The sequence below is a fragment of the Triticum urartu genome, chromosome 3, assembly GCF_003073215.2.
Source record: "Triticum urartu cultivar G1812 chromosome 3, Tu2.1, whole genome shotgun sequence".
Lineage (NCBI taxonomy): Eukaryota > Viridiplantae > Streptophyta > Magnoliopsida > Poales > Poaceae > Triticum > Triticum urartu.
The window spans coordinates 561,789,746-561,933,924 of NC_053024.1; positions in this window are offsets into that span (position 1 = coordinate 561,789,746).

Here is a 144,179-nt window from a genome sequence, read left to right on the forward strand (position 1 = left end):
AGTCACTAGGGTTTTCAGATCATCAGCAAGGCAAGTTACACTTTGATCATACCCCTTTATTACCCAGTTCTTATGCATTAGTTTCAAACCCTCAAACATTGCATGAGTAGGATCTGTTTAACATGTGGGTTTGGTGAATTAGTTGTTGAGGTAGTACTTATTGTCCTTTTTATTCAAACCCTGGGAGTTACTTCTACGTTATGCTCATACTGCTATGCTATGCTCGTAGACGTGGTTTGGTTTGAGTGATTCATGATAGTTGTGAGCATTATTATGAACTAAGGGTTTATTTAAGGTGGCTATTTTAACACACATCTGGGTGGATTGTTTGTGGGCACCTGGGGTAATCCAATGTTGTCCAAGGAGATCCTGGGGAATCCATGTGATCATCCTATGGTCCGCCACCCAGGCTCAAAGGGATCATAAAATTTTTCATGCTAGAAACTTCCATGTGCATCCACAAGCCATTATGGGCTCTGGCATAGTTGAGTATGTTGCATGACCTCTTTTAGTTTTTAACTAGCAGATGTAGGGGATTGTAGGTGGTACGGTTTACCCGTCGAAAGGGCTAATGCTTCTGAAAGACTGTGTCTCGGTCATCCGTTTCTCAAACATCATGCAGTGCGAGAAACCAAACAGAGGAGATTGAGTGTTGTGGGGAAAAGTGCGCAAACCTCTGCAGAGTGTACAAACTAATTATGGTTAGTCGTGTCCCTGATTATGGACATCTTGAGTATTTGGTGCTTGAATTATTATGTTGATCTCATCACTTTACTTAATTAATTTGTTGGGTTAATGATTATTAATTTGGGTATTGATATGGGGTTACCATTCTCAATGTTTTCAACAAACTTGTAGCTAAATAAAATATATTCGTTTGTTGTAGGGAAAAACTAGCTTTCTGCAAAAATAACCATAGAGCCTCCACCAGTCAAATATGCATATAGTTATAGCTATTACTTGTTCATTTCTCTATAGTGTTATTTTGCTAGCATATTCCATGTCCTGACCCATTTTGGGCTGCAACGTATTATGTTGCAGACTTTTCAGACGAAGAGTAAGGTGCGCTAGGTCGTTGTCTTGCACTCAGCTATGTCGTTGGAGTTGATGGACTCATTTTACCTTCGGAGCCTTCCGCTGTTATCTTCATTAGATGGCCTTCAGCCATATTATTGTAATAAGTACTCTCTTTCAAGATATTCGATGTAATAAGTGTGCGATTGAACTCTGTTATAAATCCTTCAAGTACTGTGTGTGTCAGCATTACCGATACAGGGATGACACTTATGCACAGAGATTTGACCGTTTGAGGTCTAACCGCTACAAGATGGTATCGGAGCACACGCTGACCGTAGGACGCGACCACTAAGATAAGCCTTAGGTCACTGAGGGAGTCCTGGATTAGGGGGTCTCCGGACAGCCGGACTATATCCTTTGGCCGGACTGTTAGACTATGAAGATACAAGATTGAAGACTTCGTCTCGTGTCCGGATGTGACTCTACTTGGTGTGGAAGGCAAGCTAGGCAATATGGATATGTATATCTCCTCCTTTCTAACCGACCTTGTGTAACCCTAACCTCTCCGGTGTCTATATAAACCGGAGGGTTTTAGTCCGTAGGACGACAGACAATCATACCATAGGCTAGCTTCTAGGGTTTAGCCTCTCTGATCTCGTGGTAGATCTACTCTTGTACTACCCATATCATCAATATTAATCAAGCAGGACGTAGGGTTTTACCTCCATCAAGAGGGCCCGAACCTGGGTAAAACATTGTGTCCCCTGCCTCCTGTTACCATCCGGCCTAGACGCACAGTTCGGGACCCCCTATCCGAGATCCGCCGGTTTTGACACCGACAGTCACTCTTCTCTACTCATTTTTGACTCTTCTCCACTTTACACTCTATAGATGGAGGATTCAAGGAACAAGTTTGCTCAACCGGATGAAGACCCTTTTGGACGACACTTGAAGGAGGCCACTAGATACCTGAACATCGGAATACCAAGCTTCACCGGAACCTACACCGCCACTCTACCGGAAGAAGAGCGCTGGAACATTCTAGTACATGTCCCAGAAAGGTCATTCATACCAGTTACTGAGCCCATAGAGTTTTCCTTTGATGCACCAACCTGGAGTCTAGGAAAGAGCATGGTAGCGCACATCGCCATGGGACGCATCGACGAAGTTTACCGCAGGGATCTTAAGGACACCATCTACCAGATATGTGGATGCCGAGATGAGCAATGGGAGATGATCAGCACCAGGAGGGACAAGTCCATTGCAGCCTACATCCAGGAGTTAAACCAACACATTCGTCGTTAGGAGAACCAGATGTGCGCCAGCATGGTAGACCTGAAGAAGGTGATGACCAGGAACATGGAGCTAGAAGAGGAACTCAAGTATACACGCGATGGATACGAAGAGGAAATTACAGTTCTATCGGAGAAGAATGAAGATCTAAAGAAGAAGCTAGGAGTATTCATGGGAGACCCTGCGCCAGGTGGTGACGACCATCCCGAAGACTACATCATCATCGATGACACTAACTCCAACCCTAACAGTGATGATGCCCATGAAGACGAAGCTGGAGCAGATATCATGGAATCTTCTTCCGATCAAAATTTCTAGTTGACCACCATATTATCAGTAGTATTCCCCCATGTATATAGAATAGTCCGAGTATTTTTGTAACGGTAGTCAGATCGATTGTATGCTCTTGTGTAAATTGAGTGGTATGATATGATTGTGTTTGTCACATGTGCATATGGGTAGTGATTTTCTCCTTAGACCTCACTCTATTCTAATCTCTCCCCTCTAAAACCTATCATATGCCTCCGAGACGTGACCCTGGATTTGTCTTTGTCGGTGTTCTGGGAACGGGGGTCCCCAGACTTTCCTGCCTGTGGCCCACGGCGTGGCTTTGCTAGCAGGCCTGTATGGCTCATCTTCACCAGCAAGCACCCAAGACCCTCGCGAGGGGCCAAGCCTCGTGAGGCGGACGACACAAGACCTCCTCAGGAGCGGCCTCGCCAGGAAGGCTCACGAGGGGCGGAGAGTTCAAGGCAAGGCAAATCTCGCAAGGTTCTCTGTAACACACACGATGCGGCTATATCTCCCATGTGTCGGAGCACGACTTAGATGCATAACCGCATTGTAGGCATGTCGCAAGAGGGGTAATCTTTACACATCCCATGTACTGAATAAGAAAGGGATAAAGAGTTGGCTTACAATCGCCACTTCACACAATACATAAATATAGCATTACATCATCCAGAATACAATCAAGGTCCAACTACGGAACCAAATAAAGAAAGACAACCCCTAATGCAAAAGATCCCCGATCGCCCCGACTGGGCTCCACTACTGATCAAATGGAAAACGAACCAACACAACTAACACAATCTTCATCGAGCTCCCACTTGAGCTGGGTTGCTTCACCTGCACTGGTCTCATCGGCAGCTGCAACTGGTTTTGGAAGTAATCCGTGAGTCACGGGGACACAGCAATCTCACACCCTCGCGATCAATACTATTTAAGCTTATGGGTAGGAAAAAAAGGTAGTGAGGTGGAGCTGCAGTAAGCACTAGCATATATGGTGGCTAACTTACGCAAATGACAGCGAGAAGAGAAGCAAAGCATGGTCGTGAACTAGAAGTGATCAAGAAGTGATCCTGAAACTACTTACGTTCAAGCATAACACAAGAACCGTGTTCACTTCCCGGACTCCGCCGGAAAGAGACCATCACGGCTACACATGCGGTTGATGCATTTTAATTAAGCTAAGTGTCAGGTTTTCTACAACCGGATATTAACAAATTTCCATCTGCCCATAATCACGGGCACGACTTTTGAAAGTTCAAAACCTTGTAGGGGTGTCCAAACTTAGCCCATCACTAGCTCTCACAGTCAATGAATGATATTCCTCCTCCCAGGACGACCCGATCAGACTCGGAATCCCGGTTACAAGACATTTCGACAATGGTAAAACAAGACCAGCAAGACCACCCTCTATGCCGACAAATCCCGATAGGAGCTGCACATATCTCGTTCTCAGAGCACACTGGATAAGCTAAGCGTACAGGAGCCGACGTAACCCAAGTTGCCAAAGGGTGGCCCTGCTCGGTGCTCTAGTTTGGCCCAACACTCAAAGGAGCACTGGCCCGGGGGTTTAAAATAAAGATGACCGTTGAGTCTGCAGAACCCAAGGGAAAAAGGCTTATGTGGCAAATGGTAAAACCAAGGTTGGGCCTTGCTGGAGGAGTTTTATTCAAGGCGAACTGTCAAGGGGTTCCCATTATAACCCAACCGCGTAAGGAACGCAAAATCAAGGAACATAACACCGGTATGACGGAAACTAGGGCGGCAAGAGTGGAACAAAACACCAGGCATAAGGCCGAGCCTTCCACCCTTTACCAAGTATATAGATGCATTAATTAAAATAAGAGATATTGTGATATCCCAACAAATATCCATGTTCCAACATGGAACAAATTTCATCTTCACCTGCAACTAGCAACGCTATAAGAGGGGCTGAGCAAAGCGGTAACATAGCCAAACAACAGTTTGCTAGGAAAGGTGGGTTATAGGCTTGACATGTCAATATGGGAGGCATGATATAGCAAGTGGTAGGTATCGCGACATAGCAAAAGAGCGAGCAACTAGCAAGCAAAAATAGAAGTGATTTCAAGGGTATGGTCATCTTGCCTCCAAAGTTCTCCGAGAAGACGAAAGCTTGATCCTCGTAAGCGTACTCAATGGGTTCCTCAATCACATACTTGTCTCCCGGCTCTACCCAAGGCAAGAACACAAGCAAATGGAACCACAATCAACCACGGTGCAATGCGCAAGCAACATGATGCAAAACATGGCATGATATGCGGGATGTGATATGCAATGCATATGCATGCTCCGGAAGGAAAATATTGAAGCAGGCCCCAACTTGGAAAACCAAGTGTGCCGCTGGAAAGATGAGTTGATTTCGGTCGAAATCGATATAAAGATCACCGGAAATGGATGCACGGTTTGCAAATGGCAAGCAAAACAATAATGGCACAATTCTGCGATTAACAGCATGATGCCATCTAGAATGCAACAAGAAGCTAAGCTACTGCACTCGAACATAGCAACAAAGCACATGGCAGTTATCTACTCAAGATGCTTGACAAAAGATGAACACTGGGCTACGGCTAAATCACACAAGAACAGGTTCAAAGAAGCATGGCAAAAGTGCAAAAGATAACAGCATCACAGACTTGGTGAAAATACTAACATGTCAGGAATTAACATCAGGAAGCAATGTTTAGAGCAAGATAACAACATGCTACAGGAAAAGAAAATAGCAATACAAGGCATGGCATGAATCTACTCAAAGCATATAACAAAAGTCCTTTACTGACCATAAGCCAAAAAGGATCAGAAGATATGATGGCACCCATGTAAACATATCAAGTTTCGTTAACAGATTCAGACTTACCAGAAAACTGGACATGGCAAAAACAGAGTTACGAAGGCATGTTTCCGAGCTCGATGCACTCACCACAAGGCATTGCATGAAAAACTAAGCATACTACTAGCCAGAAGACATGATCAAGAAGCTAACCATGGCAAGAACAAACTTATAGCATGCATGGATCAACTACAACAACGTTGGCAAAATTGATTAACACGTAAACAATCTGCCAGGAACATTTTATAGCAAAAGTAGAGCAAGATTGAGTCATGCTAGGTTACTCCATAAATGCAACCAAGGACATGGACAGATAGAGCATACCAATATCTCAAAATCATCCTTACTGAACATACTCAAAAGAAGCATGGATCACTCTATATCAACATGAACACATGGCATTAAAATAACAGCAGGGAAATGACTTAGTGAAATTCTAAGTCTCTAAAATCAGCAATATCACGAGAGCTACTTTGCATGCTTGTGCTACTCACCACATTTATCACAAAAATACATGGCATACACCCCTGTAAAGATGGCATGGCATAGCCCAAAACACATGTAGAGCTCAAGTCCATATGCAGCACACAATAATCATGGCAAAAATGACAAATGCTCATAAACTGCTAAGAAACAGGAACTAACATTCTATAGCACTCTTGCAACAACAATTAGGGCATCAAGATGAACTCAAACAAGCATGGAACAATGGAACAAAATGAAGAGCACATCACGATGAACATTTCGATATATTATATGCATGAAACAGAGCAGCACACATGGAGTTATGGCACGACGAACATAGCATCAGAAGATAGGAAATCAGGGACTTAGTGGAAAAATCACCTCCCAGATCTGGATCTAGGGTTCGCACGTGGACTGAGGCGGTGCCGGAGTTGCTCACCGGAGACGAGGAAGATGCTGGCCGGAGGGTCGGGGAGGCTCGCCGGAGTCGCGGGGTCGGGCGGATCCGGCCTGTGCCGGTCACTGGAGCAGAGGTGGCGATGCGCCAGCGCAAGGCGGCGGAGCTAGGGCAGCGGCGTCACAGGAGGTCCGGCGGTGGCGTGCTGGCGTCAGGCGGTAGTCGGCACGCGGCGGCGAGGCGCAGGCTCCTTCTGGCCTAGCGCGGCCCGGGGCGGGCCCGATCTGGGCCTCATGGGCCCTAGCAGCGGGGAGGAGAGAGAGGGCGACGTGGCGGCGCGGGAGAGGCCGGACGGTGGCGGCGGAGATGTCCGTCGGTGGTGGGGAAGTGTCCGGCGGCGCGAGGGGAAGAAGACTAGGTTTCCTCCGCAATTTTTTGGGGGAGGTGCAAATATATAGGTAGATGGAGCTAGGAGAGTCCAAATGGGGTGCGGTTTTCGACCACGCGATCGTGATCGAACGGCCGAGAGGATGGAGGGGGTTTGGATGGGTTATTGGGCCACTTTGGAGGGCTGTTGGGCTGCAACACACACGAGGCCTTTAGGGTTCCCCGGTTAACCGTTGGAGTATCAAACGAAGTCCAAATGGCACGAAATTTGACAGGCGGTCTACCAAGGTCGCTTCGCAAATCTCGGTCCAATCCGAGAACGTTTAATACCCGCACACGAAAAGAGACAAAAGGGAGCGCCAGAGGACATAGGAGCGCCGGATTGCAAAACGAACAACGGGGAAAATGCTCGGATGCATGAGACAAGCACGTATGCGAATGCGATGCACATGATGACATGATATGAAATGCATGACACGCAAACAAAAGACAAGGCAACAACATCGAATAACTAGAAGACACCTGGCGCAACGGTCTCGGGGCATTACATTCTCGTGACATGAGCAGTGACGATCGAGACTAGGCGGGCGCCAGCTCGCGCAGCGTCCTTGTTTCCTCTTTGGTGCTAAGGGGGCAAGCGCAGGCGCGGAGTACCGAGGCTTCAAGCAAAGGTTTCCATATTGGTGCAACAAGACCAAGACCAGAAGGACGGCAAGACGGAGGTCACCGCGGGGCCCAAGGCGGCGTCATCACCAGAGCCTTTTGCAGGCGAAGACCACTTTTGTCAGGATAAGCTGTACTAGTTGTCCCCTTTCAAATTGGCCGTTGTTGGCTCCCTTCTCTCTCAATATTTGGGGAGAGGACTAGGGTCTCTATAAATAGGACTAGCCATCACCGTAGCTAGGGGGACCTGATCGGAGAAGGAGAAGCCTAAGTTGTTGAAATCCACATAGACACAAGTTCGCCAAGCATAAGAATACCTCTCCTCAGGATGCTGTTCTTCCCCTTGTATTGTTCATCCTCAGCCCAACAGGCAATCCACCACCACAACACTGGAGTAGGGTATTACACCACAACAGTGGCTTGAACCAGTATAAATCTTGTGTCCCTTGTGTTGTGAGTTCGTCGAGTTAGTTCGTAAGATCTTAGCCGAGTTCGGACGTGGATCAGTAGGGGGGCGATCTTTGCACGCACCCCAGTGTTTGAACCTTAAGAGTTTTGCCGGAACCCATGATCCGACATTTGGCGCGCAAGGTAGGGGTGCGCCGAAGCTTCCCTTCCGTCATTCCACGTCACATTGCTTGATCGTCTCCATGGCGGACGCACGCCGTGCCCGCGCCGAGCACCGGGCTGCCCTCGCCACCCGCGTTGCTCAGACGACCCCTGTCGGCGGGCCACCCCGTCGCTCTCCATTGCCTGCCACCAACGCCGCCACCAGCTCGGCGGGGAATGAGCAGCAAGAATCCTCGCTGCACCCCTCGGTGCGACAGGACGGCCGCACCGCCACTCCATCACCGACTCCCGCTGGTTTGTTGTCTCACGCTCGTCGTGTTCCCACGGACGCACGGGACGCGCTCCTCATGGCACATGAGCTCCTACGCTACCGCCCAGTCGACGACCTCTACGAGGACTGACTTGACCGCATCGCCGAGCTTGTCCGTGCCGCAGGAGGCTCCCCTGCGCCATCCCACTCTCTGCCTCGCCCCCCCGCCAGCCACGGGCGACGTAGCTCACGAAGCACCTCCACCACCTCTGCACCAAGACGGTGCCCTAGCGCCAAGGCACGTGGCTCCATGGCGTGACCCACTGCGTCCGGCGCCTGTGCATGAAGAAAGAAGCATTCAAGAAGTCCCTCGACCATAAGAGAACGCTCCGCCACTCCTTGCACCGCCACGCCAGGATCGTTTGCTGCGGCAAGGCTCCGCGCCGCTTGCCATAGCGGCGTGCGGGCGCCAAGTCCAAGTTCCACCTCCAAGGCGGGCCCCGGTGACCACGGCCGGCTGCCGCGCCTTCACCCCCAAGCTGTGTTGCGTTGCGTGGCCGGGCAAATTCAAGCCAGATCTGCCTCCTTGCTACGACGGCACCCCTGACCCCACGGAGTTCCTGCAGCTCTATGAGCTGAGCATCGAGGTGGCCAACGGCGATGAGAAAGTCATGGCGAACTAGTTTCCCATGGCCCTCAAGGATGGCACCCGCTCCTGGCTCCTGAGCCCGCCTCCAGGCTCGATTTCCTCCTGAGACGAGATGCGCAACCACTTCATCTCCAAATTCCAGGGCACTCGCGACTGCCCCCGGTCGCGGGTGATCTGCGCTGCATCAAGCAACAACCAGGAGAGACCTTGCAGAAGTACATCTAGCGCTTCAACAGCGCGTAAGTCAAGATCCCCAAGGTGACCGATGAGGCCATCATCTCAGCGTTCTCCGACGGCATCCGCGACGTCAAGATGAAGGAGGAGCTCGCCATCCATGAGGAGCTGTGCACGACCTTGGAGTCGTTCAACATCGCGACCAAGTGTGCAAGAGCTGAGGAGGGGCGCCTCTCCCTCCTCGAGCTCCCTGTCGCAGACCCAAAGGAGAAGAAGACCAAGGCCAAGGACATGAAGCGCAAGGGAGCAGCCGTGCTCGCGGTGGAACCAGACACCAAGCATGGCTGAGATCTTCCTGAGTCATCCAAGAGCAGCCGACCATTCTGCGCCTTCCATAACCTGCATACCCACAACACCAGCGACTGTCAAGAGCTCAGAGCCATTCGAGAAGGACGCTTCGGTCAACGCCCCGAGCGCAGCGACTGGGGCTACGACCGAGGAGGAGGATGTGGTGGAGGACACTGGGACGACTGTTGCCCGCGCCAGGAGTGGCGCGACCGGCCTCGTGAGGACCGCTGGCAAGATCAGCCTCGTGAGGGCGCCTGGAGGGACCAGCCTTGTGAGGATCATCCTCAAGGCAACGCTGGCATTCCTCCACTACCGCCACCACCCAGAAGGAATGACGACCACCATCAAGACGAGGGGGCTGGGGGCTTCCAGGAGCCGTGCGCTATCGCCTGCATCTTGGGCGGAGCTCAAGCCCCAGCCTCGCAGCGTATCTTCAAACAGTTTGCTCGCGAAGTGAATGCAGTTCTCCCCAAGCTCGAGGCCACGCGCCCGCTCAGATGGTCCAAGTGCCCCATCACGTTCAGTTCGGCAGATCAGCTCAAGTGCGCAGCTGCTGCAGGCGTCCTCCCAATGCTTTGTTCACCAGTCATCAACAACGTGCAAGTTACCAAGACCCGCATCGACGGCGGCGCAGGGCTCAATGTCCTGTCCATCGACACGTTCGACAGCCTCCAAGTGCCATATGACTAGCTTCAACCTACCAAGCCTTTCTCAGGAGTGACCGATGGCTCTACTACCCCGATCGGGCAGGTCCGCCTCCCCGTTACCTTCGGAGAACGCAACAACTACCGCACCGAACTCATCAACTTCAACGTCGCCTACATCCGCCTGCCATACAATGCCATCCTCGGGTATCCAGCCGTGACCAAGTTCATGGTGGTGACCCATCACGGCTACAATGTCCTCAAGATGCCAGGAAGCGGCAGAATCATCATAGTCCCGTGCGAGGAAAGAGACGCGATGTGCTCCCTCAAGCGTGCCTTCCAAGCTGCAGCCATCGATGACCCTGACAGCTAGGGTGAGTGCCTTACTGAGGCCACCCCCAAGAAGAAGAAGTAGTTGCGCCACGCAGGGCCTCAGGCAAGCGGCACCTCGTCAGGATCGGCGCCCGTGCCTGGGGCACCTCCCTCCATCGCATAGGAAAGCGCGCCCATCACCCCTCTCGGACAGGGCTCGGGGGTTCTCTTCTGGAGGGCCTTAGACATCGACAACATCACGAGGGAGGCGCTTGGGCACCACTTGGAGGCATGCTTCGCAACACGTTTCCCTTAGGAGAACACAGGGCAAGGAGTGCCCTCCGTTAAGGAGTTCATCACCAAGACCACTCAGGAACTGCAAGACGCAAGGGCCATGCGTGGCGGCCGCCGTTCACCAGGCACAGCTCCCCATCCAGGCGAGGATGCCGGGCTGCGCGTCTGCATCGACGTCCCAGGGCTCAACCGGGCCGCCTCTCAGGAGCTTTTCTAGCCTTCGCGTGTGGGATGCTGCGAGGTCCCACCTCACAGCTACGTTCGCATGACTTTTGGCCTACCGAGCGTGGCAACCGCCTATCAACGCAACCTGCAGAGCATCCTGGCGGCTCAGGAGGACAGGCACCACGTTGTGCTGACGGAGATGAAGACGGTCCTCAGGGAACCCCCTGGACCCCTAGAGCCACCTGAGGCTCAGGGTCCCAGTGGCTCATGAGGAGTAGCCCCTTCGCCGCATACCTTCAGCTGCCCCAACTCTCCGTCATCAACAGAACCAGGTGACATTTTCCAAGTTCATTCAACTGGGAGCGCCCCCAGGGCTGCATCATTCCCAGGCCGCGTGGGTCCGTCCCCGCGGCATGTATCTTTCCTTGTTTATGTCTTTAGCTTACCTTACTGGGGGCGCCCCTCGGGGTGCATCATCCTCAAGACGCTCGGGACGGACCCAGTGGCGCGTATCGTTATGCATTTACCTGAGCTACGTCGCCTTTCATGCTTAATCTATCTATGACTATCACCTGCTCGATCGCCACCCACCATTGGAGCCGCACGCCGGCCGTCTTTCTTCAGGACCCTTTGCGTGAGTAAGTTAAGCACGGCGTTTGTGCTCGGGCCCGTCCCTGCAGCGTTGATAAATCCAACGGCTGAGCTCTGTCTGGCGGGCCGGCCCCATTCACGTCACCTCCTGGGGCCGTTGGTGCTTGGCTTTCTCACGCGATGACCTCAGGAGATTCGTTCGGCGCAGGTTGTCTAACCATCTCGCAGGACCAAGATAGCGAACAAGAACCAAGACCAGGCGCAACCCGCCTTGAGGTAGGGCCTCGTGAGTCCCGCGCTGGCTCACGAGTGCCCAGACACACCTCGTCTAGCCCTGCCGTGCAAGGCACGTGTCAGGGCGGGGATGTACACACCCCGGGGGCTCTCCGCAGTAGGGAGTACCCTCTCACGCACCAGAAGCAAATCAGCAATCACTACGGCGGCCGGTGCCCTTCCTCGCGCTAACTTGCAGGAACCTCCTGAGGGCAATAGCAGGTGGTACCGCAGACTCTCCCTCTTCTCTCATGCGATTTGATTGCACATTAAAAGGGGGGGCCCTGAGCATCGTGCCTCAGGAGCTCTTACTGGCTCTCCAGCCCTCACCCCCTGGCCTTGACCACGGCACGTGACCTGGCATACTAGCGGCGGCTGAGCTCACTCGAGGGCTAGGACCTGAGGACGCAGAGCACCAAGAAGAACATGGAGGGGAGGGGGAGGCCCGCACGAGCCTGACCTAGCTACACTACGGTGGCCGATGTACGAGTTCGGCACGACTTGAGGAGCCGACCCCGTACAACCAAGATAAGTTCTTGCTCTATATCCACCAGTCGCTACGACACGAGACCCTCGCTCACTCCCTTCGCTGCCCTGCTGCGGCAATGTTTTCTTCCTTTCCCATCCTAAGACAGCTGCTTGCGCGCTAAAGGGGACCTCTTGAGCGTCGCGCCTTAGGAGCTCTTACTGGACCTCGGGCCGCTCACCTCCTGGCCTTGACCACGGCACGCGACTAATACATCTCCAACGTATCTATAATTTTTGATTGCTTCATGCTATATTATCTACTGTTTTGTACATTGTTGGGCTTTATTATTCACTTTTATATTATTTTTGGGACTGACCTATTAACCGGAGGCCCAGCCCAGAATTGCTGTTTTTTGCCTATTTTAGGGTTTCGAATAAAAGGAATATCAAACGGAGTCCAAACAGAATGAAACCTTTGGGAACGTGATTTTCTCACCAAACATGATCCGGGGGACTTGGACCCTACGTCAAGAAACAAAGGAGGAGGCCACGAGGTAGGGGGCGCGCCTACCCCCTCCCAGGCGCGCCCTCCACCCTCATGGGCCCCCTGTTGCTCCACCGATGTACTCCTTCCTCCTATATATACCTACGTACCCCCAAACGATCAGATACAAAGCCAAAACCATAATTCCACCGCCGCAACTTTCTGTATCCACGAGATCCCATCTTGGGGCCTGTTCCGGAGCTCCGCCGGAGGTGGCATCCATGACGGAGGGCTTCTACATCAAGACCATAGCCTCTCCGATGAAGTGTGAGTAGTTTACCTCAGACCTTCTGGTCCATAGTTATTAGCTAGATGGCTTCTTCTCTCTTTTTGGATCTCAATACAATGTTCTCCCCCTCTCTTGTGGAGATCTATTCGATGTAATCTTCTTTTTACGGTGTGTTTGTTGAGACCGATGAATTGTGGGTTTATGATCAAGATTATCTATGAAGAATATTTGAATCTCCTCTGAATTCTTTTATGTATGATTGGTTATCTTTGCAAGTCTCTTTGAATCAGTTTGGTTTGGCCTACTAGATTGATCTTTCTTGCAATGGGAGAAGTGCTTAGCTTTGAGTTTAATCTTGCGGTGTCCTTTCCTAGTGACAGTAGGGGCAGAAAGGCACGTATTGTATTGTTGCCATCGAGGATAACAAGATGGGGTTTTTTTTATCATATTGCATGAATCTATCCCTCTACATCATGCCATCTTGCTTAAGGCGTTACTCTGTTTTATGAGCTTAATACTCTAGATGCATGCTGGATAACGGTCGATGAGTGGAGTAATAGTAGTAGATGCAGGCAGGAGTCGGTTTACTTGTCTCAGACGTGATGCCTATATATATGATCATACCTAGATATTCTCATAACTATGCTCAATTCTGTCAATTGCTCAACAGTAATTCGTTCACCCACCGTAAAAATACTTATGCTCTTGAGAGAAGCCACTAGTGAAACCTATGGCCCCTGGGTCTATCTCCATCATATTAATCTTCCAATACTTAGTTATTTCCTTTGCTTTTTTACTTTGCTTTTATTTTACTTTGCATATCTATCATAAAAATACCAAAAATATTATCTTATCATATCTATCAGATCTGACTCTCGTAAGTGACCGTGAAGGGATTGATAACCCCTTATCGCGTTGGTTGCGAGGAGTTATTTGTTTTGTGCAGGTACGAGGGACTCGCGCATAGCCTCCTACTGGATTGATACGTTGGTTCTCAAAAACTGAGGGAAATACTTGCGCTACTTTGCTGCATCACCCTTTCCTCTTCAAGGAAATCCAACGCAGTGCTCAAGAGGTAGCAGAGAAGATTTCTGGCGCCGTTGCTGGGGAGTCTACGCAAAAGTCAACATACCAAGTACCCATCACATACCCTTATCTCCCGCATTACATTATTTTCCATTTGCCTCTTGTTTTCCTCTCCCCCACTTCACCCTTGCCGTTTTATTCGCCCTCTCTCTCTGTCTATCCTCCCTCTCTTCCTCTATTTGCCTCTTTTTGCCCGCTTGCTTTTTGTTTGCTTATGTGTTAGTTTACTTGCTTGTCAACATGGCTCAGGATAACACTAAATTGTGTGACTTTACCAATACCAACAACAATGATTTTATTAGCACTCCGATTTCTCCTCTTACCGATGCTGAATCTTGTGAAATTAATGCTGCCTTGCTGAATCTTGTTATGAAAGATCCGTTTTCCGGCCTTCCTAGTGAAGATGCCGCTACCCATCTAAATAGCTTTGTTGATCTATGTGATATGCAAAATAAGAAAGATGTGGATAATGATATTGTTAAATTGAAGCTATTTCCTTTTTCACTTAGAGATCGTGCTAAAGCTTGGTTTTCGTCTTTGCCTAAAAATAGTACTGATTCTTGGAACAAGTGCAAAGATGCTTTTATCTCTAAGTATTTTCCTCCCGCTAAGATCATCTCCCTTAGAAACGATATTATGAATTTTAAGCAACTTGATCATGAACATGTTGCACAAGCTTGGGAGGGGATGAAATTAATGATACGTAATTGCCCTACTCATGGTTTGAATTTGTGGATGATTATACAAAATTTTTATGCCGGATTAAATTTTTCTTCTATAAATCTTTTAGATTCGGCTGCGGGAGGCACTTTTATGGAAATGACTTTAGGAGAAGCTACTAAACTCCTAGATAATATTATGGTTAATTATTCTCAATGGCATACTGAAAGATCTACTAATAAAAAGGTGCATGCGATAGAAGAAATTAATGTTTTGAGTGGAAACATGGATGAGCTCATGAAATTATTTGCTAGTAAGAGTGTTTCTTCTGATCCTAATGATATGCCCTTGTCTACTTTGATTTAGAATAATAATGAATCTATGGATGTGAATTTTGTTGGTAGGAACAATTTTGGTAACAACGCGTATAGAGGAAATTTTAATCCTAGGCCTTATCCTAGTAATCCCTCTAATAGTTATGGTAATTCCTACAACAATTCTTATGGAAATTATAATAAGATGCCCTCTGATTTTGAATCTAATATTAAAGAATTTATTACTTCGCAAAAGAATTTCAATGCTTTGATTGAAGAAAAATTGCTTGAGATTGATGAGTTCGCTAGGAACGTTGATAGAATTTCTCTTGATGTTGATTCTTTGAAACTTAGATCTATTCCTCCTAAGCATGATATCAATGAGTCTCTCAAAGCCATGAGAATTTCCATTGATGAGTGCAAAGAAAGAACCGCTAGGATGCGTGCTAAGAAAGATGCCTTTATAAGAGCGTGTTCTTCTAGTTCCTATGAAAGTAAAGATGAAGATCTAAAAGTTATTGATGTATCCCCTATTAAATATTTGTTTTGGAATATGAATCATGATAACTATGGGACTGAATATGATCCACCTTTACCTAGAAGGCGTTCTAAAAATTCGGAGTTCTTAGATCTTGATGCTAAAATTGATAAAAGTGGGATTGAAGAAATTAAAACCCTAGATCTTGCTAAACCCACTATCTTGGATTTCAAGGAATTTAATTATGAAAATTTCCCTTTGATTGATTGTATTTCCTTGTTGCAATCCGTGCTAAATTCTCCTCATGCTTATAGTCAAAATAAAGCGTTTACTAAACATATCGTTGATGCCTTAATGCAATCTTAAGAAGAAAAACTTCAATTGGAAGTTTATATCCCTAGAAAACTTTATGATGAGTGGGAACCAACTATTAAAATTAAAATTCAAGATCATGAATGATATGCTTTGTGTGATTTGGGTGCTAGTGTTTCCACGATTCCAAAGACTTTGTGTGATTTGTTAGGTTTCCGTGATTTTGATGATTGCTCTCTAACCTTGCACCTTGCGGATTCCACTATTAAGAGACCTATGGGAAGAATTAATGATGTTCTTATTGTTGCAAATAGGAATTATGTGCCCATATATTTTATTGTTCTTGACATAGATTGCAATCCTTCATGTCCTATTATTCTTGGTAGACCTTTCCTTAGAACGATTGGTGCAATTATTGATATAAAGGAAGGAAATATTAGATTCCAATTTCCGTTAAGGAAAGGCATGGAACACTTTCCTAGAAAGAAAATTAAATTACCTTATGAATCTATTATGAGAGCCACCTATGGATTGCCTACCAAAGATGGCAATACCTAGATCTATCCTTATTATGCCTAGCTAGGGGCGTTAAACGATAGCGCTTGTTGGGAGGCAACCCAATTTTCTTTATTACTTGCTTTTTGCTCCTGTTTAGTAATAAATAATTTGTCTAGACTCTGTTTTGGTTGTTTTTTTGTGTTTAATTAGTGTTTGTGCCAAGTAGAATCGTTGGGAAGACTTGGGGAAAGTCTTGATATCTTGCTGTAAAAAACAGAAACTTTAGCGCTCACGAGAAATGCTGCCATTTTTATTTGGAAAGTGATATTTAGTTAATTATTTTTGAAGATGATTAATAGGTAAATTACTCACGTCCAGAAATTTATTTTAGAATTTTTGGGGTTCCAGATCTTGCGCTAGCTACAGATTACTACAGACTGTTCTGTTTTTGACAGATTCTGTTTTTCCTGTGTTGTTTGCTTATTTTGATGAATCTATGGCTAGTGAAATAGTTTATAAACCATAGAGAAGTTAGAATACAGTAGGTTTAACACCAATATAAATAAGGAATGCGTTCATTACAGTACCTTGAAGTGGTCTTTTGTTTTCTTTCGCTAACGGAGCTCACGAGATTTTCTACTTTGAGTTTTGTGTTATGAAGTTTTCAAGTTTTGGGTAAAGATTTGATGGATTATGGAACAAGGAGTGGCAAGAGCTTAAGCTTGGGGATGCCCATGGCACCCCCAAGATAATCTAAGGACACCGAAAAGCCAAATCTTGGGGATGCCCTGGAAGGCATCCCCTCTTTCGTCTACTTCTATCGGTAACTTTACTTGGAGCTATATTTTTATTCACCACATGATATGTGTTTTGCTTGGAGCGTCTTGTATGATTTGAGTGTTTGATTTTTAGTTTACCACAATCATCCTTGCTGTACACACCTTTTGAGAGAGCCATACATGATTTGGAATTTGTTATAATACTCTATGTGCTTCGCTTATATCATTTGAGTTATATAGTTTTGCTCTAGTACTTCACTTATATTTTTTAGAGCACGGTGGTGGATTTGTTTTATAGAAACTATTTATCTCTCATTCTTCACTTAGATTATTTTGAGAGTCTTAAATAGCATGTTAATTTGCTTAAATAATCCTAATACGCTTGGTAATCAAAGAATAAAAACTTTCTTATGAGTGTGTTGAATACTATGAGAAGTTTGATACTTGATAATTGTTTTGAGATATCACTACAAAAAAAATACACTTCCGTGATGATACGTGTTTGTCACAGTAGGTCGCATTTTCTGTCATGCATGTACATCCATGACGATTTTATGACAGAATCAAGATAGTCATACCTGTGCTGTCGTAGAAGTGTTCCATGACATTACCAAATTATTATTACGGAAGTGTCCACTTCCATGACGATAAATCCCGCATCACAGAAGTGCTTTCGTCAAGGTTGACCGACACATGGCATCCACCGTAATGGAACGCCGTTAAGCTATCGGGTCGGGTTTTGGATCCGATAACCCGTTAACAGCCCCGACCAATGGGGATTTTCCATGTGTAAAATCATCATTGGCTGGAGGAAACACGTGTCGGCTCATCGTTGGACAGATGTCATCCACTCATTGGACAGAAGGCGCCTATGATACGTCGACACATGGCACGACCCAACAAAGGCCGATTCCTGTGAAAAGGCCGGCCCGTTTGACTTGGTCAAAAGGTGGCGGGCCGGCCCATGTAAAGCCTGTTAACGACCTATTCGCATATAGCCCATTTACAGCCTGCTAACCCAAGGCCCGTTACGCCCTATCCGAATTAGGCCCAGTAGCATAATCTGGACCACGCAATATGATTCCAGCCCGTTTTCACTTCTGGCCCATGTATGGCCCATGATGTCTTTCGGCCCATATGAGGCCCTATGTAACTCTTGGCCTATTAATGGCCCGTGGTGAAACTGGCCTGTAATGAACAGTGTATCACTTTACACCCATTAACGGCCCGTGGTGAAACTGGCCCGTAATGAACAGTGTATCACTTTATACCCATTAATGGCCCATTATTCCATTGGGCCATTTCCAACCCATGTTATCTTTCGACCTTCTCAAAGCCCATTTATTCTTGGGCTCATTTCCAGCATTCGTTTACTTACAGCCCGTTACTGTCATTTTCTGCTTGTGGGCCAAATTCAGCCCGTGGTTACAGTAGGCCCGTCTGTGGTCCGTTAATACGTTGGGCCATTTTCATAGCGTCATCAAATACGGCATATTAATGATGGCCCGTTATGGTCAGCCCATGAACGGACAATTCCAACTCTAGCCCGTTTACGGCCATAATGCAATCTGTTTGGCCCATGTTTGGCCAATCGATCATACGGCCCGTATAAGGCCCATTGATGATATGGCCCGCAGAAGGCCCATTGTTTCTACGGCCCGTAGAAGGCCCACTGTTTCTACGGCCAGTAGGAGGCCCAGTGTCACTACAGTAAATATTAGCCCGTGGTTATTGTGGCCTAGTTTTAAATAATAGGTTATTGCAGCCACTAGCTAACCGTGGAAAAAGAACTACAATGACTACAAGCAAACAAATAAACAAGACAACAAGGAAATAAATAAGCAAGCAACTAACGCTAGGCTATCACATCTATTACACATATTACATCCACTGGGCATCAAAGTTCGCCACCAGTGCAAATATAGGGAACAAAGCAGCATATCATATACACTGGTTGTCAAAGTTGGCGACCAGCACAAATAAACGCCACAGCAAAAAAAATCCAGAACTGAAACCACTTCAGAAGATCTCAAGAAACAATATCCTGGGTACCCATAATGCTGGCAAGATGCTTAGCAAGCTTATTAACTTTCTCTTGTTTGGTGCTTAAATCCTCGAGCGCTTGCTGTTGCACCAGAAAATATGCATTTGAATTCTGCAGGGACTTCCTCAGTCCTTCAGCTTCCTGTCGCAGCACATCTGGTCGATGTCTTTCAACTTGAAGTTGAGACTCAAGAAGACGAACTGATTCAGGCAGCGAGTTCGAAGAGCTTGTGCCAGCAGTAGTGGCCAGTAACTCGAACAGTACATCAAGACAGGACTTTTGGGTTCCCTCACTGTCGTCAAGATAGTTTTTATCAGCTTTCTTGGAGACCAACAGGGATGTCTCACTATCTTGAACCTTATCTGCATTACTTCCTTTACCATTGGATAACGCGGTACTGTTCTCCAATATTTTGTCTGCATTCTAAAAGAGAAACAAGCAGACACATCACATGTTTACCATGTCGTATATGCAACTCATTTTGGTAAATGAGTTCAGTAGTAAAGTGGACATGATAACAGCATGAAACAAACATATATCTATGTACCATGGTTACTTTATGGTCTATATCATTCTAGTTTTTTTTGCCAAATCAAGATAGATACACAGTTCAAATAATATTTGTTCAAGACAAAGCAGAATAGACAGAATATAAGTGTGGGTAACTATAGAGCAATAACAACACTTGTAATGTGCATGACATGAGAACATAACTGTTTATTCAATTGAAATTGAAATCAACATAGAGAAAGTTTCAATAGCAAACCAGTTAAAGAAACAGGTTTAAAACATACCTGTTGCGCCATTGGAGTTTCAATTCCATCCTTCAAATTTGAAAATAGTCGGTATGAGTAAATACAGTAATGCAAGAGCAAAGGAGTATGAACCATAGCTACAGAACCTGACCTGAGAACAAATCTTCTTCTCCTTTAAGCGTTGAGTTGGGATTCAGAGTGGTGGTCCTCATGCTTTGGGCACTACAGTTCCCTTACTAACTGCTCGTGTTTGGGTGCTCTATGGTGGAGACGGTGCTGTGTCAACTGGAACTGGGTTACTATCTGCCGGGGTTGGGGTTAGAAGGGGTGTAGCTGGTTCTCTGTCCAACTGGGAGGGGTACAATCTGCGAGAGTGTGGGTTATGTGTGGTGGATCTGGTCCTTGGGAAAGTACAACCGTGGTTCTATCTGCATCAACTGGTAGCACTATCTTTTCTGAAGACCGTGTTGTTACTCCCTTAGATACTGCCATCACGCTCTCCAATTCAAATGACTGATAAACAAGAAAAGTAATTGAAAGTATAGACATTGTATGATAGACAGGTGTAATGGATAGTGGGGAATAAAAGAGGGCATGAAATAATTCATATTTATGTTGTCTAACCAAACATGATAGCATGACACAATTTCACATATATAATGGCTAACTAAACAGGATAGCATGACACAATTTCACATTATGATGGCTAACTAAAAAAGATGGAAAGACATAGTTCAAAATATGAGACTATGTAAACAGGATGACATGACATAACTATATAATGTGTTTATTAAATAGGTTGGCATGCCATAATTCACATACATTCACGGATAGAATGCCATAATTCAAAATATGATGACTATAAACACTAAACTGGAGGAGATGATATAACTATATGATGTCTTTATTAAATGGGTTGCCATGCCATAATTCAGATAGATGATGTGTATGTACTATGTAAACATGATGGCATGATATAATTCAAATATATGATTTATATAGTAAGCAAGTAAGCAGATGGAAATCCATATATGATGTAAAAACTAAGCAATGCAAGACAACATGCATGACATGGGTAATATAGCCCAGCCAAGTTTGAGCATAGACCTCAGGGGGGAAATAGGACTGGTCATCAGTCTCTAAATCCTCCTCTGAGGAGCTCTTTGTAACCAGCAAGATGTCTGCTTCAGCAGGTAGCATTTTCTGCTCTGAATACCTTGTTTTCAATCCAGATACTTCCATCACCGCTTCAAATGGATGATGCATAGGAAGAGTAGTTTAATATACAAACGTTGTCGACAAATGGAACACGTAATACAAAAAAAATGATAGCATGATATAATTCACATACATGATGATTGGCTAAATAGCATGTCATTGCATAATTCACATATATAATGACTTTGCAACAAGATAGCATTGTATAATTCACATATATAATGTCTTGCAACAAGATGGCAATGCATAATTCACATATATGGTAATTAGACACTGAACAGGTGGCATTCACACAAAGCATGTCTAAACTAATCAAGACATAGCAATGCGAGACACCATACGCACGATATGAGCAACATAACCCTAACAAGTTAGAGAATACACCTCGAGGGGGATAGGACTGGTCATCTGTCTCTGAATCCTCCTCTGAGGAGCTATCCGTAACCAGCGAGATATGCGCTTCATCAGGTAGCATAGTCTGCTCTGAAGACCTTGTTTTCACTCCAGAATTTTCTATCACCGTGTCAAATGGCTGATGCACACGAAGAGCAGTTGAATGTACTAACATTGTTGACAAATGTAATATGTAACAAAAAAAGTATGGCCTAATATAATTACATATAAGATGACTGACTAAGCAGGATGGCATTGCAAAATTCACATATATGATGCCTAGCTAAACAAGATGGCGTTGCATAATTCACATAAACGATGAATAAACTAAACAGATGGCATTCGCACAAAGGATGTCTAAACTAAGTAGATGACATATTTGATGTATAAAGTAAGCAATGCAAGACACCATATGCATGATATAACCAACATCAGCATGCCAAGTTAGAGCGAAGACCTCAGGGGGTAAATAGGAGTTGTCTTCTCCTTTTGAATCCCCCTCAGAACAGATATCTTCCTCTCGATTACAGTCCGAAATGCATGGAGGGGGGGCTGCCTTTGCGCCTACCATGGAGCGACGTCTGCATGAAATTTTATTGCCACGCAAGGCTCGTCTCTTTTGCTCTACATGTTCGGTTCCATTGTTTACAATAACTGTCATGCATAGGAATAAAACATAGTGAGATTATGTAAGGAGTGCATGAAGAAATCCAGAGTGATGGTAGCAACCTGTGGATAGACCCAAAACCAATAATAGCAGGCAGATAATGGCTTCAGTTAAAAAATACAGATAATGGCTTCTTTACTGTTTGTTTCCCACCCAACATGAAACTCATAGTAGACACCGGAGATTAACCAGATAGTAGATAGATACTATTGATAGTGGCCCTAATATGTACCCCACAACCATTTAAAAACTCAAGTTTGACCATTAGTTTGGACCTGACTCAGAGTCTAATCGGTGAACAGGACGATAAAGTAGCATGTAATATTAAGCGATGCATAACGTAAGCAGACACGAAAGAGTGCGACCTCTCTTGCGGACCCGTGTAGTCCTCGAGGTCATCTGCTCGGTTGATGATGGTAATGCAGTTTTCATGGCTGCCAGCGGCGGGGAAGAAGATCTGAGGCGGCGAAAGACAGTCTGGAGGCCGGATCCCTGCTGCGCTGGACCCTTCTGTCGTTGGAGCAGCTGAGCTGGGCTGGACGACGGCGCAGCAGGAGCGGGATAAACCACGCAAGGTTTTCTTTGACAACTATCTATAAGAGAAGTAATTCTGTAACGGCTCGTTTGAATTGGAGGATTCCAACAATGCAAGGATAGGGAATAGACAGGAATAGGATAGGAATGCACATACAAAACAGAGAATTTAAAAACACATGATTTCTACCAATCTGGGTGTTTGATTCACAACAATTGGAAGATCACAGGATGCAAAGAAGCATGGTGAGATTAAGTCAAACCACAAGAAAATGTACGGTTATAATGCTATTATGCTACTATCTCTTAGTCTTGTGCTTCATGAATACGAATTGGAAAAGGAGGACAAGTGAAAATTAAAATTTCTACGTTTTTTCTTTCAAGGAGACACTAAAGGAACATATCCGTGTGCTCAGTGGACAATATATATAACATGTAGAGTAAAAAAGAGATGCAGCAAGTGTACAACCTCTTTGGCGAAGCCATGTCGATCTCAGCGTGATTCGGTTGGCCGGTGAGGATGCTCCGGCTGACTTTGCTATCGGAGGAGGGGAAGAAGATCTTAGATGTTTGGAGAGGGAGCCCGAGGTACTGCTCCGCTGTGATGGAGGGTTTCGTCGTTGGAGCAGCTCAGGTGAGTTGTACGACGCCGAGGCTGAAGCAGGACAAGAGAGACAACAAACAACGTTAACCTGAGTGGAATTCTAATAGCATCTCCAATACATGACGTAAAATACATAACCACAAAGTGCTAGATGTAAAATACATCAGCCGCTCATCTCTGAACTTAACTGTCGAAACTGAACTTAACTGTCAAAACTGAACTTAACTGTCGAAACTGAATTTTGCTGTCGAAACTGAATGCACTAGCAAGGTGAGGCTACACGTCGGTCGACTGACTTTTTCATCTCTGGTCAGTCGATTTTCCAGCCGTTGGATACGAAATCAAGGGCCTGCAGTTCATCTTCAACCTCCACCCCCTGAGCCGCTACCCACCACCGGCCAAACAGCAGCCCCCCGCCGCCCGCGGCCGGTGATGCGCCGCCTCGCCCGCCCCGAAAACACTCCCCACCGCCGCCCCGGCCATCCCTCTAGGCCCCCCGTGCCGAGCTTTTTCTCCGGCGATGCCCACGCCACTGCCCCGCCAACTCCCCACCACCGCCGGCGACCACCGCCCCCATCCTGAACCCTAAGATAGATAGTGGGGTACCTCTCCGGTGAGCCCCCCACCCCGCTGCGGCTGGTTCTTCCTTCACCCCGGCGAGCCCCCCCACCCCCTGAAAATTGACTGACCCAAAAGTCGATTCAGTCGACTGAAGTGTAGCTAAATCGGAGCAGCATCGCAAGCAAGAGCAAGAGCGAGAGCAGCAGCGCGAGCAACAGCAAGAGCAAGAGCAGACCAGGCAGGGGACCGAGAGCAAGAGCAGAGCAGCAACACGAGTGAGAGCTAAAGCAGCAGCAGCTCCTACTGATGTGGACGTCACCGCCGAGGGAGCGACGCTGTGGAGGAAGTGTCCGTCGACGCCGCCGTGGATGGAGCCGCGCTGTGTCGGCCCGGGACCGAGCGCCAGCAGCACCATGAGATCGTATCAAGAAGAAAATGCGGCGATTAGTGTACAACCTCTTTGGTGGTGCCGATTAGGCCGCAGGTTCATCCGAGGAAACGGTGATGATGATGCTCTTCTAGTGGTGCAGGTGAAGACGGCGGTGTGGGAATGGAGGTGGCGCAAAAGATGAGGGGCAGCTCCTTGGAGGTGGAGGATGGGCTGGCTGAACCAGCGGTACAATGAGATCGATGACGGATCCTCATCCGGTATGGTGGATGAGGGACGTCGAGGTGTTGCTGTGGACGACGTCGTCGGGGAAGTGGCTCCGGCTGGGTGGCGGACGGAGTAGGGTGTGGGGTTTCGTCACGGGTTTTCGCGGCCTTGGTGTATGAATGGGTGGGCGGATGGGATGGCAGTGGGGAACCATGGCTTAGAGACGCGCTTGTCCGAAATGTGGGGTAAGTTACGAAAGTACCCCCACCGATTTGAGGCGGTTCTTTCGGTTCAGGTTTACCACGGGCATTTCGCGTGTCGGGATTTCACAGGAGGTGGGAGTTTTCGCGCGCATTGTAATTTCGAAATAGCAAGGTGTGGGTTGAGATGGAGGGAGTTGTCAGAGCACAACGAGACAAAGATATATCTTAAATATTTCGGGCTAACAAGGCGCCGGTTGAAATTTCCGGCCAAGCCTAATGTGTACTGTACCAAATCAATGCGCACTACAAATGTCATTCAAAAATTTGAATTCATGTTATGTTCAATTAAAATATTTCGCTACGTGTATAATGCATGCAACCTACTACTCAAATGAACGTTTTAGTGTATTGCAAACGTATATACTACCGCTTCAATACGAACTAAATTTGAATTCGTTTCCCTATTTGAATAAGATCTACAGTAATGATTGTTGTGAAGTCAAAGCATTTGAATTTGTTTCTCTGTTTTAATAAGATCTACAATCATCATTATTGTCAAGTTAAACCATCATTTGTGTATTATCTTCACAGCACACCACATGATTAGTCTCTATTTGAATAAGATCTACAGTAATGATTGTTGTGAAGTCAAAGCATTTGAATTCGTTTCTCTGTTTTAATAAGATCTACAATCATCATTATTGTCAAGTTAAACCATCGTTTGTGTATTATCTTCACAGCACACCACATGATTAGTCTCGAGTTACATATGAACTAAGTGTACTGTATGAACTCGAACTAGATTTTTTGAGTCTACTTTATTTTGATTTCAAATCACATTACATTTCTAGCTCTAGCTAGATCTTCATAATCAAAACCATGTCTCACATGTATAATGTGTTTATCACATTATGTATGGTGTCCCGCCCCCTACGCCTACAAGTATTTAGATGTGAGTTGCAAACACCACACATCACCACAAATTCAAATAAAATATGAGAATGTTCGATATATAGTATTGTTTAGATTGTTCGATATTTAGTTGTAAGCTGCAAACGCCATACATTATCACAAATTCGAATAAAATGTGAGATTGTTTGATGTATAGTATGGTTTAGATTGTTCGGTATTTAGCTGTGAGTTGCAAACTCCATGCATTATCACATTATGGTATAACATGTGCACATCACGTGTATCACCGCTATATTCATGCATGCAATGTTTAAAACACTATGATATCCTATTCAAATATATGAATCCGCTTTCATATCAAATTATGATCTTTGTTAGTCTCTTACACCCACACAATCCTCTAAACTTTGTAGCTACCACTAACTTTCTCTCGTGCATGCACACTCCTTCCTCGCCCTCCCCCTCCCTCGGCATTCTATACACCGGGCACATTCATTTTTTTCTTTAGGTCGTTCTCCCAGAGTCTCCACAACTCCTTTCCGACACACACCGATCGATAAACCTCTCCAGCGATGCCTGCCTACAACATACACACACACCTTCAATCTCCTCCTTTATGTGTCCTTGCCTCGTGTCTCTCATACGGTCAGACACACGTGTAAACTCTCGCCCCTCTTTTCATCGATCTCACAACCGCACACTCCCCCCTATCTAGCTAGTAGTTGGGCCTCTCGCACCGCCTTATTTGCCTCTAACAAATGGACGTACACCGACCGATCTCTCGCTATGCATATAGCTAGCTAGGTCCTTATAACTCGTTTTTACCCACACGTCAATCGATCTACCTCATTAGTTATGTCTCTCCCTTCCTCCGACAAACAACAATTGATCTACCGATCTAGTTAGGTTTGATTACCAAACACATGGTTCCCCTTCATCATCCATGGATGCGTCCCGACAGATTTATCACGCACAGGCACACACAGAAACACATCCCCACTCTTATTGATAACATTGCAGTTCCACCCTCAGTTTGTCTAGTAGGCCACTCCCACTATCTTCGAGAAGCAACTCCATCACCCATCCAGCACTCTACCCCTCTCCCTCCCTCCCTCTCTCCTCGCTCTCTCTGTCCCATCATATTTCCCGTCCTTCAGTTATGTATGGATGTCGACCGATCTCCCTCAAGACATAGCTGGGTCTCTCCTTCTCAACACATATACGAGTCGTTCTACCTCTATAGTTAGGCATCTGCCTACCCCTCCCCCCACCCTCCCACACACACCGATACATCGAGTGCTCTAGTCATGTCTCCCTGCCACACACAAACTTGACATGTGCCCTCTAACGTTTCGGTAGGACAGTCGCCCTATATCTTTGACTTGCACACACACACAATTTCGATGGCTCTCTTCATCGATCTCGCACCCACCCATTTGATCCTCTCTTTGACTCTATCGATAGCTATGACCCCTCCCTCTCTTCTCGTGGATTTCCCGACCCTCTATGTATGATAAGGATAGGCCTCCATTTCACACACATTGCATGTAAAATTTTGTTTGAGATGTCATGGACACATATTCCCACAAATAATTCACGAAATCAACCCCCACCCCCCCCCCCCCCCCAAAAAAAAAAAACCCATGAAAGCGGTTTGTATCTCTCACACACACCCACGTAGGTGGGGACGTGCACGAAGAGAAGATGTGCATGCACGGCGCACGTACTCCCGTCTCTTTCCCAACCACACCCGCGTGGGTACACGGTGGAGCTCATTTCTATACGAAAAAGGCAGCCCACGTGGTAATTTGGCACGTGTACTGGTTGTCCACTTGGTGGAGGGAGGATCGTCTACCATGGGTGAACAAACAAATTGCGACTTGACGTGTTATGTTAAAAAAAGAGGCAAACCATGTGGGGCCTACCTTCGAGGCAAGGCTCTATACATTGGAGTACTTTTGATGTGTCCCGTCAACTCGCAGAACGAGGAGAAGCTTGCTTAGTACGCTGTCTCCCCCGTTCCTAAATATAAGTCTTTGTAGAGATTTCACCATGAACCACATGCGGATGTATATAGATGCATTTTAAGTGTAGATTCATTCATTTTGTTTCGTATGTAGTGGAATCTCTACAAAGACTTATCTACTAGTAATAGCTAGCCCCCACCACTAGGAATTCTCTATCCTCTCCTTAAGCCACATCATCAAAATTGATGTAGCCGTTAGATGAAGTAAATCAGTCCATAATAGCCATCTGATCTAGACGTTGAGAGGCTCCGCACTAAGCCACATGCAAGCATGCAGAAATACCGTGGCACGTGCATGTGAGTGGGTTTTAAATCACATCAACATGTCTGCATGGAAGCATGCACCGGTAGCATGCATGTAAGTGAGCTTTTAAGTCCCATTAACATGTCAAAAAGAAAAATATAATCCCATTATGCAGTAGGAGTTGGCTAATCTTTTTTCCTTACATGGGATGATCTAAATGATGATGGGACTTTATTTAGTTTGGCTACCACATTTGTCATGCAGTTAGGTGTCGCACAGTGATAGGGTGAGGTGGGCCATGTAATCACTGAGCCTGCGTTTTTTCACTGCTCTTGCATGCCTCCATTGTAAGAATGGAGAAAATTGTAATCTAGTAGTAGTACCTCCTTTCGCCGAAAGTGTGGGATATCTAGCAGTCCTACCACCTTAGTAATAAAGACCAATGAGCCGTCAAATCACATAGACCCAACAGTAAGTTGGACGGACGAAGCAACCATCACTCTTGTGCCAGTGAGAGGTCACGTCCGCTCTGCCCGGGCATGAATGCGGCACCGATTCTTTGGAGCAGTGCTGACCGTTTTGGGTGGGAAGCGCGCGCGGGCGATTGAGGGGCTTTGGGTGACCAGGCTGGTCAGGAGCGGGCATGGCAGCTGTTCACATGTCCCTACCAGACACGCCCGGAAACGAGAGGATGCACTGACTCTTGCGGCTAAAATCATACACTACACAACATCTCTCTGTAGGAGTAGGTCGATCTGTCGCTCTCTCTAACACACACATGCTGTTAAACACACACACACGCACACGCACCTTGGTCCCGTTGCACCTTCTAACATGACTTATTACACCTAGACGGAGGGAGTAGTAAGTATACGAGATACGGTGGCACACTGACTTAAGTCGAATACAAGTGCCCAAAATTTGTGTGCATGTTATAATAAGGATTCACTTAAAATAGTACATGAGCGAATAGAGGGATCAATTGGACAGTGTTCCCGAGTAGTAGCGAGATGTGTGAGGTAAGAAACACCGCTGTCGCTTTTAATTTTTCTTATTAATTTGTTTGTTTCACCCTCTGACTGGTGGGACCCAACGTACTACGTGGAGAGAGGTAAGGTGACTAAGGCTGCATTAATTCTGCACCACTGTGGATAGTCTTACCACCAAAGCCACATGACACGATTATGATTGAAATCCCAATGACTCCCACACACACAAAAAAAGATGGCATGCTTGTCACACGAATGCAGGAATGTATAAAAGGTTATTTCCCTCTCGTTGAACATAACGGGAGGGTTGTGTAGCTGGTTAGCCTGTTCGCTCATCAAACTTGAGGTCTCGGGTTCGATAACTACACTTGAGCATAATTTGTGCCAGGAGGATTCTTTGACTGGTCAAAATGTTTTCTAGGGTTTGCACGCTTCACACTCTCTCTCCAGTATATATATACACGTTGGAGCCTCAGCGCTTGTAGTTGCTCTCTTCACACTACCTCGCCCTCTCCCGCTGGAGCCTCAGCGCTTGTAGTTGCTCTCTTCACACTCTCTCGCCCTCTCCAGATCTAAACAAGACTTCGTTGGCCTCTCTCTCCCCTCACTGCTGCTCAAAGAGCCGGCATGATCCGTCCGCCGGGAAGGGAAGGAGGCTTAACGCCGTCGCCGTCAGTGAGGGACTATCGGCGCAGCTGTTCACTTTCCACCCAGCGGCGGCGTGGGAGGGCCTCCGACCCCTTCTTCACCGCCGTCCCGTCGCCCACCGAACCACGCCCAAAGAACCTTTAGGTATAATTTACTTACTCCACATGCATTGCTCTAGCTACATCTATACCATGAATCTAGAACGTGGTTCAAAGAGGAAAGGAGTGGGGGAAGTAGTGGGAAAAGTTGTATATAGCATGAATCTAGGACGTGGTACAAAGAGGAAATGAAGGGGGAAAGTTGTATAGCATGAATCTAGGACGTGGTTCAAAGAGGAAAGGAATGGGGGAAAGTAGTGGGGAAAGTTGTATCGCATAAATCTAGGACGTGGTTCAAAGAGGAAAGGACGGGGTGAAAGTACAAGTTCAAAAAGGAAAGGAAGGGACAAGGCAGTAGAGTTTGAGCAGGACTAGATTTGCTGCGCTCACATAGGGAAAGGTGTCTAAAGATAACAAAACTAGGACCAACACAAATATGCTCTTTGGTTGTTTGTTCTTTGTTGCAACAGACTGTGCATGATCACAGTACATTAGTAGATGCACATGGTGCTGGTGCATCCGCTGTCCCGTGCAACTCATTAGCTATTGTTAATCTAAGGCCCTGTTTGGTTAAAAACTCCCTAGTCCCTACCTGCTTGGTTCCAGGGACAAAACATGGACTAGAGATTATTAAATGACATGCTAAAAGACCATGTTACCTCTAGTAATGAACTAATAGAGACAAGGTGCGACACGTGGCAGGGGCAACTATTGGAAAAAGTCCCAAAAAGACTCCCTCGCGGTCTTCTTTCTTTAGTCCCAAATGCCCACTTTTAGTCCCTAAAAGTCCCTTCTGTTTGGTTTAGATGGGACTGACATGGAGTTTCTTTAGTCCCTACACCAAAATGTCCCTGTAAACAAACACCCTCTAATAATGTCGCTGGAAAATTAATGCAATGCCACAGTTAAAAGTAAATTACATGTTTAACGAATTTTATTTTTAATATAATCTCTATGTTAATATTAATCAATGCCACCGTTTGAGAAATGCTACTGTCTTGCTTTCTTTCCCATTTAGATAAGGTAGATGCTTCTTTTGTTGGCTTCTGTGTCATCCACCGTTATTGACCACTAATTGTTTCCTTTGCACCTCTATGTAAACAGGGTTATCGACTTCACCTCATTGCCATTGTGACCTTTTGTTGCACTGCACAAAACACTTTTGTTTTAAGAGTGTTTTGTGCAGTTCAACCAAAATGTCACACCGACAACGTTGCTTGATTGCTTGATCTTAGTGGAACTGCACAAGAGGAGATCTTACTTCCTATCTGTTAAGGTGAATTTGGTTCAGATCTTCTTCTTGTGAGTTGTTTGAATTCGGTATCATGAGAGGTCAGTACTAGCCTTCTTTCACATGATTCTGCAATGTGCTTTCATATGTTGTGCTACTTGTCTGATAATGTTGCTTGATTTTAGTCAACTGCACAAATGGAGACAAGACTTCCAATCTGTATGTGCACCGTAATATCCCATTGAGGTAAGATAATGATATTTCAGAACCGCTGGCCTGTATTTTGCCACTTTCATCAGAAAATTAAGTTTAGTACTATACTTGTGCTCCCTAATTGACATGCCAAATCTTACATTGAAGGCGAAGCTTGTCTGTTATTGAACCAAGTGATGAAGGGGAAGAACAAGCGGAAGAAAAACAAAAATCAACTCCCGGTGCTGTAATGAAGCACTGGAACTATGATGACACAAGTAATGATATAGTTTTGCATCTTAATTTATTGCTATGGCTGGAACGAGCAATTGTTTTTCCACCGATTTGATGCCACTCTTAATGTAATATGTAATTATCTCTACTTGTGCAAGCATGGATCTTCTTTGAAGATACCATATATTTTAGTGGAACTGCACAAGAAGATGTTGGAAACATTAAACTAATCGAGGAGTATATAGTAAGCATGGCCACCACCGTAGATAGCAACAGATGGTTCCGGAGAAGTGCTTCATCTGTATGCTCTACACAATAAGCCTCCTGACAAAGGTTGGTACTCGCCCACTGATTTCATCCATATGATTGAGCTTTGTCATCTCTATTGGTGTTGTGCTACTGTTTAGATATTGTCATGTGTAAGTGCATCTAGTGCCACCCCTAGTTGGTTTTGGAGTATTGACGACAAACCTAGTTGAGGGACTAACGTGTTTGTGAGAATTGCAGGAAAACACAGGTAGAAGTCCCTCATTGATTCGGTTTTATTACCAGAGATGACCCCTAAAAATGTACGAAGACATTGAAGACAATGGTGGTTTATGAAGATATTCATATTGAAGACAATGACATGAGAAGACTCCCTATGAAGCTTATGGAACTCGAAGACTTAGAAACCTTCGTAGTTTTATTTCATTTATGTTGTGTCATAGGAATCACCGTACTGTTAAGTGGGGTCCAAGAGAACCAGTCAGAATGACTGAAGTGATGCCTAATTCAAATCCTATGTCTTCAAGCGAAGACTTTGAGATAAAATCTTGTCCAGAGTCAGACAAGTCAGCTTTACTTGTAGCCCAAGTAAAGTTGCCGTGTGAGTTCAAAATTCGACCGTTGGTACACGTGTCAGTTCCTTAGTGACCCAGGGTCATTTCGGACAGATCAGGTCGGGTTGCCAAGTGGCTATAAATAGTCCACCCCCCACAACCATAAACGGTTGGCTGCTCAGATTTCAGTGCACGGCTTTTGTCGTTTGAGAGCAACCCACCTCGAAGCCTTTGAGAGAAAAATTCCTAGTGAGGAGAAAAGCCCTAACCACCCAGAGCCAGAGTAAATTGGGCATCACTTAAGTCTTCGTGTCTGTGTGATTTGAAGACTTATTACACTTGAGGACTGTGCATCCTCCAGACGGTTAGGCGTCGCGTTCTGAGCATCCAAGAGAAATTGTGGATTGCCAGTGAACGAAGTCTGTGAAGGTTTGGGAGTCTACCTTGAAGACTTACCTGAGTGATTGCGCGAGGTCTGTGTGACCTTAGCTCAAGGAGAAAACGGTGAGGACTGGGTATCTTGGACTAAGTGTCCTTGACTGGGTGTCCGGGACTGTGTGTCCTTTGGTTTAAATACCTAGCCGCTCCAACCAGACATACAGTTGTCGCAGCAACTGGAACTGGTCCAACAAATCATTGTCTTCAACGTGTCACTGGTTTCATCTTCACTTCCTTTTTACTTACAGTTATTCATTGTGAAGCCATTGCATGCTTGCTTTATCTTTTGTCTTCACAACATGAATGTATGATCTGTTTGGCTTCATAACTTCTTCCTACCTGATCCTTATTACACTGAAGCTGTTTGTCATTGCGCTTTCACTCTATTGAATACATGACCACGGCTGGCCTAGTGTAATCTAACTTCCGCTGCATAGTAATAGGCATAATCTTCACTGTTTGTCTTCATAACTCTCACGTTTTGAAGACTTTCATAAAAATCGCCTATTCACCCCCCCTCTAGTCGATATAACGCACTTTCAATTGGTATCAGAGCAGGGTGCTCCCTTGTTCTGTGTGATTCGGTTTAACCACCTGGAGTTTTAGCTATGTCGACTGCAGGGATAATCAAAGTCTCCGCTGCTTGCCCCGTCTTCGATGGAACTGAATATCCCTACTGGAAGAATAAGATGCACATGCATCTTGAAGCCATTGACGTCGACCTATGGTATGTCGTTGAAAACGGCGTTCCCAAGGCTGGAGAAGGTGTCACTGCTGCTGATGTCAAGAAGTTCGTTCAACTGGACTCTACTGCCAAGAATATCATCTGTGGTCATCTGACCAAAGGACAGTATGGCCGTGTGAGTGCCTTAAAGACATCCAAACTGGTCTAGGACTGGCTCTCCAAAGTTAATGAAGGCATATCAACCCAGAGAGATCAAAGAATCAGTGTCCTTCGCAATCTCTTCAACCGCTTCAAGCGAAATGACAATGAGAATGTCCAGCACACCTTTGATCGGCTCACTGACATCACAAATGAGCTTCAAGCCCTCGGCGCTACTGAGATCACCAAACATGAAATCGTCAAGACGCTGCTGAGATCACTTGATAGTTCGTTTGACATTCTGGCCCTGATGATTCAAGAACGTCCTGATTTCAAGACACTCGATCCGTCTGACATACTTGAGAGGCTCAACACACATGAGTTTCAGCTTTCTGAGAAAAGAGATATCTACGGTCCAAACTATGGGCGAACTCGTGCTTTGAAGGCAAAAGCTGTCTCCTCATCTGAAGAAGAATCTGACTGCAGTTCTGATGATCCTGAAGACATTGGAAGAGAACTTGCAATGCTAGTGAAGAAGTTCCAAAAATTCACCAAGAAGAAAGGCTTCAGAAAATCTTCACGATCAAGCTCAAGGAGTGATGAAGTTTCTGCTCATGACTACAAGAAGAAAACATGTCACAAGTGCAAGAAAACTGGACACTTCATTTCTGAGTGTCCACAGTGGGACAATGAGAACAGAAGGAAGAAGAAGAGCAAAGAATATGATTCTGACGACAAGAAAAAGAAGAAATACTCAAAGTCTTCTTCCAAGTCTTCATCAAAGTCTTCATCACACAAGAAGAGCTCATCTGGCAAGGCACGTGCGTTTGCTGGCAAGGAGATGGATTCAGAGGAGGAGTCCGCATCTGAGGAGGCAGAGGTGGAATCTGAGGAGGAGTCTGATTCTGGCATTGCGAGTCTGGCTACAGCATACGTCGCCAAGTCCATCTTCAACACTGAAGACAATAACTGCATCACCGACACCGACACAAATGACCAGAACGACTCCACTCCTACCTACTGCTTCATGGCACGCGGTGCCAAGGTAAACACATGCACCACTCGCTATGAAACATCCAGTGATGATGACTCTGAATGTGATTCAAAACCTAGCTACAAAACACTTGCTAAAATTGCAACTGAACAACAGAAAGCTATGGAACATATTCAAAAACTGTTAGACAGAAGCGATGATCTGTTGGGTGCTGAAATGACTCGATCTGAATCCTTAATTGAAGACATAAAAAACCTTCACGTTAAGTATCAGGAACTTGAAGATCGTCATGATACTCTCTCAACAACTCATGAAAAGCTTTCCTATGACTATCTTCAAAGGAAGCAAGAACTTGAGAAATTGAGGGCGGCTCATGAAGATCTTCAAAAGGAAAACGAGTCACTTCACGCCGAACAGATCAGTCCCGCTCAGGAAGGATTTGAACCACCATGTCTTAAATGCATTGAGCGTAATAATGCTAATTCTGTTGCTGAGTGTTCCACTGCTACTACTGTTCCAATATCTTCAACTGTTGATGTGGCAACTAACCCCTCTACTGAGGATACCACTGCTATTGCTGATGAGAATGCTAGGTTGAAGACATTGCTTGAAACAGGGATGTACAAAAGTCTGAAAGGGCATCAAACATTATGTGATGTTCTTAAGAAGCAGATTCTGAACCGAAACCCCAGGAAAGAGGGTGTTGGGTTCGAGAGGAGAATTAATGCAGATGGCTCTTACTGGAAACCTGAGCAGTACCCCAAAACCATATGGGTTGCTGCAAAGGAATCCTCAGTAGATCCATCCAATCTGTCTGGCTTCACTTGTGCTAACCCAATTATCATTGATGAATCCTTTGATGCAAACTATAAACTGTTTAAGAATCAGAATGGTGAAGTGTTTGCCAGGTACATTGGTACTAACTGCAGGAATGGACCGCCTATGAAGAAGATCTGGGTTCCGAAAACATGTCTGGAAAATCTTCCTGTGAATGTCTTCATGACACCTCACTTGAAGAAGACAAACCTCGGTCCAAAGGCTTCATACAGACAGAGGACTCACCTGAGTCACACTAACGCAAATGTTTTGCAGGGAAACCATACTCAGGCATATGAATATGAGAGCGGTTCATCGAACCGTCATGTTCATATGACCAAAAATTATTCTGCTTATGCCTATGAGTATTATTGTCCCCCTGCTAGACTGTTTGCTAAGGCTTCAAAGCCAAAATTCTCAGATGCTGCACTTAGACTTATAGCTTCTAAGCCACCCTTGAAGATGTGGGTGGTTAAGAAAGCTTAACTCTCTTTTGCAGGGAAAGGTCTCCAGCACAAAAACAAAATCTTCTGATGCTATTGCTGGGGACCATAAAAATCTTGTGGGGAGCAAGATAAACTGCCCAAATGGCATCATTATGTACTTCGTTCCTGAATCGCATGCTACTCTCCCCATTAGTCCTAATCTGGATCTAAGTTTTCATAACCCACTGGTTCGTCAAATGTTTATGCTTCACAACACTCTTCGTGAAGCCTATCCCCCTAACTGCACTATAGGGTACGACACCAGCGACTTCAAAGTCTTCAGAATGGATTATTGACAGTGGGTGTACAAATCACATGACTGGCAGAAGAAGCCTTCTTATGGACTCAACTTTACGTCCATCCGACAAGAGCCACATTACATTCGCTGACACTGGTAAAAGTAAGGTATTGGGTCTAGGTAGAGTTGCAATCTCAAAGGATCAACACATGGATAAAGTCATGCTTGTTGAATCCCTTGGCTTCAACTTAATGTCTGTCTCAATGCTTTGCGATTTGAATATGATTGTAATGTTTGGCAAATATCGCTGCCTGGTGCTAATGGAACCTGACAAATCTCTAGTGTTTGAAGGGTATAGGAAAGGTGATTTGTATGTGGTATATTTCTCAGCAGGACCACAACTTGCAGTATGTCTTCTTGCAAAAGCTTCAGAATGCTGGCTTTGGCATCGAAGGCTTGGGCATGCTGGCATGAGGAACCTCCACACTCTTGCGAAGAAAAAGCACGTCATAGGCATCAAGGGCGTCAAGTTCAAGAAAGATCACTTATGCGGTGCCTGTGAAGCAGGGAAGATGACAAGGGCAAAACATCCCTCGAAGGCAATCATGACCACTACTCAACCCTTCGAACTGCTTCACATGGATCTTTTTGGTCCCACTCACTACTCAACTTTTACTACTTCTGCTTGCCTCTATGGCTTCGTAATTGTTGATGATTATTCTAGATATACTTGGGTGCACATAATCCTTTACAAGACTGAAGTGCAGGATGTCTTCAGACGCTTCGCAAATCGAGCTATGAACAATTTTGGCGCCAAGATAAAGCACATCAGAAGTGACAATGGCACTGAATTCAAGAACACTGGCCTTGATACATATCTGGATACCTTGGGCATCACACATGAATTCTCAGCTCCATACACGCCACAGCAGAATGGCGTCGTCGAACGCAAGAACAGAACACTCATTGAGATGGCCAGAACAATGCTAGATGAATACAAGACTCCAAGAAAATTCTGGACTGAAGCCATTGATACTGCATGCCATACAATCAATCGTGTTTATCTTCACAAGCTTCTGAACAAGACATCTTATGAACTCCTAACTGGCAAGAAGCCAAATGTCAGTTACTTCAGAGTATTTGGCGCAAAATGCTGGATCAAGGACCCACACCACACCTCAAAGTTTGCACCAAAAGCACATGAAGGCTTCATGCTTGGATATGGAAAGGATCCGCACTCCTACAGAGTCTTCAATCTCTTCCACTACAAAGTGGTTGAAACAGTGGATGTGCGATTTGATGAAACCAATGGATCACAAAGAGAGCAATTGCCAAATGTGCTAGATGAAGTTCCAGCAAATGAATCAATCAAGCTTATGGGAACTGGAGAAATTGTACCTTCTGAAGCTCATCCTGAAGAAGAACTTATCATCCCAGCACCTGATCCACATGAAGACAATGCTCAGCCTGAAGATATACCTTCAAATGACCACATAGATCAGCAAGAGCAAAGTCTTTGCCCCACACACCCTCGTGTTGCAAATGAAGTACAAATTGACAAAATACTTGACAGCATCAATGCACCTGGTCCACTCACTCGTTCAAGGGCAACTCAGCTAACAAACTTCTGTGGGCATTTCGCATTCGTCTCAATATCAGAACCCAAGAAAGTTGAAGAAGCCTTCATGGAACCTGAATGGATTCAAGCTATGCAAGAAGAGCTTCAACAGTTTGAGCTGAATGATGTATGGGAACTGGTTAAGCGTCCTGATCCACGGAAGCACAACATAATAGGCACCAAATGGATATACCGCAACAAGCAAGATGAGCATGGTCAAGTTGTCAGAAACAAAGCTCGTCTCGTTGCTCAAGGATATACTCAAGTGGAGGGCATTGACTTCGATGAAACATTTGCTCCTGTGGCTAGGCTTGAAGCCATACGCATACTACTGGCCTATGCAAATCATCATAACATACTTCTCTATCAGATGGATGTGAAAAGTGCCTTTCTCAATGGCAAGATTGAAGAAGAAGTGTGTGTTGCACAACCACCTGGCTTTGAAAATCCAAAACATCCTGATATGGTATACAAGCTCAACAAGGCACTGTATGGCCTCAAACAAGCCCCTAGGGCCTGGTATGATACACTCAAGTACTTTCTGAAAAGCAAAGGCTTCATACCTGGTTCCCTGGATCCCACTCTTTTCACAAAGACATATGATGGTGAACTGTTTGTGTGCCAAATATATGTGGATGACATTATCTTCGGCTGCACCAATCAGAAGTATAGTGAAGAGTTTGGATATATGATGCAAGAGCAATATCAGATGTCCATGATGGGGGAGCTGAAGTTCTTCCTCGGTCTTCAAATACGGCAACAACGCAACGGCATCTTCATATCTCAAGAGAAATATCTTAAAGAGTGCCTGAAGAAGTTCGGTATGCAAGACTGCAAAGGCTTCACAACACCAATGCCAGCCAAGCATCATCTGGGTCCCGATGACAATGGTAAAGAGTTCGATCAAAAGGTATACCGCTCCATGATTGGGTCTTTGCTTTATTTATGTGCATCTAGGCCAGATATCATGCTTAGTGTTTGCATGTGTGCTCGATTTCAAGCGACACCAAAGGAGTCGCATCACTTAGCTGTGAAGCGAATTCATTGATATTTGGCTCACACCCCAACTCTAGGATTATGGTATCCAAAGGGCTCAGAGTTTGATTTGGTTGGATTTTCGGATGCTGATTATGCTGGTGACAAGGTTGATCGCAAGGTATCCAAAGGTGCATCCTCCAGACGGTTAGGCGTCGCCTTCTGAGCATCCAAGAGAAATTGTGGATTGCCAGTGAACGAAGTATGTGAAGGTTTGGGAGTCTACCTTGAAGACTTACCTGAGTGATTGCGCGAGGTCTGTGTGACCTTAGCTCAAGGAGAAAACGGTGAGGACTGGGTATCTTGGACTAAGTGTCCTTGACTGGGTGTCCGGGACTGTGTGTCCTTTGGTTTAAATACCTAGCCGCTCCAACTAGACGTACAGTTGTCACAGCAACTGGAACTGGTCCAACAAATCATTGTCTTCAACGTGTCACTGGTTTCATCTTCACTTCCTTTTTACTTACAGTTATTCATTGTGAAGCCATTGCATGCTTGCTTTATCTTTTGTCTTCACAACATGAATGTATGATCTATTTGGCTTCATAACTTCTTCCTACCTGATCCTTATTACACTAAAGCTGTTTGTCATTGCGCTTTCACTCTATTGAATACATGACCACGGCTGGCCTAGTGTAATCTAACTTCCGCTGCATAGTAATAGGCATAATCTTCACTGTTTGTCTTCATAACTCTCATGTTTTGAAGACTTTCATAAAAATCGCCTATTCACCCCCCCTCTAGTCGATATAACGCACTTTCATCATGAAAAAGTGGTATTGTCCTTGAGAAGTGCTTCATCTCTGCTATTTTAAATATTTCCTTTCCTTTTTTTTCGAGCAAACAGGGATGCTAGCATTTAGTAGTCCTCTTGTCTTTGCACAACAGGATCATCTTCCTCTGAAGAAGAATATGGAGTACGTGAAGTGACTAGTTCCGATTATGCCAGGATGAAGAAGCCCTGTCTATCTTCTCATCAGAAGGAGCAGTTGAAGGATGGTTACATTACTCCCCACAAGACCAAACTAACTTCAGCTCATAAGGACTGACAAATCTCCATTTTTTTGCTGTGATGCGTGAGTACAATGTTGTTCTAGGATTCTTTCTGGTGAGTTCCATTTTCTAAAAGTGTGCTCTACATGGACCATGTATATGCCTGTTGTAACTGTCAATTCATAGTATAGTTTGCTTTATACTAATCACTTTTTTTTATTTGTGCAAACAGGGGTGCTCAGCTTGATTTCAATGGGAACTGCACAAAATGTTCATGAATACATCGAATCATTCATTTCCACCACAAGAAAGGAGGTGCCGATAAGTTCAAGGCGTTGCAACATATAAGGGCGAAATCATACAAGCTACGCGCGAATTTGGTTGATTTTGGTGGAACTGCACAAAAAGAACAAGTGGTTTATTTAGCACGAGGTGCCATGTCAATGTCCGAACTGATGCAAACCCTGCCCATTCCACAATCGTAGGCATTTGATATTTTGGAATGGGACAACATTGTCAAATTTTGCTCATTGATTTTAGCAAGACATGCGTTTGATAATTTTGAATGGGACGCCCTTTGCTGTCAGCAGCGTCGATCAATTTTTTTCTTTATTCTTTAGTTGTGAAGTAAATATTGGCTCTGACATGTGAGTCGCTGAGATGCATAATCATCGATTGTTTTGAATGTTCTCTATGAATTGCCAGGCCTGTGTGTTTGATTGCAATGTACAGAAACGCTAAAAAGCTGCTCAAACTATTTGTATTCCCGCTGTTCCTTTTTACTTCGCACATTGTGAAAGTGCATACTTTTTTGTATAAGATTGGTCAAAGTAGAGATACTTTGACTGCAGACAAAACTTGTATGCAGACTAGAAAGGACCGGAGGGAGTACATGTGAAACTGCTGCAAACGAGGTGATCACCCCGGGAATAATGCTAGTACGTATTGTTTTGCATGTTCACCCAATGCCAGTGATATAGGAATTCGAACTAATCGAAATAAATTCATTCATACATGGTCGGATTTCACATAAACATACTGTATTTCATTACATTTCATACATTCTTCAACTAAAAAGGGGTGCGTGGGAGGTATAATTAATTAACCGAAGCTACCCACCTATGTCCCGCTGAGCCGAACAGAAGCTTCAGTGACTTAACTGTAGGTGCAGTTGCGTAACTGACATGTGGCCTGTTGGGCCCATGTGTCAGTCAGCCAACTGCACCGGCAGTTAAGTAGAAGCAGCGTTCTTGTCCAGCGCAGCTCTCTGACTCCACGTCGCCGCCAAGAAGCTAACCGGCCGTCAATGGTCAACCCACCTAGCTTGGCTTCAACCGGAGGGTAGTAGCGGTGGCCTTACTTGGACCCGAGCGGCGGTGACTTACCGTGTTCTACTCTTCCTCGTTTTCTGTGTGGCACGACCTCGTTGGTAGTGGGGCGGGGCCTCAGCGGAGCCGATGATGTCCTCTGTCTCGTTGCCGGCAGGGTGGGGCCTCGGCTAAGCCGGCGATGTCCTCTGCCTCGTTGTTGGCGGGGCAGGGCCTCTGCAGAGCCGGCGGTGTCCTCTGGCTCGTTGTTGTCGCCGCGGGGCCTCGGCGGAGTAGGGCCTCGTCGACGCCAGCGGAGCGGGGACTCGTAGGAGCCGGCATTGTCCTCTGCCACGTCCTCGGTGTCGCCAAACAGCACCTCGCCTGGTTCATCGCCCTCTTTGCTAGCCTCTTTGTAGGTGGCCGCAGCCTCCGCCACCTGCATGCGGTACCGCCAGCGCTTGAGGCAGCCCTTGCGGGCGGAGTGGTACAAGTCGAGCAACACCTCCTACTCCACCCGCTCCACGGCGATCTGCTCCTCCGCCTGCAGGTGCTCTTGGAGGAGATGGTGGTTGTAGGCGGCGTCGGCCTGTGCCTCCCGGAACTACTCCTCACGCATCTGCCTCACACTGTCCATATATTGGGCACGGGCCTCGCCGATGGTCATGGTGCAATGCACCGACGAGGATGGCGTGGAGGAGGGGGTTGGCGCCGGATCGTCGACTACCATGTTCTCCATTGGGACGTCGTCGTCCTCCGGCTGCCTGCCGGCTAGCCGGTCGGCAGTAATGGCTACCATCTCCTTGTGGTCCGTCGTCCGCCCGTCCTGAAGAGAGCTGGAGCGCGAGGAAGCCATGGTGGGCAGTAGTGGTGTGGACAGGAGAAAGGGAACGGATTCGGATGATTGCGGCTATGGCGACACAGCAGTTTATATAGCAATGGTGGGCGGGCGGAGGGACAGACGTGTGGCGTCGGAGAAGACGCCTCGGCAACCACGTATCATTAATGTGGGCAGCAGATGGATGGATGCACGACACGTATGTCGTTTGAAGGTGGAGCAATTGCCAGCACCGGGAAGCGGGGCGAGCGGCGCTGACTGTTTCGGGAGGAAAGCGCGCGCGGACGAGGAGATGACTTTACTTGGAGAGGATGACAATGGGGATCCACCAGGTCCATAGCCTCACATACGGAAGTGCCTCCTTATTATATATATATAACTATAATTTATTTTGCTTCCTCCTGGTTTCCTGACATCACGGTCCCACACCATTGTCAACCTATGTAGTACTCCCTCCTTTCTGGTTTATAGGGCTTATCTCAAAATTGTAGTTTTTCCATTTTATAAGGCTATGCACTTTATCCATGCATGCATTGCCATTAAAGCATTCGTAAACAAATTTTTTTTGAGGAAAACAAGAGCATTAATTGGGTGCTTTTGCAAACTACAAAAATATTCCACCACTCATCATCTACCTTGGTTGGTGAGATTTTTGAATTGAGCCTTATTAACCGGAAAGGTGGGAGTAGTCAATAAACCAGAGAATTGCACAAGAAGCGGCCGACAGCTGGGACCAAGTAGCTCGAGCAGTATTTGTGTTTTTGAGGTGTGAGCACTGCAGAGTTTTTTGATGTTTAGCCCAGATATTAATTTTTCTCCTTTGAACAACAACGAAAACATCGCTGGAGGTATTAATTGGGCGGGCTGTGGCCCGTCTAGCCGAGGCCAGATATCCAGCCCAGATATTATTTTTTAAGCTAAAAATGGCTAGCCCAGCTATACGTTTTTTAGGAATACCCAGGCAAGGTCAAGTTGTTATTCTCCGCCCCGCTGGCTGCAAATCTTTCCTAGGAGGGATGCATTAGGCTTAACAAGAAAATGGGCTTTAAGAAATAATAAATGGGATGTAATTATAAAAACTGGGCAGTAACTATAAAAAATGCACCAAACACGTGATTACTTTATAAAATATTATTTTTGGATATTGAAAATTTTAATTTCATTAATTGTTGCGAGCGCAATGTTTCATTGGATTTTTACGTAATATAAATTTATATTGAAATTGTATTTAATCTGACTAGAAATTTTGGGATAAAAATATTTCGGATCCCATCGAAATGTGGGAAATTTTATTGAATTCCGTCTTGAACGGTTGGTTGAAATGGGTTGTACTTTTAACAAACTGTAAATGGGCTGTAGTAAATTCCATTAGAATTCAAAAATGTGCTACACATTCTTACAAATCTCAAATGGGCTATAAGTTCTCTGCCACACACTTCTAGCCTTACTAACTTGACGCGTCCCCTAAAAAAACAGAGTTGACGCGTATGTAAGGCTTTGTCAACTTATAGTCAACACACGGTTCTAGTAGCAGTGGCCATTGGATGTCCATCCAACGGATGCCGTGCTTCTTCTTCAATCTCGGATATTCTAGCTTCACCTGCCCAAAAAATGATTCCTCCCCCTGACATCTGGGGCGCACCATTTCGGAAGCTGACCTGTGGGCCTACTAAGTTGACGTACCAAGGGCATTGTCAACTTAGTCAATATAAACGATTCTAGCTACAGTGACCGTACGATGTCTATCCAACGGCTGTCATGCTTCTTTAACCTCTAGTCTTCTTGCTCCAGCCACCCAAAGAAGCACCGGTCATGCCGCCTGCTCCTGCCTCCCGTGGCCGGCTGTGCTGCCACGGAGGCCTCACCGCCCCCTACTACTCCCACCGCTGGCCAAGCCATCCCTCCACTCACCCACAGCCCCTGTTATTCTGCGGCGACGGCAGCGCAGTCGAACCAGTGAACCCTCATACTCCTCTCCGTGTGTGCATCCACTACCGCGTCTTCCCCGGCTCCGCGTCGTCCCCTTCCTAGGCCTCGCCGTCGTCCACCGCCCTGGTGCTCTCGGCGTGGCGTGGTCAACGTGGTCAAGGAACGACTTCCATCGGACGTGGACTGTATGTCGAGAGGCTGACAGCTGGGTCCACGGCAGCCGCAAGGAAGTGCCTCCTTATCACACGCAAAATAATTATTCCTCCACCTGACAGCGGGGACCCACCGGACGGGCCACCGTATTTCGCGAAAAAAATGATTCGCCCCCTGACTGCTGGGACCCACGAGCTACATCTTCGCACACCAAGGAAGTGCGTCCGAAAAAAAATGATTCGCCCCCTGACAACTGGGACCCACCAGCTACATCTTCGCATGCAAGGAAGTGCCTGACAGTCGGGACCCACCTGGTCGAAGCGTACGTAGCGTTGTCATTCTGGTCGCGAAAGTGTACGTACATATATACTGGTGGATGTAGAGGCGCGCACGTGTCATAGTAGAGGCGCGTACATGTTGTAGTAGAGGCGCGCACGTAGCATGTACACGTACGTACAACGGCCAGCGTGCAAGAAAGAAAATACGGCCACGTATATGTACATATGGGCGGGGTCTTTAACGCCTACTCGCGCACACGTACGTCCAGGGCTCGTGTACATGGCTGGTTCGGAACGGAGAAATAGTGTCGTCGTCGTGTTCATGGGGAGGCAACGGAATGCGTCGTGTTCATGGGGAGGCAACGGAATGTGTCGTGTTCATCGGGAGGCAACGGAACGCGTGGGAGCCAACCGGTTGGGTCGAAACGGAATGCGTGGTCGTGTTCATCGGGAGGGCTTGGATGGAACAGGTGATGGAAATGAGGCTGGCGTACCGCAAAACGGAGGAAACCGACCTCCTACGTTCGAAACAGGGTCCTGTTGATCGGGAGGGGTCTGGCGTACCGCAAAACGGAGGAAACGGACCTCCTACGGTCGAAACGGGGGTCCTGTTGATCGGGAGGGGTGTGGCGTACCGCAAAACGGACGAAACGGACCCCTACGGTCGAAACGGGGGTCCTATTGATCGGGAGGGGTGTGGCGTACCACAAAACGGACGAAACGAACCTCCTACGGTTAAAACGGGGGTCCTGTTCATTGGGAGGGGTGTGGCGTACCGCGAAGCGGGACTCCACGGGATACTGTTCATCTCCACTATCGACCTCCACCAGCCTCCACGGGCTACCGTCGACCTCCTCCAGCCTCCATGGGCTACCGTCGACCTCCTCCAGCCTCCACGGGCTCCTGTTCATCCAGCCTCCACCGCCCACTACTCCACCGGCTACTGTTCAACCACCCCTCCACGGGCACCCCTCCACCGTCTACTGTTCATCCAGCCCTCCACACCACGGGGTCCTGTTCAATCACCCCTCCATGGTCACCCCTCCACCGTCTACTGTTCATCCAGCCCTCCACACCACGGGGTCCTGCTCATCCAGAGGCAACGGCACCGCTCACTGTTCATCCAGCCCCCCGCAACGCTCACTGTTCATCCAATCGATCGGCTTTAGTTAGCAGCAGTAGCGAAGGAATCGCTCGATCGGGTTCAGTTAACAGCCATCGATCGATCGCTCGGGTTCAGTACCGCGTAGCCTGCAGTGCAATCGCTCGGGTTCAGTTAGAGCCCAACGCCTCGCTCGGGTTTAGTTAGAGCCAACGCCTCGCACACACGCGCGTACATGTACGAGAGAAACACGCATCGCTCGGCCCACGACCTCCCACCGTAACCGGGAACTCCCTAAAATTTTCCTCGCCCTTGCTTCTACCACGGTTTTTTCCGTCATGGACGACCCAAAGAATGTCATGCAGCTGCGTCTCCGGCCCGCCCAGGACGAAAAGCCCATTTTCTGTCATGATTTTTTGTCATAGAAGTAGGAGCCCACCACATCTATGATGATACCGGGTTTTGTCACAATTATCGTCATAGAAGTGTCATATGTATCACGGATTTTTTTTCATTCGGGCCAAAATGTCATGGATGTGTCTTTTTTTGTAGTGTAGGAAGATGGTGATATTAAAGTTGTGCTAGTTGAGTAGTTGTGAATTTGAGAAATACTTGTGTTAAAGTTTGTGATTCCCGTAGCATGCACGTATGGTGAACCGTTATGTGATGAAGTCGGAGCATGATTTATTTTTTGATTGTCTTCCTTATGAGTGGCGGTCGGGGACGAGCGATGGTCTTTTCCTACCAATCTATCCCCCTAGGAGCATGTGTGTAATACTTCGCTTTGACAACTTGTAGATTTTTGCAATAAGTATATGAGTTCTTTATGACTAATGTTGAGTCCATGGATTATATGCACTTTTCTTCCTTCCACCATTGCTAGCCTCTCTAATACCACGCACCTTTCGCCGGTATCATACACCCACCATATACCTTCCTCAAAACAGCCACCATACCTACCTATTATGGCATTTCCATAGCCATTCCGAGATATATTGCCATGCAACTTTCCACCGTCCCGTTTATTATGACACACTCCATCATTGTCATAATGCTTAACATGATCATGTAGTTGACATCGTATTTGTGGCAAAGCCACCATTCATAATTCTTTCATACATGTCACTCTTGATTCATTGCATATCCCGGTACACCGCCGGAGGCATTCATATAGAGTCATGTCTTGTTCTAAGAATCGAGTTGTAATTGTTGAGTTGTAAGAAAATAAAAGTGTGATGATCATCATTATTAGAACATTGTCCCAGTGAGGAAAGGATGATGGAGACTATGATTCCCCCACAAGTCGGGATGAGACTCCGGACAAAAAATAAAATAAAAAGAGGCCATAAAAAATAGAGAGAGAAGGCCCAAATAAAAAAGAGAAAATGAGAGAAGGGACAATGTTACTATCCTTTACCACACTTGTGCTTCAAAGTAGCACCATGATATTCATGATAGAGAGTCTCTCATTTCGTCACTTTCATATACTAGTGGGAATTTTTCATTATAGAACTTGGCTTGTATATTCCAATGATGGGCTTCCTCAAAATGCCCTAGGTTTTCATGAGCAAGCAAGTTGGATGCACACCCACTTAGTTTCTTTTGTTGAGCTTTCATATACTTATAGCTCTAGTGCATCCGTTGCATGGCAATCCCTACTCAATCACATTGATATCTATTGATGGGCATCTCCATAGCCCGTTAATATGCCTAGTTGATGTGAGACTATCTTCCCCTTTTTGTCTTCTCCACAACCACCATTCTATTCCACATATAGTGCTATATCCATGGCTCACGCTCATGTATTGCGTGAAGGTTTATAAAGTTTGAGATTACTAAAGTATGACAAAATTGTTTCGCTTGTCATCGGGGTTGTGCATGATTTAAACATTTTGTGTGGTGAAGATAGAGCATAGCCAGACTATATGATTTTGTAGGGATAACTTTCTTTGGCCATGTTATTTTGAGAAGACATGATTGCTTTGTTAGTATGCTTGAAGTATTATTATTCTTAGGTCAATATTAAACTTTTATCATGAATCTTTCGGATCTGAATATTCATACCACAATTAAGAAAAATTACATTAAAATTATGCCAAGTAGCACTCCACATCAAAAATTATCTTTTTATCATTTACCTACTCGAGGACGAGCAGGAACTAAGCTTGGGGATGCTTGATACGTCTCCAACGTATCTATAATTTTTTATTGCTTCATGCTATATTATCTAGTATTTTGGACATTGTTTGGCTTTATTATCCAATTTTATATTATTTTTGGGACTAACCTATTAACCGGAAGCCTAGCCCAGAATTGCTATTTTTGCCTATTTTAGGGTTTCGAAGAAAAGGAATATCAAACGGAGTCCAAACGGAATGAAACCTTCAGGAACATGATTTTCTCACCGAACATGATCCGGGAGACATGGACCCTACGCCAAGAAACAAAGGAGGAGGCCACGAGGTAGGGGGGCGTGCCTACACCCCCAGGCGCGCCCTCCACCCTCGTGGGCCCCCTGTTGCTCCACCGACGTACTCCTTCCTCCTATATATACCTACGTAACCCCAAATGATCAGATACGGAGCCAAAACCCTAATTCCACCGCCACAACTTTCTGTATCCACGAGATCCCATCTTGGGGCCTGTTTCGGAGCTTCGCCGGAGGGGGCATCCATCACAGAGGGCTTCTACATCAACACCATAGCCTCTCCGATGAAGTGTGAGTAGTTTACCTCAGACCTTCGGGTCCAAAGTTATTAGCTAGATGGCTTCTTCTCTCTTTTTGGATCTCAATGCAATGTTCTCCCCCTCTCTTGTAGCGACCAGACCTCAAACAGTATGATCTCTGTGCTCAGGTGTCATCCCTGGATCAGTAATGCTGACACCACACAGTACTTGAAGGATTTATAACAGAGTAGCAATCACACACTTATTACATCGAGTGTCTCAATAGAGAACTTATTACGATAAATATGGCTTAAGGCCATCTAATAATGATAACAGCGGAAGGCTTGGAAGATAAGTGAGTCCATCAACTCCAACGGCATCACTGAGTATAGAACGACGACCTAAAAACTCCTTAATCATCGTCTGAAAAGTCTGCAACATTAACGTTGCAGCCCGAAATGGGTCAGCACATGGAATATGCTGGCAAGGTAACACATAGAGAGTAATGGAATGTAACAGCTATACTATATGCATATTGGGCTGGTGGAAAGCTCTATGGTTACAGTTTTGCATAAAGCCAATTTTTCCCTACTGCAAAGGAATATATTTTATTTAACTATCATGGTGGTTGTTAAACATTGAGAATGGTTGATAGCATCCTCAATCCCAATTAACAAAACCCAACAAAATTAATTTAGAGTAACACGTTGAGATTCACATGATAATCCAGGTACTAGATACTCAAGATGTCCATAACCGGGGACACGGCTAACCATGATTAGTTTATACACTCTGCAGAGGTTTGCGCACTTTTCCCCACAAGACTCGATCGCCTCCGTTTGGTTTTCTCGCACTACATGGTGTTTGAGAAGACGGATGACCGAGACACAGTCTTTCAGAAGCGCTAGCACCTTATGATGGATAGACCGTTGAAAGTGCAACTATCCCTAGGTGGTTTTAGTAATTCATAACAACATATAGCTCATTGAGCTAATACTATTCCAAGATGATTATTTCAGGAAAGCTCAATGATTGGCATGGCATGGATGTGAAAGTGGAACCCTCAAAATGCTAAGGACAAAGGATTGGCTCAATCTCAAAAGCTCAAGACTCTTCATTTTGTATTTTAGTGATCCAAGATCACATTGAGTCTTTAGGAAAAGCCAATACTATCAAGGAGGGATGAGGTGTTGCTTAATGAGCCTCTTGCTTCATGTGCTTAGTGATATGCTCCAAAACCCTCAACTACTTTCCCATATCCACATATGACCTAAACACTAAGCCAAACTCGGTCCTACCGATTCTTCCTATCTGGCGCCACCGAGTTTCACTTGTCATTAGCCACTGCCAAACCCTAGCAATTCGGTCCTACCGATAGGGATCTCGGTCTCACCGAGATGGGGTTGCAAACTCTCTGTTTTCCTTTCGTAACTTTTCGGTCCCACCGAAAGAGCGAATCGGTCCCACCGAGATTGCAATGTAAACTCAGTGTTTCCCCTTTGTAACTTTTCGGTCTCACCGAGTTCCACTCGGTCTCACCGAAAGAGCAAATCGGTCCCACCGAGTTTGCCTGACCAACTCTCTGGTTAGCTAATTACCAAATTCGGTCTCACCGAGTTTGTGTAATCGGTCTCACCGAGATTACGTTATGCCCAAACCCTAACCATATCGGTCCTACCGAGTTGCATGTCAGTCCCACCGAAAATCACTAACGGTCACTAGGTTTACATTTTCGGTCCGACCGAGTTTATTGATTCGGTCCCACCGAGATTGGAAAATTGTGTAACGGTTGGATTTTGTGTGGAGGCTATATATACCCCTCCACCTTCGTCTCATTCAATGAGAGAGCCATCAGAACACACACACCATTCCAACTCATATGTTCTGAGAGAGAACCACCTACTCATGTGTTGAGACCAAGACATTCCATTCCTACCTTATGAATCTTGATCTCTAGCCTTCCCAAGTTTCTTTCCACTCAAACCCTCTTTCCACCAAATCCAAATCCTATGAGAGAGAGTTGAGTGTTGGGGAGACTATCATTTGAAGCACAAGAGCAAGGAGTTCATTACCTACACACCATTTGTTACTTCTTGGAGAGTGGTGTCTCCTAGATTGGCTAGGTGTCACTTGGGAGCCTCCGACAAGATTGTGGAGTTGAACCAAGGAGTTTGTAAGGGCAAGGAGATCGCCTACTTCGTGAAGATCTACCGCTAGTGAGGCAAGTCCTGTGTGGGCGTTGGCCATGGTGGGATAGACAAGGTTGCTTCTTCGTGGACCCTTTGTGGGTGGTTGCTTCTTTGTGGACCCTTCGTGGGTGGAGCCCTGTGTGGACTCGCGCAACCATTACCCTTGGGTGGAGCCCTGTGTGGACTCGCGCAACCGTTACCCTTCATGGGTTGAAGTCTCCAGCAACGTGGATGTAGGATAGCACCACCTATCCGAACCACGGGAAAAACATCCGTGTCTCCAACAGCGTTTGAATTCTCCAAACCCTTCCCTTTACATTCTTGCAAGTTGCATGCTTTACTTTCCGCTGCCTATATACTCTTTGCATGCTTGCTTGAATTATGTGATGATTGCTTGACTTGTTTCAAAATAGCTAAAATCTGCCAAGAACTAAAATTTGGAAAAGGTTAAGTTTTTATTTGGTCAAGTAGTCTAATCACCCCCCTCTAGACATACTTTCGATCCTACAAGTGGTATCAGAGCTTTGGTCTCCATTTGCTTGATCTCCATAGCTTTTGGTGGTCATAGCCTTGGTTTCACAACCTAGGAGAGTATGGCGTCTAGCGAGGGAAGTTATCACCGTAGAGGTCCTTACTTTGATGGTACTAATTTTGCTAGTTGGAAGCATAAAATGAAAATGCATATTCTTGGACATAACCCCGCCGTTTGGGCTATTGTGTGTGTTGGTTTGCAAGGTGACTTCTTTGATGGGAGAGAACCGAACCGTGAAGCTACCGCGGATGAGTTGAAGATGTTGCAATACAATGCTCAAGCTTGTGATATTCTCTTCAATGGATTGTGCCCCGAAGAATTCAACAAAATCAGCCGCCTTGAGAATGCAAAGGAAATTTGGGACACTTTGATTGATATGCACGAAGGTACCGACTCCGTCAAGGAATCCAAGTTGGATGTGCTTCAAAGACAACTTGACAAGTTCAAGATGAAGGATGGTGAAGGTGTCGCTGAAATGTACTCTAGGCTTGCCCTCATCACAAATGAGATTGCCGGCTTAGGAAGTGAAGAGATGACCGATAGATTCATCATCAAGAAGATTCTAAGAGCCTTGGATGGAAAATATGATACCGTGTGCACATTGATCCAAATGATGCCCAATTACAAAGATCTCAATCCAACGGAGGTGATTGGAAGAATTGTTGCTCATGAGATGTCACTTAAGGATAAAGAGGAACTTCACAACAAATCAAGTGGTGCCTATAAAGCCTCATGTGAAGCCCCTACATCATCAAGTGAGAAACAAGACTTCAATGAAGAATTGAGCTTAATGGTGAAGAAATTCAACAAGTTCTACAAGTGCAGAAGCATAGATAGAAGCTCCAAGTCAAGGTCCTACAATGACAAAAGATCTTCTAGTCGAGAGCGAAACTGTTACAATTGTGGAAGACCCGGACACTATTCCAATGAGTGTACGGCTCCCTACAAGAGAAGAGAAGATTCTCCAAAAAGAAGAAGCAAAGGATCACCACCAAGAGAGAGAAGGAGTAGAGATGATCGTTATGAACGAAGATACTCACGGAGAAGCAAGGATTCGGAAAGGAAGGAAAAATCATCAAGGAGCTACACAAGACGAAGACATCAAGCTCATGTTGGTGAATGGGTATCCGGCTCTGACTCCGACAGCCACTCCGAGAGAAGTTATCACTCCGACTCCGAAGATACTCAAGATGAAGGTGTTGCCGGTCTAGCACTTGTGTCAACCAACTCCTACGACATATTTGACTCACCAAATGAAGGAATTGGAAGATGCTTCATGGCCAAAGGTCCTAAGGTAACACACCCCGAGTATGTTGATTTCAATAGTGATGAAGATGACTTGTTAGGTGATGATTTGCTTGTTGACAACTCTTGTGATGAATACTATGATGAAATGTCAATTAAACATGCTAATCAAGATAAAACGAATGACAATGATAAGGAGAAAATTGAGGCCCTAACTAAAGAGCTAAACACTCTTAAGTTAGCTCATGAAACCATCTCCGAAGATCATCGAGAACTTTTAAGAGCTCATGAGAAATTACGCTTTGAAAAGCTCAATCTTGAGCAAGAGCTTGAGTTCTTAAAAGCAATCAATGATGATCTCCGCAAGAAAAGTTCTTCTTACATTGCCAAGCGTTTACTCTTATCCACTTACATGCCTCAAGTCAAGTCTAACAAGAAAGATTCTTCCTCTAGTAGTAACAATGATCATGCTAAATCCAATATTGTTGCTTCTAGTAGTTCTCTTGATTCCACTAATGATTCTCTTAGCCAAGTTACACTTGAGCAAGAAAATAGCTTATTGAAGGGAATTATAGAGAAAGGAGTGTACAAAAGCCTTGCCAGGAGTAAGCAATTTGAGGAAATTGTGTGCAAGCAAGGAATGCACCGGAGGAACCAAGGTGTTGGTTTTGAACGAAAGTTCAATGCCAATGGAGCTGAGTGGGAAGAAGATCAATACCCCAAGACAAAGTTTGTCCCTCAACAAGAGAAGTATGCTTCTTTCAAGGGGACACAAGCTCAAGATGGTCTTCCACCACAAGACTACGAGAAAAAAGGCAAGGACAAGCTTCAAGAGGAAATTGATGCATTTGAAGAAGCTCCAAAGACCTTAGTCAAGTGGATTCCCAAGACTACTTCAAGCTCCACTTCATCAAGTATGACTACAACTCCAAGGATTCCCATCAAGATGATGTGGATCCAAAAGAAGAAGAACTAGAGAGTTCTTGAGGGTGACTCCGCCAACATACTTCACTCTTATCATTCTGGCAAGAACAAGTGCAATCAACTTCCACATCTTGCACTAGTTCAAGGAGTCACAAACCCTCTTGTTGGTAAGACAAGGGACAAGGTAACCTAAAAGTTTTCATGGACATCATCTTTTGTGTGCATCACTCTATGTCTATGGATATCCTTGTTTGTTCCTTGTGGGACTAACCCATGTAGGTATTGAAAGTGCAATTCACTCAAATGGATAGCTCCAAGTGATCTACATCAACATTGAGCATCCACATCTTCAACAACTACATGAAGTCATCATCGACAAAACCCAAGGTTAGTTCATCCCTCTTAGGGGGGATATCATATCTAGGGGAGCTTTACTCTAAGACTTGAGCTAAAGCAACTCTAAAGATGTGAACAAAACAATGCTTTATGTAAAAGTGGTAACCCCACTTGAGCTTAAACGATGAGTATGACCTATGATCAAGTGTTCTCAGTTGACTCCTAAGTCAATATACTCATATATAGATGACCTAGTCATCGCAAATTGCTTGATAGATGCTAGAATTGGTTGTGCATGCCTTGCCACATATTTCATTTGCCATCTTATTGTGTGAGCATGCTAGTTGCACATTTTGCTCATTCGAGGACATCCACTTGTTGTTTTGATTGTTTGGTTTTATCTTTTTTTTGCCAAGTGGATGGACAAGAATGCCTAAGAACCTCCTCTAGCTATCTATGCTTTTCTCGTCTCAAACTCTATTCATGCTGCATCACAAAATTTGATCAAGTCAGATTCGAACCACTCTGTGTGAGGAGCGCTCGGAGTCCCCGATTCTTCATAGACTTAAACTTCCAAAACCTCTTTATGATTCTCGGTCTGACCGATACTCCACTTTCGGTCCTACCGAGATCATTAAGTTGATCTAGGTTTTCGATCTCGGTGCAACCGATTTGAACCTTTCGGTCACACCGAGTTTCAGTAACTGCACGCAGTTATGAATCTCGGTGCCACCGAGTCGTTCCACTCGGTCACACCGACAGGGTCGGGCTATATATAGTCACGGGCAAAATTTGGAAATTTCTCCGAACCCCTTCGCCCGCGTGATAGCCTGCTCTGCCCTTGAGGTCTCCGGATCGTCTTCTCGCCGCCAGCAGCCTCCAGTCGCTGGTCTCCGTCGCCGTCAATGGAAATTCTGCCCCGCCATTGCCGCCGTAGCAAGTCCCCGCTGAACTAGGGTATGGACTTGATCTTTGTGCTATTCCTCAATCTGATTCCTAGCACATTGTGATCATATTGATTCTTGCCACGTTTGATAAACTTGTATCCAGTCAAAACGCTCGTAGATTAGGTTTGATTCGAAAATTCTAGGTTTAGGTTTCCGCCGAAACCATCTCGGACCCACCGAGTTGAAAAACTCGGTCCCACCGATTTGGCTTATGCCATTGCACAAGTGAGACTCGGTCTGACCGAGAATTACTTATCGGTGTGACCGATTTTTGAACTCAGTGAAACCCTAGCAGTCTCGGTGCCACCGAACTGTGACTCGGTCCTACCGAGTTCACTAGTTTAGGTTCCAAAACTGCTTCGGTGTCACCGAGTTTGAAAATCAGTAGATCCGAGATGATTTCAGTGGGAAACTAAAACTAAGTTTTTGGATCATTCTTTTGCAAAAATCTCTGCATTTTGTGATGCTCATCCACTCTATCTCTTCTATAATGTATTCACAGGGTCAGCAGTCAGTTTGCAGCATGTCTGATCAAAGTGATAGCCAAAACATGTCAGAGCAGCAAGTAGTGATGAGTGAGGGCACTAGTCCCTCAAGTTCTTCTGATGAAGGCAGCAGGAGCACTCCTAGCAACTTGCCAAAGGCTGCCACGAGACAAAGGAAGAAGAGGACTTCAGATTCCGAAGATGAGGACTATGTGGCAGAGGAAGAGGCCACTTCCAAGAGAATTGAGCCAGCTCAAGGCACTAAGCCAGGTCTGAAAATCAAAAGGCCAGCAGGCAGGCAGCCCATGTCAAAGGCAAGAGCCTCAACTGACAAGCCCACTCCCCAAGAGCCAGTTGCAGCTGAGGGCAAGAAAAGGAAGGAGAGGGTGAAGAAGACTGTGGCTAGAGTGCTTGGAAAAGCTTCCATCATGGAAGAAGAAGAGGAAGAAGAGGTAGCTGCACCAGCGCCCAAGGCACCCAAGCTAATGGGTGATGCCATAAGGTCAGGGGCTACTGCATCTAAGCCCAAAGCTGCCTCCAAGCCAAAACCAAAGAGGAATACAAGGAGCATTCCTGCAGCTGAAAAGAACAAGGCCCCAGTGCCTGAGACTGTTGCTGAAGAAGAGGAAGAAAATGTCCTAAGGAAGCTAAAGCCCAAGATCCCAGACCACAATGATGCTCATCCTGTGGCTGAGGATATGAAGCTCAGGAGAGATTCAGGGCTGAGGAAATGGAGAGAAGCAGACCCATATGCTTCAAGGAGAAGGACTGCCGTGGACTACAGGTTTCACACCAAGGAGCAGCAGGATTTCTATGAGACTGTTTTGCTAGATAAGAAGCCCATTGTCTGTGATATGCATTGGGTTGATTGGACATACATCAAGGACAATGAGGAGCACTACCCAGGAGTATTTGACAGCTTTAATGCTTGTGGAGTAGCTGACTTTGTTGGGCAGAAGCTCACAAAGTGGAACGAGGAACTGATCATGCAATTATACGCCACGGCTCACTTTTATCCAGATGGGAGGATCACATGGATGTCTGAGGGTACAAGGTACCAATCCACAGTGGCTGAGTGGGCACAGATCATTAATGCCCCAGAGGAGCAAGATGAAGACTTGGATATCTATGCCAAGAAGAAGATGGACCACAACTCCATGTCCAATATGTACAAGGAAATTCCCAATGAAGCTCTTGACACCTTCAAGTTTGGCTCTGTGCATTACCTTCTGTCAGGGATCCCGACGATCAATTGGATACTAAGGCACACCTTACTGCCCAAGTCTAGAGATCACAAGATGATCAGAGGTCATGCTATCAACTTGCTAAATGTGTTTGATGTGCCTCAGAAGTTCAAGGTGATGAGCCTCATAGTGGAAACAATTAAGAGGACTGTAGCAGATCAGAAGAGGAGCTGCGGATATGCCCCTCAAATTTAGGAGCTCATCAACTCCAAGATGGGCACGGGCATATATCTGTTGGACAAGGAACACCTGCCCATCCGTCCAGATTTCGAGGACAATGAAGTTGTCATGACTGAGAACGAGCCATCATCTGCCCAAGCATTTGCAAAGAAGGAGAAGGCGAGGAAGGAGAAAGCTGCCAAGATGCCTACCCAAGAGGAGGCATCTGAATACTTCTTGAAGACCAAACAAGAGCAGTTTGGTTACTTGATTGCATCCACGCTGAGGATTGAGTAAATTCTGGCCACCCTCACTCAGAATTAGTAGAGCCTAGAGAGAATCATGGAACAGAAATTCTATGACCTGGATGTCAAGGTAACAGAAGTTCAGTCTACAGTCGAGAAGCTCCAGGAGGACATGCAGGAGAGGAGAGGCAGGACTACCACTCATACCTTTGCCAGAGTGCCACGAGGCCCGAGGTCATCTGCCGTGCCAGTTGCTGACACCAGAGCCACCACTTCAGCACCAGCTACAGCCTCAGTTCCACCAGCTCCAGCATCTACTTCAGCTCCAACTCCAGCGACTACCTCAGCATCTATAGAAGCCTTCGTCCTTGGAGTGATCCGGACTCCACCACCACCTGAAGATCAAGCCTGAGTGTCGATCTAGTGCTATGCATTTTCTAGGAACTTTTTGGTAACTTGTTGCCAAAGGGGGAGAAGATGTATAGATCATAGGCTTCGAGAGAGAGAGAGAGTGTTGCTTTTCTCTCTTGCTTTGTTTGGTGGTTTTTCGAACTTGTTTGCTTTTGAGTGTTTGAGATACTACGTTATTATTCGTGAGACATTGATGATCATGTGTTTGATCATAAGCTACACTCAATGCTTGCTTAATATTATTATCTCATCTATCTTGTGATCATTCATTATTCTTGGTGATGAGTGCATGTATTTCATTCTTATCATTTTAAGCGCTCCACCAAGATGTATGTGATATGGAAGAGTAACCCATGACTCTAACTCTTTGTGCATTTGCAGTCCAAAGCAAATTTTAAATATGCACAAATTTAGGGGTAGCTCTTACTTATCACATACTTCTCAAAGCGACGATATATTTCATGCTTATTATCATTTGTCAAAGCTTTGATCTATATGTTGTCATCAATTACCAAAAAGGGGGAGATTGAAAGTGCAACTATCCCTAGGTGGTTTTGGTAATTCATAACAACATATAGCTCATTGAGCTAATACTATTCCAACATGATTATTTCAGGAAAGCTCAATGATTGGAATGGCATGGATGTGAAAGTGGAACCCTCAAAATGCTAAGGACAAAGGATTGGCTCAAGCTCAAAAGCTCAAGACTCTTCATTTTATATTTTAGTGATCCAAGATCACATTGAGTCTTTAGGAAAAGCCAATACTATCAAGGAGGGATGAGGTGTTGCTTAATGAGCCTCTTGCTTCATGTGCTTAGTGATATGCTCCAAAACCCTCAACTACTTTCCCATATTCACATATGACCTAAACACTAAGCCAAACTCGGTCCTACCGATTCTTCCTATCCGGCGCCACCGAGTTTCACTTGTCATTAGCCACTGCCAAACCCTAGCAATTCGGTCCTACCGATAGGGATCTCGGTCTCACCGAGATGGGGTTGCAAACTCTCTGTTTCCCTTTCGTAACTTTTCGGTCCCACCGAAAGAGCGAATTGGTCCCACCGAGATTGCAATGTAAACTCAGTGTTTCCCCTTTGTAACTTTTTGGTCTCACTGAGTTCCACTCGGTCTCACCGAAAGAGCAAATCGGTCCCACTGAGTTTGCCTGACCAACTCTCTGGTTAGCTAATTACCAAATTCGGTCTCACCGAGTTTTTGTAATCGGTCTCACCGAGATTACGTTATGCCCAAACCCTAACCATATCGGTCCTACCGAGTTGCATGTCAGTCCCACCGAAAATCACTAATGGTCACTAGGTTTACATTTTCGGTCCGACCGAGTTTATTGATTCGGTCCCACCGAGATTGGAAAACTGTGTAACGGTTGGATTTTGTGTGGAGGCTATATATACCCCTCCACCTTCGTCTCATTCGATGAGAGAGCCATCAGAACACACACACCATTCCAACTCATATGTTCTGAGAGAGAACCACCTACTCATGTGTTGAGACCAAGACATTCCATTCCTACCATATGAATCTTGATCTCTAGCCTTCCCAAGTTGCTTTCCACTCAAACCCTCTTTCCACCAAATCGAAATCCTATGAGAGAGAGTTGAGTGTTGGGGAGACTATCATTTGAAGCACAAGAGCAAGGAGTTCATTACCTACACACCATTTGTTACTTCTTGGAGAGTGGTGTCTCCTAGATTGGCTAGGTGTCACTTGTGAGCCTCCGACAAGATTGTGGAGTTGGACCAAGGAGTTTGTAAGGGCAAGGAGATCGCCTACTTCGTGAAGATCTACCGCTAGTGAGGCAAGTCCTGTGTGGGCGTTGGCCATGGTGGGATAGACAAGGTTGCTTCTTCGTGGACCCTTTGTGGGTGGTTGCTTCTTCGTGGACCCTTCGTGGGTGGAGCCCTGTGTGGACTCGCGCAACCATTACCCTTGGGTGGAGCCCTGTGTGGACTCGCGCAACCGTTACCCTTCGTGGGTTGAAGTCTCCATCAACGTGGATGTAGGATAGCACCACCTATCCGAACCACGGGAAAAACATCCGTGTCTCCAATAGCGTTTGAATTCTCCAAACCCTTCCCTTTACATTCTTGCAAGTTGCATGCTTTACTTTCCGCTGCCTATATACTCTTTGCATGCTTGCTTGAATTATGTGATGATTGCTTGATTTGTCCCAAAATAGATAAAATCTGCCAAGAACTAAAATTTGGAAAAGGTTAAGTTTTTATTTGGTCAAGTAGTCTAATCACCCCCCCTCTAGACATGCTTTCAATCCTACAACCGTTACACCTACTTTCCCCTACATCTGCTAGTCTACCCTGTGAGAGTTCGCACGACTTAATCAACTATGCTAGAGCCCATAATAGCTTGTGGCTGCACACGGAAGTTTCTAGTATGAAAAATCTCATGATCCCTTTGGGCCTGGGTGGCGGTCCATAAAGAAAAACAGGCAATCCTGGAATACCTAGGTACCTCAATCCACCCAGATGTGTGTTTCAGTTGCCGCCTTAGATAAACCATTAAATTAACAAACTCACATCTGTCATGGATATCACTCACTCAATCCACGTCTACTAGCATAGCATGGCATAATAGGCAAACGTAGAAGTAACTCCCAAAGATTTGATAATGCAACATGTAATAGGTACTACCTCAACTACTTCCCATCCCACAATTTAATTAGATCATAATCATGCAATGTTTGAGGATTGATCTAATGCAATAAAACTGGGTAGTAGGAGGTATGATCAAAGTGTTACTTGCCTTGCTGATGATCCGCGAAACCTAGAGATTCGAAGTAACAGGCGGCGCACTCCGGGTATTCTATCACAAACAAACAAACTAGCATACAATAAGTACTCATCTAATGCACAGGTAAAACTCAAATAAGAGATCTAACCAGAAAGTTCAACTTAAGAACTCCAGTTTGCAAAAAGAATCAAATCAAACGAAGCAATGAAAGTCAAACGGCAAACGAAACAGGCTTTGTTTACTATTCTGGATCTAGGGCAATTTTTACAGTGGCAAAAGCTTGTTTAAGTTGGTTAAACGGATAGAGGGTTTCGAGACGAAACTCCAGGCGCTTGAATCGCCTGATTCTGATAAACGAGCGAAAAGTTATACTAAAAGGAAAATCGGATCAGGAACGTTCGCTAGAACGAACGAACGAACGCTCGCTATTTAAATAAATCGGAAAAACCGATCTATTTAAAAAAACAGAAACTAAAAAAACGAACAAACCCGTCGGAAAAACCGAACGGTTTTTCGGAAAAAAAACCGGCGTCTAAAAAAAATCTACCCGGCAACTCCGGCGAGGCTCCGACGGTGGCGGCGGGGCTCCGGCGGCGGTCGGCGGTCGGCGGCGGTGGCGGCGGCGGTGCTAGGGCGGGGCTGGGGCGGCACGCTAGGGTTTGGGGGAGATCCCGGGCTGGGCTCCCCGGCTTATAGAGCCCGGACGGGCCAGGTGTCTAGGTCGGACACGGCCCGTAGGTCGGTTGCGTTTTTTTAAATATTCCACGCAGAAAAACAAATAAAAGAAATAATAAACGGACTCCAAAAATCCCGAAAAAAAATTTGACGGGCTTCTAAAATCAAGCCGCACAAGGTGAACATTTATTTGGGGCCTAAATGCAATTTTGAAAAACGCACATTTTTCCTAAATTCAAATAAAATAACGAAAAACTCTGAAATAAAATCTTATTTGATTTTATTATTAAATCCTCAATATTTCTTTATTTTGGGAAAGTCATTTTATTCCCTCTCTCATATTTTTGTAATAGAAATTATTGATGATAAAATTATTAAAATCAAATGATCCTTTTCTCAAAATTTGAGAAAACTCAAATATGAAAATAACGAAATCCCCAACTCTCTCCGTGGGTCCTTGAGTTGCGTAGAATTTCTAGGATCAAAGCCAAAAGCAAATAAATTATGATATGCAATGATGATCTAGTGTATAACATTCCAAATTGAAAATTTGGGATGTTACATCTCTTGTGGAGATCTAGTCGATGTAATCTTCTTTTTGCGGTGTGTTTGTTGAGACCGATGAATTGTGGGTTTATGATCAAGATTATCTATGAACAATATTTGAATCTCCTCTGAATTCTTTTATGTATGATTGGTTATCTTTGCAAGTCTCTTCAAATTATCAGTTTGGTTTGGCCAACTAGATTGATCTTTCTTGCAATGGGAGAAGTGCTTAGCTTTGGGTTCAATCTTGCGGTGTCCTGTCCTAGTGATAGTAAGGGCAGTTAGGCACGTATTGTATTGTTGCCATCGAGGATAACAAGATGTGGTTTTCTTCATATTGCATGAGTCTATCCCTCTACATCATGTCATCTTGCTTAAGGCGTTACTCTGTTTTTAAATTAATACTCTAGATGCATGGTGGATAGTGGTACATGAGTGGAGTAATAGTAGTAGATGCAGGCAGGAGTCAGTCTACTTGTCTCGGACGTGATGCCTATATACATGATCATACCTAGATATTCTCATAACTATGCTCAATTCTGTCAATTGCTCAACAGTAGTTTGTTCACCCACCGTAGAATACGTATGCTCTCGAGAGAAGCCACTAGTGAAACCTATGGCCCCCAGGTCTATCTTTATCATATCAATCTCCTACTACTTAGTTATTTACTTTGCTATTTATTTTGCTTTTATTTTACTTTGCATCTCTATCATAAAAATACCAACAATATTATCTTTATCATATCTATTAGATCTCACTCTCGTAAGTGGCCCTATAGGGATTGACAACCCCTATTTGCGTTGGTTGCGAGGATTTATTTGTTTGTGCAGGTACGAGGGACTTGTGTGTAGCCTCCTACTGGATTGATACCTTGGTTCTCAAAAACTGAGGGAAATACTTACACTACTTTGCTGCATCATCCCTTCCTCTTTGGGGAAAACCAACGCAGTGCTAAAAGAGGTAGCACCTCCTGAGGAGAGGTGTTCTCGTGCTTGGCAAACTTGTGTGTGTGTGGATTTGATCAGCTCAGGCTTCTCCTTCTCCGATCAGGTCCCCCTAGCTACGGTGGTGGCTAGTCCTATTTATAGAGGCCCTGGTCCTCTCCCCAAATATTGAGTGGGAAGGGAGCCAACAACGGCCAATTTGAAAGGGGACAACTAGTACAGCTGATCCTGACAAAAGTGGTCTTCGCCTGCAAAAGGCTCTGGTGATGATGCCGCCTTGGGGCCCACGGTGACCTCCGTCTTGCCGTCCATCTGGTCTTGGTCTTGTTGCACCAATATGGAAACTTTTGCTAGATGCCTCGGTACTCCGTGGCTGCTATTTCCCCCTTAGCACCAAAGAGGAAACAAGGATGCTACTCGCGCTGGCGCCCGCCTGGTGCCCGCCTGTTCTCGATCATCACTACTCATGTCACTAGAACCTCGCGAGGTTTGCCTTGCCTTGAACTCTCCGCCCCTCGCGAACCTGCCTGGCGAGGCCGCTCCTGAGGAGATCTTTTGTCGTCCGCCTCGCGAGGCTTGGCCCCTCGCAAGGGTCTTGGGTGCTTGCTGGCGAAGATGAGCTGTACTGGCCTACTAGCAAAGCCATGCCGTGGGCTGCAGGCAGGCAAGTCTGGGGACCCCCATTCCCAGAACGCTGACAGTAGCCCCCGGGACCAAGGCGCGCTCGGGCTTGGCTTGGAGGTGAAGCCAAAGGTCAAGTGCGGAGCGCCGCGGGCCCCAATAGCCTGCGGCCTTGGTCGACGTGTGGCGGTTGATTGGACGTGGGCGTCTCCGCTTCCCCATGCTGCCTCGGCAACTACACGGCTTGGCAAGTCCCTACGACATGCAAGGAAAACCATCATTACCTGTGATCGTGGGGGGTGCTGGTTGGCCTTCTCCTGGTATAAATGAGAGGGGGGAGGAGACCCCGTCGCACATCTTTCCTCTGCCTCTCCCGCTTCTTCTCCTTCCCGGCTCAACTCCTTGCTTGTGCAGGCATGGTGCCGATCCGTAGGTTCTCGGCCGCCGAGATGGGCAAGGCTCCCCTCAACGAGCCCGAGCTGCTCCCGCCGAACAAGAGGAGGTCTCATCACCACGGGATGGTCATGAGGCCGGTGGTATCGCGGCCTTGGTATGAGAGGCCGCCTCCTGGGTACCCATTGCCCTTGTACGCTCACGCCGAAGATTAGGGAGGGAGGAGCGGTGGGCAGCGCTGCCCACACCAGGGCCGTGGTCGCCGTGCCGCGGAGGCGCACGCCGTCGCCCCAGGGGTCCACGTTGCGGACTCCTCGCGCGAGTTCGTGTTGTGGGCGGCGATGCCCACGAGCACCTGGATTCACCTCCCGCAGTTCTTTGCCGCTGAGATGCCGCCGAGGGGCCTTCGCGAGCTTTGGCTGCAACACGCCGATTGCGACCCCCCAGCGACTGGAGCGGAGTTTGGAGCCGTTGCCTGCGGAAGGATCTTCATGACCCGAGGCTGGGGCGAGATTTCCCGAGTCTGCCGCACGGAGGGCGCCCTCGTGATCCACATCGAGTACGACGACACCTCCGTGCTGTTCTTCAAGGTCTTCGACAAGGAAGGCCGCCTCCTGGAGTGCTACCCTGAAGGAGGTCGCCAGGACGACGCTATGGTGGGTGATGGGCCCGCCGTAGGCCTCGCCTGCAGCTCCTCCAGCGACAGCGGCAACTCCGGGTGGTCTAGCGACTCTCCTGAGCTCGTGAAATCTCCAGAGACGAGCGATGACAGCTACGTGCCCCTGAGCTCCCGCCGAGCCCGGAGTAGGGCTGCGGCGTCCAGCCGCCGTCGCCACTGATCCGGATGGGGTTGGCACCGTCCTCACGTGGCCCACTGTTGATGATGGCATCAGCGACATCTGGTGCGTGTAGATAGAACTCCTAGGAATTCCTTCCTTTTGTTCCCTGCGAGGAATCAAGAAAGGAACCCCGTGGGGGCGTGTAAAGCGTCTGTAATGCCTTTTGTCAACATGGCCCTCATTATGAAGATTTGTGTGCGCATATCCTACCGAGGCTCGGCCTCCCCTTTCCAATCCCGTGGCAGCTTGGTGCTCTACGCTGATAGGTCCCGGTCCCCAGGCAGGCTGCAGCCGTCGCTGGTATGCCAGGTCGCTGCTACCTCTTGAGCACTGCGTTGGATTTCATTGAAGAGGAAAGGGTGATGCAGCAAAGTAGCGCAAGTATTTCCCTCAGTTTTTGAGAACCAAGGTATCAATCCTGTAGGAGGCTACGCGCGAGTCTCTCATACATGCACAAAAAAAATAACTCCTCGCAACCAACGCGATAAGGGGTTGTCAATCCCTTCACGGTCACTTATGAGAGTGAGATCTGATAGATATGATAAGATAATATTTTTGGTATTTTTATGATAGAGATGCAAAGCAAAATAAAAAGAAAAGTAAAAAAGCAAAGGAAATAACTAAGTACTGGAAGATTAATATGATGGAGATAGACCAGGGAGCCATAGGTTTCACTAGTGGCTTCTCTCAAGAGCATAAGTATTTTACGGTGGGTGAACGAATTACTGTTGAGCAATTGACAGAATTGAGCATAGTTATGAGAATATCTAGGTATGATCATGTATATAGGCATCACGTCCAAGACAAGTAGACTGAGACTCCTGCCTGCATCTACTACTATTACTCCACTCATGTACCACTATCCACCATGCATCTAGAGTATTAATTTAAAAACAGAGTAACGCCTTAAGCAAGATGACATGATGTAGAGGGATAGACTCATGCAATATGAAGAAAACCACATCTTGTTATCCTCGATGGCAACAATACAATACGTGCCTAACTGCCCTTACTATCACTAGGACAGGACACCGCAAGATTGAACCCAAAGCTTAGCACTTCTCCCATTGCAAGAAAGATCAATCTAGTAGGCCAAACCAAACTGATAATTCGAAGAGACTTGCAAAGATAACCAATCATACATAAAAGAATTCAGAGAAGATTCAAATATTATTCATAGATAGACTTGATCATAAACCCACAATTCATCGGTCTCAACAAACACACCGCAAAAACAAGATTACATCGAATAGATCTCCACAAGAGAGGGGGAGAACATTGTATTGAGATCCAAAAATAGAGAAGAAGCCATCTACCTACTAACTATGGACCCGTGGGTCTGAAGTAAACTACTCACACTTCCTCGGAGAGGCTATGGTGTTGATGTAGAAGCCCTCCGTGATCATTGCCCCCTCCGTCGGAGCTTCAGAACAGGCCCCAGGATGGGATCTCGTGGATACAGAAAGTTACGGCGGTGAAATTAGGGTTTTGGCTCCGTATCTGATCGTTTGGGGGTACGTGGGTATATATAGGAGGAAGAAGTACGTCGGTGGTGCAACAGGGGCCCCACGAGGGTGGAGGGCGCGCCTGGGAGGGGGTAGGCGCGCCCCCTACCTCGTGGGCTCCTGTTACGTGGCTTGACGTAGGGTCCAAGTCTCCTGAGTTGTATTCGATGAGAAAATCACGTTCCCGAAGGTTTCATTCCGTTTGGACTCCGTTTGATATTCCTTTTCTTCGAAACCCTAAAACAGGCAAAAAACAACAATTCTGGGCCAGGCCTCCGGTTAATAGGTTAGTCCCAAAAATAATATAAAAGTGGATAATAAAGCCCAATAATGTCCAAAATAGTACATAATATAGCATGGAGCAATCAAAAATTATAGATACATTGGAGACGTATCAAGCATCCCCAAGCTTAATTCCTGCTCGTCCTCGAGTAGGTAAATGATAAAAACAGAATTTGTGATGCGGAGTGCTACTTGGCATAATTTTAATGTAATTCTTCTTAATTGTGGTATGAATATTCAGATCTGAAAGATTCAAGACAAAAGTTCATATTGACATAAAAATTATAATACTTCAAGCATACTAACTAAGCAATTATGTCTCTCAAAATAACATGGCCAAAGAAAGTTCATCCCTAAAAAATCATATGGTTTAGTCATGTTTCATTTTCGTCACACAAGAATGCTATCATCATGCACAACCCCGATGACAAGCCAAGCAATTGTTCCATACTTTAGTAATCTCAAACCTATAAACTTTCATGCAATATATGAGCGCGAGCCATGGACATAGCACTATAGGTGGAATAGAATATAATGAGGGGGGTTATGTGGAGAAGACAAAAAGGAGGAAGTCTCACATCAACGAGGATAATCAATGGGCTATGGAGATGCCCACCGATTGATGTTAATGCAAGGAGTAGGGATTGCCATGCAACGGATGCACTAGAGCTATAGATGTATGAAAGCTCAACAAAAGAAACTAGTGGGTGTGCATCCAACTTGCTTGCTCACGAAGACCTAGGGCACTTGAGGAGGCCCATTGTTGGAATATACAAGCCAAGTTCTATAATGAAAAATTGCCACTAGTATATGAAAGTGATAACATGAGAGACTCTCTACTATGAAGAGCATGGTGCTACTTTGAAGCACAAGTGTGGCAAAGGATAGTATCATTGTCCCTTCTCTCTTTTTCTCTCATTTTTTTCTTTGGGCCTTCTCCTTTTCTTATGGCCTTTCCTCTTTTTTTATTCCTCACTTGGGACAATGCTCTAGAAATTGATGATCATCACACTTCTATTTATTTACAACTCAATGATTACAACTCGATACTAGAACAAAGATGACTCTATATGAATGCCTCCAGCGGTGTACCGGGATATGCAATGAACCAAGAGTGACATGTATGAAAGAATTATGAACGGTGGCTTTGCCACAAATACTATGTCAACTACATGATCATGGTAAGCAATATGACAATGATGAATGTGTCATGATGAACGGAATGATGGAAAGTTGCATGGCAATATATCTTGGAATGGCTATGGAAATGCCATAATAGGTGGGTATGGTGGCTGTTTTGAGGAAGATATAAGGAGGTTTATGTGTGAAAGAGCGTATCATATCATGGGGTTTGTATGCACCGGCGAAGTTTGCGCCAACTCTCAATGTGAGAAAGGGCAATGCACGGTACCGAAGATGCTAGCAAGGATGGAAGGGTGAGAGTGCGTATAATCCATGGACTCAACATTAGTCATAAAGAACTCACATACTTATTGCAAAAATCTACAATTCATCAAAAACCTCGGTACTACGCGCATGCTCCTAGGGGGATAGATTGGTAGGAAAAGACCATCGCTCGTCCCCGACCGCCACTCATAAGGAGGATAATCAAATAACACCTCATGTTTAAAATTTGTTGCATAACGTTTACCATACGTGCATGATACGGGACATGCAAACCTCAACACAAGTACTTCTCAATTTCACAACTACTCAACTAGCACGACTTTGATATTATTACCTCCATGTCTCAAAACAATCATCAAGCATCAAACTTTTCTTAGTATTCAACATACTCATAGGAAAGTTTTATTATTAATCTTGCATACCAAGCATATTAGGATTTTAAGAAAATTACCATGCTATTTAAGACTCTCAAAATAATCTAAGTGAAGCATGAGAGATCAATAGTTTCTATAAAACAAATCCACCACCGTGCTCTAAAAGATATAAGTGAAGCACTAGAGTAAAATTATATAACTCAAAAGATATAAGTGAAGCACATAGAGTATTCTAACAAATTCCAAATCATATATGGCTCTCTCAAAAGCTGTGTGCATCAAGGATGATTGTGGTAAAGTAATAAGCAAAGACTCAAATCATACAAGATGCTCCAAGCAAAACACATATCATGTGGTAAATAAAAATATAGCTCCAAGTAAAGTTACCGATAGAAGTAGATGAAAGAGGGGATGCCTTCTGGGGCATCCCCAAGCTTTGGCTTTTAGGTGTCCTTAGATTTTCTTGGGGGTGCCATAATCCATCAAATCTTTACCCAAAACTTGAAAACTTCACAACACAAAACTTAAAGTAGAAAATCTCGTGAGCTCCATTAGCGAAAGAAAAAAAATACCACTTCAAGTTACTGTAATGAACTCATTCTTTATTTATATGGGTGTTATACCTACTGTATTCCAACTTCTCTATGGTTTATAAACTAATTTACTAGCCATAGATTCATCAAAATAAGCAAACAACACACGAAAAACAGAATCTGTCAAAAAACAGAACAATCTGTAGTAATCTGTAGCTAGCGCAAGCTCTGGAACCCAAAAAATTCTAAAATAAATTGCTGGACGTGAGGAATTTATCTATTAATCATCTCCAAAAAGAATTAACTAAATATCACTTTCCAAATAAAAATGACACCAGTTCTCGTGAGTGCTAAAGTTTCTGTTTTTACAGCAAGTTCAACAAGACTTTCCCCAAGTCTTCCCAACGGTTCTACTTGGCACAAACAATAATTAAACACAAAAAAACAACCAAAACAGAGGCTAGATAATTTATTTATTACTAAACAGGAGCAAAAATCAAGGAATAAAAATAAAATTGGGTTGCCTCCCAACAAGCGCTATCGTTTAACGCCCCTAGCTAGGAATAACAAGCAAGAACAGATCTAGGTATTGCCATCTTTGGTATTAGGAAATAAAAGAGCAAACTTGCTATCTATAGATTTAATCCTTCTATTTTGATAAAGCACATGGCTATTAATGGTAGAAGAAATATTAAGTATGTTACGGAAGTTTCTGTCTAGGCTAGCCTTTATCTCTTTAATAGATTCATTTTGGTAAGAGAGCAAAAGAGATGTAGATTCAACTTTCTCATTCATGGGGTGCCCAAATATAGTTTTCATTTTTTCATAAGTGTCTACGACATCCCCTTCAATGAAACATTCTTCAAATATAGAATCTAAGACATGCTTAAAATAAGAAGGAAGGGCTAAAGGCTTTTTAGGTAAACTTCAATTTGATATTGAGGAACATAGCTAGCCCTGATCCTTAATAGTCTATACCAAGCATCTTTCAAAGATTCATCAAATAAATAACGAAAAATTCCAGAATCATCTTCATCAAAATTATTAAGACTCTCATTGATAACTCTGGTAGGTTTTTCCATAGTATCCTTATTTATAAGTTTAGCGAGGATATAGGGGTTGTCCAAAGTACTAAAACTCTGGGGAGAACCCCCAACCCTTTTTGATACAGACATAGCGGAAGAAAGGCAAACGGAAAGAGAGGGAGGATAGAGAGAGAGAGGGTGAATAAAATGGCAAGGGTGAATTGGGGGAAGAGGAAAACGAGAGGCAAATGGCAAATAATGTAATGCGGGAGATAAGGGTATGTGATGGGTACTTGGTATGTTGACTTTTGCGTAGACCTCCGCGGCAACGGCGCCAGAAATCCTTCTTGCAACCTCTTTTAGTACTGCATTGGTTTTCCTCGAAGAGGAAGGGATGATGCAGAAAAGTAGCATAAGTATTTCCCTCTGTTTTTGAGAACCAAGGTATCAATCCAGTAGGAGGCTACACGCAAATCCCTCGTACCTGCACAAACAAATAAATCCTCGCAAACAATGCAAATAGGGGTTGTCAATCCCTATTGGGCCACATACGAGAGTGAGATCTGATAGATATGATAAAGATAATATTTTTGGTATTTTTATGATAGAGATGCAAAGTAAAATAAAGGCAAAGTAAAATAAAGGCAAAGTAAATAGCAAAGTAAATAACTAAGTAGTAGGAGATTGATATGATAAAGATAGACCCGGGGGCCATAGGTTTCACTAGTGGCTTCTCTCGAGAGCATAAGTATTCTACGGTGGGGGAACAAATTAATGTAGAGCAATTGACATAATTGAGCATAGTTATGAGAATATCTAGGTATGATCATGTATATAGGCATCACGTCCAAGACAAGTAGACCGACTCCTGCCTGCATCTACTACTATTACTCCACTCATCGACCGCTATCTAGCATGCATCTAGAGTATTAAGTTAAAAACAAAGTAACGCCTTAAGCAAGAAGACATGATGTAGAGGGATAGACTCATGCAATATGAAGAAAACCCCATCTTGTTATCCTCGATGGCAACAATACAATACATGCCTTACTGCCCGTACTGTCACCGGGAAAGGACACCGCAAGATTGAACCCAAAGCTTAGCACTTCTCCCATTGCAAGAAAGATCATTCTAGTAGGCCAAACCAAACTGATAATTCAAAGATGCTTGCAAAGATAACCAATCATACATAAAAGAATTCAGAGAAGATTCAAATATTATTCATAGATAGACTTGATAATAAACCCACAATTCATCGGTATCAACAAACACACCGCAAAAAGAAGATTACATCGAATAGATCTCCACAAGAGAGGGGGAGAACATTGTATTGAGATCAAAAAATAGAGAAGAAGCCATCTAGCTACTAACTATGGACCCGTAGGTCTGAAGTAAACTACTCACACTTCATCGGAGAGGCTATGGTGTTGATGTAGAAGCCCTCCGTGATTGATGCCCCCTCCGGCGGAGCTCCGGAACAGGCCCCAAGATGGGATCTCGTGGATACAGAAAGTTACGGCGGTGGAATTAGGGTTTTGGCTCCGTATCTAATTATTTGGGGGTAAGTGGGTATATATAGGAGGAAGAAGTACATAGGTGGAGCAACAGGGGCCCCACGAGGGTGGAGGGCGCGCCTGGGGGGGGGGGGGTAGGCGCGCCCCCTACCTCATGGGCTCCTGTTACGTGGCTTGACATTGGGTCCAAGTCTCCTGAGTTGTATTCGATGAGAAAATCACGTTCTCGAAGGTTTCATTCCGTTTGGACTCCGTTTGATATTTCTTTTGTTCGAAACCCTAAAACAGGCAAAAAACAGCAATTCTGGGCTGGGCCTCCGATTAATTGGTTAGTCCCAAAAAAATATAAAAGTGGATAATAACGCCCAATAATGTCCAAAACAGTAGATAATATAGCATGGAGCAATCAAAAATTATTGATACGCTGGAGACGTATCAGGAGGCTGTTCTTCCCCTTGGACTGTTCATCCTCAGCCCAAGAGGCAATCCACCACCACAACACTGGAGTAGGGTATTACAGCACAACGATTGCCCTAACCAGTATAAATCTTGCGTCCCTTGTGTTGTAAGTTCGTCGAGTTAGTTCGTAAGATCTTAGCTGAGTTAGGACGTGGATCAGTAGGGGGGAGATCTTCGCACGCACCCCAGTGTTCGAACCTTAAGGGTTTTGCCGGAACCCATGATCCGACAGTCTTCCCGCCGGAGCTCACCCAGTTGATCCAGCAGCAGAATGCCTTGATGCAGCTACTAATCCAGAACCAAGGCAACAACAACAACCCATCACCACCACTTCCAGTTGACAACTTAGCCCGTTTTCTGAGGTTGAATCCGCCGGTGTTTTCCAGTAGCATCCAGCCGATTGTTGCTGATGACTGGCTCCACAGAATTGGAAGGGAGCTGACCACCGCAGGTTGCACAGATGCAGAGAAGGTGCACTTCACCGCACATCAATTGGATGGACCAGCAGCCTCATGGTGGGAGAATTACACATCCACTTTTCCCATAGGTAATGTCACATGGGACCAGTTTCAATAAGCTTTCCGTACCGCCCATTTCTCAACTGGAGCAATGAGTATGAAGAAGCGTGAGTTTCACAACTTACGCCAGGGAAATCGTACTGTGGGGCAGTACGTGGATGAGTTTAGTAAGTTAGCTCGTTATGCCCCAGATGATGTGGCCACAGATGTCGCGTAGTAGGAGAAGTTTATGGAAGGGTTGAATGATGAGCTGAGCATGCAGTTGATGGTGGCAACATTCAATAACTACTAGGATTTGGTAGATAGGGCCCTTATGATTGAAATCAAACAACAGCAGATAGAGAGCCGCAAACGGAAGTATGGACAGGGGAAGTACAATTCTGGAGCTCAGCAGAAGCCCCACTTTACCCCTAACTCCGGAGGTTACACCCATAACCATGGAGGCCATACCCACAATGGAGGAAGCTCACATAACCACAGTGGGCCTAAGAATGGAAACGGGAATGGAGCAAGCAGCAACCAGAACCGTCCCAACCCAGCAACGCCCGCCAAGAAGGACCTGAGCCATGTTACCTGCTACAAGTGCGGGAAGACTGGACATTACGCCAATTATTGCTCAGAGTTGAAGAATGGCAACGGAAATGGAAACTCTGGGAAGAAGCCCAATCCCTTCACCAGAGGTTAGGTGAACCACATCAACGTGGAGGAGGTTGAAGATCAACCTGACGTAGTGATCGGTAAGTTTTTTATTAAGTCATTTACCGCACTCGTTCTTTTTGACACTAGTGCATCGCATTCATACATATCAAGGGGATTTGTGGACAAGTTTAAGTTGCCAACCTTAGCCCTTAGGTCACCCATGTTAGTAAGCTCGCCAGGAGCAGAGTATATGGCCAGCCGATGGTGTGATCGGTTACCCTTAACCATTGGTAGCCATGTTTTCCTCTCAGACCTAATAATTTCGGAGTCCCAAGGATTGGATATAATATTAGGCATGGATTGGTTATCGAAGTATGGAGGAAACATCTATTGTGCTAGTAAGTCAATTTTACTCCCCACCCCGGAGGGAAAAAGGATCAAGTATGTGTCTAGACATGCGCCAAGGAGGACCCAAGTAAATTCTCTCTCGGGAGTTGTTCAGGAAGTAGTGCCTATTGTGAAGGATTACCCGGATGTATTTTCCAGAGGAACTACCAGGCATGCCGCCAGATCGAGACATAGAGTTTTTGATTGAGCTGTTGCCGGGCACCGGACCAATATCGAAGAGACCGTATCGGATGCCCGCAAATGATGTGGAGGAAATTAAGAAGCAGATTAAGGAGTTATTGGAGAAAGGTTACATCCGACCAAGTTCATCACCGTGTTTAGCCCCAGCACTCTTAGTTGAGAAGAAGGATGGATCTTTGAGAATGGTTGTTGATTATCGGGCCTTAAATGAAGTGACGATCAAGAACAAGTACCCACTACCGTTGATCAATGATCTATTTGACTAGTTGCAAGGAGCTAAAGTATTCTCCAAGATCAATCTACGATCAGGATACCACCAACTGAATATCCGGGAACATGATATACCTAAGACAACTTTTACCACAAGGTACGGGCTATATGAGTACACGGTCATGTCATTTGGACTGAGTAATGCCCTTGACCATTTTATGAGCATGATGAACAAGGTGTTCATGGATTTTTTGGATAAGTTTGTAGTGGTGTTCATTGATGATATTTTGGTGTACTTGAAGAATGAAGAGGAACACAAGGAACACTTGCGCTTAGTTCTCGAGAAGCTCAGGGAACATCAGTTGTATGCCAAGTTTAGCAAGTGTGAGTTTTGGTTGAAAGAAGTTGGATTTCTTGGACATGTTATATCAGGAGAAGGTATAGCAATAGACCCCACCAAGGTTCAGTCTGTCACTGAGTGGTTGGCACCCACCTCAGATTGAGAGATCCGCAGTTTTCTAGGACTCGCAGTATATTACAGGGGGTTCATTAAGAATTTCTCCAAGATTGCGAAACCCATGACTGAGTTGTTGAAGAAGGATACCAAGTTCAAATGGACTGAAGATTGTGAGGCGAGTTTTCAGGAGTTGAAGAAACGTTTGGTTACAGCCCCAGTGTTGATTCTTACGCATATACGCAAGGATTTCCATGTGTATTGCAATGCTTCTCGCTTAGGACTTCGAGGAGTACTGATGCAGGACGGAAAAGTTGTTTCATATGCCTCACGTTAGCTTCGACCTCATGAGTTGAATTATGCCACACATGATTTGGAGTTAGCAGCCGTAGTGCATGCACTCAAGACCTGGAGACATTTTCTGATTGGAAATATATGTGATGTGTACACAGATCACAAGAGTTTGAAGTACATTTTCAAGTAGAAGGAGTTGAATCTCAGGCAGAGGAGATGGTTGGAGCTCATAAAGGATTATGATATGAAGTTGCACTATCATCCAGGGAAGGCCAATGTCGTAGCAGATGCTTTGAGCCGCAAGAGTTATGCCAATACCCTCATAAGCGGAGGGTTACCACATGAATTAGTTGACGATCTCAAGGAGCTTCGTTTGGAGATAGTTCCAAGAGGTTTTGTTGCAGCAATGGAGGTTCAGTCTATGTTATTGGGAAAGATTCGAGAAGCTTAGAAGGATGATTAGGAAATTGCTGAGATAAAGGAGAATATGAGCAAAGGAAAAGCCAAGGGTTTCCCTGAGGATGAGCACGAGACTTTATGGTTTGAGGATCGTATATATGTGCCCAATAATGCGGAGATCAGGAAGTTAATACTTCCGGAAACTCATGATTCACCATACTCGATTCACCCCGAAAACACCAAGATGTATTTGGATCTGAAGGAACATTTCTGGTGGACAGGTATGAAGAAGGATATTGCCGAGTATGTAGCAGTATGTGATGTATGTCAGAGAGTGAAGGCAGAATATCAGAAGCCGGCAGGATTGCTTCAGCCTATGGCGATACCCGAATGGAAGTGGGAGAAGCTTGGCATGGATTTCATCACTGGAATTACCCAGGACCCGATCGGGATATGATTCCATCTGGGTAGTAGTTGATCGCTTGACCAAGGTAGCTCACTTTATCCCAGTGAAAACCACCTATACAAGCGCGAAGTTGGCCAATATATATATGACCAGGATCATATGTCTGCACGGAGTTCCGAGGACCATCATATCAGATAGAGGCACACAGTTAACTTTGAAGTTTTGGAATCAGTTGCACCAAACTTTGGGTACTAGGCTAGAGTTCAGTACAGCCTTTCATCCACAGACCGATGGACAGAGAGAGGGAGTCAATCAGATTCTGGATGACATGTTGAGAGCTTGTGCGCTAGATTATGGATCTAGTTGGGCTCACAATTTGCCTTACGCTGATTTCTCTTACAACAATAGTTATCAGGCTAGTTTGAAGATGGCACCTTTTGAAGCCTTGTATGGAAGGAGATGTAGGACACCATTGATGTGGGATGAAGTTGGAGACCGTCAGTTGTTTGGACCAGATCTGATCAAAGAGTCTGAAGAGAAGGTTAAGTTGATTCGAGATAGGCTAAAGATAGCTCAGTCCATGCAGAAGAGTTATGCCAACACCAAACGCAAGGAGGTAGTCTATGAAATCGGAGATAGAGCATATCTTCGCGTGTCACCACTGCGAGGAGTTAAACGATTTGGAGTTAAGGGAAAGTTAGCCCCGAGGTTTGTAGGACCATACTGAGTTCTGGAATGTATGGGAGAAGTTGCCTACAAGTTGGAGTTACCCGAAGGATTTTCAGGAGTTCACGATGTGTTTCACGTTTCCCAGTTGAAGAAGCGCCACGCGGAGATGGCCGATATTCCTCTGAGAGATATAGTGCCCCTGGAAGCAATTCAGTTCGATAGTGACCTAACCTATGAGGAGAAGCCGATCAAGATTCTCGAGTCTGCCAGCCGAGTTACACGCAGCAAGGTTATCAAGTTTTGCAAAGTTCAGTGGAGCCACCATACCGAGGATGAAGGCACCGGGGAGCGAGAGGAAGACCTACGCAAAGACCACCCACACCTATTTTCTAGCCAACCTGAATCTCTAGGGCGAGATTCATCTTAAGGGGGGTAGGTTTTTAATATCCAATTTTCAATTTGGATGTTAAACATAGGTCATCATATGCATTACATATTTTATTTGCATTTTTGGTTGTGATCCTAGAAATCTTGAGAAACTCAAGGACCCAAGGAGAGAGTTGGGGATTTCACTTATTTTCATATTTGATTTTTTTATCAAATTTGAAAAGAGGATCAATTTGGTTTTAATATTTTTCTCTCCAATTATTTCCAAAATTTCAATTAAGAGAGAGAAGATAATAGGACTTGTCGGAGTAAACGACCATGGGTAGCCTAGCCGGCTAGCCCTTCTCAAAAAATTACGAGCCGATCCGGCCCTCAAGAATCCAAGACGTGGGGCCACCTTCCCCTTGCCGGCTGTCTCCCAGGCCGACTATTGGAAGGCGGCCCGGCTTTAGCCCTCATGAAGAAAGCCGCGGGAGGGCCGGCTCCAAGAAGCCGGTCGCGAGAAGCCGACTCCCACAAAGCGGTCAAGATCGTACCCTCCAAGTCTGCATCCACATAACGGCGATGTGGCGGGGCGTGGCTATAGTAAACCCTGCCACCCCCGAATCCCGGAGAACGCCTGGCACAGTGTGCCGTACGGGGTGGCCATGACCCGTCAGGCGCGGCACTGTAGCCATGTTGACCCTGATGCCACCCACGATGGGCTGTCAGCGTGGCCCACGGGCGGTGGGCCCCTTTAGGCAGAGAGACACCCGAAGGCGGCCAAGCCTCCCCCAGTCGGCCCAAGGCAGGGCCGGCTCCCCACAGCCGGCTTGCTTCCTCCCTCGAAGGATACACCCCATTAAGGAGACAAGACGAGGTGAGGCTACAGCGATCGCCCGCCGGGCGGCGGCACTGTAGCCACGCTTACCTCGGCGAAGCCCTCATCACCAGGTTTGAGGCAACAGTAACCAGCCACCGACAAGGCCCTTGACGGTGGGGCCTGCCTGTCGACCAAGGAGCCGACAGCCGGCAGGACCCACCAGCCGGCGGGCCCCAGCAGCCGGCGCAGAAGCCGGCGAGCATAAACACAGACGGCTAGGGCCCACGCCCAGCCGGATTACCATTGTACCCCCGGGGGGTGGACCTATATAAACCCCCCGGGACACCCATGCAAAGGGTTGATCCGAGCTAGTTTTAGACCCCACATAGAGAGGAGAGGAGAGCTAGCCGTGCCCTTCTTCTTCTTCTCGCCAAACAGCTCAAGGAGCATCTTGTAGCCACTCGTTCATCTAGTGATCATGCGGAGACCCCGCAGAGCAGCAGTAGGGGTGTTATCTCCACGGAGAGTCCTGAAGCTGGGTAAGATTCGCCGGCGTGCATGTCTTCGCCTCATCCCGCTTCCAGGCACTGGCGACGTCTTACTGGCTCCCACAATGATAAGCCACCCGTTGGCATATGTCGCACCTACCACCCGACATTTGGCGCCCACCGTGGGGCCAGGTGCACCGTCGTCCGGAGACCTGTTCTAGACGGGAACCGTCTTCCTCCCCAGCGAGCGTAGCCAGCCCGGCACGCCCGATGGCGCTTGCCACGACGCGCTGCAAGGCGTCACCAACGTCTACGCGGCGAGCGGCCTCACCGATCTCCTTGACGAGACCCTCATCTCCGATGAGCCCGCCTCTTATGCGGGCACCGACCACCTCGTCAACCTCCTCGGCCAGCTCCACGTCTCCGGCGAGCCTGCTGTGGACTTGGAGTCTGTTGGCTCCACCGATCCGATGCCTGTCGACTCCGACACGGCCTCGCTCGACGCTTTCCCCACTGACGTCGCGATCTACAACGACCCGCTTCCTCAGGCCGATGGCTGCGACGGTGCCACCACCGAGGTGATGGTCATCGGCCACGGCGGTGCTTCTGGCAAGAACGCCCTCGACGCCCCGCATGTGGCGGTCCACGACTTGTCCATCCCCCTCCCGGCCGATGCCGATGCCGAAGCACTGGAGGCTCGCCGCCTTGTCCTCCTCGCGGAGGGCCGGAAGTTGGCTTCCATGAGACGCCTCACTGAGGCCCACCAGCGCGAAGCCGACCGCGCCGCCTTTGGCACGCCACCCCCAGGCGGGCCAAGCCGAGCCGGCGTTGTCAGACAGCGCGGCGCTGCCCTCGCCGACACGCTAGGAGTCGACCTACCAGTCTATGCCACTCCACTCGAGAACCTCCGCGCCGCCCAGGCGGCTGAAGACGAGCTAGACAGACTGGGGGCCGAAGAACTCCCCCACATGACCAGACGAATCCAGCAACTAATCGATGCAGCCGCACAGTGGCACGAAGCCGATGCCCGCGTGGAAAGCCCTCCCCCGCGCTGAGAGCACGGCGCGACGTCCCGGACGCCGACTGCAGGTAAAACCCGTGCGCGACACGAGAAAGAGCAGGCTGCCAGCCGAAGCCGAACCCGGATCTCCATCGAGCGAGACGTAGAAGGCCGTCCCTGGGCCGTGGAGCGGCGGGGCAACCCGCCTCCGCCTCCGCCTCATGGGGAGAGATATCCCAGCCCACCGCCTGTCACGCATCTGACTCTCAGCGGCCGACTAGGTCGCCGCGAAGGAGTCGGCGAGAACGACGCCCGCCATCGGATCGACCGCCTAGCGCGATCCCTGGTGCTAGGAGAAGAAGATGATGTCGGCCCGCCTTGCTTCTGCCCCCGCATCCACGACGAGCCTTTCCCCAAAGGGTTCTCGCTCCCAAGAGACACACCCAAGTAGAACGCCTCCGTGAAGCCGGAAGATTGGTTGATCGACTACTCCACAGCGGTTCGCATAGCAAACAGCAACAGGCGCGTTGCCGTGAAGTACGTGCCCCTCATGCTGCAAGGCACGACGCAGACCTGGCTCAACAGCCTCCGGCCATACAGCATCAACAGCTGGCTAGACTTCACAGAAGCCTTCGTCCGCAATTTCACCAGCACCTACAAGCGGGCTCCCAAGCCCAGATAGCTCTCCTTGTGCGTACAAGGCCCCGCCGAATCCACTCGCGACTACCTCACGCGTTGCGCCGAGCTCCTCAACTCTTGCGAGGGGGTGCACGAGGTGCAAGCCATAGAATACTTCACTACCGGGTGCCGAGAAGGCACCCTCCTCAAGCACAAGCTCCTCTGCGACAAGCCGACTACCCTCGACGAGCTTCTGATCATAGCGAACAAGTACGCCACCGCCGACTCCTCAATGAAGACTGAACTCCGGGTAGACGTGTCCGGGAAGGTACTCAACCCGGCGCCCAAGACACCGGCTGGGGACTCCGGCCGACGCCGGTACCAGAACGACCACAAGCGCAAGGGCCCCGTGCCGCTCTCCACCAGTCGGCAGGTGGCCACAGTCGAAGACGAGCAGCCCGAAGGGCGGCCCGCACCCAAGAAGCAGAGGGGCAGCAGGCCGGCTTGGCAGCCGGCCTTCTCCTATGAGCAAACTCTCGACGCCCCATGCAAGTTCCACAACGGCGCGAAGCCGTCCAACCACACAACCCGAAAGTGCCACTGGCTCACCCGAATCTCCAAAGGCGAAGGGCTCGCGCCGCCTCCGCCTGCTAGTCTGCCGCCTCCGGCTCCGCAGCTGCCGACCGCTCGGCCAACAGTCGGAGCTATGCATGATGAGTTCCCCAACGAGCATGCCGCCTATGTCGTCTTTACAAGCCAGCCCGAAGGCCGGCGCAGCAGATGCCGAGAGCACCAGGAAGTCAACGTGGTCGCTACCAACCCCGCCGAGCACATGCACTGGTCAGAAAAGCCTATCAGCTGGAGCCGGGCTGACCACCCAGAGGTGATGCCATCTCCCGGCTCTTATACGTTGGTTTTGGATGCCACCCTTGCAACGGACAGACACGCCGCCCGTTTCTCCCGCGTGCTGATAGACGACGGGAGCAGCATCAACATCCTGTACCGTGACACCTTGGAGAAGCTGAATGTCAAGACGAAGCAACTCATGCCTACTCGGACTGTGTTCCATGGCATTATACCTGGCCTGTCCTGCGCCCCCATTGGCAAGATCAAGATTGATGTTCTCTTTGGGGACAAGGATCATTTCCACCAGGAAGCGATCTGGTTTGAAGTGGTGGACCTAGAGAGCCCCTACCATGCATTGCTTGGCCGTCCTGCCTTGGCCAGGTTCATGGCTGTTCCCCACTATGCTTACCTCAAGATGAAGATGCTGAGCGCCAAGGGCATCATCACCATAGCCGGCGATTACAAGAAATCTTCCGAGTGCGCAGCAGCCAGCAGCCGGCTGGCCGAGTCCCTTGTGATTGCCGAAGAAAAGAAGATGTTGGACCGAGTCGTGGCCATGGCCGGCAAACAGCCGGCCCTGTCCCCCGATCCCAAGGAGTGTGATGCCCAAGGATCTTTCCAGCCGGCCAAGGAGACAAAGAAGATACCTTTTGACCCCGAGCACCCAGAAAGGTTTGCCATCATCGGGGCAAACCTAAACAGCAAATAGGAAGGCGAGCTCGCCGATTTCCTCCGTGAGAATCGAGACATCTTTGCATGGTCCCCTAAGGACGTGCTGGGTGTTCCGAAGGAATTCGCCGAGCACAAGCTAGACGTCCGAGAAGGCGCAAAACCAGTCAAACAACCCCTCCGCCGACTGTCAGAGGAGAAAAGAAGGATTGTAGGAGAAGAGATAGCCCGGCTTCTGGCAGCCGGCTTCATTATGGAGGTTTTCTTTCCAGAGTGGCTCGCCAACCCGGTCCTCGTGCTAAAGAAGAAGAACAAGTGGCGCATGTGCATAGACTACACGAGCCTCAACAAGGCCTGCCCCAAAGATACCTTTGCCCTGCCAAGGATTGATCAAGTGATAGACTCCACGGCCGGATGTGAGCTATTGAGTTTCTTGGATGCTTACTCAGGATACCACCCGATAAAGCTAGATCCGGCTGACCGCCTGAAGACCGCCTTCATCACGCCATTCGGAGCTTTCTGCTACCTGACTATGACATTCGGCTTAAGAAATGCCGGTGCCACTTTTCAGCGTGGCATGCAGAAGTGCCTCCTCAAGCAGCTCGGCAGAAATGCCCACGTCTCCGTAGACGACATTGTGGTGAAGACGGAGAAGCGCGACACCTTGCTGGAAGACCTCAAGGAAACATTTGAGAACCTGCGTCGGTTACAGATCAAGCTCAACCCCGAGAAATGCGTGTTCGGAGTGCCAGCCGGCCAGCTCCTAGGCTTCATGGTCTCCGAACGCGGCATCGAATGCAACCCAGTAAAGATCAAGTTCATTGAGAGAATGGCGATCCCCACCAAACTTCGAGACGTCCAGAAGTTCACCGGGTGCTTGGCCTCCCTGTACCGCTTCATCAGCCGGCTCGGAGAGAAAGCTCTCCCCCTCTACCGCCTCATGAAGAAGACCACTCACTTCGAGTGGAACGACCAAGCCGACCAAGCTTTTCACGAGCTGAAGAAGATGCTGGCCACGCCGCCTGTCTTGGCGGTGCCGATTGAGAAAGAGCCCATGCTCCTCTACATTGCTGCAACCAGCCGGGTGGTCAGCATCGTCATCGTAGTCCAGCGCCCAGAAGAGGGCTGAGCCCAGCCGGTCCAGAGGCCGGTGTACTATTTGAGTGAGGTGCTGTCTACCTCGAAGAAGAACTACCCGCACTACCGGAAGATGTGCTATGGCGTGTACTTCGCCGCCAAGAAGCTGAAGCCCTACTTCCAAGAGCACCCCATCATGGTCGTATGCACCGCCCCGCTTGCCGAGATCATAGGCAGCCGGGATGCATCCGGCCGGGTGGCAAAATGGGCCATCGAGCTGGCCCCCTACACGATCTTCTACCAGCCTCGCACCGCCATCAAGTCCCAAGCATTGGCCGACTTCCTCGTCGACTGGGCCGAGACCCAGTACCTGCCGACAGCTCCTGACTCCACTCATTGACGCATGCACTTCGACGGGTACAAGATGCGCACCGGCTTGGGAGCCGGCGTCATCCTCACCTCTCCCAAAGGCGAAAAGCTCAAATACACGCTGCAAATTCACTTTGCCGCCTCCAACAACGTGGCCGAGTACGAGGCACTCATACACGGGCTCCGGCTTGCCAAAGAGCTCGGCATACGCCGGATCCTATGTTACGGCGACTCGGACTTGGTAGTCCAGCAATCATCCGGCGACTGGGACGCCAAGGACGCAAATATGGCAAGCTATCGCTTCCTCGTTCAGTAGATCAGCGGGTACATTGAAGGATGCCAGTTCCTCCACATACCACGAGCCGACAACGAGCCAGCTGATACCCTGGCTCGAATAGGCTCCACTCGGCAGGCAATACCAACCGGTGTCTCTCTGCAACGCCTCCTCAAGCTGTCTATCAAGCCGTCTCCAGAGTCTGATTCCATCTTCATGCCGCCTGACCCCGACGCAGCCAGGTCCGGCTCGAAGAACCAAGCAGGTGACCCGGGGACTTTGATAGTCGGCCCGGGGACGTCAGTAGGCGGCTCGGGGACATCCGTAGTTACGCCCGACCCGGGGACTGCCACACCCGGCTCGGGGACTGCGGTAGTTGGCCCAGGGACTGCACCAACACAACAGGCGGCGGCTGACTCCAGCATTTCACCACCCAGCCCGCCCGCCCTGGTCGCAGTAGCCGTGTTGGCAATAGAAGAAGTCACAGCTCCATCATGGGCCCAGTCCATCCTCAACTTCCTAATAAACCAAGATCTGCCGGCTGACGAAACAGAAGCAAGACAAGTCCAACACCGAGCCGGAGCATACACACTCGTCAACAGAGAGCTCGTCAGGCGCAGTGTCACTAGAGTCTTCCAGCGATGCGTCGAGCAAGAGAAGGGCATTGCAATCCTCAGAGACATCCACCAAGGAGAATGCGGCCACCATGCGGCCTCAAGATCACTCGTCGCCAAAAGCTTTCTGCCACGGTTTCTTTTGGCCGACTGCTTTGGATGATGCCAAGGAGTTAGTTAAACATTGCAAAGGGTGCCAAGTCTTCAGCTCCAAGCAACACATGCCGGCTTTGGAACTCAAGACCATTCCCCTCACTTGGCCCTTCACCGTTGGGGACTGGACATGGTGGGCCCATTCAAGATGGCGCGCAGCAGCATGACACATCTGCTTGTCGCCGTGGACAAATTCACCAAATGGATTGAGGCAAAGCCGATCAAGAAGCTGAATGGGCCTTTCTGCCATGACATTCATCGCAGATATAACAACTCGATACGGCATGCCACACAGCATCATCACCGACAACGGCACGAATTTCGCCAAGGGAGCATTGGCACGTTTCTGCGCGACGCAGGGCATCCGGTTGTACTTAGCGTCCGTTCCCCACCCGCAGTCAAACGGCCAAGTCGAGCGAGCCAACGGCCTCATCCTTTCCGGCATCAAGCCCCGACTGGTCGTACCACTGGAACGTTCAGCCGGCTGTTGGCTCGATGAGCTGCCGCCTGTCCTCTGGAGTCTGCGCACTACCCCAAACAAGTCAACCGGCTTCACTCCTTTCTTCCTCGTGTATGGTGCCGAGGCGGTCATCCCAACTGACATCGAGTTCGACTCGCCTCGGGTAACCATGTACATGGAGGAGAAGGCCAAGGAAGCACGAGAAGACATCGTCGACCTGCTGGAAGAAGGCCGGCGGTTAGCCCTCAGCTGGTCCGCCATCTACCAGCAGGGCTTGCGCCGCTACCACAGCCGGAAGGTCAGACCAAGATCTTTCCAAGAGGGCGACCTCGTGCTCCGGCTGATCCAGCGAACAGCCGGCCAGCACAAGCTCTCGGCCCCTTGGGAAGGCCCCTTTGTCATCAGCAGAGCGCTGGGAAATGACTCCTACTACCTGATCGACGCACAAAAGCCGAAGGTACAAAAGAGAGACGACTCCGGCAAGGAGTCGGAACGACCATGGAACGCCAACCTCTTCCGAAGATTTACAGTTGAAATGCAGTATGTATCACGCTAACTTTTGTACTAAGTACGAGACAATAGGCCCCCGAGGAGAGCTCGGGGACTGCCATCTTTTATCTATGAATGAAGAGTATCATGCTTATGATCATGTCGTTACATTCACTTTTTTCGTCCAGCACCGGGTTCGACTAGTCGGCCCGAGGACTGGCCGCCTTGAGTTATATTAGAAGTCCTACCCGCGGTCAGACAAGTAGTGTGCCGGCACCGAAGCCTTCTTTTGCCAAAAGTCGCACTTCGAAGAACCGGCTGTCCGGCTGGCAAGAGTTAAAGGCAGGAAAGGACGCCCACACGAAAAACGGCTAGGGACTAATGGACTAATATAACAAAAGCCGGTTTTTCTCCCACCACCGACCGACTACCAGAGTAGCCGGCCGGCCGGCTTCCATTCACCTCGCTTCAATCTAAGAAAGCTCGAGTACTTGCCTTCCCCCCCAAAAAAATATAGCCAAGTTCTTCCCTAGCCACAGGCTGCAGAGTAGCTGCCGGTTGGGAAGGCAGCAGCCATGGGAAGGCGGCAAAGGAAACAGCCTAAGGATAAAAAGCATACGCGAATGGAAGCCAAACACACACACGATCATATTTACACAAAAGACCTTCGAAAGGCCAGCATTCAACATAGTTTGAATACACCCCCAATGGGTGGAACTGCGCAAGTTTAATAAAAATTGTTCAAAGAGTAACAAGTAGGAAAATCAAGGATGGCAGATTAAGCCAAGGGAACGACTGGCGAGTCGAGCAGGTCGGTAGAGACGGCAGTGCTGGCTGGAGGAGTGGCCGGCTGGTGAACCTCAGCATGATCACCACCTCCCGCAGAGGGCGCGCTAGCACGGGCCTCGTTGCTGGAGGCACGGTCAAGCTGAGGCTGGCTGGCCGCTTCACCGGCTGGCTCGACGTCTTCGCCTTCCTCTCCTTCGTCATCTTCACCTTCATCGCTGGAAGCGATCTCCTCCGCCGAGTCCTCACCCTCTGCCGGGTCCAGCCCAAACCATTCCTCCGGCTGGGCAATGCCGTCGTCATTTATCTCAGGAGCAAAGGCGCTGATGTCAGTACACTCGGCGATCGTCGAGGCACGCTGAGCAATAGCCGGCCGCACCTCCTCCATCTCCTCGTCGGCTTCCAGCCACCAGGTGCGCAGCTGGTCCAGGTTCAGCCCGGGAGACCAGGCTCGGACGAACTCCAGCGCCCGCCCAGCTCCGAGACGGGCTGCCGATGCCTTCCAGGCCTCGAAGCGGCCAACCGCAACCTCCAGCCAGTCGGAAGTCCGACTCGGGGTGCGGGGAATCGCTTCGCCTGGCCAGAGGGCGGCCAACGCCCCGGCGCGCTGGAGGTGGCGGAGCATGCGGTGAGCCGGCTGCAGCCGGGCTTGGACCGCCAAGAGTTGCTCCTCAAGCATCCGGCTCGCGTCCGACGCGATTTCAGCCCCCGCCTGCCGGCGCGCCTCGCGGTGGCTCTCGATGGTCTGGGTGGCAATGCCGGAGTAGCCGGGGAAGTAGTCTGCACAAAGAACAAAAAGCAGCACAAGTCAGAACACAAATCAGGGGGCAAGGGGCAAGCAAGGAGTGAGGAAGGCGGCTTACCATCGATCAGATCCTCAACCCGGCCGTAGCCCTCGCTCAGCGCTTGTTTTGCCTCAGCCCAACCCGCCGCTTCGGTCTCGAACTCAGCTTTGAGGGCGTCCTCGCTGTCCTGCGCCTTCTTCAGGGCCGCCTTGTGGCTCTCCTCCTGGTCGGCCAACTTCTTGGCCAGGCGGTCACGCTCCAGGACTAAGGCGTTGCACTCGGCTTCCTTGGCGCGAAGGGCGGTCTGGGCCCCGCTGAGCTGCTCCCTCAAGTCGGCATTGGCTCCTGCAAGCATGAAGACAAAGGAAAAAATCAATAAGGAAGAAGTTGTCAGGGAAGATCCGACCCGACTGCTCAGCAGTCGGCCTGAATCTCGGGGACTACACCCAGTGGGTGCGCTAACGCGCCCCCACAGGAGATACATGAGACAAAGCACGCACTCCGGCTGTTGGTCAGGTCCTCGGTTTTCTGGCCTAGCTCCTGAGCCTGGGAGTTGAAGGCAGCAGCGCGGAGGTTATGGTATTTCTGGAAGATCAGACAGGATGCAAGAATAAGATAGCTGTCAGGACCTAGTAAGTTCCAAGCCGCCCGCTCAGCAGCCGACTCGGAACTCGGGGACTACACCCAGTGGGTGCTCTGACGCGCCCCCACGGAAGAAGTCAAAAAAGCAAAACAACCAAGGCCAGAAGGCTCACCCGGATGATGGCCCGCGTCATGAGGAACTCTTGGGTATATCGCTGCAGCGACGCGGCCTGGGCTTGAAGCCGGTTCCGGACCTCCTGGGCCGCCGTGTTCAGCTCGGCCGTCCCCCGCTGGGCGTCCACTCGGACGTGCTGGCGCTGGCCGCCTCCAGGGCCTCCGCCGTCCGGCTAGCGCCCACATCTCTGTGCAGCTCCGGTGCGGAGGTAGCTCCCCCTGCGCGCCGGCGAAATTCCGGCTGCACCTCGAGGCCGGCCCCTGCCTCCGGCTCGCCCCTGGCCGGCTGCTCTGGCACCGCGGCTGGTTGGCCGCTTTGGCCCACTCCAGTCGGCGCCGTCTGCGTCGCCTCCTCCACGAAGACCACGTGGTCCTCCCTCCTCTCCATCACCGGTGCGTCTCGGTCGACCTCCTCCGACAGGGGCACGGGGATGTCGGGGGCCACGGCATGGAGGGGAACGACGAGCTGCGGAGGCTGGTTGCGCGAGGCCTCCGCCTCCTTCTCCGTGGCCGCCGCCTCCGCCCGAGCCTTGGCCGCCGCGTCGGCCTGCTCCTTCGCCGCCTGGGCGGTCCTTCGCTCCGCCGCCTCCCGCTCCTCCCGCGCCTCCCGTGCGTTCCGCTCCGTGGCCTCCATGAGGTCGGCGCGGGGATCCACGCGGTGGGATCCTGAGGACCCTCAAGTCGGCCCGACTACAGAGCCGCCAGGACCTCGCTCGAGGGAAAGCGGTGCCCTGCCTGGCGAGCAAAGAAAAGTTTAGAAGAGCCTCAATCGAAGAGGACAACAAAAAATACAAGACGTTTGACGCTTACGACGAGATCGCCTGCGGCTGTTTCACCGCCTTGTGGAAGCGGGCCGCCTTCACGGCCGCCTCATCCCGCTTGGTCGCCGCCGTGGAACCCTTGGATTTCTTCGGCCGGCTGCCGAAGTAGGTCGACGCGGCCCGGCGTTTCTACACGCTGCCACGGGCAGCCGGCGCGGCAGACGGGCCCGCACCTTGATGATCATGCGCCGGCTGGCGGTGCGGAACGACTTCGATCTCATCATCGTCCGCCCAGTCCTCGAGGCCGGCCCTGAGCCCCCTGCCGCCTGCCTCATCGCCTCCCCCCACGACGGCATCTTCCATGGCGGCCGCTCCCAGGTCGGGATCATCGACGTCGTCCACCGTGCGGTCAGGGAGGAGCTGGAGCTCTACTCCTGCGGCCCCGGCCGTCGGCGAAAGAAGAGCGTTCTGCTGAGGACAAACCAATTGATCAGAAGTCGGCCATCATGAGGCCGGCTACAAAAAGGAAGAAAAGAAGAAAAACATACAGCAGGCGGAGGGTTGGCACGAGAATACGGCCCCTTGCCGTATCGCCAATCCTCGACGAGCTTGCAGTTGGAGATGTAGTTCACCATGTAAGACACCTCGACATGAGGCATCTCCCTGGTGCTCAGCCGGCACGGGTCGAAGCGGCCGCTCATCTGACAAATCATGTGAGGCCGGCCTTGGAGCGGAAGTACTCGGCGCTCCACGAAGGCGGCCACCAGGTCGGCTCCGGTTAGTCCCTCCGATTGGATCATCACCCGGAGCCGGGCGACGGCTGCGTTCCCGGCCTGAGACAACGACCTGGCCCGGTAGCTCCGCGAGGGTTGCCTCCCAGCCGGCAGGCCAGCTACGTAGGCCGGCAGGTTGACGAGGTCGCCTTGCTGGGCGACGTTCTTCACGTATAAATAGTACTTCTGCCAGAGCTTCACCGACTGGATCAGCAGGGGGCGGGCACGCCCGCGACAACGGTGCCGAGCTTGCACTGGAAGAATTCTCCCCAGAGTTCGAGAGTGGGGAGAACCCCAAGAAAGCCCTCACACAGGGTGACGAAAGCCGACAGCAGCATCACCGCGTTGGGTGTGAGGTGATGCGGCTGGAGGTGGCAAAACTCAAGAAAAGCGCGAAGGAATCCACTCGCCGAGAGGCTGAAGCTGCGCAGGCAGTGCGAGCGGAAGATTACCCGCTCGCCCTCCTCCGGTGCCGGTGAAATCTCCCTCGCCAGCGCACGACGAACCCGCACGTAGTTCTCGCCCAGCAGACGCCGCGTCCGGCGGAGGAACTCAACATGGTCCTCGTGGACGTTGGAGCCGTCCCACGAGCTCGACAATGCCATGGGAGCGACGTGGCGAGGAACAAGGCGATGCGACGGCGGAGACACGCACGACCCCGCTACAGCGGGACCGAAGGAACCGAGAGGTCCGACGGCGGGGCGGCGCGACAATGGGTCGCTGCGGCGGCGGAAGGAAGGAGAAGGAAGGTGAGAAAGGGTGGAGCGAGGGAGAGCGTGCGAGCCTCTGCCGCTCCCTCTCCTCCCCCTACTTATAGACCCGGGCGGCGGAGCCGAGGAGGCGTGGTGTGGGGGAACGTGGGATCAACTGCGCCCACTCCCCCACGTCCCACGATTATTGCGCCCTGATGACGTAATGAAACCGCCGCGGGAAGCCGAGCGGTCCGTTGGGGGCCGCAGAAGATCCGCGTTTGGGCCGAGGCCTAGAAGTGGCGGGCCAGGCCTGCGGCGGTGTCCCATCGCGCGTGTGCGTTGGCAGGCTTTCCTTGCCACGTGGCCCGCGGGGTGGCGCGCGGTCAGCTCGTAGGCCGACCCACGTTCCCGCCTACAAGATACGGAGCTTTCCAAAGACGGCGCGCATAAGCAAAGCTGGCTCCTCAGGATAGGAAGCTGACCAAGCTTCTCGTCCCTTTGTCAGCCCCGAAGCTCGATCAGCTTTGAGGACTACTGTCGGAGTAAACGACCACGGGTAGCCTAGCCGGCTCCCCCTGGCCCTTCTGAAAAAATTACGAGCCGATCCGGCCCTCAAGAATCCTAGACGTGGGGCCGCCTTCCCCTTGCCGGCTGTCTCCCAGGCCGACTATCGGAAGGCGGCCCGGCTTTGCCCTCATGAAGAAAGCCGCGGGAGGGCCGGCTCCAAGAAGCCGGCCGCGAGAAGCCAATTCCCACAAAGCGGTGAAGATCGTACCCTTGAAGTCTGCATCCACATAACGGCGATGTGGCGGGGCGTGGCTACAGTAAAGCCTGCCACCCCCGAATCCCGGAGCACGCCTGGCACAGTGCGCCGTACGGGGTGGCCATGACCCGTCCAGCGCGGCACTGTAGCCATGTTGACCCTGATGCCACCCACGACGGGCTGTCAGCGCGGCCCACGGGTGGTGGGCCCCTTCAGGCAGAGAGACACCCGAAGGCGGCCAGGCCTCCCCCAGTCGGCCCAAGGCAGGGCCGGCTCCCCATAGCCGGCTTGCTTCCTCCCTCGAAGGAGACGCCCCATTAAGGAGACAAGACGAGGTGAGGCTACAGCGATCGCCCGCCGGGCGGCAGCACTCTAGCCACGCTTACCTCGGCGAAGCCCTCGTCACCAGGTTTGAGGCAACAGTAACCAGCCACCGACAAGGCCCTTTATGGTGGGGCCTGCCTGTCGACCAAGGAGCCGGCAGCCAGCGGGACCCACCAGCCGGCGGGCCCCAACAGCCGACGCAGAAGCCGGCGAGCGTAGACATAGACGGCTAGGGCCCACGCCCAGCCAGATTACCATTGTACCCCGAGGGGTGGGCCTATATAAACCCCCCGGGGCACCCATGCAAAGGGTTGATCCGAGCTTGTTTTAGACCCCACATAGAGAGGAGAGGAGAGCTAGTCGTGCCCTTCTTCTTCTTCTCGCCAAACAGCTCAAGGAGCATCTTGTAGCCACTCGTTCATCTAGTGATCATGCGGAGACCCCGCAGAGCAGCAGTAGGGGTGTTATCTCCATGGAGAGCCCTGAAGCTGGGTAAGATTCGCCGGCGTGCATGTCTTCGCCTCATCCCGCTTCCAGGCACCGGCAACGTCTTACTGGCTCCCACAATGATAAGCCACCTGTTGGCATATGTCGCACCTACCACCTGACAGGACTTCTTCAAAAAGAGAGGAATATTGGAGGAAATTTTTTAAAATCACATAAATATTTTATTTGGATTTTATTTGAGGTTTTATTTGAATTAGAAAAATATGCATTTTTGAAAATTGCATTTTAGGCCAGAAAAATGTTCACTTTGTTCTAAATATTTTATTTAGACGGTGAAAATTGTTTTTGGCATTTTAGATTTTTTATATTTTATTAGTATTTTATTCGGGCGAAATTTATTTAAAAAAATAGTTCTCTGCCCGACTAGGCCAAAGGCCCAGTAGAGCCGGGTCGCCGCCGCCTTCCCAGCGCGGGAGCCGCGCCGCCGCCGGACTCCACCACCACCGCCCCCTTGCCCAAGGAAGCCACCGCCCCCACTTTATATACGCCGCCACCCCGGCCCTTGTCCACCCCAAGCCGACCCCCGCACCCGCCGCCCACCGCCAGCCCGCATCGCCGCTCGCCGACGCCGCACACCGCCGCACGCTGCCCTGCCTCGCCGGATCTCGCCTCGCCGCCGTCGTCCCGGTTTTTTTCTAAGAATCGGTAAAAACCGACAAAACCGTCACCCTGGTTTTTTTCGTTAGATCGGTTTAGTTTGGTTTTTTCGGTTTCGCAAATTAGCGAACTTTTGTCCGAACGTTTTTGTTAGTGAACGTTTTTCGTCCGTTTGTCCCTGATAGCAAACGTTCATTCGATAGTCTTTTTCTTTTATTTTATTTTCTGCCAGGGACCTATCCATGATTATTTTTATCGCAGATTAGCCCCTAATCTTCAAACGCTCGCAACTGTTTGCTCGCTTGTCCAAATCCAGTGAAACCACCGCCAAAATCTTCGTCTCAGACCCCTATTTCCATTTAACCAACTTGAACATGATTGTGACAATTTAAAATTTGGTTGCAAGCAGATTTGAATTTGAATTTATTTTGACCGTAGTTTGAGTTTCGTAGCTCCGATTTGATTGATTCTTCTTGCAAATCGAAGCTCTTCTCTTGTACTTTTGATTTGGATCTTTTCTCTTGAGTTTTACCCTTCCATCTATTGCTTGAGTGCTTATGTAAGCTATTGTTTGTTTGCGATAGAGTTTCCGGAGTGCGAAGCATGCTACTATGTGTCACTAGGGTTTTCAGATCGTCAGCAAGGCAAGTAACACTTTGATCATACCCCTTTATTACCCAATTTTATGCATTAGTTTCAAACCCTCAAACATTGCATGAGTAGGATCTGTTTAACATGTGGGTTTTGTGAATTAGTTGTTGAGGTAGTACCTATTGCCCTTTTTATTCAAACCCTGAGAGTTACTTCTACGCTATGCTCATACTGCTATGCTATGCTCGTAGATGTGGTTTGGTTTGAGTGATTCATGACAGTTGTGAGCATTATTATGAACTAAGGGTTTATTTAAGGTCGCTACTTTAATACACATCTGGGTGGATTGTTTGTGGGCATGTGGGGTAATCCAGTGTTGTCCAAGGAGATCCCGGGGAATCCGTGTGATCATCCTATGGTCCGCCACCCAGGCTCAAAGGGATCATAAAAATTTTCATGCTAGAAACTTCCGTGTGCAGCCACAAGCCATTATGGGCTCTGACATAGTTGAGTATGTTGTGTGACCTCTTTCAGTGGTAAACTAGAAGATGTAGGGGATTGTAGGTGGTACGGTTTACCCGTCGAAAGGGCTAATGCTTCTGAAAGACTGTGTCTCGGTCATCCGTTTCTCAAACATCATGCAGTGCGAGAAATCAAACGGAGGAGATCGAGTCTTGTGGGTAAAAGTGCGCGAACCTCTGCAGAGTGTACAAACTAATCATGGTTAGCCGTGTCCCCGGTTATGGACATCTTGAGTATCTGGTGCTTGAATTATTATGTTGATCTCATCAGTTTACTTAATTAATTTATTGGGTTAATGATTACTAGTTTTGGGTTTGAGATGGGGTTACCATTCTCAATGTTTTCAACAAACTTATAGTTAAATAAAATATATTCCTTTGTTGTAGGGAAAAACTAGCTTTCTGCAAAAATAACCATAGAGCCTCCACCAGCCAAATATGCATATAGTTATAGCTGGTACTTGTTCATTGCTATACAGTGTTATTTTTCCAGCATATTCCATGTGCTGAGCCGTTTCGGGCTGCAACATATTATGTTGTAGACTTTTCAGACGAAGAGTAAGGTGCGCTGGGTCGTTGTCTTGCACTCAGCTATGCCATTGGAGTTGATGGACTCATTTATCTTCGAAGCCTTTCGTTGTTATCTTCATTAGATGGCCTTCAACCATATTATTGGAATAAGTACCCTCTTTTGAGATATTCGATGTAATAAGTGTGTGATTGAACTCTGTTATAAATCCTTCAAGTACTGTGTGTGTCAGCATTACTGATCCAAGGATGACACTTATGCACAGAGATTTGACCGTTTGAGGTCGGATCGCTACACAACAACATGTCTATGTTTATCTTTCTCATTGGGTTTGGCTATTCTACCAACTTCATCACAGAAGTAAATAACATGCCCATCTATATTTTCTACCAGGAGATCTTTAACCATAGAAACACTTGGTACTACTTTGATTTGTTCAACAAGTTTAGCTGCTCTAATATAACTGTTATTAACCACGGTTGAGACCTTAGCATGTTCCTTTATCCTAACAGGGAAAGGTGGCTTTTCAATATAAGTAGTAGGAACAACTGGGTCAACATTATAAAAAATAGTTTCATCTTTAACTATTACCGGTTCCTTAATTTCTTCTTTAATTGGTGGATGATATTTAAACCACTTCTCCTTAGGGAGATCAACATGAGTAGAAATGATTCACAAAAGGAGGCTACTATCTCAAAGTCAAGTCCATATTTAGTATTAAACTTTTGAAAAGCATCGGTATTCATAAAAGATTTAACACAATCAAAATTAAGCTTAATACCTGACTCTTTACCTTTGTCGAGCTCCTAATCTTCAGAGTTGCATTTAATTCTTTCTAAAAGATCCCACCCGAATTCAATAGTCTTCTTCATAAAACAATTAGTACAAGAAGTATCAAGCATGGATTGATCATCACGAGAAAGCCGAGCATAAAAGTTCTGAATGTTAATTTCTCTTGAGAGATCATGATTGGGGCATGAATATAACATTGACTTAAGCCTCCCCCAAGCTAGAGCGATACTTTCTCCTTCGCGAGGCCAAAAATTATATATGTAATTCCGATCACGATGAACTAGATGCATAGGATAATTTTTTTTGGTGAAATTCCAATTTCAACCGATTCCAATTCCAAAATCCAATATCATCCCATAGCCTATACCATGCAAATGCATTTCCCTTTAAAGATAAAGGGGAAACCTTCTTATTAGCCTCATCTCCGGGCAAACGTGCAAGCTTAAATAATCCACAAATTTCATCCACATATATCAAGTGCATATCAGGATGTTCGGTTTCGTCTCCTACAAAAGGATTAGCTAGCAGTTGTTCTATCATACCCGAGGGAATTTCATGACCAATATTTTTAGTAGTTGCAGTAGGTTGAGGGGCAACTAATATTGCGGTTCCGGTCGAGGTGAAGATACCCCGAACAAACCCCTCAAAGGATTGTTCTCCATAGTAACAAGTGACAATAAATTTCAGCATGTAGTAATAATTTTTCCTTGCTGATTTCCACTTACCAAGAGCACTTCACTCCCCGGAAACGGCGCCATAAAAGAGCCTTGATGACCCACAAGTATAGGGGATCAATCGTAGTCCTTTCGATAAGTAAGAGTGTCGAACCCAACGAGGAGCAGAAGGAAATCACAAGCGGTTTTCACCAAGGTATTCTCTGCAAGCATTGAAATTATAAGTAACGAGTAGTTTCATAGCAAGATAATTTGTAACGATCAAGTAGTGACAATGGTAAAAAAGTGCAGCAAGGTAGCCCAATCCTTTTCAGGCAAAGGACAGGCCAAAACGGTCTCTTATGATAAGGAAAGCGTTCTTGAGGGTACACATGAATTTCATGTAGTCACTTTCATCATTTGGTTTGATTTGTGTTCGCTACTTTGATAATTTGATATGTGGGTGGACCGGTGCTTAGGTGATTTTCTTACTTGAACAAACCTCCTACTTATGATTAACCCCCTTGCAAGCATCCGCAACTACGAGAAAAGTATTAAGATAAAATCTAACCATAGCATTAAACTTTTGGATCCAAATCAGCCCCTTACGAAGTAGCGCATAAACTAGGGTTTAAGCTTTTGTCACTCTCGCAACCCATCATCTAATAACTACTCCACAATGCATTCCCTTAGGCCCTAATAAGGTGAAGTGCCATGTAGTCGACGTTCAGATGACACCACTAAGGGAATCACATCATACATACCATCAAAATATCAAACACATATCAAGTTCACATGATTACTTGCAACAAGATTTCTCCCGTGACCTCAAGAACAAAAGTAACTACTCACAAATGATAATCATGCTCAAGATTAGAGAGGAATTAAATAGCATAATGGATCTGAACATATAATCTTCCACCAAATAAACCATAAAGTAATCAAATACAAGATGTAATCAACACTACTAGTCACCCACAAGCACTAATCTAAGGTTCCTGTAAGTGCATCTAGTGCCACTTAGTGATTTTGGTGTATTGAAGACTCATAGGTTAAGGGACTGATGTGTTTGTGAGTGTACACAGGTCTATAAGTCTATGAGGAGTTTGATATTTCCAGAGAAAGTCGACCCCTAAAAATGAAGTTCTTTGACTAACGACTTTGGATTTCTGAAGACTTTTTGAAGACCTTGAAAGTGAATAAATTGGTGTGACCATGAAGACTTGGTATTCATTCGAGGAACATGAAGTGTGAAGACTTTTGTTTTCGTAGTTTCTTTTTCTCTTTCTTGAGTCATAGGAAACACCGTACTGTTAAAAGGGGGTCGAGGAAATACTAAGGAAAAGTTTCCAAGTGATGCTCAACTCAAAATCCTACACCTACCAATCCCTTCGCGTGAAGCCATTGGAAATCTCATGCAGTTCAGTCAATTTATTCAGTGACAGAGATGAAGCTCTTCTGGTCTCTATGGAATTTGTTCTAACTGAGGAGTTAGGAATTCGCCAGTGCGGTTTGCCAACAAGTGAGGAACATGATAGCCCTGAGGAATTTGATAGTCAAATTTCCGACCGTTGCTGTGCTACGCGCCAGCTGTCCCAAAATATCTTCCCACCTAACAGTTATATCATTGAAGGGCATTTATGTCTTATCATGTCGTGCTGCTCCCTAGGCTATAAATAGCCTCCCCCTACAACCACTAGCTGGTTGGCTGCTCCGAGAGAAACTGACACTTGTCATTTGAGAGCATCCCATCCTTCGAGGCTTTGAGCAAAAATCATCAAGTGAGGAAAACCCAAACACCTACAAACCCAAAGTGATTGAGCATCACTAAAGAGATTGATCCTGCATGGATCCGACGCTTGTTACCTTTGAAGACTGTGCATCTTCCAGATGGTTAGGCATCATGGTCTAAAGCATCCAAGAGAAAATTGTGGATCACCGAGTGACCGAGTTTGTGAAGGTTTGGAAGTCGCTTGAAGACTTACCACGAGTGATTGGGCAAGGTCTATGTGACCTTAGCTCAAGGGGAATACGGTGAGGACTAAGTGTCCTGAGCTGCGTGTTCAAGACTGGGTGTCCGGGACTATGTGTCCTTAGGTTTGAATACCTAGCCGCCCTAACCAGACGTATAACTGTCACAGCAGTTGGAACTGGTCTACCAAATCATTGTCTTCACCAAGCCTACTGGTTCTATTTCCTCAACCCTTCCATTTCCTCATTACCGTGCTGTGAGCTTGTTTATATCTGTTTGAAGACCTTGACTGAAGACTTTCTCAATTTCCTTAGTTCAATTTCTTCAGTCTATTTGTCTTCATCCTGTTTTATCCTGTGTTTACGCTTTCTATACTTTGTGCTTGTTTTCATTTCATCTTGAAGACCATGCTTATGTTCTGCTATGTTTACATCTGAGTACCTTTTCTGCTGCAAGCAGTTCTTCTCTTAGGAATTTCCTCACCCTGAAATTCCTAAGTGAAGAATTCATAAAAATCGCCTATTCACCCCCTCTAGTCGACTTAACGCACTTTCAATTGGTATCAGAGCAAGGTACCCCCTTGTTCTATGTGATTTTGGTTTAACCGCCTGGAGTTTTAGTTATGTCGACCACAGGAATGAAGACTTTGACATGCCCCATCTTTGACGGTCATGATTATCCCAAGTGGAAGGCCATGATGAAGAAGCGCCTCATGGCGATGAACTACAAACTCTGGACCATCACCGAGATTGGTCTTACTGACCTATGCAAGATGGCGGAGGCTGATGATATTCGCAAGTACACGCTACCCAACCTCACGGTGAAGGATATCATCTGCTCCGGCTTGTCACAAAATCAGTTCAGGAATGTTATGCATCTCAGCCATGCGAAGCTCATCTGGGACCGACTCTCTGAGGTCTATGAAAGTCATCGATCTCACCATGAACCCTGGTTCGAGGACCTCATGTAATCGCGCAAGGCTATGACTTTCAATCCAGAATCCTCATCCTCTGCACCATGCCTTATGGAAAAAAGGTGCCAAGGTAACTGAATGCTACTTATCTGAGTCCAGTGATGATGAATCTGTTGATGAATTTGGATCCAGTTATGTCAAACTTGCTTCCCTTGCCACTAAACAACAAGGAGCTTTGAAAAAAGTTCAAAACATGCTAGATGAGAGCAACGATATGTTGGGTGAGGAAATGGATCATTCTAAATCTTTGGCTGAAACTCTTCAGGGACTCCAGTCCAAGTTTGATAATCTTCAGAATCATCATAACACTCTCTTGTCTGATCATGAGAAGCTTTCTTATGAATTTCTTCAAAGAAAGCAAGATCTTGAGCAGTTAAGAGTGAGTTATGAAGATCTTCAGAAGGAGAGTGATTCATTACTTGCTCAACAAATCAGCGGTACTCAGGAATAATTTATTCCTCCATGTTTGAAGTGCATTGAACGTGAAATTGATAATTCTTCACCTGAGTGCTCAAATGCTTCCATTGCTGCAAATTCTTCATCTGTCTCTGCTATCACTAATTCCTCATATGAGGACATTGCTAGTATCACTGATGATGCGGGGATGAAGGAATTGTAGATGATAGGCATGTACAAAAGCCTCAAAGGGCATCAGGCTCTTTGTGATGTGCTTAAAAAGTAGATCCTCAACAGGAACCCTTGGAAAGAGGGTATTGCCTTTGAGAGGAAACTCAATGCTGATGGGACGTACTGGAAACCTGAGCAGTATCCCAAAACCTCTTGGGTTGCTACAAAGGGACCTTCAGTGGATCCATCTACTTTATCTGGCTTTACATGTGAATCTTCATATTCTTCTGATGAGTCATTTGACTCCAACTATAAACTGTTCAAAAATCAGAATGGTGAAGTATTTGCTAGATATGTTGGCACTAACTGCAGGAACAGTTCTCCTATGAAGAAAATATGGGTTCCCAAAAGGTGCCTTGAAAATCTTCAGGTGAATGTCATCATGACACCACCTATGAAGAATAGGAACCCCAGATCAAATTCTTCATATGGATCCAAGTCCTCATATGGACCAAATTCCTCATGTGGATCAAATTCCTCAAAAGGATCAAAGTCCTCATATGAACATCATCATGCTAACCCTTCTGTTTCACAGGGAAGATCTAAGGATTACGGATATGTGCATTATTCTTCAAATCATTATGTTCATAAGTCCTCGAAGAATTTCTCTGCTTACTCTTATGCTTACCCTAACCCTTCTTATGTGAAATGAAGTGGATTGGCATCTATGCCACCTTTCTCTTATGGAGCTTGCAGAATGATGAAATCTTTGCCACCCCTTCAGATGTGGGTGGTGAATAAAAAGAACTAATCTCTTATGTAGGGTCAGGTCTCCAAACGAACTTAAACGTCTAAAGAATTTGCTGGAGACCCGAATATGCTTGAAAGGACGCAAGCTAATCATGAAGAAATGAATTCTCATTTCTCACGTCCTCATACTGCTTTATCTGTTCTATTGCTTGATGAAATTGATCTGATGAAATTGATATCATATTCTTCACTGATGAAGTATATGATTTCGTAAGCTGCACTAATTCATCTGCAGGATGATCAACCCAAAGCCACTGAGTGGGTCCTCGATAGTGGATGTACAAATCACATGACTGGTGAGACGAATCTATTGATGGACGCTCCCTTATCTCCATCGCATCTGAAGCATATCACCTACACTGACAAAGGCAAAAGCAAGGTATTGGGTCTAGGTAAGGTTGCAATCTCAACGGATCGACACATGGACAAAGTCATGCTTGTTCAGTCCTTAGGGTTCAACCTCATGTCTGTCTCAATGCTTTGTGATCTTGATATGGTTGTTGTCTTTGGCAAGTATCGTTGTGTTGTGATCATGGAAGCTGACAATTCCAAAGTCTTCGAAGGCTTTAGGAGAGGAGATTTGTATATTGTTGATTTCTCTACAGGACCACAACCTGCTACATGTCTACTTGCAAAAGCTTCAGAAGGCTGGCTATGGCATCAATGACTTGGTGATGTTGGGATGAGGAACTTGCACACGCTCGCGAAGAAGAAGCGTGCCATTGGCATCGAGGGTGTCAAATTCCTCAAGGACCATTTTTGTGGAGCTTGTGAAGCCGGAAAGATGACCAAGGCCAAGCATCCCTCAAAGACCATCACGACTACCACTCGTCCATTTGAATTGCTTCACATGGATCTCTTTGGCCCTACTCACTATGCCACATTTACTAATGCTGTATCTTTATATGGATTTGTCATTGTTGATTATTATTCTCGATATACATGGGTGCATATCATCACTTACAAAATTGAAGTGCAGGAAGTCTTCAGACGATTTTCCTCGAGGGCTTCAACCACCTTTGGTGTGAAGATCAAGCACATCAGAAGTGACAATGGAACCGAGTTCAAGAACACTGGTCTTGATGACTATCTTGATGAACTTGGTATCACTCATGAGTTATCTGCTCCATATACTCCTCAACAGAATGGCGTCATGGAGCGCAAGAACATGACTCTTGTTGAGATGGCTCACACTATGCTTGATGAGTACAAGACGCCTACTCGCTTCTGGCCTGAGGCAATACTGCATGCCACATCATCAACAGGGTATATCTTCACAAATTCTTCAAGAAGACCTCATATGAACTCCTCACTGACAAGAAACCCAATGTGAGTTATTTCAAAGTCTTCGGTGCTAAATGCTGGATTAGAGATCCTCATCAAAGTTCTAAATTTGCACCGAAAGAACATGAAGGTTTTATGCTTGGTTATGGTAAGGACTCGCACATCTACAGAGTCTTTAACACCTATCACCACAAGGTTGTTGAAACTGTGGATGTGCGGTTTGATGAATCTAAAGGCTCGCAAAGAGAGCACCTACCTCCCGTGACAGATGAAATACCTCCTGAGGAATCTATTAAGTTCAAAGCTACTAAGGATGTCATTCCTACCGAAGAATCTGCTGAAGAAGTTGTTCTAGAACGTGAAGAACGACATGCTGATGCACCTGAAGAAAATGGTGCTAAGGAAAATGCTGGTCAAATTCCTCAACGACAACCAGCTCATCCTCGCGTTGCAAATGAAGTGCAGATTGAGAAAATCATCAGCGACATCAACATTCCAGGTCCTCTCACATGCTCAAGAGCTTCACATTTATCTAACTTTTGTGGGCACTTTGCTTTCATCTCTATCACAGAGTCCACTAAGGTAGATGAAGCATTTCTAGAGCCTAATTGGATTCAATCTATGCAAGAGGAATTACATCAATTTGAGCTCAACATCGTCTGGGAATTGGTCAAACGTCTAGATCCTCGCAAGCACAATATCATTGGCACAAAGTGGATCTACCGCAACAAGCAAGATGAAAATGGCCTTGTGGCGAGGAATAAGGCACAACTTGTAGCTTGAAGGAATTGATTTCGATGAAACTTTTGCACCTGTTGCTAGACTTGAGGCTATTCGCATATTACTTTCTTATGCTAACCATCATGATATCATCTTACATCAAATGGATGTGAAAAGTGCATTCCTTAATGGTAAGCTTGAGGAGGAAGTATATGTTGCTCAAACCCCAGGTTTTGAAGATCCAAAGCATCCTGACAAAGTCTTCAGACTCAATAAGGCCCTCTATGGCCTCAAGCAGGCCCCTCGGGCATGGTATGATGCTTTGAAGGAATTCCTCATGAAGAAAGGCTTCAAACCTGGTTCACTTGACCCAAATCTTTTCACTAAATCTTATGATGGTGAATTGTTTGTGTGCCAAATATATGTTGATGATATCATTTTTGGCTGTATTGACCAACGTTACAGTGATGAATTTGCCTATATGATGAGTGAAGAATATAAAATGTCTATGATGGGAGAATTGAAATTCTTCTTAGGTCTTCAGATTCGTCAACAATGCAATGGCATATTCATATCTCAGGAGAAATAACTCAAGGATGTACTGAGGAAATTCGGCATGCAAGATTGCAAAGGAGTCAAAATCCCTATGCCCACAAATGGCCATCTATGCGCTGATGAAAATGGTATTGACTTCGATCAAAAGGTATACCGCTCCATGATTGGTTCTTTATTGTATTTATGTGCATCTAGGCCAGATATTATGCTTAGTGTTTGCATGTGTGCCCGATTTCAAGCTACACCGAAGGAATCACACCATAAGGCTGTGAAGCATATTCTTCGATATCTAGATCACACACCAACACTTGGATTATGGTATCCCAAGGGATCGGCTTTTGATCTCATTGGATATTCAGATTCTGACTATGGTAGTGATCGTGTGGACCGCAAGTCAACATCAGGCACATGCCATTTCCTCGGACGATCCTTGGTCTGTTGGTCCTCAAAGAAACAAAACTGTGTATCACAGTCTACTGCTGAAGCTGAGTACATTGCAGCTAGTTCTTGCTGTGCTCAATTGCTGTGGATGAAGCAAACCCTCAAGGACTATGACATCAACATGAAGTATGCGCCTCTCTACTGTGACAACGAGAGTGCCATCAAGATTGCTCATAACCCAGTTTAGCACTCGAAGACAAAGCACATTCAAATTCGTCATCATTTTCTTCGTGATCATGTGTTGAAGGGCGACATCGCTATTGAGCATGTGAAGACTGAAGAACAGCTAGCTGATATATTCATAAATCCCTTGGATGAGAAGAGATTTAGCAAGTTGAGGTGTGAGCTAAATATCTTAGAATCTTTGAATGTCTTTTGAAAAGGACACACATCCTAACACTTATGCAAAATTGATGACTTATATGTGCAACAGACGGAGTAACGTCTTTCTTCAATCAATGAAGACTAAACCTCTAAGTGTGAAGAAATTAATAAAGAATTTGATTCTCAGAGCCCTACGACAATTGTACACGGTGTCTGAAATCATCATTCTTATACGGTGGGTCACGCCACCACCAAAAGTTGAAAATCTTCAATGTGAGTTTTTGAAATTCCTCAGTTGTTCATTTTCTTCATCTTTGCAATGTATTCACTCTTTCCGTTGTTGTTCTTAATTGGCAATATATATATATGAGTTTATGTCCTCTACAACATTCACTTATTGCTATTTCTTCAAGTTGCTTGTTCTGCTAAGAGAATGTGATCGGACCCTTCCCCTCTATGCTAAACTCAACCCAGTCTATTCACAAATTATTCATGTGCGTTCTATTTGAAACTCGTTCAAAATCTTCATTGTGTCCTTGTCAGTTGAAGAATTTGCGAACGAAACTTTGAACTTATCGTATCTGAACTTTCGGCCTTTGCCTCTCCCGTTCCACCTTTCGCGATATATTATTCTATTCACCCACGATTGCAGATGATCGTCACCTCTCTATACATGGGTGACACATGTCACCCGAATGAGAAGGGTGAGGGGCACATTCGTCCAATTTCCTCGGGCGAGCAGTTTTTCACTTCGGCTATAAATAACCCCTTCCCTTCCTCACTTTGTTTTTACTCCGCTCGACCTCACTCCCTCGCTCGAGCTCTCAAACCCTAGCGCCACCGCTATTTCCATCGTCGCCGGTGAGGAAGAGCTTCACTGCCTCGACCTCGTCGCCGTCGTACTCGCGTCGGCTGCAGATTTCTTCACTCCAGCGCCGCCGTAGCTGTCTTCCTCCGCCAAGTTAGGGCGTGGAAGATCCAAACTGATGAGCTTCTAAATCTACTCTTCACAATTCGTTGTGTTCTTCATCAAGGGTAATTAAAAGTTACTTTTACTGTCCTTGTTGATTCTGATATTTTCTTCAAATCTTCAAAAGGTGTTTATTCCTCAAATCTTCACACACTAAACACCTCGCATATCATCTGTTCTTGATCTGTTTCTCTAAGCAACATTTCTCTTCAAGATTCCTCAATTGTGTGGATTTTCAAATCTGGAACCTAAGTCAAAGAACGCTTAGTGAAATTCCTCAAGACTCATCCGGTCAAATTCCTCAAACTTGTTCTTTTTGCAAAAAAAAACTTCCGAGCTAGAATGCATATGACCTCTCCAAATTCTTCGCACCTATACTCTGTTCACAGGTACAATGTCTGTTGCTGAATCTCTAGGTTCTCATCAACTTAACTCATTTGCAGCGTTCCTCGAAGAAAAACTGCATACCTCTTCAGAGAATTCAACTGTTCAAAATCCTCAGCTGAAGAAAATGGCTGACGGAAAGAAACCTCAGAAGGGAGGAAGGAAACTGGAAGTCAACACAGCTTTTGAGATCCCTGATGACATTTACAAGGATTATTGCACTCCTGATGAGGCCACACATGGAAAGGAGGACAAAAATCAGCGCAAGGTGCGCATACAAAGGATAGAGAGGAGATGGGCACGAGAATGGAGAGAATACAGATATGTCACTCCAAAATATATGAAGAAATTTGCTCTTCACCCTCCTTGCCCAAGACCTCCATTGGCACCCGGTCAAGAAGCTGATCCCACTAGCCTCAAGCGCGGTGAGGACTATCCTGATGAATGGGCACAGCATCAAGCTAAGTTGGCCAGAGTTGCAAAAGAGGCAGTGAGGAAATTCAATGAAGATTCTGCTGCTGCTGCTGTCACTGTTGAGGCCTCTGCTAGCAAGCCGAAGAAGGCCATGCCTAAGAAGCCTGCACACAAGCCCAGTGCCCCTTCTTCTTCAATTCCCTCATGGCCAAGCTCTTCTGCTAATCCCTCACGACCATTTCCTCAAGCCGCCCCAGTTCCTCAAGTTGTAAAATCCTCAGCTCCTCTGTCAAAGTCCTCAGCACCTGCACATCGGGCCTCGTGCCAAAGGACAACAGGCATCTCTATTGCTTCAGGAGCCTCTTCAAGTTCATCAGCTCATCTGCATTCTTCAACTGGCCCCACTTTGCTGAAGACCAAGGCCACTGCTGGGCGAGGCACTAGACCAAGTCCTCAAAAGAAGCAGGTCGCCTTTCAGGTCCCGTCCTTTGGGGATGAAGCTGATGATGACGAACTTGAAGAAATCATCAAAGACAGACAGCACAGGGCCGCTAGAGCCAAAGTTAGTAACGTGACATTGATATTGGATCCAAAGTTGATCCTCGACTTCATCGACTTGTGGCACAAGGACCCAACAAACCTCTGCGTGAGATGAACCTCACTCCTGGTCAAAGTCATGTGTTGACTGCCTTCATTGAGGAAGAGAAATGGAAGTTTGAGAAGGCCAGGCAGCTGAAGAAGGCGCAATAAAAGAAAGAGCGCTAACTAAAGAAAATGTTGTCTATATGACATCTGATGAACTTCTGTATATTCAAACTAAGCTCAAAGGACTCAGTGATGAATTCAACGTCTACTACACATACTGGCTTGGAGCAAAGGTCAGATTTGTGAAGTTAGCTAAAAACTTCAATACCAATGTTGCAGCTCCCACGCAATAAGAAATTCCTCATGTTGAAGCATCTGCTCAGCCTACTGAAGAAAATGCCAGCACCGCTGATGACAATCAGGCTACTCAAGAAAATGCTACTACCAGGGCCGATGACTGCATTCCAGCCACTGATGAAACTGCCAGGGCCACCACTAGTGTTGCGCCTGAAGAAACTGTCAGGATAGCTGAAGCTTCAACCACTGTGCCTGAAGAAACTGATCATGCCAGGGCAACTGCATCAGTTGTGCCTGAAGAAACGGAACCAATTTCCTCTGCTCCTCCTGCACCTACACCAAGTCCAATTCTTCCTTCTGCATCAGAAGCGAAGAAGACCAAGGCTGCGGAGCGTGCAACTGTGAAGAAACGGAAAGCATCAACTTTGTCAGAATCTTCAGCTCTGAAGAAGATGAAGAAATTGACCAGCTCGTTTGAAAATCCGATTGATGTTGTTCCTGTCTCCTTCATGCCATCAAAGGAGCTCATTCCTTTTGATGAAGAATACGTGATCCCAAGAGGATCCAATGAAGATATTCCTTCTGCTTCTTCTTCAGAGCAGTTGGATGAAGAAATTGAGGTGGAAGCAATCCCTTCAACACCAGTTGTCTCATCGTCGATGCCTCAGTTTACTGCTGAAGAGGCCGGCATTGAAGAAATAAATGAAGATGTGGATGTGGACATTGGGTGCACAACGCAAGTGATGAATGATGACTTTTGGGAAAGTCAGCACCCCAATTCTCCTTTGTTCACTCCTCTGCAACAAATTCCTCAGTCCCTAGTGACTACTGAAGTTCAAATGGGTTCTAAAGAACCACACCCCACTCTGTATATTCATGAAGAGATTCCAGCCACTAGTGTTGATGAAATTGCTGCTGAAGAATTGAAGACCCAGGCTGCCACTGAAGAAGAAACTGAAATTCCTCAGCCAGTGGATCCTGAGATTGTGATTCCTGAGGTTGCGATGCAATTGTCTGACACTCCTCAGCCCAAGCCAAAGGATCCTTTCTCAAAGAAGCAAAAAATCAAGGCTGTTAACTTCTTCCATGAGCATGTATTCTTCACGGACTGCAACCCGTGTGACTCTACTCGTCTTAGAAGGAAGCGTTTCTGGACTGCAAGCCAAGCAAACTTCTATTCTTCGCTGCTTTTCAACAAAGACAAAGTCTTCGACCACGAGCATATTCCTCACATGGACATGGAATCACTGCCTTGCTTTGCGCCAGTCCTCAGTGTTCTTCATGACGCTGGACTGCTCAACTTTTGCACTGACATTGTTGATTGGAATGAAGAGCTAATTCTTCAGTTCTATTGCACGCTTCACATCACCGGAGAAGCTGAAGATGTGAACTCTTGGGTATTGGACTGGATGACAGAGAACACACATTTCAAAGCACCGGCCTCTGAATTGCTTCATGCCCTGCTTGTCAGTCCTCCCTTTGAAGGCGCTCATTGCATATACCATGAACCAGAACTTAATGCTCACCACATGCAAGTATTGATGAAGCCGCTGAAGCCCGGTCAAGCCCCCCAGGACCAAATTCCCCGTGAAGGAATTGCTGTTTGTGCCTAGAACTGTCTATCGCATTATGACGAAGACATTGAGTCCTATTAAAGGTCACGATTCGAATGACGAAGAAGTTGTTGGCAACATGAAGAATCTCCTATTCAATATCATACATGGCATTCCTATCAACTATCATGATTTCTTCATGAGGGCTCTGGCGAATGTTGCACTCTCTCCATTTGAGTTGAAGCCTTATGCTCCTTGGATTATGAGATTCCTCAGAACAAGGTCTTCACTCAACTACAATGTTGATTTTCAGAATCACGTCAGTTACCTGCTCCCAATAGAAGTCCTCGAGCGGACATTTTCCTCATCTGATGAAAAGGGCAAGGCTACTGCAATCATTGATGAAGGCATTCGTCCATTGGATGGTCTGTTCCGCAAAGCTACATCCTACTCCAGCAATGATGACTCTGCCAGTCAGTACATCCTCACCATACTTCATGGATGATCTGAAGCAATTGAAAATAGCCCATTTGAGGTTGCACTCATGACTCTGCCGCAAATGCTTCAAAGCAAAATCCGCAAGGGTGATGACTGATCCTAATCGTGAGCTTCTCCTCAGTCTTCACTAGAAGGTTGATCGCAGCCACAAATGGGTTAAGTGTCAGTTTGGTTCTATTCTTCATAACATGACTGCTACACACAATGCAGTGAAGAAAAACCAGTACTACCTCCATGAAGTTTTCGGTTGCACCTGGGCTGTTTTGTCACATCTATATGGTGAAGATGATCTGAAGCAAATGGGTTTCAAGCAGGACTTTGACTGGTCTCAGCCATCGGCGAAGAAATTCAAGAAGAACAAAGTTCCTTCCTTGGTAGCCAGCTCATATTCTTCATCACGTGCGACTGATGAACATGAAGACTTGGACGACACTGCGGCAGGCCCTACCTCAAAAACCGACCCCAGCAATGCTGGAGCTCCTTTATTGACTCCGTGATGATGTTCTTCAGGGGCGTTAGTCCTCATTTTTCGTCCCTTCTGGTCATTCGGTGACAAAGGGGGAGAAATTTGAGTTAGTCTTCAAGCGGGTCTACTTATATGGGTGTTTTTTTCTAAGTTACAACTCTCGTTCTTTTGAAGACTTTGCTGGATCGAGTTGTAAACTTAAAACCCGATGGTGGTCTGATACTTTTGATGTGTTCTTTTGCATGCTTATTCCTCATATATGTTAATGCACGCATGTTGAATCACACCAGTCACCATATTTCATCATGCGTTTCAAATTCTTCATATTATATGTTAAATGCGTGTATGAACTACAAGATTTAGGGGGAGATCTCCATGATTCTACTCTTGAAGTGTGCATTGCTTCAAAAGAAAATTCCTCACTATGCACATCTTCAGGGGGAGTTCTTCTATATCTTGCAATCAAATTCCTCAATATCAGCATTTCCACTTCATATGTCTATCCCCGTTGAAAACTTAACCTATATTGTCATCAATCACCAAAAAGGGGGAGATTGTAAGTGCACCTAGTACCCCTTAGTGATTTTGGTGTCTTGAAGACTTATAGGTTAAGGGACTGATGCGTTTGTGAGTGTACACGGGTCTATAAGTCTATGATGAGTTTATTATTTATTGAGAAAGTCGACCCCTAAAAATGAAGTTCTTCGACTGAAGACTTTGGATTTCTGAAGACTTTCTGAAGACCTTGAAAGTGAAGAAATTGGTGTGACCATGAAGACTTGGTACTCATTGGAGGAACATGAAGCATGAAGACTTTTGTTTTCGTAGTTTCTTTTTCTCTTTCTTGAGTCATAGGAAACACTGTACTGTTAAAGGGGGTCGAGGAAATACTAAGGAAAAGTTTCCAAGTGATGCTCAACTCGAAATCCTACACCTATCAATCCCTTCGAGTGAAGCCATTGGAAATCTCATGCAGTTCAGTCAATTTCTTTAGTGACAGATAAGAAGCTCTTCTGGTCTCTAAGGAATTTGTTCTGACTAAGGAGTTAGGAATTCTCCAGTGTGGATTGCCTACGAGTGAGGAACATGATAGCCCTGAGGAATTTGATAGTCAAATTTCCGACCATTTTTGTATTACGCGCCAGCTGTCCCAAAATATCTTCCCACCGAATGGTCATATATCATTGAAGGGCATTTATATCTTATCATGTCGGGCTGCTCCCTAGGTTATAAATAGCCGCCCCCTTCAACCACTAGCTGGTTGGCTGCTCCGAGAGAAACTGACACTTGTGATTTGAGAGCATCCCATCCTCCGAGGAGTTTGAGCGAAAATCATCATGTGAGGAAAACCCAGACCCAAACACCTACAAACCCAAAGTGATTGAGCATGACTGAAGAGATTGATCCTGTGTGGATCCAACACGTCTTACCTTTGAATACTGTGCATCTTCGAGACAGTTAGGCGTCATGGTCTAGAGCATCCAAGAGGAAATTGTGGATCATCGTGTAACCGAGTTTGTGAAGGTTTGGAATTCACCTGAAGACTTACCACGAGTGATTGGGCGAGGTCTATGTGACCTTAGCTCAAGGGGAATACGGTGAGGACTAAGTGTCCTGAGCTGTGTATTCAGGACTGGGTGTCCGGGACTATGTGTCCTCAGGTTTGAATACCTAGCCGCCCTAACCAGACGTACACCTGTCACAGCAGTTGGAACTGGTCTACCAAATCATTGTCTTCACCAAGCCCACTGGTTCTATTTCCTCAACCCTTCCATTTCCTCGTTACCGTTTTGTGAGATTGTTCATATCTGTTTGAAGACCTTGCCTGAAGACTTTCTCAATTTCCTCAGTTCAATTTCTTTAGCCTGTTTGTCTTCATCCTGTTTTATCCTGTGTTTACGCTTTCTGTACTCTATGCTTGTTTTCATTTCATCTTGAAGACCATGCTTATGTTCTATTATGTTTACATCTGAGTACCTTTTCTGCTGCAAGCAGTTCTTCTCTTGTGAATTTCCTCACCGTAAAATTCCTCAGTAAAGAATTCATAAAAATCACCTATTCACCCCCCTCTATTAGACTTAACGCAAGGGATAAACTATGGTTTGAGAGGAGATGGTATTGTTGAAGATATTGATGGAGATCCCCCCCCCCAAGATGGGAGAGTTGTTGGTGGATGATGACTGCAACTTCTTGAGCTTGCGTTGATTTTTCCCTTGAAGAGGAAAGGGTGATGCGACACAGTAGAGATAAGTATTTCCCTCAGTTAAGAACCAAGGTATCAATCCAGTAGGAGAAATGCGCAAGTCCCCAATAGATGCACCTGCACAAACAATCAAACACTTGCACCCAATGCGATAAAGGGATTGTCAATCTAAGGGAGTCCTGGATTAGGGGGTCTCCGGACAGCCGGACTATATCCTTTGGCCGGACTGTTGGACTATGAAGATACAAGATCGAAGACTTCGTCCCGTGTCTGGATGGGACTCTTCTTGGCGTGGAAGGCAAGCTTGGCAATACGGATATGTAGATCTCCTCCCTTGTAACCGACTTTGTGTAACCCTAGCCCCCCTCCGGTGTCTATATAAACTGGAGGGTTTAGTCCGTAGAAGAAAATCATACCATAGGGCTTCTAAGGTTTAGCCTCTACGATCTCGTGGTAGATCAACTCTAGTAATACACATATCCTCAATATCAATCAAGTAGGACATAGGGTATTACCTCCATCAAGAGGGCCCAAACCTGGGTAAACATTTTGTCCCCTGCCTCCTGTTACTGACAACCCACAAGTATAGGGGATCGCAACAGTTTTTGAGGGTAGAGTATTCAACCCAAATTTATTGATTCGACACAAGGGGAGCCAAAGAATATTCTCAAGTATTAGCAGTTGAGTTGTCAATTCAACCACACCTAGAAACTTAATATCTGCAGCAAAGTGTTTAGTAGCAAAGTAATATGATAGTGGTGATAACGGTAGAAAAAGGTAATGGTAGTAAAAGCAAGGTTTTTGGTATTTTGTAGTGATGATAGTAATAGCAACCGAAAAGTAAATAAGCGAAGAACAATATATGGAAAGCTCGTAGGCAATGAATCGATGATGGAGAATTATGCCAGATGCGGTTCATCATGTAACAGTCATAACCTAGGGTGACACAGAACTAGCTCCAGTTCATTGATATTATGTAGACATGTATTCCGAATATAGCCATACGTGCTTATGGAAAAGAACTTGCATGACATCTTTTTTCCTACCCTCCCGTGGCAGCGGGGTCCTTACAGAAACTAAGGGATATTAAGGCCTCCTTTTAATAGAGAACCAGAACAAAGCATTAACACATAGTGAATACATGAACTCCTCAAACTACGGTCATCACCGCTAAGTATCTCGATTATTGTCACTTTGGGGTTAACGGATCATAACACATAATAGGTCACTATAGACTTGCAAGATAGGATCAAGAACACTCATATATTGATCAAAACATAATAGGTTCAGATCTGAAATCATGGCACTCGCGCCCTAGTGACAAGCATTAAGCATAGCAAAGTCATAGCAACATCAATCTCAGAACATAGTGGACACTAGGGATCGAACTCTAACAAAACTAACTCGATTACATGATAGATCCCATCCAACCCATCACTGTCCAGCAAGCCTACGATGGAATTACTCACGCACGGCGGTGAGCATCATGAAATTGGTGATGGAGGATGGTTGATGATGATGATGGCGACGGATTCCCCTCTCCAGAGCCCCGAACGGACTCCAGATCAGCCCTCCCAAGAGGTTTTAGGGCTTGGCGGCGGCTCCGTGTCCTAAAACGCGATGATTTCTTCTCTCCTCGAAACTCAATATATGGAGGTGGAGTTGGAGTTGGAGAGGCAACAGGGGGCCCACGAGGTAGGGGGGCGCGCCCCCACCCTCGTGGCAAGGTGGTGGCCCCCCTGGCCTTCATCTTTGGCGGGTATTTTTCTTATTTTCTGAAAAGTGTCTCTGTGAAGTTTCAGGTCATTCCGAGAATGTTTGCTCCTGCACATAAATAACACCATGGTAATTCTGCTGAAAACAGCGCCAGTCCGGGTTAGTTCCATTGAAATCATGCAAGTTAGAGTCCAAAACAAGGGCAAAAGTGTTTGGAAAAGTAGATACATTGGAGACGTATCAACTCCCCCAAGCTTAAACCTTTGCTTGTCCTCAAGCAATTCAGTTGACAAACTGAAAGTGATAAAGAAAAACTTTTACAAACTCTGTTTGCTCTTGTTGTTGTAAATATGTAAAGCCAGCATTCAAGTTTTCAGCAAAGATTATAACTAACCACATTTGCAATAACGCATAGGACTCAAGTTTACTCATATCAATAGCATAATCAACTAGCGAGCCATAATAATAAATCTCGGATGACAACACTTTCTCAAAACATTCATAATATGATGTAACAGGATGGTATCTCGCTAGCCCTTTCTGAGACTGCAAAACATAAATGCAGAGCACCTTTAAAGACCAAGGACTGACTAGACATTGTAATTCATGGTAAAAGAGATCCAGTCAAGCCATACTCAATGTAAACTAACAGTAATGAATGCAAATGACAGAGGTGCTCTCCAACTGGTGCTTTTTAATGAGAGGATGATGACTCAGCATAAAAGTAAATAGATAGGCCCTTCGCAGAGGGAAGCATGGATTTGTAGAGGTGCCAGAGCTCGGTTTTGAAACAGTGGTGAATAATATTTTGAGCGGTATACTTGCATTGTGAACATAACAACCAAGAGATGGCGATATCTTCCATGTTACACACATTATAGGCGGTTCCCAAACAGAATGGTAAGGTTTATACTCCCCCTTCCACCACAAGCATCAATCCATGGCTTGCTCGAAACAATGAGTGCCTCCAACTAACAAGAGTCCTTGGGGGAGTTTTGTTTGCAGTTATTTCGATTTAGTTTGAATATAGCATGGGACTGGGCATCCCAGTGACCAGCCATTTATCTTGTGAGTGAGGAGCGGAGTCCACTCCTCTTGAGAATAACCCACCTAACATGGAAGATACAGACAACCCAACTTCCTACATGAGCTATTCGAGCATACAAAACAGGATATTTATTTGAAGTTTTACAGTTTGGCACATACAAATTTACTTGGAACGGCAGGTAGATACCGTATATAGGTAGGTATAGTGGACTCATGTGGAATAACTTTGGGGTTTAAGGGATTTGGATGCACAAGCAATATTCTCGCTTAGTACAGGTGAAGGCTAGCAAAAGACTGGGAATCGACCAGCTAGAGAGCGACAACAGTCATGAACATGCATTAAAATTAATCAACATCGAATGCCAGAATAAATAACACCATGAGAACGTCTCCGTGAAGTTTCAGGTCATTCCGAGAATGTTTGCTCCTGCACATAAATAACACTGTTGGCGTTCTGGGAACGGGGGTCCCCAGACTTGCCTGCCTGCGGCCTGTGGCGTGGCTCAGGTGGGGGCCCAGTGCGGCCCATCTTCGTCAGCCCAAGCTCAAGACCCTCGTGAGGGGCCAAGCCTCGTGGGGCGGACGACAGGAAGCTTCCTCGAGAGCGGCCTCATTAGGCAGGCTCGCGAGGATGCGGAGAGATCAATGCAAGGGTACCTCGCGAGGATCCCATGACGCAAGCCATGACGATCAAGGCCAGGCAGGCGCCAGGCGGGTGCCGGCCTACGCAGGGTCCTTGTTTCCCCTTTGGTGCAATGGGGGCAAGCACAGGCCAAGGTATCAGGCATAGGTTACCATTCCGGTGCAACGAGACCAAGACTAGTCGGTCGGCCAGACGGAGGTCACCGTGGAGCCCAAGGCGGCGTCATCACCAGTGCTTTTGGCAGCCGAAGACCACCTTTGGTCAGGATAGCTTGTACTAGATGTTCCCCTTCAAAATGGCCAATTGTTGGCGCCCTTCCCGCTCAATTATTCGGGGAGAGGCCCAGGGCCTCTATAAATAGAGCTAGCCTCCACAAAGAGAGAAAGGGAGAAACCCAGTAGAGACTAAGTAGAACACACTGCACCAGCTCAAGAACACCCCTCGTGAGGCTGTTCTTCCCTTGTATTGTCCATCATCAGCCCAGAGGCAATCCATCACACCACACACCGGAGTAGGGTATTACACCACAACGGTGTCCCGAACCAGTATAAACCTCGTGTCTCTTGTGTTGTTCATCATTTTCATCTTAGTTTGCACGAGAGGATCGAACGTAGATCGGTAGGGGAGAGATCTTCGTGCACACCCCAGTGTTCGAACCTCAAGGGTCTGCCGGAACCCGAAATCCGACATTTGGCGCGCCAGGTAGGGGTGCGCCGGAATCTTTCTTCCGCTGTTCGCGTGTGATCTTCCGTTGTGTCCATGGCTGACGCTCGTCGGGCTCGCGCCGAGCGCCAGGCTGCTCGCGCCACTCGCGTCGCCCAGACGGCGCCCGTCGGCGGCCCCCCTCGTCGTTCCCCATCGCACGCCGCCAACGCCGCCACCGGCCCGACGGGGAATGAGCAGTAGGCCTCGGCCCAGCATCCTTCGGTGCGGCGGGATGGCCGCACCGCCACCCCGTCGCTGACTCCAGCTGGCTCGTCGTCCCACACCCGTCGCGCACCCATGGATGCGCACGCCTCACTGCTCTTGGCGCGGGAGCTCCTGCACTATCGCCCCATCGACGACCTCAACGAGGACTGGCTCGCCTGCATCACCGAGCTCGTCAGTGCCGCAGGGGGCTCCCCCTTGCGGTCCCTCTCACTGCCTCGCCCTCCGTCCCGTGCAGGGGGCGAGGAGGCGCCTCCGCCGCCTCCTCCCCAAGAAGGTGCCTTGGCTCCAAGGCGTGCAGCCCCAGGGCGGGACCCTCCACGTCCGGTGCCTGCGCAGTAAGAAGGGAGCTGCCAAGAGATCCCACGTCCCCGAGAAGGTGCTCGCGCGCTCCTAGCGCCGGCGCGCCGAGATCGCGCCCCAGCACCTCCACGACAAGACCCCGCGCTTCTCCCAGTGGCGGCGCATGGTGACCTGCAAGAACAAGTCCAGCAGCAGCAAAGGGCGCCGGTGGCCACGGCGGGCTGCCTCGCCTTCACCCCCGAGCTGCGTGGCGTCACATGGCCAGGCAAGTTCAAGCCTGACCTCCCTGCCCGCTACGATGGCACAGTGGACCCCGCAGAGTTCCTGCAGCTCTACGAGCTGGGCATCGTAGCTGCCAACGGTGACGAAAAGGTTATGGAGAATTGGTTCCCCATGGCGCTCAAGGATGGCACCCACACCTGGCTCCTGAACCTGGCTCCCGGCATGATCTCCTCCTGGAGAAAGATGTGCACTCGCTTCATCGCCAACTTCCAGGGCACTCGCGACCGGCCCCCGGCCGTTAGCGACCTGCGCCGCATCAAGCAACAGCCGGGAGAAACCCTGCAGAAGTACGTCCAGTGCTTCAACTATGCTCGCCTCAAGATCCCCAAGGTGACTGAAGAAGCTATCATCTCAACCTTCTCCGACGGCGTGCGCGACGTCAAGATGAAGGAAGAGCTAGCAATCCATGAAGACCTGTGCACATACCTTGAGCTGTTCAACTTGGCGACTAAGTGCGCAAGGGCTGAGGAAGGGCATCTCTCCCTCCTCGAGCTCCCGGCAGCCGACCCGGAGGAAAAGAAGCTCAAGGCCAAAGACGTGAAGCGTAAGGGGGCTGCCATGCTAGCAGCATAACTGGACACCAAGAGAGGCAGGGATCAGCCCGAGTCATCCAAGGGCAGACGGTACTGCGTGTACCACAACCTCCACACCCACAACACCAACGAATGTCAAGAGCTCAGAGCCGTGCATGATGGGCGAATCGGCCGACGCCCAGAGCGCAACGATATGGGCTATGGCCGAGGAGGAGGAAGAGGTGGTGGACGATGGGAGGACCGTGGCCTTCGCCAGGGATGGCATGACCGCCGTCGCGAGGACCGCTGGCAGGACCTGCCTCGCGAGGGAGGCTGGAGGGACCAGCCCCGTGAGGGTCACCCGCACGGCAACGCAGGCCTCCCTCCTCTGCCGCCTCCACCAAGGAGGAACAAAGACCAACACCAAGACGATGGGGCTGGGGGCTTCCAAGAGCCGCGTGCAATTGCTTGCATCTTGGGTGGCGCCCAGGCCCCAGCCTCACAGCGCATCTTCAAGCAGTTTGCTCGCGAGGTGAATGCAGTCCTTCGCAAGCTTGAGGCCACGCGCCCTCTCAGGTGGTCTTCATGCGCGATCACACTCAGTTCCGCAGACCAGCTCAAGTGTGCGGCAACGGCCGGAATCCTCCCGATGCTTTGCTCCCCAGTCATCAGCAACGTGTAGGTCACCAGGACCCTCATCGATGGTGGGGCAGGACTCAACGTCATGTCCATCGAGACGTTCGACAATCTCCAAGTGCCGTACGACCAGCTTCAGCCGACCAAGCCTTTCTCAGGAGTCACCGATGGTTCCACTGTTCCAATTGGGCAGGTTCGCCTTCCGGTCACCTTTGGGCAACACAACAACTACAACACCGAGCTCATCGACTTCGACATCGCTCACATCCGCCCGCCGTACAACGCCATCCTCGTGTACCCAGCCCTAGCCAAGTTTATGGCAGTGACTCACCATGGTTACAATGTCCTCAAGATGCCAGGAAGCGGTGGAGTCATCACTGTACCCTGTGAAGAAAGGGACGCAGTGTGCTCGCTTGAGCGTGCATTCCAAGCCGCAGCAATCGAAGACCCAGATCATAGGAGCGGGAGGCCTCCCGAGGCGACCCTCAAGAAGAAGAAGACCTCACCTGGCCCGAGCCACAAGGAGGCAGGCACCTCCGGAGGTATTGCGTCAGGATTCGTGCCCGATCAGGGAGCGCCACCCTCTCACACATAGGAAGGCGCGCCCGGTGCCCTCCTCAGGCAGGGCTCGGGGGCTCTCTCTTGGAGAGCCACCGACCTTGCCAAGGTCGCGGGGGAGGCGCTCGGGCACCACTTGGAGGGGTGCTTTCAAGCACGCTTCCCTCAAGAAGGTACAAGTCAAAGGAGACCAAACCCTCAGGAGTTCATCGCAAGGAACACCCATGAGCTACAAGAGTCCAGAGTCATGCGCGGCAGCCGCCGCTTACCTGCCGTGGCCCCACACCCAGGCGAGGATGGAGGACTGCGCGTTTGCGTTGACGTACCAGGGCTCAACCGAGCTGCGTCCTAGAGGCGCCTATGGCCTTCGGCTGTAGGGCGCTGCGAGGGACCACCTCACAGCTACGTTCGCATGCCCTCCGGCCTGCCGAGCGTGGTCGCCGCACATCAGCGCCTGTTGAGGAGCATTCTGGAGGCTCAGGAGGTCAGGCATCGCGCGGTCCTGGCGGAGGTGGCGATGGTCCCCGAAGACCTGCACGTGCCACCGGAGCCTCCCGAGGCCCCTGGGCCTGGGGGCTCATGAGGGCCGACGTCTTCACCGTGCATCGCTCACTTCCTCGGCATCACTCCATCTTCAATAGCACCAGGTGAGATCTTTCAGAGTTCTACTTTCAGCTGGGAGCACCCACAGGGCTGCACCATTCCCAGGCCGCGTGGGTCCGCCCCCGCGGCATGTATCCATTTTGGTTATGCTCTTTATTTACCTTGTTGGGGGTGCCCCTCGGGCTGCATCATCCCCATGCCGCTCGGGCCCGACCCAGCGGCGGTTGCTTTTACCTGCGCTTGCTTGAAATTGGATTTCCTATGTGCCTAACATACCTGACCTAATCACCTACTCGATCGACGCCTATCTGAAGAGCCGCTCGCTCTGGCACGGCGCGTGCGCACGGGTCCGTCCCTGCAGCGTTGATAAACCTGAGTGGTCGAGCTCTGGCCGTGGCAGCCCCGCACGGTGCCACCTCACCAGGCCCTCAGTGCCTTGACCACTCCCTGGAGTGACCATAGGTTGGCCGGCAACCGTAACGACAGGTTTTGTTTCTCCTCATGATTGGTGTGCAGGACCTATTCCAGGAGCAACATTGGGGGCATCGTGAGCTCTCTCTCCCCCTCTTCGGCACGGATCACTTGCACGTTAAAGGGGGGGGTACCTGAGCATCGCGACTCATGGGCTCGTAATGGCTCTCCAGCCCTCACCCCCTGGCCTTGACCCACGGCATCGCGACCTGTCATACCAGCGGCGGTTGAGCTCGCTCGAGGGCCGGGACCTGAGGACGTAGAGCGTTAAGGCAAGTGCGGGGGAGTGGGAAGAAGCTCGCGAGGGCCTCACCCAGTAGTACCTCGGCCACCGCCTCTCGGGCCAGGCGACTCTCCGAGGAACTACGTCAGACGCACAAGATAAGTCACGCCCTCGCAAGAGCTAGACCAACGCAGCGCTAAATCCCCGCCCAGTGCAACTCTGTCACGCCGATGCTACCTTCCTTTCTCGCACAACAAGGATTGCTTGAGCTCTAAAGGGGACTTCCCGAGCATCGTGACTCGGGGGCTCTTACCGAAACTTGGGCCGCTCACCTCCTGGCCTTGACCACGGCATCGCGACCTGGCATACCAGCGACGGCTGAAGCTTGCCTGGGGACTGGGACCTGTCAGCGTAGAGCACCAAGTCCTCGTGAGGATAGAAAGGGGGAGCTTAGCCGGAACAGAACGGACACCTCACGCCAATTCATATTAAGGATATTGTATTTACAAATGGCACGGCAGACGCCTTACATACCCCCGCGGGGTGTTGCTTTAATTCCTCGCAGGGAACAAAAGGTGCTAACCCTAAGGGACGCTACTTGATAGCACCTCCCGAAGCGACGCCATCATCAACAGTGGGCTGCCCAGTGACGGCGCCAATCCCATCCAGATCAGTGGCGTCGGCGGCCTGATGCAGCTGCCCCACTCCAAGCGCAGCGCGAGCTCGGAGGCTCGTAGCTGTCATCGCTCGTCTCCGGGGTCGCGAGGAGTTCGGGGGAGCCGCTGAAGCCCTCAGTCCCTCCGGTGCTGCCTGAGGAGCTGCAGGAGGACCAACGGGCGGGGTTGGTCCTCGCCAGTTCGTCACCCCTGCCGCTTCCCTTAGGGCAGCATTCCAGCCAGCGTCCTTCTGCATCAGAGACCTTGAAGAACATTAAGGAGGCGCCTTCATATTCAAGACGGATCACCAAGGCGCCGTCCGCGCGACAGACCCGGGCAATCTCACCCCAGCCCTGGGTCATGAAGACCTTGCCCGTAGCGACGACCGCGACCTCCGCAACAGTTGCAGGGGTGCCACAGTCGGCGTGCTGCAGCCAGAGCTCAAGGGCCCCGCTCGGCGGCATCTCGAAGGCGAAGGAGGGAGGAAGGTGGATCCACAAAATTGGAGGCATGGCGGTGTGGAGCACGAGCTCGCGAGAGGAGCGCTCCGTGTGGACTCCAGCAGGGACGACGCGCACCACGGTGACTCGCCGGCGTCGGCGGCGACGTTGTCGGTGTTGCTCGGCGCCCTCCCACCTAGCGCCTATGACGCGGGCGTACAAGGACAGCGGAAATCCAGGCAGTGGCCGCTCGTACCACGGCCTCGACACCTCCTGCCAGGCACCTTCGTCCCGGTGACAGAGGATTGGCCGCTTCTTTGGCGGGAGGGGGTCAGGACCCTCTCTAGGGCCATTCCCTTCTCCTCAGCTGAAAACCGGCGGATCGGTGCCATTGGTGCAAGAGGAAGCAAGGATGAGGAAGAAGAAGAGGAGGAGTAACGGAGAGGGGTGAACTGGCGGAGCTCACGCAGCCCCGAACATATAGCCCGGGAAGGCCAACCGCCGAGCACCATGACCTCAGGTAATCATGACCCATATCTCTGCATGCAGGGACTTGTCAAGTCGTGCGGTTGCCGAGGCGTCGTGGGAATTTGTCACATCCCTAGTTCTGGTATGACCTAGACCAGCTAGTCAATTGTGCATCATGTTCAGATTCCATTTAAATTTGAAATGGGGATTGTGAAACCCTCAGAAATCATTTCTGGAAATAACCCATATAAAAATTGCTCCAAAAAGGTCCAAGAAAATGTTCATGTTGCTCTCTGAAAATATTGGTCAGAGGTAAAAATCAAACCAATATATTTAGGAACTCATAAATATTTATTTTGGCCATTTGGAATTAATGCAATAATTAATTGGTTGGATATATATATATGATATATATATAATATATGTCCAAAATTTATGCGAGTAGTTGAGGAGCTCTGGAATAATACCACTAGCCCGTGAAAAAATTGGCATAAGAAAATAAAATGGTTTAGTATTTTTATTAAACCAAACAAATGTCAGAAAATAGAAAAACAAAAATGGAAAAACCTACCTGGACCTTACCTGCGGCCAGCTCCTGTGCTGGCCCAGCACTGTGCGGCCTGGCCCGGCCCAACTGGCCAAGCCAGTCATCCTCCTTGCCAGGAGGAGGCGAAGGAGGGCACGGCGAGCGCGCGCATGCACGCCACGCTCCTGCCTACCCACCCCCTTCCCCTCAGCGTTGTCCACACCAGAGAGCTCCACCGAGCCCCCTGGTCTCTCCTCACTCTCTCCCGAGCTCTCTCCTCTCCTCTGCTCGTCTTCTCTCCCGCGCCCGAGTGCTACCGTAGCACGTCGCCGTGAGCCACCGCGACCATCGCCACCGCCCCGTCCCTTGCTACTGTCCAGGAGCACCGCCGCCCTTGACTATGCCTCCTCGTCGAGCTGGACGACGCCAGGAGCACTGCAGCGTCGCCACCGCCGTCATCCCCTTCGTCGGAGCCACGGATCGCCGCCGCTAAATTCGTCGCCGACTGGTCCTTCCCGAGCTCACCGACGACGCCTTCGAGTTCGCTGTGAGCTCCCCTTCCCCCTCCCCCTAGCCCCATAGCTCGAGCGCCCCCTAGCCCTGTCGGCCACCTTGGCCGAGAGCTCGGCTCCGCCCTTCATGTCGCCGCCGTGGCCACAGCTGCCACAGCTCGCAACCGAGCTCACCGCCGTTCTCAGTGCCCTCCCACGCGTTGTTTGCACCAAACCGTAGCCCCCTAGTGCCCCATAGCGCTGAACCCGCCGTTCCCGTAACTCCGGCTGCCGCGGATGACCTCGCCGCGGTCGTCTCCGGCCACCCCTCCTCCTCCCACCTACCCCACTAGATACGGGAGAGCACGAGCTATGCCCCGGTGCTCCCAGCCGCCGCCCCGGTGCCCTACAGCGTGGACGCCGCCGCGTCCAGAGGTCGCCGCCGACGACCCTAGCCGGCCTGATGTGCGGGCCTAGCCTGACAGGTGATTAGCTTAAGGCTAATCACCGTTTAACTAATCCCTGACGCTGACAGTGGGCCCAGGCGCCGTAATCCTTTAATTAGATTAGTTTAATAACCCCCTGTTAACTAACCGGTCAATGACGTGTGGACCCCACACGTCAAGTTTGACCTGGTCAGCTCCGTTGACCTGCTGACGCAGGCATCACGCAATGCTGACACAGTTTTTCATTCTCTGGTTTAAAATTAAATCAGGAAATTCCAGAATATATTCAAAACTTCAAAAATTCATAGAAATTCAACCGTAGCTCAGATTGAAATAATTTATATATGAAAAATTATTAGAAAAATTCAATCTATTCATCTGTACCTGTTTGATGCATGTATAACCAACATATACTTGCTGTATAGGTGAAAACATATAAATGGCATTTATAAAGATTTAATTTAGAGTTGCATTTGAACCTTGGGTTCAAATGGACCTCTTGCAAATAGAATGCTAAATGCATTAGCTCAAAGCACATCACATAGTCATGCCATGATCATGCATCATATTGTTGCATATGCTTGTGTTTGATTATCGACACCGTTCCTTCTCGATAGGTCCTGCTCCGGAGACCCTTCCAGAGTACCTGTCTGAGGAGCAATGCCTTCCTTGTTGATCTACCAGGCAGGCAAACCCCCTTGTTCATTCCGATACAATCCTACTCTCTCGCTCCTGCTCTCATTTATTGCATTAGGACAACAATGATCCAACTGCTACTTTATGCTGCGGTAGTTGAACCCATTCCTCTGCATGACCTGTCATTGCCACAGTAAATAGTTAAAACCCACTAGCATGTGTAGGAGTTGATTGAACCATGTTGTGTTCTGGCCATGCCATGCCTGCTATTGCTTAGAGTTGTGTCAGGTCTGATTCATCGGGATGAATTGGAGTGGTATGATATGTTCTGGTGCTGAGAGTTAAGCGTGTGAACACGATTTGGTAAAGGTAGCGGTGAGAGGCCATGTAGGAGTACATGGTGGGTTGTCTCACTGGAACCTTCCTTAAGCACTGAGTTCCATGTATGTTGTCCAATGACTAGCTACTACCACACATTGGAATGCTTAAGTGCCCCTCTCGACTTATTAGCCAACTTGATCTCTGTCCAGGAGTCACAAACAGTTTCTGGTGTTTGTAGGTAGTGTTAGTAGTCTACCAAGTCGCACCCGACCAGGTGGGCTTGGGACAGACTAGACACAATTGGCACGGTGTACCAAGCGTAGATCCATCCGGCGAGGTGGGCTTGGGAACCCTGCACATATCGTTTGGGGCCGTGAGCGACACCCCGGCCGGATCTCCTAGCGGATGGAACCCGAATAGGCGATAAACCTGGACTAGAGTCTTGTGTGGTTAGTCAGGTCGTGGACGACACCCTCGCCAGGCTTCCGTTTGAAGGTTGCCGAGATACATGACGTGTACTTGGTGATAAGTGGTGAGAGCATGTGTGAAGAAGTACACCCCTGCAGGGTTATCATGATCTATTCGAATAGCCGTGTCCTCGGTTATGGACTTCTTGGATGCTTACGTGGTACATAGATAACTTAAAGTGGATACCCTAAAATGCTCAAGACAAGTGTTATTGCTATGGATGGCCTTCTCGTAAGGAGACGAGCATGAATCCATAGTACTGTATTTGATGTGGAGTTTAGTGGACTTGTGTGCGCTGCCTCACCACAAAGAAGTTTCTCGTTGTCGTAGAACAGGATAGCCACTGAGTCAAAGCTGGCTTGCTGCAACTAACCCCACATTACCTTCTTGATGAAAATGCATGTATGATAGGATCTGATGTAAGTCTTGCCGAGTACCTTTGTACTCACGTTGCTTTATTTATGTTTTTGCAGCGGAGACTTCGATCTTATTAGTTTACTTGGACTTCGACGAGTAGCTTGCACCTCAGCTACGATCTTGTACCCTTGGGATGGACTTGTAGATAGTCAGGCTTCTTAGCCTTTTTCTTTTGTAGTTGTATGTACTCAGACATGTAATGCTTTCGTTGCTTGTATGCTCTGAATGATGGGTCATGTGACCCTTGTTTGTATTTAATGCTATGTGGCTCTTCTGAGCCTTTATCTATATGAGTTGCATTATGTTATGATGCCATGTTGTACAGCACATACTTGCATGTTATGTGTATGTGTGACGTGTATTGCTATGTGTGGGATCCGACAATCTAGTTGTTTATCCTTGGAAGCCTATCATATGGGGAAATGTAGTCTAGTGCTTCCTTGAGCCATAGTAGTCCGCTACAGCCCGGTTCACCAGAGTCCTGCTAGCCCAGCACTACTGCTCAGGACACTTGACTGGCTGGCATGTGTTTCACTTCATTCTTGTGTCTGTCCCTTTGGGGAAATGTCACGCGGTGACATCCGGAGTCTTGTTAGCCCATTGCTATAGCCCGGATTCACACGCTGCTGGCCGACATGCTCGATGTGAATCATGTATGCCTGTCCCCATAGGTTAGTGCCGCTCTGGGTTCACGACTAGCCATGTCGGCCCGGGTTCCCTGTCATATGGATGCTAGCGACACAATCATATACGTGAGCCAAAAGGCGCAAACGGTCCCGGGCCAGGGTAAGGCGACACCCGTGGGAATACCGTGCGTGAGGCCGCAAAGTGATATGAGGTGTTACCGGCTAGATCAATGTGACTTGGGATCGAGGTCCCGATAGCTTTGGTATCAGAGCCTGACTGCCTGTAGGATTTCCAAGCCAACCTGGTCAAAGTTGAGTCTAGAAACTCTTTAGTTATTTAAGGGAATTGATTGTGGAAGGGAACGTAAGGCTCTTTTTACTCCTTTCACCTCTTGGCCCTCTGATCTGAGTCATCCTATCTTTCCTACGGGGTTAAGGAACTAGGCTTCCTCTTCTGTCTATCTGGATCACGTGTTACTTCTCCGTAGTCCCATAGGATTGGTTGATCAGAGTCATATTCCAGTTTTCAAGTACTTCCAGTGTAGTCTGCTTAGTAATATCTCAGAACCCTGAGTGATGATGTTGAGTTTGGTGCTACCCCGTCCTTGCAGAATGTTTCATTTTGAGCATTCTACTGCCGTTATGTTGCCGGAATTATCCTGGGAGTTCAAGAGATAGTATTTTCCTCATACTATATTCTACATCCTTATGATGACGCTGAATCCATCCTTGTTTCCTTGGTTTCGTTCTTCAGGATGTTGTCGGTTAACCGAAATTCTGTTGCTCGTAGCCGGAACCACGGAGATGGTAGGGATGAGGATCCTCCCAATCAGTCTTCATTGGCAAAGTTCATGTTAGAAGTTGAGATGAACAAGCGTGAGACCAACCGCTTGTTAGCACATATCGAGGAGAACACCGCACCCCAGTGCAAGGAGTCAGTGACCATTTATGATTTCATTGGTCTGAAACCACCTACCTTCCATCATTCCATCGAACCACTCGATGCAGATGACTAGCTTCGTAGTATCACTCACAAGCTGTGTTCTGCGAACGTAGCTAAAAGTGACAAGGTCACCTATGCTACATATCACCTGGAAGGTCCTGCTAGTCTTTGGTGGAAGAACTATGAGGCTATGCTTCCAGCTGGCCAGATAACCACCTGGAGAGATTTCACTGAGGCCTTTCGCGAGCATCACATTCCTCAGGCTCTCATTGACCTCAAGAGAGAAGAGTTCTGTAGTTTCACCCAGAGTAAGATGGCTATTGATGCTTACAGTAGGGAATTTGAGAACCTTGCCCGCTATGCTACAGAAGAAGTGTCCACAGACGCCAAGAAGCAGGCTAGGTTCTGGAAAGGTCTCAACCCTAGGTTGCGTCGTGATCTCCACTTGCACCATTGAAATACATTCCAGGCTCTTGTGAATAAGGCCATTAATGCAGAGACAGCTCAACTCACTTACGAGGAGTCTCGTAAGCACACCCGTGATTTGGGTTCTTCCTTCGGTTCTATTTCTCAGAAGCGCCGGATTTGGGTTCCGAACTCCGCTCTTCCACCCGGTTATACACCAAGGCCTTCTTGTGTGACACCTCACCCAGTTCAACCGTATGCTACAGCCATGCCTATTGGTAGACCACTTGTCAATGCGGGTCCTTGTCCTACCTCCAAGAATTGATACAATTGCGGAGAGCCAGGCCACATTGCCCGTATTTGCACTCAGACCTGTGTTGCTCCACCCCAGCCCGAGAAGTCTGTTGGCCGTGGTAGTAAGCCATCACGCAAGATGATCAGTGCCAAGTCAGCTCCCACTGAACTTGGACGTGTGCATCACGTCTCAGCTAAAGACGCTCATGATGATCCAGATGTCATTCTTGGCACACTCCTTGTCAACTGTCATCCAGCTTCGGTTCTATTCGATACTGGAGCATCTCACTCCTTCATTTCTGAAAGTTATGCCCGCTTGCACGACATGTCATTTTGTGATATGCCCTCCCCACTACTCATTCAAACTCCTGGATCCAAGTGGCAAACTTCTAGGATAAGTTATGGTAATGAAATACATGTTGACAGACTTGTATTCCTAGCTTCCTTGATATCCCTTAAGTGTTCAGATATTAACATCATCCTGGGTATGGACTGGATGAAAACTCATTATGCCAAGATTGACTGTTACACCAGGTTTGTTTAGCTCACACACCCCTCTGGCAAGATAGTCACTGTCTCCACCAAAATTGCAAAGCGTCAAGTCTATTCTCTAAATGCCAGCCCTCTTCCTGACCTTGAAGATATCCCGATAGTCCGCGACTTTCCGGATGTCTTTCCAGAGGAACTGCCAGGTATTCCACCTGACAGAGATGTAGAGTTTGTCATAGATCTTATCCCCGGAACCACCCAAATTTCTAGGGAACCTTACAAGATGGCACCCTTAGAGCTAGCCGAGCTTAAGAAACAACTTGATGAGCCCTTGCAAAAGGGTTTCATCCGTCCTAGTTCTTCTCCCTAGGCTTGCCCCGTCCTCTTTGTCAAGAAGAAGGATGGTACGGAACGGATGGTTGTAGATTATCGCCCCGTTAATTTGGTCACAATAAAGAACAAGTATTCGCTTCCCAGGATCAACGATCTGTATGATCAGCTCGCTGGATCCTCAGTCTTCTCCAAGATGGATTTTAGGTTAGGCTACCACCAAATCAAGATCAGAAACGGGGACATTCCTAAAACGGCTTTTGTCACTCGTTATGGTCAGTACGAGTACAACATCATGTCCTTTGGTCTAACCAATGCTCCAGCTACATTCTCTCGCTTGATGAACTCGATCTTCATGGAGTACTTAGATAAGTTCGTCGTGGTTTACCTCGATGATATTCTTATTTACTCGAAGAACGAGGAAGAGCATGCCGAACATCTTAGACTTGTGTTAGAAAAACTCAGAGAACACCGCCTTTATGCCAAGTTCTCCAAGTGCGAATTTTGGTTGCCAGAAGTGACCTATCTCGGCCACGTAATCTCTGGTAAGGGCATTGCTGTCAATCCCGAAAGAGTTCAAGCCGTTCTTGATTGGACTCCACCTGAAACGGTTAAGCAAGTTAGGAGTTTCCTTGGCCTAGCCCGTTATTGTCGCCGCTTCATTCAGAACTTCTCCAAAGTGGCCAAACCTCTCACGGAACTTCTCAAGAAAGATAAAAAGTTTGAGTGGTCCCCATAGTGCGAGTACAACTTTCAGGAACTGAAAAGACGCCTGACTTCTGCTCCCATACTTGTGCCACCGGATTTCTCTAAGGACTTTGTTATCTATTGTGATGCCTCACGACAGGGACTGGGCTGCATTCTTATGCAAGATCATCATGTGATTGCCTATGCATCTCGACAGTTGCATCCACATGAGGAGAATTATCCTACACATGATCTAGAGCTTGCAACCGTAGTCTATGCACTTAAGATATGGCGACATTACCTTCTCGGTAAACGTTGCGAGATATACACCGACCACCAGAGTCTCAAGTATATCTTCACCCAACCAGATTTGAACCTTAGGCAAAACATTGGTTGGAGTTGATCTCAGATTACGACTTAGGAATTACCTACACCCCAGGCAAGGGGAATGTCATGGCTGATGCGCTAAGTCGTAAGTCCTATTACAACAATCTCATGTTGCAATAGGGCCAGCCACTTCTCCATGAGGAATTATGTAAGCTTAACCTTCACATTGCTCCTCACGGATTCCTTTCTACCTTGGTGGCGAAACCTACCCTTGAGGATCAGATCATTACTGATCAGAAGTTTGATAGGGGTGTTATCCGCATCAAGAGAAACATTAGGAAGGGAGTTGGTGGATGTTTCTCTATGGATGATCGAGGTGTTGTTTTCTTTGAGAATCACTTGGTGGTTCCCAAGAATCAACATCTGCAATAACTGATTCTTAAGGAGGCGCATGAATCTCCTCCCATGATTCATCCCATTAGTACTAAGATGTATCAGGGCCTGCGCCAGAGGTTCTGGTGGACTAGGATGAATAGAGAAATTGCTCAGTTTATTGCTAACTGCGACATTTGTCGTCGCGTTAAGGCAGAGCATCAAAGACCTGTTGGCACCCTTCAGCCTTTAGCTATTCCTGAATGGAAATGGGATAAAGTTGGTATGGACTTCATCACCGGCTTTCCCAGGACCAAGAGAGGGAATAATGCTATCTTCGTAGTCTTTGATCGTCTTTCCAAAGTGGCTCACTTCCTACCTGTTCGAGAGAGTATCACTGCTAGTCAGCTCGCTGACTTATATATTTCTCGAATAGTGTCACTTCATGGTGTTCCACTAGAGATCAATTCAGACCGTGGTAGTCTTTTCACTTCTCATTTCTGGGAGAGTTTCCAAACTGCCATGGGCACCCATCTTTCCTTCAGTACCGCTTTCCACCCTCAATCAAGTGGTCAGGTGGAAAGGGTCAACCAAATCCTCGAAGACATGCTTAGAGCTTGCGTTATCTCGTTCGGTATGGATTGGGAGAAGTGCCTTCCTTTCACCGAGTTTGCTTATAACAATAGCTACCAATCCAGTCTCAACAAAGCTCCTTTTGAGATTCTGTATGGACGAAGATGTCAAACACCTTTGAACTGGTCAGAAACCGGTGAAAGTCAATTCTTTGGACCGGATATGATCCAGGAGGCAGAAGAGCAAGTTCGCATCATTCGTGAGAATTTGAAAACAGCCCAATCTCGTCAAAAGAGCCAGTATGACCGTCGTCATAAGGAAGTGGCTTATGAAGTTGGCGACAAGGCTTACCTTCGGGTTACCCCTTTGAAGGGTACCCATCGTTTCGGTATCAAGGGCAAGTTGGCTCCTCATTACATTGGTCCTTTTCTCATTCTCGCTAAACGAGGATAGGTTGCCTACCAGTTGGAACTACCCCCACATCTTTCTCGAGTTCATGATGTCTTCCACGTCTCTCAACTCAGGCGTTGCTTCTCGGATCCCATCCGCGGAGTGGACCACGAAACGCTTGATCTCCAAGATAACCTCACATATCGACAGTACCCCGTCCGCATTCTGGATCAAGCAGAGCGTGTCACTCGACGTCATAACATCAAGTTTCTCAAGGTTCAGTGGTCTCATCATTTTGAGAGAGAAGCTACTTGGGAGCGTGAAGATCGTCTTCGACTTGAGTACCCCACTTTCTTTCCGCCGACTCCTAAATCTCGGGACGAGATTCTTCCGAGTGGGGGCGAGTTGTCACATCCCTAGTTCTGGTATGACCTAGACCAGCTAGTCAGTTGTGCATCATGTTCAAATTCCATTTAAATTTGAAATGGGGATTGTAAAACCCTCAGAAATCATTTCTGGAAATAACCCATATAAAAATTGCTCCAAAAAGGTCCAAGAAAATGTTCATGTTGCTCTCTGAAAATATTGGTCAGAGGTAAAAATCAAACCAATATTTTTAGGAACTCATAAATATTTATTTTGGCCATTTGGAATTAATGAAATAATTAATTGCTTGTATATATATATGATATATATATATATAATATGTCCAAAATTTATGCCAATAGTTGACGAGCTCTGGAATAATACCACTAGCCCGTGCAAAAATTGGCATAAGAAAATAAAATGGTTTAGTATTTTTATTAAACCAAACAAATGTTAGAAAATAGTAAAACAAAAATGGAAAAACCTACATGGACCTTACCTGCGGCCAGCTCCTGTGCTGGCCCAGCACTGTGCGGCCTGGCCCGGCCCAACTGGCCAAGCCAGTCATCCTCCTCCTTGCCAGGAGGAGGCGAAGGAGGGCACGGCGAGCGCGCGCATGCACGCCACGCTCCTGCCTGCCCCCCCTTCCCCTCGGCACTGTCCACCCCAGAGAGCTACACCAAGCCCCCTGGTCTCTCCTCAATCTCTCCCTCTCTCTTCTCCTCTGCTCGTCTTCTCTCCCGCGCCTGAACGCCACCGCAGCACGTCGCCGTGAGCCACCACGTCCCTTGCTGCTGTCCAGGAGCACCGCCGCCCTCGACTACGCCTCCTCGTTGAGCTAGACGACGCCAGGATCACTGCAGCGTCGCCACCGCCGTCATCCCCTTCGTCGGAGCCGCGGATCGCCGCCGCTAAATTCATCGCGGACTGGTCCTCCCCGAGCTCACCGACGACGCCTTCGAGTTTGCTGTGAGCTCCCCTTCCCCCCCCCCCTAGCCCCGTAGCTCGAGCGCCCCCCTAGCCCTGTCGGCCACCTTGGCCGAGAGCTCGGCTCCACCGTTCATGTCGCCGCCGTGGCCACAGATGCCACAGCTCGCAACCGAGCTCACCGCCGTTCTCAGTGCCCTCCCACGCGTTGTTTGCACCCAACCGCAGCCCCCTAGTGCCCCGTAGCACCGAACCCGCTGTTCTCGTAGCTCCGGCCACCGTAGATGACCTCGCCGCGGTCCTCTCCAGCCACCCCTCCTCCTCCTACCTACCCCACTAGATGCGGGAGAGCACGGGCTACGCCCCGGTGCTCCCAGCTGCCGCCCCCGTGCCCTGCAGCGTGGACGCCGCCGCGTCCAGAGGTCGCCGCCGACGACCCTAGCCGGCCTGACGTGCGGGCCCGGCCTGACATGTGATTAGCTTAAGGCTAACCACCGTTTAGCTAATCCCTGACGCTGACAGTGGGCCCAGGCGCCCTAATCCTTTAATTAGATTAGTTTAATAACCCCCTGTTAACTAACCGGTCACTGACGTGTGGACCCCACACGTCAGGTTTGACCTGGTCAGCTCCGTTGACCTGCTGACGCAGGCATGACGCAATGCTGACGCAGTTTTTCATTTTCTGGTTTAAAATTAAATCAGGAAATTCCAGAATATATTCAAAACTTCCAAAATTCATACAAATTCAACCGTAGCTCAGATTAAAATAATTTATATATGAAAAATTATCAGAAAAATTCAATCTATTCATCTGTACCTGTTTCATGCATGTCTAACCAACTTATACTTGCTGTATAGGTGAAAACATATAAATGGCATTTATAAAGATTTAATTTAGAGTTGCATTTGAACCTTGGGTTCAAATGGACCTCTTCCAAATAGAATGCTAAATGCATTAGCTCAAAGCACATCACATACTCATGCCATGATCATGCATCATATTGTTGCGTATGCTTGTGTTTGATTATCGACACCATTCCTTATCGATAGGTCCTGCTCCGGAGACCCTTCCAGAGTACCTGTTTGAGGAGCAGTGCCTTCCTTGTTGATCTACCAGGCAAGCAAACCCCCTTGTTCATTCCGATACAATCCTACTCTCTCGCTCCTGCTCTCATTTATTGCATTAGGACAACCACGATTCAACTGCTACTTTATGCTGCTGTAGTTGAACCCATTCCTCTACATGACCTGTCATTGCCACAGTAAATAGTTAAAACCCACTAGCATGTGTAGGAGTTGATTGAGCCATGTTGTGTTCTTGCCATGCCATGCCTGCTATTGCTTAGAGTTGTGTCAGCTCTGATTCATCGGGAATGAATTGGAGTGGTACGATATGTTCTGGTGCTGAGAGTTAAGCGTGTGAACACGATTTGGTAAAGGTAGCGGTGAGAGGCCATGTAGGAGTACATGGTGGGTTGTCTCACTGGAACCGTCCTTAAGCACTGAGTTCCGTGTATGTTGTCCAATGACTAGCTACTACCACACATTGGAATGCTTAAGTGCCCGTCTCGAATTATTAGCCAACTTGATCTCTGTCCTGGAGTCGCAAATAGTTTCTAGTGTTTTTAGGTAGTGTTAGTAGTCTACCAAGTGGCACCCGGCCAGGTGGGCTTGGGACAGACTAGAGACAAGTGGCACGGTGTACCAAGCATAGATCCATCCGGCGAGGTGGGCTTGGGAACCCTGCACATATCGTTTGGGGCCGTGAGCGACACCCCGGCCGGATCTCCTTGCAGATGGAACCCGAATAGGCGATAAACCTGGACTAGAGTCTTGTGTGGTTAGTCAGGTCATGGCCGACACCCTCACCAGGCTTCTGTTTGAAGGTTGCCGAGATACATGACGTGTATATGGTGATAAGTGGTGAGAGCGTGTGTGAAGAAGTACACCCCTGTAGGGTTATCATGATCTATTCGAATAGCCGTGTCCTCGGTTATGGACTTCTTGGATGCTTACATGGTACATAGACAACTTAAAGTGGATAACCTAAAATGCTCAAGACAAGTGTGAGTGCTATGGATGGCCTTCTCGTAAGGAGACGAGGATGAATCCATAGTAGTGTATTTGATATGTTGTTTAGTGGACTCGTGTGCACTGCCTCACCTCAAAGAAGTTTCTCGTTGTCGTAGAACAGGATAGCCACTGAGTCAAAGCTGGCGTGCTGCAACTAACCCCACATTACCTTCTTGATGCAAATGAATGTATGATAGGATCTGATGTAAGTCTTGCTTAGTACCTTTGTACTCACGTTGCTTTATTTATATTTTTGCAGCGGAGACTTCGATCTTATTAGTTTACTTGGACTTCGACGAGTAGCTTGCACCTCAGCTACGATCTTGTACCCTTGGGAGGGACTTCTAGATAGTCAGGCTTCTTAGCCTTTTTCTTTTGTAGTTGTCTGTACTCAGACATGTAATGTTTCCGTTGCTTGTATGCTCTGAATGATGGGTCATGTGACCCCTGTTTGTATTTAATGCTATGTGGCTCTTCTGGGCCTTTATCTATATGAGTTGCGTTATGTTGTGATGCCATGTTGTACAGCACATACTTGCATGTTATGCGTACGTGTGACGTGTATTGCTATGTGTGGGATCCGACAATCTAGTTGTTTATCCTTGGCAGCCTCTCATATGGGGAAATGTAGTCTAGTGCTTCCTTGAGCCATAGTAGTCCGCTACAGCCCGGTTCACCGGAGTCCTGCTAGCCCAGCACTACTGCTCAGGACACTTGACTAGCCGGCATGTGTTTCACTTCGTTCCTATGTCTATCCCTTCGGGGAAATGTCACGCGGTGACATCCGGAGTCCTGTTAGCCCAGTGCTACAGCCCGGATTCACACGTTGCTGACCGACATGCTCGATGTGAATAATGTATGCCTGTCCCCATAGGTTAGTGCTGCTTTGGGTTCATGACTAGCCATGTCGGCCCGGGTTCCCTGTCATATGGATGCTAGCGACACAATCATATACGTGAGCCCAAAGGCACAAACGGTCCCGGGCCAGGGTAAGGCGACACCCGTGGGAATACCGTGCGTGAGGCCGCAATGTGATATGATGTGTTACCGGCTAGATCAATGTGACTTGGGATAGGGGTCCCGACAGAAGTGCAGACACCCACGCCCAATCAACTGCCACGCGGCGCCCAAGGCCGCAGGCTGTTAGGGCCCGCGGCGCTTCGGGCTTGCCCCTTCGCTTCTCTGCTAAGCCAAGCCCGCGCGCACCTTGGGCCCGGGGGCTACTGTTGGTGTTCTGGGAACGGGGGTCCCCAGACTTGCCTACCTGCGGCGTGGTTCAGGTGGGGGCCTTGTTGCAGCCCATCTTCATCAGCCCAAGCTCAAAACCCTCGCGAGGGCCAAGCCTCGCGGGGCGGACGACAGGAAGCTTCCTCGAGAGCGGCCTGATAAGGCAGGCTCGCGAGGAGGCGGAGAGATCAATGCAAGGGTACCTCGTGAGGATCCCATGACGCAAGCCATGACGATCAAGGCCAGGCGGGCGCCGGCCTGTGCAGGGTCCTTGTTTCCCCTTTGGTGCAAAGGGGGCAAGCATACGCCAAGGTATCAGGCAAAGGTTACCATTCCGGTGCAATGAGACCAAGACCAGCCGGACGGATGTCACCATGGAGCCCAAGGCGGCGTCATCACCAGTGCTTTTGGCAGCCGAAGACCACCTTTGGTCAGGATAGCTTGTACTAGATGTTCCCCTTCAAAATGGCCAATTGTTGGCGCCCTTCCCGTTCAATTATTCGGGGAGAGGCCCAGGGCCTCTATAAATAGAGCTAGCCTCCACAAAGAGAGAAAGGGAGAAACCCAGTAGAGACTAAGTAGAACACACCGCACCAGCTCAAGAACACCCCTCGCGAGGCTGTTCTTCCCTTGTACTGTCCATCATCAGCCCCAGAGGCAATCCATCACACCACACATTGGAGTAGGGTATTACACCACAACGGTGGCCCGAACCAGTATAAACCTCATGTCTCTTGTGGTGTTCATCATTTTCATCTTAGTTCGCACGAGAGGATCGGACGTAGATCGATAGGGGAGAGATCTCCGCGCGCACCCCAGTGTTTGGACCTCAAGGGTCTGCCGGAACCCGAAATCCGACAAACACCATGGAAATTCTGCTGAAAACAGCGTCAGTCCGGGTTAGTTCCATTCAAATCATGCAAGTTAGAGTCCAAAACAATGGCAAAAGTGTTTGGAAAAGTAGATATGTTGGAGACGCATCAGTTACCATCCGCCTTAGACGCACAGTTCGGGACCCCCTACCCGAGATCCGCCGGTTTTGACACCGACATTGGTGCTTTCATTGAGAGTTCCACTGTGTCGTCACCATAAGGCTTGATGGCTCCTTCGATCATCGGTAACTTTGTGGTCCAGGGTGAGGTTTTCCTCCCCGGGCAGACCTTCGTATTCGGTGGCTTCGCACTGCAAGCCAACTCGCTTGGCCATATGGAGCAGATCGAGAGCTACGCTCCCTGGCCATCAGGTCAGGTTCGGAAACATAAACTACATTGCCGACATCCGCGGAGACTTGATCTTCAACAGATTCAAGCACATGTCAGGTGCGCCGCACAATGACGACGAGCATGATTTAGCTCTACCGTCGGACAGTGTTCAGGAGATCGCACCTGCAACTACTCCGGCCTTCAATCCGGAGCAAATTGCGCCATCCAAGGACGGGTGGATAGACCCCACAATGGAGGTCGCACTCTCAGTGGAGATGGGGCCGGATACTGACTTCACCCCTTACGAGAGCCATGTTGCCAAACCACTAGATTCGTCTCCGGCCACGGACTCCGAGCCGACTGTGCCCATGCCTATCGAATCCGATTGGGCGCCGATCATGGAGTTCACCTCTGCGGATATCTTTCAGCACTCGCCTTTCGGCGACGTGCTAAATTCATTAAGGTCCCTCTCCTTGTCAGGAGAACCTTGGCCGAACTATGTCCGGCTAGAATGGGATGCGGAAGACGAAGAAATTCGCTGCCCACCCACCTCCCACTTAGTAGCCACTGTCGACGATTTAACCGACATGCTTGATTTCGACTCCGAAGACATCGACGACATGCACGACGATGCAGGAGAGGAACATGAACCAGTGCCCACAGGGCACCGGACAGCCACTTCATCACATGACATATACATGGTGGATACACCCAAAGAAAACGATGACGAGGAACGGGAGGAGACAGCGGAGGATGACCCCTCCAGGAAGAAAACAAAGCGTTGGCGTAGGCGCCGCTCCAAATCCCGCCTCGGCAAAAACAGCGATAACAACGCAAGAGAAAATAACACTCCAGTCGACTCTAGAGGAAACGACGACCACATTGCCCTGGTGGCAGAGCATGGCGAGCATAGTACGGATCCAATGTCTGAGCACCATGACGCCACGGATAAACCTCATCAACCCCCCTCTGGGGAGGAAAACAGTCCGGACGAAGATGCACACATCATCCCGGAAAGGCACTTGGAACAAGAGAACCTCCGCGGCAGGCTTATTGCCACAACGAGGAGTCTGAAAAACAGAAGCAAAGGCTTAAGGCCGCACAAAATATGCTCAACAGCAGATGGAACAAAGTGCTTGACAATGAAGAAAACTACGGTGGAAGTTACCACACAAAGAGCTATCCAAAAGCGCAAGCTATTACCTCAATTCGACGATGAGGCCTTAGAGCGCACACAGCCGAAAAATAAAACGGCCAACCAGCCAGATCAACCACCTTGTGATCTGCGATAGAGCGGCTAACAAGGCCACACATAAGTCAACACACGATCTACGTGAGGACTTGTGCCAAAAATCCAGTATGACCAGATCCATCTATGGATCTAGGAAGTGCGCTCCGGCACAAAATCAAAATCGAATACTACAACCGTCCGAACGCCCTGATACATCCAAATACAGGGGTGCCGCACACCCCCTATGTTTGACCGATGAGGTGCTGGACCGCGAATTCCCAGAAGGATTCAAACCGGTGAACATAGAGGCATCCGACGGGACCACACACCGTGGCGTCTCGATTGAGGACTTTATCCTCCATATCCATATGGCTCCTGGAGACGATCTCCACGCCATCAAGTACTTTCCCCTCAAGCTTAAAGGACCAGCTCGGCACTGGCTAAAAAGCCTCCCTGAAAACTCAATTGGAAGTTGGGTGGAGCTCAAGGATGCTTTTCGGGCTAATTTTCAAGGGACCTATGTCCGACCTCCGGATGTGGACGATTTAAGTCATATAATTCAACAGCCCGGAGAGTCAGCCCGAAAGCTTTGGAACAGGTTTCTCACTAAGAAGAACCAAAATGTCAACTGTCCGGACGTCGAAGCCTTAGCAGCCTTCAAGCACAGCGTCCGAGATGAATGGCTCGCCAAACACCTCAGCCAAGAAAAACCGAGAACAATGGCAGCCCTGACAAGCCTCATGACCCGCTTTTGCGTGGGTGAAGATAGTTGGTTAGCCCGTAGTAGCACCAGCGACCCAAGCACATCCGAAGTCAGGGATGGCAATGGAAAACCACAACGCAGTAAAAGCAAGCGTCGAAATAAAGAAGACAGCCCAGATAATACCGCGGTAAACGCCGGATTCAAGGGCTCTCGACCAGGTCAGCGGAAAAAGCCTTTCAAAGGCAGCTGAGATGGACCATCTAGCCTAAACAAGATTCTAGACAAGCTATGTCAGATTCATGGCACCCCCGAAAACCTGCAAATCACACCCACAGAGAATGCTGGGTCTTCAAGCAGGCCGGTAAGCTAAACGCCGAACACAAGGGGGGGAGACCCCAAGCGAAGACGAGGATGAACCTCGCCAGCAAAGCACTGGAGGACAAAAAAAATTCCCACCAGAGGATAAAACAGTAAACATGATCCACGTGACGAAGAGGAGAAGCAAACATGCACTCAGGGACATACGCGCCGTAGAGCCCGTCAACCCCAAGTTCACCCCCTGGTTGGCCTGCCCGATCACTTTCGATCGCAGGGACCACCCGACAAGCATCCGGCATGAAGGATTGGCTGCCTTGGTGTTAGACCAATAATAAACGGATACCATCTCACAGGAGTCCTTATGGATAGAGGCAGTGGTCTAAATCTAATATATCAGGACATAGTCCGCAAAATGGGGATAGACCCGACAAAAAACAGCCGCAGTAATACTACCTTCAAGGGTCCAGGCCGAGAGGCCCACTGCACGGTCTCTCTATTACTAGAGGTTGTATTCGGTTCTTCCGACAACTTCCAAAGCGAAAAGTTAAATTTCTACATCGCTCCATTCCAAAGCAGATATCAAGCACTACTCGGAAGAGCAGCTTTCGCTCGTTTTAATGCAGTACCGCATTACGCTTATCTCAAGCTTAAGATGCCCGGTCCACGTGGAACCATCACAGTTAATGGAAATATAATTAAAGTTCTCCATGCGCGGAAGAACGTGCGACGGCTTTAACAGCCGAGCACTAGACGGCCTCACCAACTAGAATAAATGACAGGTCGTCAAGACCGCGGACACGGTTAGACGAGTCCAGCGCACCACTACATATACATGAGATTGGTTTGATGGTTAAACACTCATAGACGGTGCCAGGGGCTTCCCGCGTGTAATCAGGGCTAGTTCGGCTCAACTTGACTTATCTTGAATTTTAATGGTTTATTGGTAATAACCAATTTTCTGGCACGACAACTAGCACCTAAGTTCTTCTCTTTTACAGATGACAATCGTGCTACACCCGTCCAGGACACGGCAGAACGGAGACACAGGCGCAGACATGTTGTAGGGACCCGCTCAAAGGTTTCTTTTCAGATTAAGACCCTGCTTAAACCTTTTTTACTGTCTCTTGTTGTTCACATCCTCCGGATACTCAATACAACCGAGAAGGATGCTGACATTATTGGCATGTGGCCACGTCAGAATATTGCATGTACCTGGACACTCGGGGTTTATTATTAAGGGCATTGTTCAGCCCGGCATATGTTATAAAGACCGAATACCTTAGGGAGTGTTCGGCGTCGCGAGTTTGGCCCTATATGCATCAGCTCCGAATCATGTCTTTGGTCAAATGTTGGGTTTGCCCAGCTCCCACGTTTTGCTACCTTATGTTCCGCTCTATCGGCTAAGGCGGCACCGGGAGAACTACTGCGATTGTGCCCTGGTTCATCCGGAGGAGCACCTCAGTAGAGAAAGCTGAAAACTGACTGTCATGATAAAGCGCGAGACTGGTCAACCACTCGATGACTTGGCGGAATCTCACTACAAAAAAGGACACATCCATGACATTTTGGGCCGAACGATTTTTTTTTCTGTCATACATATGACACTTCTATGACGATAATTGTGACAAAACCCGGTATCTTCATAGATGTGGTGGGCTCCTACTTCTATGACAAAAAATCATGACAGAAAATGGGCTTTTCGTCCTAGGTGGGCCAGAGACGCAGCTGCATGACATTCTTTGGGCCGTCCATGACGGAAAAACCGTGGTAGAAGCAAGGGGGAGGAAAATTTCGGGGAATTCCCGGTGAAGGTGGGAGGTCGGGGGCCAAGCGATGCGCGTTTCTCTCATACACGTACGTGCGTGTGTGCGAGGCGTTGGCTCTAACTGAACCCGAGTGAGGCGTTGGGCTCTAACAGAACCCGAGCGATTGCACTACAGGCTACACGTTACTGAACACGAGTGATCGATCGATGGCTGTTAACTGAACCCGATCTAGCGATTCCTTCGCTACTGCTGCTAACTAAAGCCGATCGATTGGATGAACAGTGAGCGTTGCGCGCGGGGGCGGGGGAGGGGGTCGGATGAATAGTGAGCGGTGGTGTTGCCTCTGGATGAACAGGACCCCATGGTGTGGTGGAGGGCTGGATGAACAGTAGACGGTGGAGGGGTGCCCGTGGAGGGGTGGTTGAACAGGACCCCGTGGTGTGGAGGGCTGGATGAAAAGTAGACAATGGATGGTGCCCGTGGAGGGGTGGTTGAACAGTAGCTGGTGGAGTAGCGCATGGTGAAGGCTGGATGAATAGGAGCCCGTGGAGGCTGGAGGAGGTCGATGGTAGCCCGTGGAGGCTGGAGGAGGTCGACGGTGGAGATGAACAGTATCCCGTGGAGTCCCGTTTTGCGGTACGCCACACCCCTCCCAATGAACATGACCCCCGTTTAGACCATAGGAGGTCCATTTCGTCCGTTTTGCAGTACGCCACACCCCTCCTGATCAACAGGACCCCCGTTTCGACCGTAGGTGGTCCGTTTCGTCCGTTTTACGGTACGCCACACCCCTCCCGATTAACAGGATCCCTGTTTCGACCGTAGGAGGTCCGTCTCCTCCGTTTTGCGGTATGCCACACCCCTCCCGATCAACAGGACCCCGTTCTGAACGTAGGAGGTCCGTTTCCTCTGATGTGCGGTACGCAAGGCCTCGTTTCCATCGCCTGTTGTGTCCAAGCCCTCCTAATGAACATGACCATGCATTCCGTTCCGACCCAGCTGGTTGGCTCCCACGCGTTCTGTTGCCTCCCGATGAACACGACGCATTCCGTTGCCTCCCCATGAACATGACGACGACGCTATTTCTCTGTTTCGACCCAGCCATGAATACGACCTGGCCGTACGTATGCGTGAGTAGGCGTTCGAGACCCCGCCCGTATGTACACATATGTGGCCGAATTTTCTTTCTTGCACCCTGGCCGCTGTACGTACGTGTACACGCTACATGCGCGCCCCTGCTACGACACGTACGCGCCTCTACTACGACACGTGCAAGCCTCTACATCCACCAGTATATATGTACGTACACGTTCGCGACCAAAATGACAACGCTACGTACACTTCGACCAGGTGGGTCCCGACTGTCAGGCACTTCCTTGCATGCGAAGATGTAGCTGGTGGGTCCCAGCAGTCAGGGGTGCGAATCATTTTGTTTTTTTGCCTGGACGCACTTCCTTGCGTGCGAAGGTGTAGCTGGTGGGTCCCAGCAGTCAGGGGGAAACGTTTTTTTCACAAAATACGATGGCCCGTCCGGTGGGTCCCTGCTGTCAGGTGGAGGAATAATTATTTTGCACGTAATAAGGAGGCACTTCCTTGCTATGGCCGTGGACCCAGCTATCAGCGTCTCCACGCACAGTACTCTTCCGATGTAAGTCGGTCGTTGACCACATTGACCACGCCGCGCCGAGAGCACCACGGCGCTGGACGACGGCGAGGCCTAGGAAGGGGACGACATGGAGGCAGGAAAGACTCGACAGTTGTTTCCCACGCGGAGGGGAGTATGACTGTACGAGGGTTTACTGGTTCGTCTGCCGTTGCTGGAGAATAATAGCAGGTGTGGGTGAGTAGATGGATGGTAGGCCAGTGATCGGAGTACGGTGGGGCGCTGAGGCCTGCGCGGCAGCACATCCGGCCGTGGGGAGGAGGGAGCAGGCAGTCCTGTCGGCGCTTGTTTGAGCGGCTGGAGCTAGAAGAGCAAAGATTGAAGAAGCACGAGGGCCGTTGGATGGACATCCAACAGTCAGTGCTTGTGCGTCAACCTTTTTTAGGAAAGCCTCAAATCTGTTGAAAACATCATACAACCCATCTGCCATTATTTCTAATAATCTACAACCCATTTGCTAATTCTTAAGGTTTCTTTGGAGCCCATATTCTTTTTGTTAGCATTACAGCCCATATTGTGGCCACGGTTAAAAAAATATACGAAATTTTGCATATTTCAGTACGGTCCGAACTGTTTTTAATCCCGAAATTTCGACTCACATTCAAACTGATTTAAAAATAAATGTATATCAATATAAAATCCAACAAATTCTCCACGCATAAAAATTAATGTAATTTAAAATCTTGAAATGAAAAAAAAGATATTTGAAACTAATTGCCGGATTAATGTGTTTTAAAAATCTACTGCCCATTTCTCTTTACTGATGGGCCATTTTCTCGGCCAGCCGAATGAAAGCTCTCCTCGGCTTGAAAGATTTGGAGCCCAACAGGCCTGACAAAGCGGCTTACTTGGCAAATCACAAAAAAACCTGGGATGTGGCCATGGATCCAGCTCTCAGCCTCTCCACGTACAGTACTCTTTCGATGGAAGTCGTTCCTTGGCCACGTTGACCACGCCGCGCGGAGAGCACCACGACGTTGGATGATGGCAAGGCCTAGGAAGGGGATGACGCGGAGCCGGGGAAGACGCGGCAGTGGAAGCCCACGCGGAGAGGAGTACGAGGGTTCACTGGTTTGGCTGCGGTGTGAGGCTGCCATCGCCGCAGGGCCTGGCCAGCGGTGGGAATAGTAGGGGGCGGTGAGGCCTCTGCGGCAGCACAGCCGACCACGGGAGGCACGAGCATGCGGCATGACCGGCGCTGCTTTGGGCGGCTGGAGCAAGAAGACCAGAGGTTGAAGAAGCACTACAGCCGTTGGATGGACGTCGTACGGTCACTGGAGCTACATATTGACTAAGTTGACAAAGCCCTTCGATCGTCCCCGTCAACTTAGTAGGCCCACAAGTCGGCCTCCCACCAAGGTGGGTCCCAGCTAGCCGGTGGAGTATTCATTCTTGTGCGTAATAAGGAGGCACTTCTAGTGGGTCCGAGCTGACAGCGGGGGGAACGTTTTTTTCGTGAAATACGGTGGCCCGTCTGGTGGGTCCCAGCAGTTAGGGGGAAACGATTTTTTCGCAAAATACTGGTGGCCCGTCCGGTGGGTCCCTGCTGTCTGGTGGAGGAATAATTATTTTCCGCGTAATAAGGAGGCACTTCCTTGCGACTGCCGTGGACCCAGCTGTCAGCCTCTCCACGTACAGTACTCTTCCGATGGAAGTCAGTCGTTGACCACATTGACCACGCCACGCTGAGAGCACCACAGCGGTGGACGACGGTGATGCCTAGGACGGGGATGACGCGGAGCTGGGCAAGAGGCGGCAGTGGATGCCCATGCGGAGAGGAGTACGAGCGTTCACTGGTTCGGCTGCGGTGTGAGGCTGCCGTCGCCGCAGAATAACAGGGGGTGTGGGTGAGTGGAGGGATGGCCTGGCCAGTGGTGCGAGCAGTATGGAGGCGGTGAGGCCTCCGCGGTAGCACAGCCGGCCACGGGAGGCAGGAGCAGGTGGCACGACCGGCGCTTCTTTGGGCGTATGGAGCAAGAAGACCAGAGGTTGAAGAAGCACTATGGCCGTTGGATGGACATCATACGGTCACTGGAGTATTGACTAAGTTGACAAAGCCCTCCGTCCCCGTCAACTTAGAAGGCCCACAAGTCAGCCCAACAATATGGTGGGTCCCAGCTAGCAGGGGGGTATTCATTTTTTTGGGCGTAATAAGGAGGCACTTCCTTGCGTGCGAAGATATAGCTGGTGCGTCCGACCTGTCAGCGGGGGGAACGTTTTTTTTCGCGAAATACAGAGGCCCTTCCTATGGGTCCTAGCTGTCAGGTGGAGGAATCATTATTTTGCGCGTAATAAGGAGGCATTTCCTTGCGTGCGGCCATGGACCCAGCTGTCAGCCTCTCCACATACAGTCCACTTCTGATGGATCTCGTTCATTGACCACGTTGACCAGGCCGCACCAAGAGAACAAGGGCAGTGGACAACAGCGAGGCCTAGGAAGGGAACGACATGGAGCCAGGGAACACTCGACAGTTGTTTCCCATGCGGAGGAGTACGAGGGCTTACTGGTTCGTCTGCCGTCGCCGGAGAATAACAACATGTGTGGGTGAGTAGAGGGATGGCTAGGCCAGCGATGGGAGTACGGTGGGGCCGTGAGGCCTGCATGGCAGCATAGCCGGCCGCGGGAGGAGGGAGCAGGCAGTCCCGCCGGCGCTTGTTTGAGCGGCTGGAGCATGAAGAGCAGAGATTGAAGAAGCACGACAGCCGTTGGATGTACATCCAACAGTCACTGCTCTCGTGTGTTGACTAAGTTGACAGGGCGTTGCGTGTGCCTCAACCATTTTTTTATGAAAGCATACGCGCCAACCTGTAGTAGGCGCACAAGTCAACCTCAAATCTATGGAAAATAGCATACGGCTCATCTGCCATTATTTCAAATGTACATCCCATTTGCTAATTCTTAAGAATTTTTTTGGAGCCCATCTTCTTTTTGTTAGCATTACACCCGATATTATGGCCACGGTTAAAAAGTATACGAAATTTTGCATATTTCGGTGCGGTCAACTGTTTTTAATCCAGAAATATCGATTCACATTCAAACTATTTTGAAAATTAATTTATATAAATATAAAATCCAAATAATTGTCCACGCATAAAAATCAATGGAATTTAAGATCTTGTAATGAAAAAAAATTGAAACTAATTCCCGGTTTGATGTGTTTTAAAAATGTACACCCCATTTCTGGGCAAACCAAATGAAACTCTCCTCGTCTTGAAAGATTTGCAGCCCAGCAGGGCCGATAAAGCAAGTAATCCTTGTTTGGGTATTTCTTAAAAAAATAGAACTGGGCTAGCCATTTTCAGCAAAAAAAAGACAACTGGGCTCATGATGTGGTAAACGTAAATAAAACCCTGGCTAGATGGGCCACAGCCCCCACATAGCCCCGTTGTTACCCTGATCCGTCGCTGAAACTAGTATAAATAACAACTGCTTGTTCCTCAAAAAAAACTGTGCGGCTTGCTGGGTCCCTGGTGTCAGCCGCTCGTAGTGTAATTCTCTCATTTATTGACTATGTTGACAATGGCGTGAGCCCCAGATGCCCGACAATTAGAAGGAACCATATTTTTGGGCTTGTACTATAGAGGCACTTGCTTGCGTACTGCCATGACACTGGTGGGTCCCTACTGTCATCCTCTTCACGTACAGTCATCTCCTTGTTCCTCTCGGTTGTTGAAGACGTTGACAACGCAAGAGGGCAGCGCACCGCGCACGGCGAGCGAACCAAGGCCGCAAGGTGGAGGACGACGGCGAGGCCTCGGACGGAACGAACAGGAGCCGTTGAAGATGCGCCGGTCCAATCGCAGGCGGAGGGGAGTACGAGGGTTGACTGGTTCGGGCGCGGGTGCGGGGTGGGGCTGACGTCGCCGGAGAATAACAGGACGTGTGGGGGAATAGAGGGAGGGACTGGCCAACGTTGGAGGGTATGTATAGTAGGGCGGCGGAGGCGGAGCCAGCCATGGGAGGAGGGAGCAAGCGAAGCCGATGGGGTGGTTTGGTTTGGGCGGCAGGAGGAAGAAGAAGACAAGAGATAGAAGATAAACGACAGATGTTGGATGTCAATCCAACGGTTGGTAGGCAGAATCGTTTGTTGACTAGCTAGTAAGTCGACACCACCTTGGATAGGCTATTTCCTCGCGGGTCCCAAATGTCAGAATCCAAATCTGTCATGGTCATGCAGCCTTTCCTATGAAAATTTACAGCCCATTTGATGTGCAAGTTCGAAATAAGTTTGTGGGTGCTGGTGGGGGCTAATCACTTGGCTTCTATAATGCAAAGTGAGCTCAAGCAGCTGGCGAGAGTGATGTTATTTCCCTTGGTTGGGTTTTGTTACAATATTTCACTCTAAATTAAATGAATGGCAAGCCATTTGCCTTGTTTCAAAGAAAATATGACAATCACAGCCGAGTTGAAAAGGGCAGGAACATCTAACTCCAGGTTACAAACTGTACAAAAGCACGAGGGTTAATTGTTCATCAGGTTTACAAAAAAACCGATTTAAAAGGGCAGCAACATCTAAATCCAGCACAGTTTTCGGCAGTCACAGTCAAATGGATCGGTCAGGTCCATAGAATGAACATCCTGGGTCGTAAAATTTACTGGATTATGACCACAATATGTTGTAAATAGAAGCCCGACATGTTCAGAAGCTCTTTTGCCCACCTGAAACTCCTTTTTTTGCTCTTCGACATACCCATCCATCAATTCAGTAAATATATGGGCTTTTGAATTGATTTTACTATTTACTAGTGTCGATGGGCTGTTTTGTCTTGGTCCCAGAGAAACAATTACTACTAGTACAGTGGAGACACTCTACAGCAACCCAGAAAAACAATTACTACTAGTATAGTGGAGACACTCTACCGCTTATGGCTCCTCCTAGGTCATTGAAACGTCTCCCTCTACTGAATGTCGTTATACTTTTGTTCACCGACATGCGGGCCATGCAGCGCGTGGGCCCAAATGCCATCCACCAAATTAGAAGGCAGTATGCAGGCGAAGAGTCACCCCGGTCGTAGCGCGGCAGTAATGAGCCGTCGTATCACAAAACCCCACCACCCCGCAGTCTAAGTTTAACGGACGAAGCAACCATCATTTCACTCTTCGTTGAATCCCCTTCTCCCTCACCGTCTTCAAGAAATGCAACACTTGTATCTGCCACTGTTCTTCTCTCCGAACGAAGGGAAGGTAAGCGGATCCGTGATGTTCGTATATTTTCGTTCAGAGAAAAAAAAGAACTTTTGCAAAGCAGTAACCGATCCTCACTCTCTTTTTTGTTTCATTGTCATTGTGATTGTGTTTTCCTTTCAGTGGTCTCCTAGTATTCCTCAGTTTCATGATGGACCAAGGAGAACCAGGCAAAGATCTGCCGATATTGTAGCAGACGCGGGAAGCTGATCCCCACGAGACAGAGAGCTCCAAGAAGATGGAGGCAACCACCGAGCCGACCCCAGATACGCTGACGGCCACTACTGAGATGGTCAACGCCCCGTTTGAGGTCACAGCCCTCGTGGCATGGCAGGAGCAGTTTTCCCCCTTCAAGGATGTGTCCCCCCCCCCCCCGCTGAGCTGCCCAAGGTGATTTCCTTCTTTGCCGATCTCGATTGTGGTTTTTCATCAAAGTATGTGGTGATGTTTTTAGAAAAGGAAGTATGTGGTGATTAATAATGCAAAATTTTATTAGCTTTAATGCCATGCTATACATAGTGGTTTAAATAACTTGTGTTTCTTATACTGAAAAGTAATTCAGAATTTGTTTCTGTTTCAATTAGAGCCCTGATGCAGACAAGGATTGTGTGGTTGTACATGTCACTCGCTATGAGGCGGACGACCTGAATATACACATTGGGAAAACAGAGTTCTCAGGCTGTTGGATCCTGGAAGCCATTTGCGGTTATACCAATGAAGAGTTGTATTCCGGCCTCCCTATTGCCGGGCATGTTGTCTAGGGTGTACTGAAGCACAAGAAGTTCAAAGCTACTCCTTCATTTGTGAGCCATATTGTTCTTGTCAAGCTTACGCAGGAAGATGACATGGCATGCCTCCACAAACAAGTTTATTAGTGGCAAGGCCACAAGGTTGTCTTCATGAAGGTTCACAGGATTGAGCTGCTGCGGAACGTCCTCGATGATGTTCATGGCAAGGTTCGTCTTGTGTCCAGCCCAAATTAGATCGAGGCATGAAATAGTTGCCCCAGCTAGTGTTTAATAGTAGTTTGGATTGTGTCTAATTATCCGAACCTTGCCTGTTATCGACCCCTCTGGGGCTAGTACTCTATTTGAATCCGTCTATGGGTACTGCTGCTACTTTTGTGTGCCTGTGAATCATGTGAGAACCATCGTAATTGTTGCCGAAATAGATGCGTCCTCACTAGTTTTTTCATGAATATGGCATGGTAAGACATAAGTTGTCACGATTTATCATGCGAGCAGTGTGTGTTTTGATGTAATAGAGCACTCGTTCGAGAACCATGCGCCGACGTATACATAAGTACTTGTAAACACTGTTGGTGCTACCCCACTTGTAAGCAGTTATGCAAAACACGGCACATTGGCTCAGCTCGCTTCAACACTAGGCTATCGACCATCTAACAATCAACAATCTGTTGTCTAACATATAAGGAACTATGTATCTTTTTACAGTGGTTCATGCAGTTAATTGAGGCCACAATGTAATAAATTCCAAACGTTCACACGCTAGTCCAGCGCTCATGTGGAACACTCACATTAAACTCATTTTCATAAAAAACGTGAAAAGCATAAGTTAAGCAATTTTATACATCTCAATGATTCCTAGAACATAACAAACATATACTAGTTCACAGCAAAAGACAAAGTTGTGAGAAGGTTTAAAAATCAGGAAAAAACAAGCAAGGCTTCTCTGAGCAAAGGGCCTCCTGGCAGGCTTAAATTTCCTGGAGTTCACTCTT